This window comes from Colias eurytheme, chromosome 21, assembly GCF_061535395.1.
Source record: "Colias eurytheme isolate Ceu_HAF_F1 chromosome 21, ilColEury1 Martin Lab GWU primary, whole genome shotgun sequence".
In the NCBI taxonomy this organism is placed as follows: domain Eukaryota; kingdom Metazoa; phylum Arthropoda; class Insecta; order Lepidoptera; family Pieridae; genus Colias; species Colias eurytheme.
The window spans coordinates 9,341,646-9,463,541 of NC_143000.1; the positions used below are offsets into that span (position 1 = coordinate 9,341,646).

At 35.3% G+C, this 121,896-nt stretch overlaps 6 protein-coding genes across 6 annotated transcripts; 3 read left to right on the top strand and 3 right to left on the bottom strand.

The window, feature by feature from the left end:
* Nucleotides 1-7,737: 7,737 nt before the first annotated feature.
* LOC149899348 (uncharacterized) lies at nucleotides 7,738-14,170 on the bottom strand. The gene is made up of 3 exons (XM_090114647.1): nucleotides 10,328-14,170; nucleotides 8,362-8,473; nucleotides 7,738-7,817 (listed from the first exon to the last, which is right to left on the bottom strand). Exons 1-3 carry the CDS (start codon nucleotides 14,168-14,170, stop codon nucleotides 7,738-7,740), a joined length of 4,035 nt encoding a protein of 1,344 aa, XP_089970773.1.
* Nucleotides 14,171-16,648: 2,478 nt separating this feature from the next.
* mbo (Nuclear pore complex protein Nup88) lies at nucleotides 16,649-70,192 on the top strand. Its single transcript, XM_090114649.1, has 15 exons — nucleotides 16,649-16,798; nucleotides 27,371-27,540; nucleotides 49,753-49,866; nucleotides 50,418-50,630; nucleotides 51,150-51,315; nucleotides 51,579-51,698; nucleotides 52,658-52,757; nucleotides 54,343-54,499; nucleotides 54,773-54,872; nucleotides 55,568-55,681; nucleotides 56,273-56,410; nucleotides 57,510-57,598; nucleotides 63,305-63,461; nucleotides 69,095-69,183; nucleotides 69,745-70,192. Exons 1-15 carry the CDS (start codon nucleotides 16,649-16,651, stop codon nucleotides 69,809-69,811), a joined length of 1,944 nt encoding a protein of 647 aa, XP_089970775.1. The 3' UTR covers nucleotides 69,812-70,192.
* Nucleotides 70,193-71,764: 1,572 nt separating this feature from the next.
* Nucleotides 71,765-82,844, bottom strand: CBP (sarcoplasmic calcium-binding protein). Its single transcript, XM_090114325.1, has 6 exons — nucleotides 82,579-82,844; nucleotides 76,330-76,509; nucleotides 75,758-75,919; nucleotides 72,972-73,112; nucleotides 72,434-72,553; nucleotides 71,765-72,002 (listed from the first exon to the last, which is right to left on the bottom strand). Exons 1-6 carry the CDS (start codon nucleotides 82,675-82,677, stop codon nucleotides 71,892-71,894), a joined length of 813 nt encoding a protein of 270 aa, XP_089970451.1. The 5' UTR covers nucleotides 82,678-82,844; the 3' UTR covers nucleotides 71,765-71,891.
* A 2,572-nt stretch (nucleotides 82,845-85,416) lies between these two features.
* On the bottom strand, nucleotides 85,417-92,853 carry Vps29 (vacuolar protein sorting 29). The gene is made up of 5 exons (XM_090114698.1): nucleotides 92,701-92,853; nucleotides 92,330-92,521; nucleotides 89,019-89,254; nucleotides 86,968-87,116; nucleotides 85,417-85,561 (listed from the first exon to the last, which is right to left on the bottom strand). The coding sequence occupies exons 1-4, from the start codon at nucleotides 92,701-92,703 to the stop codon at nucleotides 86,999-87,001; spliced, it is 549 nt and encodes a 182-aa protein (XP_089970824.1). The 5' UTR covers nucleotides 92,704-92,853; the 3' UTR covers nucleotides 85,417-85,561; nucleotides 86,968-86,998.
* A 438-nt stretch (nucleotides 92,854-93,291) lies between these two features.
* egl (Egl_like_exo domain-containing protein) lies at nucleotides 93,292-97,321 on the top strand. Its single transcript, XM_090114216.1, has one exon. The coding sequence runs from the start codon at nucleotides 93,388-93,390 to the stop codon at nucleotides 95,944-95,946; it is 2,559 nt and encodes an 852-aa protein (XP_089970342.1). The 5' UTR covers nucleotides 93,292-93,387; the 3' UTR covers nucleotides 95,947-97,321.
* Nucleotides 97,322-101,977: 4,656 nt separating this feature from the next.
* On the top strand, nucleotides 101,978-121,309 carry Sse (extra spindle pole bodies like 1, separase). Its single transcript, XM_090114677.1, has 13 exons — nucleotides 101,978-102,152; nucleotides 102,460-102,594; nucleotides 104,409-104,475; nucleotides 104,862-105,034; nucleotides 105,501-105,665; nucleotides 106,405-106,547; nucleotides 107,017-107,144; nucleotides 109,267-109,627; nucleotides 110,263-110,431; nucleotides 113,087-113,222; nucleotides 119,165-119,320; nucleotides 120,185-120,330; nucleotides 121,130-121,309. The coding sequence occupies exons 1-13, from the start codon at nucleotides 102,035-102,037 to the stop codon at nucleotides 121,270-121,272; spliced, it is 2,040 nt and encodes a 679-aa protein (XP_089970803.1). The 5' UTR covers nucleotides 101,978-102,034; the 3' UTR covers nucleotides 121,273-121,309.
* Nucleotides 121,310-121,896: the final 587 nt, after the last annotated feature.

The window sequence follows — 121,896 nt, forward strand, 5'->3', positions numbered from 1 at the left end:
AATAGTTAGGGCGCAAATCGTTAATTAGTTAATGTTTATTTTCAAAAAGAAAGAAGGTACAGAAATAAAACTTCGTATAACGGACTGATAAGCTAAGCTATTTACTACTGTCAAACTAGTTTTATGAAGATAACTTTCTAACTATCTTTCAATGGCCACAAAAATATTCACCCAATTCAAACTTAGATCAAACGGCCATCTCGACGCATGTGTACAACGTTAACTAGACCCACGTCAGCTGCTACTCGCAGGCAGATCCGCGGTAATTGACTAGTGCACGCCTCACCGCGTCCTTTGGTATGGCCAGTCAAGTGGAAACTATAATTTGATGTTTAGTTTAATCATACTAATATTATAAATGCGAAAGTTTAATAGGATGATGTTCCTTTGACGTAAAAACGACTGAACCGATTACAATGAAATTTGTTATGTAGGTAGCTGAAGACCCAGAATAGGACACAGGCTTTTTTATCCCGAAAATTCCACAGGAACGGGAAATATGCCGGGTTTTCTGATATATTACACAGTCCATTTCCCAATAAAGAACAACCTTATCAACCTATCTTATTAAATTACATCAAATTATTATCCTACAAAGTATAAAACTAATAAACAGACGATACATTACAAGAACATGACCCGCCTAGCTCAATCGCGCAAATAGTTGACGACGAAGCAAAACGACACTCATCAGAAACAAACGCTCCACAAATCGCCTTTTAATATCCCAAAACAATTAACTAGAAACTCGTCAATAATCAATTACCATAAAGCAATTAAGGCTCCCAATATCTTAATTCATTTTGCACTATAATTTTTTCACCCCACCCTTATTGGGGCGAAGCTCGTTTTTACTTAGGCCTCGACGGAAGTCGCCCGGGGCTTTATGGTTTCCATTAATGAAGGCTTTAGGGCTGATCAGAGGCTCTATCGCCCAATCATGGGGTGTGGGTGTTTTAAAATTTTCATAATAATGTTTTTTGCTGCGAAATTTTCGGGTGTCGGAACGGTGGAGTTTAGTGTGATTTAAATATTGATTGGATGTTTTTGTATGGTGTAAATAAATAATGGGATGTTTTAGAGCGTAGGTAGCAACGAATAGGATGGTCCGTAAATATATTTTTCGTACATTTATTTCTCCAACTGCTCTTGTATTACGTTGTAGTACAGAATACTTACATAGTTTGTAGCTTAAGATGACTATTTCACGGTATAAGCCTTAAATAAAATGTAAATTATAATTCTATACAAATATTTGTAATAACTTCTCCAGTCAGCAAATTGAAACGTATCGATTAACAATAACCATAAAAAACGAACACCAGAAAAAAAATTAGCAAACGAAAGCAAAGAGGAAAAAGAAGTCGAGCAGTTAATTCGCAAATGTTTCAATTCCTTATTCAAATCGGATATCGCGCCATTTTTACACGTTTGAATTACAAATCGGAAGGCAGTTTATTTAAATATCTCCCCTCCAAATTGCTGGTTCGATGGCTAATGCGTACCTTCTAGAAAATTCTTTATTAATCTGTTCGTACACGTGATCGTTTTTGAATCAAAAGTATGTTTTGTTTTAAATGAAGCCACATTATGGTGAAGACGGTTCCCAAAATGCTTCAGATGTTTTTGAAATAAGAATAATTCATTTTTTTCATATGTCTTCCATGTGCATAAACAACGATACATAACTTTCTATGTGAAGTATACGCATTACACATATTCTTATAAATCGGAAATATGAACAGTCACTGTGTCATAATTCTACCAAATTACCTTCGAAACATTACAAATTCTTTACCATAACATTTGTGGGATCTTCAATCGAACAGTAGAATTTTGGCAGATATATGCTTAGTTATATTGTTTTGTCTGTTTCGTAAATATTAATAAACAAACAAATAAACCTTTTATCAAAAACGAAAGACGGCTCGGACGCGATTACCACAGCCGTTTGATCTTGATTAATTAGCGATTGTAAACGGAATAGATTATTAGATTGGTGATGGGTGTTAGCCGGCTGATTACACGTCAAACCGCCGGCGTAATTAGTATGTATCGATTTTGGGTACTGTTTTGAGGACGTTTGATTTGGGCGGATTATAAGTGTTATATATGATTGTTTGTGTGTTTGTGAAGAGTGTTAGGTGATGTGTGTGTTATAAGTTATCTAGCTTACCGTCTGCGGCTTCGCCCGCTTTGTCTAAAACCTAATAAATTATATACTAAAACCTTCCTCTTGAATCACTCTATCTATTAAAAAAACCGCATCAAAATCCGTTGCGTAGTTTTAAAGATTTAAGCATACAAAGGGACATAGGGACAGAGAAAGCGACTTTGTTTTATACTATGTAGTAAAGTACCTAAATGGCCGAGCTTGGAGCGATATTTTAATATGCTTTTATCATCTGTATGTTGGTACGTTCGTGTGTTTGTATGTAACCGACTCTTTTAGATCGATTTTGTTCCACTTTAAACGGACAAATTCAATTCAGACTTTGTACACTTATCAAAGATAAGGTGACAATACAATGATTTCATTAGTATATCTTATAAAAAAGTGTATTTTAGGATCGAAGAAGAAATAATTGAAAAATATTTTTGGAAGTACTTACGTATAAAATAACTCTTGCGTGTTTAGTCTGTCTTGAATAATTTAATATTAACGATTTCCAGAAATCTGTGTATCCATATTATTATTAGGCCAACTAACTTAGGTATATTGATTATTTTTATTCAAGTACGAGACTACAAAAATATACACTACCGAAAATATCCACAAACTTACTTGTGAAGCAATGCTTACCAGTTGCTTCTGACAAATTAAATTGCATTTCAAATCAATCAAACTACCCATGAATCAACATTCAATCAATGGCAACCCCAACAAATATTGACAGAAGCTTACAGGTGCTAAATGCAGTGTTACCAGTTGCATATGTTAATAGGGAGGTATCAAGGGATCTGTTTGGCTTTATTGATCTCGATGTAACATGAGTTTGGGAATATCGGTGTTATCTTTGATCGCTGACCATTAACAAACTGTTTTATAGTTTGCTGTAAAACAGTTAGGATAACTTTAAGTTGTATTAGTTACGTAGTAACTATTTACTTATAAAATCAGTCGTATTACTGCAAAGTATTGTGTAAAAAAATCTATGTTACAAAATATTATTGACGTTATTGTAAGTGAAGAAGTGGTGTGTAGTAATTTAAGCGAAAGCCTACAAAATATTGTACGTTTAAAATATAGTTTATATTGCATTTCCAAAAATCGGTGGTAAATGTTAAAAATACTATGTAATGACGATTCGAAAGTGCTACTAAATAGTAGTCTAATTGAATAAATGAATGTTTGAGTTTGAGTTTGAGTTTGAATGATGTAGCATAGGTATAAAAATAGTAATAATAATATTAAAGTCAATTAGCACTTTTGCTTTATATTCGAATTTCAATAATCCGGTTTCAATGAATTACATACATATGTTTCGTAATGGCTACGTTATCTATGATATTACGGGCTCGAGTAATTTATTGCTCGACAATGCATGTTTTAAAAATTGTGTTTAACTAAACATGACTTCATATGACTCAAATCTGACTTACATTTTCGCTTACCACTTAATTAATTTAGTCCAAATACCAATGAAGTATGCACTACACCTCTCTCGCACATTCCTGCCAAGCGTTAAAACTCCCACGGGGTGTATTATCTAAGACGTCACGCCGAACCAGGGGAGGAGTGGGGGGGTCGGTTTTTTTCGTCAGATAGATTGGATGACACTCGATCCCCCCAAGAGGACGAAATTAAAACGTCGGCGATGAGCCGAGCCAAACGGCCCCGGAATTATTTTCCGTTGAGTGATTCTCGGCCATAAAATTTCTGATTGATCAATTCATTTGGTTCTTCCATTTCGTACTAATGAAGTGGCCCGCGGGACAGTTTTTTGTACGCTTGTTTTCGTCTTTAATCGCGTTGGGAGGTTACATAAATTTTTGACACTTTGTGAAGACTTGGGTGTCGTAAATATCTGTACTATAGTGGGAAAATACAATGTAAGGCGCAAAGTATTGCTGCAATAGAAAGGAAGAACCTTAGATTTAATATGAACTGCGTTAACTTGTTGTTTACAAGCGATACTTCCTGCACCATTATTTTTAATCGTGCATTAATGTTTATCATATAGAGTAAGTATGTGTTCGGCTTTTCAGCACACACCTTTAACCAACCTATAGGGCGCTTGTGCACTACAAGGAATTTTACTGTCCGGCATTCCGATTTTTTACGGTCCGGTGTGGCATGAAAAAACCGATGAATTGCTTGTGCACCTGTCCGTCTTTACTCGGATCAGTGCGGTACAGTTCAAGGAAGTATGGCGGTATAATGCTATCATAAATGATTGTTTTCGCATTTTACAAGAAACGAGTAAAAATATAGAAGGTGAAATACTACTTCGTACTTTACTTTTTTTACTTCGTTATAATAAAAAGTAAAGTTCCGTAAGAGATTTAAAATGCGTGTTTCACTTATTTATTTTAATCGGTGACGAGGAGCTAAATCTAGGTATTCCCACTTGAACTTTAACTTACCAACACTTAGATAATAATTATAGGTCAATGTATATAAAATAACAATACCGACTTCTCAAATCTCATTGCCAGCTAAAAGAAAGTAAAACAAGAGCTTGCTTTCAATTGGCATATGCAATAAAAAGAGTAAAATCCAAGCAAGTGGGCACTCGAAAACAATTATACCTACCTACAGCGACTCGTAAACTCAAAAAACCATCCGGAATAGGGAAAAGTAAAATGTCGGACAGTAAAATTACGTATAGTGCACAAGCTAGTATTTAGATTAATTGCGTGCCATACCGGACCGTAAAAAATCGGAATGCCGGACCGTAAAATTCCTTGTAGTGGACTAAGGGCGCTTGTGCACTACAAGGAATTTTACTGTCCGGCATTCCGATTTTTTACGGTCCGTTAAGGCACGCCATTAATCTAAATGCTAGCTTGTCCACTATACGTAATTTTACTGTCCGACATTTCACTTTTCCCTATTCCGGATGGTTTTTTGTGTCTACAAATATTATTTTTATATACATTGACCAAGCATTGACCTATAATTATTATCTAAGTAAGTGTTGGTAAGCTAAAGTTCAAGTGGGAATAGCTTTAGCTCCTCGTCACCGATTAAAATAAATAAGTGAAACACGCATTTTAAATCTCTGTCGGAACTTTACTTTTTTTATAACGAAGTAATATAATATTTCATCTTCTATATTTATTACTCGTTTCTTGTAAAATGCAAAAACAATCATTTATGATAGCATTATACCGCCAAACTTCCTTGAACTGTACCGCACTGATCCGAGTAAAGACGGACAGGTGCACAAGCAATTCATCGGTTTTTTCATGCCATTCCGGACCGTAAAAAATCGGAATGCCGGACAGTAAAATTCCTTGTAGTGCACAAGCGCCCAAACGCCCATAGTGTTTACTGGAGAAATCATCCCTCCAACTTCAAACTGCAGTCACACGGTCAGTAGTGTCAAATGGGGGTCAATGGGGGTTTTATTGCGAAGGGATAATGCGTCGATTTGGTCACTTTATACGCACTCTGTTAAAAACAAACTATGTTGTTTTGAGGTCGTGTTTTCTTATATGATCGTAGGTGTGTGGGTGTTTGTAATGTGTGTGTGTGTGTATGATAGTTTACAATTCAAGTACATTTGGTTAACGTCGTATGGTTTGATTGTATTTATTATGTTTTTTTGTAGGTGAATAATGTAAATTAAATTTTTAATTAAATATTTGATATACATATACCTTTTTTGACAGTACATAATTATCTAAAGATAATTTCTATCCAAAATCAAGGCATGTTATGTTCGTTCGCACATATGCGCTTTTAACTACAAAAAATAATTCATATATCTTATATATAAAAATGAATCGCAAAATGTGTTGGTAAGCGCATAACTCGAGAACGGCTGAACCGATTTCGATAATTCTTTTTTTATTATATTCCTTGAAGTACGAGGATGGTTGTTATGTAGAGAAAACGTAAACATGTACCACGGGCGAAGCCGGGGCGGACCGCTAGTCTTCTTATATATAAAAATGAATCGCAAAATGTGTTGGTAAGCGCATAACTCGAGAACGGCTGAACCGATTTCGATAATTCTTTTTTTATTATATTCCTTGAAGTACGAGGATGGTTCTTATGTAGAAAACGTAAATATGTACCACGGGCGAAGCCGGGGCGGACCGCTAGTTACTCATAATAATAACACACAACACAAATAAATACCTAACATACTACTAAATAAAAAACTAGAAACATTAAATGAATATTGCATTAGCATGAAGCTTTCAAAATGTATGAATCCGAATAATTATCATTTCAGTGTACTGAGCGCCGCGTTTTATAATATTTTCTATCCATACGAGGGAAGTCATTAGGGATAATTAATCCCTTTGCATCATTTTGTGAATTTTGATTAATATAAAGGATTTATGAGTGTTTGTGTGCTGTGTGTTATGTGTAATGTATTACGGGAGGCTTAATTGAGGAGGTACAACGTGAGTATTGGCAAAGGGTAATGTGATTAGACAACGAGAATGTTTAAAGAATCAAATCAAAAATCTTTATTTTGCTGGTAAATGGTTAGTGAAGTGTGAGGTACTTTTATCACATAAGAAGGAATGAACGTATGAAAAAATATCAATTTTTGCAATAAATTGTGCAATAAATGTATTTCTTTAAAGAATTAAGTGCTAAAATGCGATGTTAATATCTATTGGTTTGTTTGTTGTTACTGATTGGTTAATTGCATTTCATATACACGTCGTAGTTCAAGCAAAATCTTATTTCTTTCGAATTTTTCGTTTTAACAGCAACCAAACAATTTTATTACATGCTCATTAAAATCTTGATATATTTTATAACGTATTCAAAACAGCATCGAAAAATGCTCGCGAGATACCTATAAAAACATATCAATAATAATCAATTTGTCAAGTCGCTCGCCCCTCGCAAATGGGCCGAAAGAATCGTGTCCTTGTCGTGTTTTTATTATACGGGAGAAAAAAAACAAATGATGAATTAACGTCTCCGATAGACGTATTTTTAATTTGCCTCGCTGTCGTTGTAACGGAATGTAGGTGTTTTGTACTAAATTAAATTGTTTACGCGCCCCGTGTTTGGCTGTTTGGTTTTATGTTGCTTCAAGGTGAATGAACTATGGGTGTTTGAGATTATCAGTAAATATGTTGGAGGAAGATGTAGGTCACATATTGGTGAGTATCTGACATGGTGTAGGCGTATAAGAAATACGTTTTTGTGACAATCAATATGTTACAAAATAATAGTTATAGCTATACATAATTGAAAAACATAAAGCATATTGCAACAGGTGTATGTTTCAGAAAAAAACTTGCCATGACACAGAAAATTTTATGGATAGCATGGAAAATAGAAGCCAAAGTCACCGAATTGTTTTTTTAATAACATAAAATTATTGATATGATTGAAAAAAATAAACCGATACATTTTTAATTTGCACAAAATTACAGGTTGTATATTATAGAACAGGCGTTTAAAATAGATCTAAAAAAGATCATGACTTGAACTTTACTGCGACTGAGACGGCATCTAATCATACCCCTTTAGATGGGATTTTTAATGCAATAATTCCGATAATTTACCACCAGATGGTGCCTTTGTGCTCGCTAAGATTACTTCCTGTCGACAAACGATGTATTCTTTGGTATGGGTAATAAACGTTTAATCTGTTGTTTCATTGCTATATAAATATCTGTTAGGGGGAGTTTTGGGGTAAAAGATAAGATATGAGATTGGGATAAAGAGATATATTTAATTATTAACTTTAATGGGATGAGATGGTGAAGCTCCGCCCGGTACGGAGTCCGAATGCGAACTGAACTGTGTGTTAAAACTTAAAATAATAATTAATACAATATAATAAAATATGCACCATCGACGCATTGCATTCCGGGAACATGTACCTATTGTCTGTACGATTAGGTAATCGTACATGTTCCCGGGGGAGAAAAAGGTGAAGGTTAGTAACTTGATGAAAGATGAACTTAAAACTAACAAGGTGATATTACAATTTTGTGTCTATTTACTAAATGATTGTGTTAGTTATGATTACAAGATGAAGATACAATAATTATAAGATTAAGATACATTTGTTCTTTACGATAGGGTTACAATATTATGTTACAATTGTTTTTAATAATAGCGTTACAGAGATTCACTTAAGTTGGGAAGGGAAAACACTCGAAAGATTGGCGACGAGGCTTGGTCATGTTTATTTACGCGCACATCACACTCACTAACACTTATCACACAATCACTTGTCACCGGGGTTGGAGGTGGCCGGGCGGGGACCGCGAGACTGGTCGCCGCCTCCACCGCCGGCTCTGCTGAAGCTCGTCGACGACGCAGCTGTCTCCAATACGTTATTATTGCCACAACAACCAGAATTCCAATTAACACATATATTATGAAGTAATGATGAATGTCGTGATACGACAACTTCGTGCCCAATGGTTCACTCAGTTTTAGGAGGTCAATTTTTCTTTTCATTTCGTCAAATTGCTGAATGTCTTCCGAAATGTTTGTATTGAGATCCTGATCTGTTAATTTGGAGATCGATATATTTATAAGATGATTTATTGGAGCAATTTCTATTGCCACAAACTCGGAAGTGGTATTAATGTTGCTCGACAGCTTTTTATGAGAAAAGACTTGAAAATCTTTAGTTTTAATAGTACAACCCTCCATAACGCTTAACAAACCCGCTTTTGTTACCTTTGTAGAGGTTATTTTATCAGCACAGATAAATTTTATGTTGCATTCATTACAACAAAAATAATAATATACATTAGAGGTCGATAATTCTTGCCAACGATTCGTACAAGGTAATGATGTTGTTTGACAAATTCTCGTATTAGGAATTCTCTTACATAAATCATGATCATCTATTAAATGTCGAATAGGATTTCTGATGTGACAAAACATAGTAGTAGGATTCTGGCTCAAACATGCTTTAAAATCGCTTTCCGAGATCGTTATATAAGAGTCCTTTTGTATGTTGATAGCCGCTAAATTAGAGGTCGGTATCACGTTCACCATGCTGCCGTTTGAAATACGTGGGATAGAAATGAGATTAAATATTTCATACATATTTCTTTCCACCAAAGGTATTTTTATTTCAATAATTAAGTATTTTTTGGTGTTCTTGGCTCTGACTTTTAGTAAACTATAGACATCTTGAAAATGTAAATTATCAACAGGCAACGCCAAATCGTTGGGTAGTTGTGTAGATATCAAATTTAACTCTGATCTCAGCTGTTTTGGAGATAACAAATGAAAGTCTAATTTGCCACCGTAAATATCCGTCACAGTATCTAAAATGAAGTCTTGCATTCTTCTAAGTTTGTATAATAAGTTGTTAGTTATAAGCGCCGAGGATATAAAATCGGAGATAAGAGATGCATTTTGTAGTTTTTCTTTAAAGATTTGGTTTGACTTTTCAAGGTAATTAAGTCTCTGGTTAATTATTTTATGTTGTGTAATCATTGTTTGTTCCATTCTTTTCATTAGATTTAATTCAGCTTCCACGATTGAAGTTTGATTTTTCCATAATTTAAATAAGTGATTTTCATTTTCTCTTAAAAGGTCGATATCGTTTTCATATTTTTCTGCAAATCTCTGATCTAATAATCCAAATAAACTGTTAGCAACGTAGCCTACGCCGTCTATTAAACCACGACGCGGGCGCTTAGCTCCCATATCAAATGAATCACTCATAAATAAAATGTTATTATAATATTCCAATTCGCCGAACTCGTGCTCAAGCTGTAATAGTATAGCGTCGCATTGTGTTAGTTGTTCTCTTATCATGGGACATATTGTTTTGAGATATTGTATGTCTTTTACGAGTGCGGCCGTTCCTTCTTGATAAGGGTATTTATCATAATAGACTATTAGCTTCCAATCGTCTCTAACCAGTCGCATGTTCGTTAATTTGTCAAAATAAATACTGTTGTTATTTAATGGTGTATACGTAAACTGTCCGTGACACGAACTTATTATTGAGAGGAAAAATAATGTTAACGATAACACCATAGCGGAGAAGGAAATGCCACGGGGATTCTTTGTTTTCGAGGTTTTAATTTCTTCCTTATCATAGTCGGTAGATTCATTAATTGTATTTGTATTTGTAGGTAATAGTGATAGCTTAACAATCGGTCGTTTCATGTATCCGTTTTTGGTTTTAAGAGTGACAACCCTCACAAGGCCGTCACTTCCGGGATGTAGTTGTATGACTCGCCCTAAAGCCCATTTGCCGGGTGGTAAGTTTTCATCCTTTATGATGACTATATCGTTCAACTTCAGATCTGTTTGAGGTTGTCTCCATTTGGATCTTATAGATAGTTGCGTGAGATATTCATTCTTCCATTTAACCCAAACGTCCTGATAGATTTTTTGAGTTAAGTGCCATCGAGTTCTAAGATCATTTTCTGTATCAAAAATAGTTAGATTAGGGCCGCTTGCTAGGAAATGGGCCGGTGTTAAATAGTCTAGGTTATCGGGGTCTTCTGTCAACGGGCAAAGCGGTCTTGAATTCAAACAAGCTTCAAGTTGAGATAACAGGGTCGAATATTCTTCAAAGGTGAGTTTTTGTTCGCCAATGACTCGTTTAAGATGATGTTTGAGGCTTTTCACCGCAGCTTCCCATAATCCACCCGCTGAAGGCCACGATGGGGCGTTGAAATGCCAATCTATATTCATTTCTGATATAATAGAGGTACACTCGTTACTTGATAGGATTTCTAAGATCTGTGTATATTCTCGTTGTAATATATTGTTAGCACCTATGAAGTTTGTTCCTTGATCACTATAAATATGTCGTGGAACGCCTCTTCTAGCGGACATTCGCCGCAACGCAGCGATAAACGCTGACGCTGTGAGATCGGAGACTAATTCTAAATGTACAGCTTTCGTCACCATACATATAAAGACGGCTATATATCCTTTTGATGTTTTGATTCCACGCCCTTTATTCGCTTTCACTAAAACATGTCCCGTAAAATCTATTCCCGTGTTATAAAAGGGTCGGCTGGGTATGACACGGGAAGGGGGTAAATCACCCATAAGTTGATGTTGCAATGTAGGATCCACTTTTTTGCATTTTACACATAATCGTAATCTCTTTTTGACAGCCCTGTTTCCTCTAAGAATCCAGTATTTTTGTCGTATAAAACCTGCGGTTAATTTTGGTCCGCCGTGAAACACAAGTTCGTGTGATTCGTCAATAATAAGCTCAGCTAACTTCGATTGTGGCGGAATAATAATAGGATATTTCATTTCAGGATTAATATTAGAGTTTTTTAACCGCCCACCGACTCGTAGCAATCCAGTAGAGTCTAAAACGGGGTTCAAACTTAAAATTGTACTCTTTTTACTAAGAGGTAGGCCGTTTGAAAGCTGAGATTTTTCTTGAAAAAAATATTCATCTTGAACATGTCTTATTATCATTTCTCTGGCACGCTTTAAGTCTTTCATAGTAAGATAATTATATTCATACGTTTTTTTGTAAATAATCTTATCGATAAATTTTATAATATACGCTAAAATTCTTATAGTTTTCCTAAGAGAGCTATATTTAGATAACAATTGTTTTATTATGTAATCTGATCTTGCAGTTGCCGCATTAACGCATGTTATGTTCTTTTTAAGATCTTCATTAGTTGTATATGTAGGATTTTCAGTGTGTTCTTCGGGATTATATTGAGGTAACCATTTAGGCCCGTTCCACCAATATGATGAGTTAGCGAGATTAAGCGCAGTTGATCCGCGACTAGCACAGTCCGCCGGGTTTTCTGTAGTATTAACATATTGCCATTGATTTTTTGGGATTGTTTCACAAATCATTTTTACGCGGTTTGCAACAAAAGGTTTCCACTTATCTGGTTCTCCATTTATCCAACCAAGTACGGCCGTAGAATCAACCCATCCATAAACACGTACGGTAAAGTTAGGTACGCATTCGACTATACTTTTCATCAACTTTGATAACAACAAAGCTCCGCAAAGTTCTAATCGAGGTATGGATAAGGCCTTCTTTAAGGGTACGACTTTAGATTTTGCTGCGACTAGGGTAACATGTGTAGTATTATATCTCTTTATTTTACAATACACGACACATGCGTACGCTTTTGTACTAGCGTCACAAAATCCGTGAAGTTCGATAATATCATTATCTTGCGTTTGTATCCATCGAGGTATCTTAAATTTCTTTATATGAGGTATGTCGTTCTTTATTCTATTCCACTCTGAAGCTATCTCGGTGGTCACAGGTTGATCCCATCTTAGATCTGATTTCCATGTTTCTTGGAATAAAATTTTTAGCTTTATAGTAACGGGTGCTAGCCAGCCTAAGGGATCAAATATTTTCGATATTTCGGACAAAAATTGTCGCTTTGTAGGAATAGGATTTGAGATAAATTCAATGGGGTAAAAGATAAATTGATCTTCATTAGGATCCCAGCGTAAACCTAACGTTTTTGTAGACTCTATATGTTTAAAATCAAATTCCGCCTTTCCAATATCGTCCATATCATCCGATAAATCAAGCAAATTTGAACGCCATTTTCTAAGATTAAAACCGCCAGCTTTAAGAAGGTTTATAAGATCTAATTTTAATCGTTTCGCTTCTTCCACAGTGTGCGAACCGTGCAAAAGGTCATCCATGTAAAACGAATTTTCTAACACATGGGGTGCGATACTATTAGGATAATTTGACCGCTCATCATTAGCGAGTTTTTTCAGGGTCATCATCGCCAAAAAAGGTGCAGCTTTTGTTCCATATGTCACAGTTGCTAGTTGAAACTCTTGTAAAGGTTGGGATTTATGATCACGCCAAATAATTTTCTGTAGTTTTTGATGTTCATCGTGCAGCCATATATTACGAAACATTTTCTCAATATCCGCCGTAAACCCGTACTTAAATAGGCGCCATCTTAAGATTAAGATTTGAAGGTCTTGTTGCAGATTAGGCCCTCTATACATGAGATCATTAAGGCTAAAACCACTTAAGGTTTTCGAGGAAGCATTAAAAACAACTCGCAACTTTGTAGTTGATGACTCTGCGCGTAAGACACAATGGTGCGGTAGGTAGCAACTGGGCCTTAAGTCGGCGTCCGACATACAGGGTATCATATGTCCGAGTTCTTTGTATTCCGATATGAATAGCTTATACTCGCGTGCCAAATGACTTTGTTTTATTAATTTGTTTTCTAATTGCATATATTGAGCGATACATTTAGATTTTGACTCACCCAATTTTTCTTCGAAATTTTCTTTTAAAGGTATTTTCACCACGTAACTACCATCATCACGTCTTTCTGTTGTGTTTTGATAAAAATCTATACAATTTTGATCTTCCTGAGATACGTTTAAAGGTTCAGGGACATCCTCCATTTCCCAAAACTGCTGGATATCGCTGTTTAAAACAAGATTACATTGATATGCTGACTTACAGTTGCCGCTTAAGATCCATCCTAGTTGAGTTTGTTGAGCGACGGGAAACATAGCATTAGAGCGGCAAATACCATCCATAAGAATTTCCGAATAAACATCAGCACCTAATAATATATCAATAGGCCTACTTTTATAAAATTCTGAGTCAGCTAATTTTATTTGATCAAGCATGGGCCAATCCGGTTTTGGAATTGTATGATTTGGTAAATTCCTCACAAGCTTTTTCATTATAAACGCATCCGTTTCAAAGGTGAAATTGTTAATATTTGACATGCAGTTCATGGTTATTTTACCCTTACAATTATTAGCTTTGTTTCCAATACCAGAGATATATCCATCGCATTTTTGGCGAGGTACTTTTAACAGTTGCGCGGCGTTTTCGCTTACAATTGAGATCTGTGAGCCCTGATCAAGGAGCGCTCTCATATTTAGGTAAGATCCATCTGCTGCTTGAACCTTGATAATTGCAGTAGCTAGTAAAATTTCGCTGGGGTCACATGGAAGGGATACTAATGTGTTCATATTTTCTTGTTGCTGGCGTAGAGGTTTCGACCGAGGCACGTGTAACCTCGAACGTGAGGCTTCCGGTGTCATATTCTGTGACGTGAAACATTCATGTAAAATGGTGTTATGATTTTTATTACATTGCTTACACAATATCTGTGACAAACATTTCTTTCCTTCGTGTGAATGTAGGCAGTTGAGGCAAAGTTTCATGTTTTCAACCGTTTTTCTTCGCTCATAAGGATGCATTTGTAACAACGTCGTACATGAATAAAGGCGATGTTCGCTGGAATTGCACAATGGACACTGCTTGCGTTTTTCATTTGTTATATTACTGGAATACATTCGTTGCGAAATAGCTTGCTTTGTACAATTTGGATTATTGTAACTTTGTTTAAATTTATTATTATAATTTTTAGGAAAGGATGATTGATTATTATAGTTTCTTAAATGTGTATGCTGATTTGATGGCTGATTAAATGCTTTTGTAGTGTAGCTTTCATGCTTTTTTCGTGAGGTCTCTAGCGTCATAAACTTGGTTTCTAAATACTGTAAAAAGTCTTGCAATACAGGTATTTCTCTGGGCGACTTTAAAGATTGCATATAATCATTGTATGTCTCTGGGTCTAACTTCTGAGATAATATACAAACAAGAAAAGGGTCCCAAGATGATACGTTAATGCCAAGGTTTTCAATTGCATTAATGCTCTCATATGTAACATCATGAATACGTTTAATATGTTGATATGACTGATATTGAATATTAGGGATATTTAAGAGGTTATTAATAGGGTTGTAACGGAGGCCTACTTAGCGGAGGCGGAGGCGGATGCGGAGGTGAAGAGGTTCGCCTCCGCGGATGCGGAGGTTAACGGAGGCGGAGGCGGAGGTGTAATTTGTTCGGAAAATTTATAATTATCGTCTACTTCTACAAAGTACTACCAAATTTCACTCGTTTTCGGCTTCATCACGTTATTTAAATAACATCTATACTAATATTATACAGCTGAAGAGTTTGTTTGTTTGTTTGTTTGTTTGTTTGAACGCGCTAATCTCGGGAACTACTTGTCCGATTTGAAAAATTCTTTCGGTGTTAGATAGCCCATTTATCGAGGAAGGTTATAGGCTATATAACATCACGCTACGGCCAACAGGGGTGGAGCCACGGGGGTGAAACCGCGCGGAGCAGCTAGTAACTAATAATTACGCACAAAATTACTTAAAAGTTAAAACAATCACGGCTCAATCGCGGTACCGAACGCTTTGACAAGTTGATTCCTGTTATTCATTCACTCACACTCCCACCACCCGCTTGGCCGTGTTCCCGTGGCTTAAGCAAACTCAACCATTTCACTTGAAAACACGCAGCCGAGCGGCCGCGTCGCCTAGCGTCGCTCCTTGCGCGTTGTTTGTGATCGTAAATGAACTTCCGATATGGCTCCGCATAAATTTTGCGGAGGCGGATGCGGAGGCGGAGGTTAAATTCTTTGCGGAAGTTCCGCAGTAACGGAGGCGGAGGCGGAGCTCCGTTACAACCCTAGTTATTAAGATGAGATGTAAAGATTAATCGCTTATTATCGTAACGATGACTGAGGATATTCCAAGATATGAGATAATTATCGGAGCTGATTTGGAGATGTTGGATCATTTTTTCAGGCTCGCCCTTAACTTTACTCTTAAGAAACTGTAACTTTTGTGCATTAGATAGTGACGGATTATTGTGAATAGTTTCCGTAAATAGATCTTTAAAGGAAACCCATTGCATGTAATTTCCTTCGAATGTAGGCAGCTCTACTTTTGGGGTTGATTTTTCTATATGAGATAGAGAATACATCTTTTTATTAATATCTGTTTTTAACTTATAGTAATGTTTTTCATAATTAGTAAATTGTTCTTCATATTCTGTGTTCGTTCCGCTCAATTCGTTTTCTAATTCCCAATGCAAGGTATCAATTGCCGACCAGCGGATTTGCAAGGACTTTAGGATATCCTCAAATTCCCACTTTTCCGATATAAGATCAAGATTTATGTTTGAAACAGTTCGCAAAAAAGCCTTAAAATTAGTTGTTTGTTTTTTCATAAGCTCTTCCGTTTTATTCATATTAGAGATATTGTTGGGAGGTTTTTCTTGATATTCATGAGAGGTTGACGGGGTTTGAAAGGTTGGAGGTTGTAATTCAGGGTTTTCTAAAGATTTATAATTTTGCAAGGCTGTCTTTATGTTATTGTATTTTTTCTTAATTTGATCATATCTATTGAATGCAAAATACTCATGAGAGTGGTCGTTAAAAGATAGAAGTATCATATGGTTGTTGTGGAAGTCTACAAAATATTGTTCTAGCGTTTCTAGTCTTCGTCGTATATAATCGGAAGTCTTTCGCTCCGCTCCATCCTTTTTAAAGTTTATATGTAGCTTATCCAATGCATCTATTAATTGCTCTTGGGTAGCTAAAATATCCTCCATCGACATGTTTCAAAATAAGAGATAAAATAAGAAACCTTACTTGGTTAGCTTCAAGTTACGCTTACGCCGCGCCGAGATGTGAATTATTCCGTCGATGTGTAGAGATGCGATGCCTTTCCAGGGCACCAAGGTTGAGATATGAAGATGTGTGGTGCCTTCCTAAAGCACCGAGGTTGAGGTGTGGTGTCTCCCCAAGACACCAGGGTAGAGATGTGGAGATATGTGTGGTGCCTTCCAAAAGCACCGAGGTTGAGGTGTGGTGTCTCCCCAAGACACCAGGGTAGAGATGTGAAGATATGTGTGGTGCCTTCCAAAAGCACCGAGGTCGCGATGTGATCACGGAAACCAGAACCACGCACACAAACACAGCACAAACTTTATGCACACTTTTTGTCCCGGTCCCGCAATTCACCGTTTGCTCGAAGGACCAATGTAAGGGGGAGTTTTGGGGTAAAAGATAAGATATGAGATTGGGATAAAGAGATATATTTAATTATTAACTTTAATGGGATGAGATGGTGAAGCTCCGCCCGGTACGGAGTCCGAATGCGAACTGAACTGTGTGTTAAAACTTAAAATAATAATTAATACAATATAATAAAATATGCACCATCGACGCATTGCATTCCGGGAACATGTACCTATTGTCTGTACGATTAGGTAATCGTACAATATCTTTTAAAAATAGTAATGTGGGTTCAAACTCAAACAATTTTTTATTATATAATACTAGCGGCCCGCCCCGGCTTCGCCCGTGGTACATATGAAAAATAGATGTTGGCCGATTCTCAGACTTACCCGATATGCACAGAAAATTTCATGAGAATCGGTCCACCCGTTTCGGAGGAGTATGCAGACTAACATTGTGACACGAGAATTTTATATATAAGATTCTTTAACTAGACTTCGTTTAGAAGCGTCTAAATATAGAAAATATTATTTACTGGGTTTTTCTTAATAAAGAAAAAATATTGTTAGGTTTGGAAATTAGTTTCTACAACGAAGATTAAATATATTACATGTATAGCATCGCAAGTAAATATTTCGTATTCGTACAATACTTTGGGATTAAAACGCAGTTTATTTACTCCTATTATTATATAGTATCGTACATACTTTTATACATTACTAGCTTTCCGCCCGCGGCTTCGCCCGCGTTTTCAAAGAAAAACCCGTTCCCGTAGGATTTCCGGGATAAAACCTATCCTATGTCCTTTCTCGGGTATCAAAATATCTCTATACCAAATTTCATGCAAATTGGTTCAGTAGTTAAGGCGTGATTGAGTAACAGACAGACAGACAGAGTTACTTTCGCATTTATAATATTAGTATGGATTTGATCAATCCAATGTTTAAAGTGTTAGACTTTGTCAAACTTATCGTTTTTCTTAAAATCACTCATAAGATGCGGTCGTAGGCAAACCGATGCCGTAGCATCTTGCTACGGTATAACGTAGCACTCGTAGCTGTTTCCTGAACAAGATAAGTTCATTAGCATCTTACTAAATTTGTATTAGGTGTCTGTTTATGTACTTGTTAGATTTTTTTAAAGTAAAGTATAATAATTATAACTAACTTTTATTTCATAAGATTGTACTTATATTAACATAAATTTATACTCACCTATTTAGTTCGGAAGATAAATCCATAGCAATATATAAATGTTGTCCATTAAAAATATATTAAATTTTATATTGTAATTGAATACGTGATGTTATTAAGCAGTGACCTCTAATGGTGATTTATAGATTCTCGTGCTGTTGATGGTGAGGAAACTTTTACATAACTGAATGAATACCGATCTTAAAAGCAATGAGTCTTGGTAAAAAGACGTGTTAAATATAATTTTCTGATACATAATACATTGCTGCTTTCTTGGTCCAGTGGTTAAAGCGTGAACATAAAGCAACAGTTAGTAGAACCGAGGGGTCCTGGGTTTGATTCCCGGTAGATACGAAAAGAAATGTCTCGGTAGCAGGACACGGAAGGCTGATCTGCTGCTTTTCCCTAATGAAAATCTATCGGTGAAACAGATTTGTGAATAATGCATCTGCTCCTTACCCCACTAGGGGACATGAAACTTTACTTTTTTACTAATAAATATCATCTTTCTTGAAACTATGCATGGCACGTGTAAATCCATTGACCTACGTAAGCTAAGAAAGAATTGTTCAACCACTTGACTAAACAATCCTTACTTCATATTGTTTGTCTCTCTTTCACGGCGAAATGGAGCGATTTTATGATACGATATTTATGTCTGGAGATAGTTACGAGGCTAGAAATGTAGGCTACTTTTACGACATAGAGGCATCCAATGAGAATTTCCTTTTGCCTAGTTTAACGTAGACTATTCAAATTTCCTATATATTACATACAAAAGGCACCACAATCAGATCAACATAAACATCCATAAAACGGTAAATCCAGCACAAAGCGCGGCACAATTCAATAAATAATAAGATATTCAGCTATAGGAACAATACGGTGACTTGGCAAGCGGTGCGCTGCGGGCGCCGCGCCAGCGTATCGCCGCTGCCCAGCGCTGCAAGCGCTTTGCGGTTATCGCTGTATTAGTGCGGACTTTATACACCTGTGGGTGGAAAGTTTGGAAGTTTTATAAAGCGCTTTCTTTGGTGTAGGTGATGTAGGATTAAGCGCTTAAAGATTTCTTTAATAGGTGATGTGGATTGGGAATTTATTAACGTTTTAAATTGGTAACGAGCATAATCAATGCCCTATGTTAAAGGAAAAGTGCGTCGCCCATATACTTTTTTCAATCATAAATGGCAGTGTGTCATCTTTTTATTATTATTCAACCGAATGGTTTTCCAGTCGACATGATAACATCTATTTTATACAGTACTAGCTGTGCCCCGCGGTTTCACCCGCATTGCTCCTCTCCTGTTGGTCTTGGCCTTAGCCTTCCTCGATGAATGGGCTATAGAGAATTTTTCAAATCGGACCAATAGTTCCTGAGATTAGCACGACAAACCCTTCAGATTTAAATAATATAAAGGCTCGACAGCGTCATTCCATGCATATTCAGCGGATAATCTCTCAAACCCGCACCTACGCGAATACGTATTGATAAAGTCTTCTCGATTCAGTCATGTAAAACCATTAACCATAACAACACCAATTCTTCACACTGTAAAGCCTAGACACACCATTCAATGCATATATGATAGACCACCATATCCATACATTTTAGATGGACCTAGTTCTGTTCAATGGATAATCTCGAAAAGCCTACGCAAATATTCTGATGAGTATTGATAAACAAATTTTGACTCAGTTATTTTCTTAATTTCTAAAGCTCAAAGGTGATCTATAAACGCACAGCCCAAACTACTGTGCTGATCGGGCTGGAATTTCGCATGCAGATAGATTTCAAGATAGCTTGTATGATTCGCTAATACCAGATTTTGATAAATTATACCCACAAGGTGATTAAATAGCGGATCACAGTTTGTACCATGAAAATTTATTTTGACCACACGAGCGAAACTGCGGGCAACAGCTAGTCATTCGATATAACAACACCGATTCTTCACACTACGCAACAAAGCTTGAAACATATCCATTCATATTAGATAGACCCAGTTCTCTACAATGGATGATCTCCAAAGCCGCACCTACGTGGCACCTCCGCGGATAGTTGTCCAAAACTCGACACATAAATCAACGACGACGGCACACTGTACTCTCTTCAGGGCCATTAGCATTTTTTATGCATAGAAATCGATCCGACGACCGTCTAATGCCTCCCGCGATACATTAATATCTTACTTTTTATGACTCTTTTGAACAATTCGTCTCGCGATGCCCGACGTAAGCGGCAGGAACGCGCCAAGTCAATTTGAACTTTAGGGTTATGGTGTAGAGTTGGTTGTTCATTGTGGTTGGCAGTTATCGCTCTGTGCGAAAATTATGTGAGTTACAGGAGTTGATAATAGGTGGCGCTGGCGATTTCCTTAACGCCACCCATTTTTCTTTCACGGGCACTTTGAGATTAAAAGTTTGGAAAATGAAATGAGAAGTTGCCGCGTTCCGCTGGTATCGACGGGTGGGGTGGTATGCAGATTTTCAGTTTTCTCCTGTTAGCGGCTTTTTTACTTGCCGTAATGGGATTAAGTGGAGCGGAGGTCTTTTTTCGAAAGGTAACTGGGAAGTAGAACTTGATCGGTAAAAAATCATTGTAGAGATGGGTTTTAAAATAGAACAGACACGTAATGTAGATATGAGTTTCTCACGAAGATATCTGTTATGTTATATTCTTTTTCGAAAATACTGTATTTTAACATTATAACTAAATTTTTTATGATTAAAAACCCAATACACTTTGCCATGACTTTAAATAGCGATTTTACGCAAAGAAAAAACTTACCTAAGTATATCTGATTTAAACTAAAGGCAAGAACATTTAAATTAAATTGATTGAAAACTTCCATTACATTTTCTGCAAACTTATAACTTTAAGTAACTAATTTCAAATTAGTACTTACCAATCCTCACTCTATCGTTAAGGAACGTACAATAATTAATAATGTACGCTTTGATAATCATTATTAGGAGCCAGCGACTTGGCGATTTGCCAGCTAACTATCGGTGGCCGTTCGGCTAGCCTGCTATTGGATTAGCTATATGAGATTTTGGTATATAAAGATTATATCTATATTTGTAAAGGATTCAAAGTAAAATACATAATGTTATTTAGGGCCGATTTTTCAATCCTTGGATAAAACTTATTCGTCGAATAATGTATAAAACTACCATTTTAAAAACGTATTCTAATTGCCCGTATTTGACAGTTTACGTGACATTTTAAACTATCGTGTAATACTTTATTGGACGGATAAGCTTTCACCAAGCATTGAAAAATCGGCTCTTATTAGTGGATAGATTTTGCTGAAAGTAATCATTCGTTTATATTTAACAAGAAATAGAACTGCATTCAAAGATTTTCTAAAATTCACTTGCTTCGACTGTGAATTGAACTAACTAAAAATAAAAAAATACTTATTAATAAAATTATATACCAATGTATGGCATAAGTGTTATTAAATTGTTTCTTTTATTAAAAATAGGTACTTTCGCGCTATCAGAATGTAAAATATTATAGAGAGAGATAATTAAAACTGAATTTTTTGAGAAGTTGAAAACAATTGTTTCTTTTCACAAATACCAAATTAAAAACTGACCTAAGCCAAAGTATTTTAATATGTGATAATATTAATACAAACTGCCAATAAACTTGCAATAGCTAAAATCACTACGCGTAGCGCCATCTAGCATCGAATAGCTGAAACCAACTACCGCTACACAAACCACAACTTTAGATTACTTCATAAGAATATTTTCGCAAATAATATTTAATTATAATAGACAACATGTTATATAATTGTAATTGTTTTTGAACTTTGATCTTATTCCATGTTAGCGTGGTTATTATTTGAAGATAAATATCGTTAAAAATTTTCTTCGTATAAATTTCTATTATACGTGCTTTCAAAAGAATGTAGAATCTATTTTACATTCTAACGTATAATGAGATATTTATCTACTTAAATTATTCCTTAACTTTACCATCCCTGCTTTAATTTGATCGTATTTATCTAAGATTTTCATGTGTAAATTTCGTCACTTGCGCATTTTTTAATTTCTTTTTAATTTTTGTTTAAAATACTGTATAAACTCCTATTAATACAATAAGCTCCTTCGTAATAATAGCACTGAAAACAGCGCTATTTAATCATGCACTTAATACTGAAAGTCCATTTCCTAAGCATGAGAAAAAATATAATACTTTAGTTGTTCTTCATAACAGTAGATAATTATCATTATAATTAATTAATACATTTTTATTGAAAACACTATTTACTCTTTATTCATACGTTTCGAACACTTTACAGCAAGCGTATTGTGCCGTGCAGTCTGCCTGTCCAAGATGCTTTAATTCATTCACGTAAAATCAAACAACGCAAAACATTTAATTTAAATATCACAACACATTAGCCACACGAACAAATTTATATCAGATCCCGCCAGAATCTAAACGCACATTTGTATTCCGTGCAGAAATTAAAAATATCCAAATAATAATTATTATTTGAGCGCAACCCGAGCGGTAATCTTTGTGAACCGTGGGGACGGTCACGTAGCGAAATGGCGGAAAAAATATCTGTACAGGACACCGATCGCGATGTACTGATGCTACTGGAATATTTTAATTCTAATTCACGAAGAATGGGTAAAGCCATCCCTTTAAATTATACTTTTGTTGTGTGTGGCTTTGGGTACTTATACAGGGCCAATTATAGCCTGAATCCTGAAGGATATTTTGAGGTATTCGAACCTCATGTGAAATTATATCAAGAAAAACATTTGAGAAGTGGTAAAGAACTACTAACTTACGATGTAACCAAATTCTACAGGACATCGAGCAAGATACGGTACTAACATCTGAATTATGGGTTTCCAAAAAATAATAATTACAATTAAGGCTGAATTTTTAATAGAAAAGCTCCTGGATTGGTACGGAAAATAGATTTTTAACTGAAAATTTTATTAGTAAATTAAAAAACCGTAGTATTTTTTTTTTAATATTTTCAAGTTTGAATACCGATTATCTTCGAGACGCCTTCTAAATCTACTTCTTCTTCTTCTTCTCTTTCCTATATGGCAATTCTAAATCTACGAAAATAAATAAGAACTATTATGACAAGATGTTTGTTAAAAACCACGCTGAAATAGGTTCATTAGTTATTGTCACACATACACAGATGTTAAACTAAAAACACCCCTCGTTTGTGTTAGGGGCTGAAATTATCCTATTAGTAATAATAACAAACATGCCTGATTGATTAAAGTATATTAGAAGTATGACAGGACACACTTTATTTAAAGTCAGGTATGTTGTTCTTAGGGGCATGTAAATTTGTGCAGTATTTTAAAGTTGTTAAATTATCTGAGCCATGAATTTGTTGGAAACGATAGTAGAGGCGAGCAAGAGGCACGCTCTACTTGAAACACACAATTAAGAGTTACCTAATAATATTATTAAATTGACGAAATTCTTATATGTATCAAAAATATTTTTAACATATAGGAAATCGCTCTTTTCACAGCACACATCACAATGAAACTTAAAAACCCAACAAAAATTTACACTTATAATATCGATAAACTTTTATCAATAGTTCTTCTATTACTATTGTATTAATAATGACTACACGATTAAACATGAGATAGTATACAATATACATACATCTACATGGACCTTGACCTTCTGACTAATAACAAACTATCTTGAGACCTTTCGGTCAGTTTGATCCCACTACTGGTAACTGTAGTTTCCTGAACACTCATAGTATCTATGTGTGTGTCTCTCTTGTCACGGCTTTGTCCAGGATGAAATAGCCCATAGATAAGGTAAAGATATAGCTTTCTAGTTCCTAGTGGTGAAATAATTTTTATAATTGATCTTGTAACGCTTGAATGAAATCGTAACAAACAATGAAACCTTTCCTCTTTGTGTATTAGTCAAGGTTATGTATTGATATCTGATATATATTGATCTATATTCTATATTATCCTAAATCGGTACAATAATAAAAATAATATTGAAGCATTCCGCGGCCTTCTGAATTCTCCTTTAATCTCTTAAACCTACTTCCACACTCAGAGGTTTAATTGTATAGATTAACATCCTACATGCATCTCCGCATTTATCTATACATGCCCCTTTATTGTAGGCACTTGTGGTAAAAAATTTTGCATATATAATTTTGTTTTACAACTCAATACGTTCGAGGCTTCGAGGGCGGTTTAATTTTTTATACGTAACGACCCTTTTGTATTTTATAGGCGATAAAATTTATTATTGATTGCACGTTTTAATATTCTCGCTACGTGTCAGCGGTTATGGCATTCTGAATTTATGGTTGTTATATGTCGTCTAATTTATTTGAGGACTAGCTGTGCTCCGCGGTTTTACCCGCAGTGCTCTGCTCCTGTTGGTCTTAGCGAGATGATATATAGCGTATAGCCTTCCTTGATAAATGGGCTATCTAACACCGAAAGAATTTTACAAATCGGACCAGTAGTTCCCGAGATTAGCGCGTTCAAACAAACAAACTCTTCAGTTTAATAAGTATAGATTGTATGTGGTATGTGAGGAAGTGAAGTTAGAAAATAGATGCTGTCTGTCCGTCTGCATGTATTGTTTATACATTGGTGCGTAAGAACTATAAGTGTAGACAAAAAAATAGCGTGTGAGCCGTGCACACATGTCAGAAGTGAAACTTCTTTGGCAAGATTCAAAGATACCAAAACCGTCTCAATATTTTTTATCGTCAAATGATTGATGAATTTACGTATTTTTTCTGTCCATCTACAGTTTAACGAAAACCATTGTTATAATTTTGTAACCAGTAAGCAAGTATTCAGTAATCAGTTATAAAGTGTATAATAATTATGGAAACAAAATTTAATAAAATTATCGTTAGAACGAGAATTAATCCATAAAATTCGGAAGGCATTACGCGAAGTCAAAGGCTTTCATCGCGTGGATTTATGTCCGCGGCGCGGTCACCGCGCGGGGTCTGCGGTCACAGTGTTAGCGGTTATGGTTATTATAATGATTTTAAATTAATTGTGGTAAATTTGGTGGCAAATACGAAAAACAACCAAACTTTTGTGATTGCTTTTTAGTATTTGATAGAACGACCTTTGTCTGATAAAAATAAGTTGAAATACCTACTTAAAAATTAGCAATATTGATCTCAGTGTAATTGCCGTGTAGCTACATTAGTTGCACATAAAACAGGAATTTTTGACTTGTTTTCTTCTTTATTTATGGAAAAACTATTGCGAACTTGCAATGTAACTATTCCTGATATCAATTTTGTTACTATTGAAAGTACACATCAATATGCAATGGTAATTTTTATAGAATTAACTAGCTTACCCGCGGCTTCGCCCGCTTTGTCTAAAACCTAATAAATTAAATACTAAAACCTTCCTCTTGTATCACTCTATCTATTAAAAAAATCGCATCAAAATCGGTTGCGTAGTTTTAAAGATTCAAGCATACATAGGGACATAGGGATAGAGAAAGCGACTTTGTTTTATACTATGTAGTGATTTATTACAGCCAAATATAATTATATAGTTAATCTACCCGCTGATACTACGATCCAACACTTCCGCGCGGGGTAATAAAGACAACGAATTCGGCAGGGTTAACGGACTTTTGTTTCTTTCGTAATCACTCGGTATTCGGTAATGTACTACGGGATGAGACAATACACTGTGCTGTACCATCACCTTGATTGGTATTTAGTTTAATTGAGATGGTATCAGGTATTCCAAGTAAAAACGAGTTTATTCTATTGTTCATTACTATTGTTGTATTTTTTCACTGTCATAAATTATAAATGCGAAACTGTGTGAGAATGTATGTATGCTTTATTACTCTTTAACGGAATAACTTCTAAACTGATTTTGATGATACTTAGGAGTGATGTAGCTTAGAACACACGCTAAAGAAACTACTTGCATTTGTCCGCGGGTTCCTCCGCGGGAGAAACGGCGCAGCGTTGTAGTTAAACAATTGTATCTGTTATTTAGTATGTATTTCTTACATCATTAAAGATTTAGTTTCTTAACTTAGACATGGTTAAGACTACTAGTACATGTAGGTAACTAATGTAGGTAACTAAGAACTAAACAATTGCACAAGCAATTTAAATACGATTACATCATCAATGTTATTCCGAGTACGATTTCACTACATGAGATGTAAAAAAACACGATAGTACACAAAACACGATACTACAGCTACCGTATGATAAAGTAAAGTGAAGATTTATGGAAAATTCCGCACCTATTATTATGTTCGAAAATTCTCAAAGCATAACACAACAGCATCCGACGCGATATGATTATAAAAGTTTTTTAATCAATACAAAGAGCGAGCTATGATGATTTTTTTCGTATCCCTCATTACGGTGTACCGTTTCCTTGTAATCAGCTATCGTTTGATGGCCGCTACGGGAGGAAATTGAAAAAGTTCCGAGGATGCCTTGAGAACGTCTTGGCTAGATTGTGTAGCTATAGCTGGTTGCTAAGCTTGTGCCTGTGTATTGGAATGTAGTTATTGTTTTATTGAAGTAGCAGTCTAAACCTGCGTGATATTTATGAAACTATGGAAAAAATAAGGTTCGATTAACAGCTGGATAAAGAGCACGAGTATATTATTTTATGTATTGTAGTCAAATCCTTACTTCCGGGCGGATTTTTCAATCCTTGGTTAAAACTTATTCGTCGATTAATGTATAAAACTACCATTTTAAAAACGTATTCTTATTGCCCGTATTTGACAGTTTACGTGACATTTTAAAATTATCGTGTAATACTTTATTGGACTTACTACCATTTTAAAAACTTATTCTTATTGCCCGTATTTGACAATTTACGTGACATTTTAAAATTATCGTGTAATACTTTATTGGACGGATAAGTTTTAACCAAGCATTGAAAAATCGGCCCAAAACTAATACATATTATAAATGCCAAAAAAATCCTTTTGACATTTATAATATTAGTTTATTGATGACGTCGCAACGGCTCTTGCGTCTGGAGATAGTTAAGCTATAGGTTAATTTTTACCGCCTAATTCAAATCTCTGTGTGAATTTTCTTTGAAGAGACGTGCGAAGCCGCAAGTAACAGCTAGTAGAGTGAATACAACATACAACCATACACATGCGTACTTTTAGCGACGTTTATCAAAATGCTAATCTCAAATTAATGTTCTTCCAGAAATTGCATCTACTGTCGCCACCAGCGTTCTGCGTGGAGCGGCTGGTGAGCAGCAACTGCGGCAGCCGGCTATGCCTGTGGGGCTCCCGGGGGGTGACGGTCATGGAGCTGCCGTCGAGGTGGGGGAGGGGGGGACTGTTTGAGTCCGGACACCAGACTGTGTTATGCAAGTAAGTGGCTATTATATGTTTTTGTTGGATGAGGGTAGAAATAAAATTTTATTAGCATTTACCTAAAAAAATATTTTAGTAGGGTAGAAATAAAATTATTTAGTATTTACCTAATACTTAAATAACGAAGTGCACCTAATATTATTGTTCCATGGTGTTCGATTAACTATTTGATACTTTGCCCTAACATAAAGTAAATAGTAAATACGACAAAAATAAAACATACCTACTTAAGGAATTCCCTATAACAATACACACTCCATCATAATCCTATCAAAAATACTCTAATCATGTATCAGCTTGACAGCTATTCTTTAAAATATTTGTAAAAGCAAAATTAGACCTTCAATAATAAAAACACGAACTTAAAAATTAAAAGGCAAGCCAAACTGTCCACACCCTTTCAGCCTTAAAGGGATTAACCTCGTTACTAAAACTAAACACCTTGAATCTAACTGATAAGCTAACAAGAAAGCACGTAAGCAACATGTATTTTCTACCATCACTGTAAATTTTGTTACCTATTAAGCTCCTCGAAGCGGCCATAATGTTAGCCCGAGGTAACGATTAAGTCAAAGATTATGGTCTAGATGATGTTATGTAGATGTGACACTTGATGTGTGGAAATAGTGGCTGTGACAAGAAGAAAAAATATTATTTTCGGTCGTTTGGAAGAAAATATAGTAGTAGTGTAATTGAGTCACTTTTTAACTGACTTCAAAAAAGGAGGAGGTTCTCAATTCGACAGTATTTTTTTTTTTTGTATATTTGTTACGCGATTACTCCGGCAATTATAAACAGATTTGAATAATTCTTTTTTTATTTGGTAGATCATACGTCAGAGGTGGTCCCATTGGCACCAGGTCAGGATCTGATGATGGGATCCCGGGAAAATCGAGGGAAACCCTCAAATTTTGTAGGCATATACACTGTTTATCAGAAATTATTTAAATTTGTACAATGTACATATAGGTATAGTCTTGAAGTCGGTTTTTGTTTTTTTTCTAAAAATTTACTTTATTTTATAGCAAATTCTGAGATACATGATTATTGGATTGTATAACTTATTTCATATAGTTTTATTTATTGCACTATAAACTGTGTTTATGAAGTACCTACTCTCACCCACATTACGAATTTAAAACTACTCCGTGTAACCTTCTGCTTGTAAAATGCTCATTTCTTGTCTATTTATTATAGTTTTAACTATTTCAATACTTTAACTGACCACTCGATAGCTTAATTCCCTCACAGACTAAGACATAACATCAAATCCTCAGTGAGGCACTCCCCATGCGGCATAAAACTACCTTCCCCCAAACTATTATTCTATACTTGCGCTCGCTAAAGTCACCACTCTTTTGTACATGTTATTAGGCGGCTATATCTCGGCATTTGCATATTTCGGCAGTAAAATTAATTCGAAGATTTGCCCGCATCCAGACGGGGGTGTTTTCTTGGGGCGGCGTGTTTTCGGATCTGTGAAGGCACTGGTTTAACCGATACAGATTAAATGTATTTGTTTTGGTGCAGGTTCGATTGTTTTTTTTTATTGGGCTTAAGGCTTGGTTAAGGACGGATTAGGGGATTCGTTTTTAAGAGCGTTTTTTGTAGTAATTGTTACTGGCAGGTTAGAAAAGGAAAAATGCTAGTATTTTAATGGAGCCCTCTCACATTGAATCAATTTGTTTTTAAGTAATTTATAAGAAAATTGTTTGTAAACATGGAAGATAATTGATTGCTCTTAAATATCAGTTGATACCTTTACGCAAGTATGTAATTAAAATAGGCCAGTTAAAATGGATTCCAAACTCTCCCAGGATATACAAACTACCAATACGACTGCACATTACTAGATATAGCATAAACCGCCATGTTAATAGCCTGTAAAGCCAAGCTAATAATCCCCACAACTAATATAAGCTATAAACACACCCTTTAAGCTAATTATGCTAAGATTCAACGGGTGAAGTTAGCGGCTGAGACGCACTTGTTATTTTTATGGCGCGGGTAAGTTTGATTTTGTGTGCCAAGAACAACTTGTATGGGTCTTAGTTGTGGGTGAATTCGGTGTTGGGATTAAGATATGAAAAAATATTAAATTATGGATATCTGATCATGAATATTTAACCCATTGAGCCCCGAACGGCCCGATCGGTCCACGACACAATAGATTTTCTATTGTGTCTGATATTTATATGTATATAGATTCCGGGGCCTGAGTTATTAATGATAAAAATGATAATTTGAAAGTAACAAGTGTACCTACAATGTAAACTACAACTTCACATAAGTTGAATTTGAATTTAACTTTTGTTATGAATTATTATTATTTTTTGTGGCATAAGGAACTAATAACTATAAAATTTCTTTCCTTGGTTAGACTGTGATACGTTGAATAATTTAAAATTTTCCTGCTATTAACAAATAGCATTATCTAATCTAATCCTTACGCTTCCAAAAAAAATGTTGTGTGGTTTTATGAAACCACGGTAAAAGTGAAACTGTTCGAACGGTTCCGAACACTGCTTTGTGTAGCGCATGTCGCGTGACGGTCGGCTGCCGAGTAGGTATACCTACTCGGCAGCCGCGATACACGCGACATGCGCTACACAGACCAAAAAGTTTGAGACGATGTAATAAAAGTTTCACTTTAAAAATACAACGAACGTTTTCACAAGCAGAACTAAATCAATTTATCATTAAACATACTCCATAATTTATATAATTTTAATTTATATAAACATCATTTTAATTTATATACACAACATTCAATCTCATCCAGCCAAGAATCAATTAACTAACAATGTAACCATACATCTTCAGCCGTTCAAGGGTAATTATTGTCACAGACGGACCTCAAACATGGTCCTATGCAAACTGTGTGCGGGACACTGTAGCTTGTTTGTTGTGTTCTCGATTGTTACAGAAAAATCTGTCTAGATCTTATAGTAGATTGATTATAATGTATGTATCTAAATATACTGGTCTCTATGGAGTTACTAAATCTAAGCTTCATAATTTCATTTACTATTTTTTTTTACAAAAATAACATATTTCATCAGATCATCATGTTATCAGCAAATATCCCAATACTAATGTTATCGTAATAACTTCTTTAGATGAAAATCGTGTTAGCAAAGCTATCTATAAGCGGCCATAATGTTAGCCCGAGAACTTACGTCTGTTTTTTGTGAAGAAACAAATATATTAAAATATATAAAATAAAAAACTATTAGAAATACCTTTAATAATACCTTTAAATGGCGTAACTGTAAAGATTAAAAGTCTGACAATGTATTTTCTCGGACACAATGCAAAACTCTGGTAACCATACAAACACCGAAAGTATTTATTTGCTTATAATAACATATATACATCGTATACCTATTTATTTGCACCATTTACCCCACAAAACACGAACCTCAATCAATAACAACTTTCCAATTTTAAATTACCTTACCCTCACATGACTCGGCTAACCCATCGCATTAGCTTCAAAACTAACATCAAAAGGCAAACAAGACACGACCGATACGTCAAACCCGCAAAGGGCCACCGAATGTCGGTCATAAAACTAACATTAACCGCCCAAATGCAAACGTTCAGAGATCAATAGATATCGTCATAATCCTTTGACCACAACCGAATGATCCTGTAAGACTCAATTACGGTAGCCCTGATTTACCCGACCGATCCAATTTGTAAGCCTTACCCGATCGAAGGAGAACGTAACTGACAACGGAAAACCTGCTTTATATAATTGGAATACGATTCAAAGAAAGCGATAGTCAAGTTCACGTATTGCCTAGTCATGCGAGTGATGACCGTATCGGTGGTATACCAAAACAATCCTTAAGCAGTTTCGCTTTGGGTGCAAAATCGCCTGGCATTATTGAATATAGGAATGTTGGTCCTCCAATTATAGGCCGCAAACTATTTTATCTAACGCCCGTGACAACGTTAATCTTATTAGAATCTATTGGAATTGAAAACGTGGTTGGAGAAATCGGAGGGTGGCTGAGATGTGGGACGTCAATAGTGATTGTAAGATATATTCATGAAATTACGGGTGACTTGAAAACGTTAAGATTATTGGTTCGCTTGATAGCTTTGGGAAATTATTTCATAATTTAAGGAAGTAATTATAATGCTTAAATAAGGATTATAATTATTTTTTTGGACGTTTTTGGTCGATACTTCTGATTAACAGTTTACACGTGTTATCCGTCTCAAAACTAAAAGTATAACATCGACGATTTTACACCTGTTTTGAGTCTTACTTTATGTCTTAAAATAAATTAAAAAAAAATATACTCATTTAAAACTGGCCAAGCTTCAGGATTTTTATGCTACTTTAATAATTTAGGCAAGTTACAAGCTAGATGTCCGTAAGGTTTTTCTATGATACTTGAATAATTTAGGCAAGTCTATCCTACTAATATTATAAATGCGAAAGTTTGTATGGATGTTTGTTACTCTTTCACGTAAAAACTACTGAACCGATTACAATGAAATTTAGCACACATATAGAGGGTAACTTGGATTAACACATAGGATAGGTTTTATCCCGGAAATCCCACGGGAACGGGAACTATGCGAGTTTTTCTTTGAAAACGCGGGCGAAGCCGCGGACGGAAATCTAGTACCATAAAATAATTTGCTGATAACTAGCGACCTACACAGCTTTGCAGTTAGTTTTAACGCTAGTTCCTTTAACTATTTATTCCAATCACATCTTATTAACCTACAATCTCTATAGAGATTGATTCAAGGGTTGTTTCTGTAAGCTTAAACCAATTTGCCGTTTAATCCACGGCTCAGATCGGGATGCGATCCGACGCCTTTGGATATAGTAATTGATTTGTGGTTCCAGGGAGTGATGTTACAAGTTAGTCTTTGTTGTTTTGTTCGGCTTTTAGCGGGAAGTGTACTGTTTTTACGGTTAGTACTAGCTGTGCCCTGCGGTTTTACCCGCGTTGCTCCGCTCCTGTTGGTCTTAGCGTGATTATATATAGCCTATAGCCTTCCTCGATAAATGGGCTAACACAGAAATAATTTTTCAAATCAGACAAATAGTTCCTGAGATTAGCGAGTTCAAACAAATAAACAAACTCTTCAGATTTATAATATTAGTATAGATATGAGTAAAGGATTATTGTACCTGGATATTAGATATATTTCTCATATCTCTAACATCGAATCTATACTATTTCACTCAACAACCATTACCTATAACCATCACACCAACATTAGCAAAACAAATTTCAATTGAAATCCGTTCATACAAATTTAACCAAATTATTACAATAAACTTTGAACAAGGGTCGCGTTAAGTCCAGCAGTTTTCATTATATTGCCATGTCTTAACCGAAGTCACAAGTAGTGTTGTTAACAGCGAGTTTATTTAGGACCGATATGTCTATATTTAGAGTGGTCATTTGTACTAATCTAACTAGTAAATATTTCCTCAATAAATAGAAGAGATTTGTTTGTTTGATACCATTTACTTGAAAACTATTCGGTCAATTTTTCAACTCTTTTTCAATTAGAAAGTTGCGTCTTTATAGAGTATCACAGGCTATATTTGCGTGATTTCTTTCTCTCATTCCTTGGTAAGAAGTCGATAAATTTATAAAAAATTCAGATATGAAAAGGTAAAAGATGAATAAAGCAGCTTTCGTTTCTAATAAGAATACATTAACAGAATTTTTCGTATTTATCCGATTATATAAAATAATATTCCCGGTATCTACAATCCAATCCATACCAAAGTTCAAACTCTTCACCCAGAAAGGTGTTAAATATATATGCTAATTCCGATTTTTCCTCAAGGGGACGGAGTTCCCACGGAAAAGTATTCTAATCGTCGAGTATCTCGGAATAGTCCCCTTTCTTGCGGGGACTAAAGCCGGGAGTGTCGAATACAGAATAGTCCCTTTATCCCCTTTCTTTTGGGAACTGCTGAAGCCGGTCAGTGGATGTATCAATGTCAAATTGGGAACTTCTTAAGGGATTGGAAGGGCTTTTTATTTGATACCGATTTGGTTTAAGGGGTGAGCGTTGTAATGTTTGAGTTATTGATTCGTTTCTTTTGTGATATATGCTAATGTAAGTTGTGTAAAACGTGATTTTGATTAGATTAAATAATTGGAATTAGTTGATAAAATTACAGTTTTGTTTTAAAATCAACTTGTCTCCAAAGGAGAGGTTAAAATGATAGTGGAATTTATTCGATTATAAATTAACACGCTTCGTGTTATTTTATCGTAAGTTTTATGGAGACGACTAATTGACATGTTCGCTTTAAAGTATCATCAAATGAAACCATATTTACAAATTCAACCCAAAATAATTAAAGCCACCACCTCATTACATGCCAAACGTAATTATCAACGGACGAACACGAAATAAATCCATATCATGCACAAATAGAGCCGCAGCACAATGACGGAGCGGCGAACGGCCGACCATTTAATTGCGAAACACATAAAATTAACGTAAGTTTCAAAGTAAAACTTCACCGATGAAATTTCACAGGTGGTTTCATATAGCAATTAACGATACCGCAATCCGGCGCGTTTTAATACGGCCCGGTGTCCGGCGGCGCAACGAAAAAGCGAGCCGAAACGGAATGCGGGAAAAAGGCCCGAATGTCCACACACTTGAGGAATAGCAATGAAATTAAACGCGGCGGTCGCGTAATATCATTCCGCGCGAGTCTTGAAAACGAAATTAAATTTTGCATGTAATTGGTACAAAGAAATTGGCACAAAGGTTGAGCGGGTGGTCAGTTAGCCCGGCTTATCGCACATGAAAATTTCCTAATCATATTAGCTTTTGTTTCGCTCGCAGTCCAGTGGCGATGCAAGATGAATTTTATTACTGCCCGACTCGTATTTGTCATGGCAATAAGCAATGTAAATTTTGTTTGCGCTAGTGTTTTGCAAAAATTATACGAGCGCGGGTTGGAGGTGTGGAGTGTGGACGTTTTTATTGTATTAGCGCGAATTGTTAAGATGGCAAGTTTTAATGTGTTAGCTGGCATTATAATTATGGCATGTTTTTCTGTTACTTTGACTATAAGATGGTTTTATAAGTTTGAAACTAATACTGTTTTTGTTGTATGCATGTCCTAAGGGACGAATGAAAGAATTCGACTTAATTAGTTTGAGTTAATTATAAACACGCGTACCTTTCTTTCAATTTCTTACGCAAACTCTGTTAGTCCTACTCATTGATTGATTCAAAATCAAAATAACATATTTGAACGCGTTTTCAATGGAGATTATTCGATTTAATTTATATATTTCTGAAATTTAAGACTAGTAATAGGTGATCAGCCTTTTGTGTCCTGCCAGACTGAGATTTTTTTCTTTATCTCCACCGGAAATCGAACTCATGACTCGATTTTACGCTCACGCGTTAAACCACTGTACCAAGGACTGTGTCATTAATCCTGCCTACATAAATGATTTCAAATGCGAACTCCATCTTTCCTCACACACCAATAATAGCATAAGAGCCAACCCATTTTTATTCACTCCGTAATAATTCAGCAAGTAATCGTAATAAGCTGATTTGCATACGTACCCGGGGCAGAATTAATATTATCACATATCCGGGCGTCGGGCGCCCGAGGAATTTTTAATGGCCTCCCGTTAATTATTTGGCGGCAGTGCTAAGTTCCATTCGCATTAGATTTCGTTTTTGCTCAGTGAGGCGCCTGGCTCCTGAATTATTTAGTGCCGTGCCGAAACTGCAGGATCGAGATCGTTTGGATATGTGGACCTGGTGTATGGTTTTTGTGAAAGGTATGGTATATGATGGTTATTGTCGTAGATTAATAGTACTAGATTAGTATATGTATACTTGTTGGAAATTAGGTCTAGTTTGGTTGGGAAGTTAGATGTATACCTACACTATTTCATAGTTGACAAGTTACAGACAGATGGTCTTAAAGACAAATGCTTGGGATTTCTACAATTATTAAGGCTATTTATCATAAACTCTAGTAGGTATGTACCTACTAGATGTGTATGTACACGCTAACATAGTTGTTCTTGTAAAAGTATTAATAAGAAGCACATTTGTTTACATGACATCTCCTGCGCAGTTGTCTAATCTTACAATTTGGCCAAGAAGTATTTTCTATCCTCAAACCCCACTTAAGCACTATCCAAAATTAAGGAATGAACGAACTGCCCTTATAAACACTAGCACCTAACAATTTCAAGAAAAAAATAACCAAAATATAAAAGACTAGCGGTCCGCCCCGGCTTCGCCCGTGGTACATATTTCGCAATAAAAGATAGCCTATGTCTCAGGGTCTAATGATTGTCTGTGCCAAATTTCATCATATCGGTCCAGTAGTTTATGCGTGAAAACCATACATACATACATACATACAAACCTTTCCTCTTTATAATATTAGTATAGAAAAAACCAAAGATGACATTTCATACATCGACGTGTAGCACATATTTATAACCCGTTCGTTCAGCGAGGGACGGTCGGTGTACATTATGTAAGCGGCTAATTAAGCGACCGGCGAGCGAATTAATATTATAGCCCCGGTACGGACCACTGCTTTGCGATGCTGAGGTGAAGTAACATTGGTTAGAGATGAAAAGGATTCGAAGAATTAAATGGTGAATTGGTAAATAAAAAAGATAGAGTGGATGTTGAAGATTTAAGTTATAGGCTGGATTGTTAGGACAGGGTAGGATAGGATGCGTGGGTTTTGTTAGTTCGGTACGGACCACTACTTTGCGATGATGAGGTGAAGTAGGATTGGTTAGAGATAAAAAAGATGCATGCGTAGTTACATGATAAGAAATAGTATAGGATATATGCGTTTTTTTAGTCGCTGGAGACTGTTTTAACTAACATTGGATAAATAGCTAATAATAGGTGCTGACCACGGTCAGAATAGAACTGCCTTTCATTGCATACTCAGCGACTGCATTTCGAAGATATGATAATGTGCATCTATAAATATTACTTACTTACTACAGTAGATAACGTGTAGTAAACTATACTACACTCGCTGTAGTTACCATACAATTTTTGCACCATGAGTTCTATTTTTGACATACGTCATTCACGGTAAATAATCTCGTGAAAGTTAAGGAACTATTCACGTTTACTATTGTAGTTACGTCAGACGATTTAACTATGTCAACTCATGGTAGAGGTACTGGAAATAAATAGGAACTATTAACCAAACTTTATTAATTGAAAATTTGCTGAAAGAATCAGTAGGTACCTACCTAGATAACTAAAATTAATGTTAGATAATTAAGAATTCGACGTACATATTTTATGCACTAGAAGCATATGATATAAAGTGAGACGTCATCGCCAGGTGGTAGCAGTGTCCCAAACTCGAGCGAATTATTTTCACTCATTTTGATGTTTGGTCTGTGTAGACCAAGATACTGTGATAAAATTTATGTTATAAATAATATGAAACTGATTCAAAATTCATAATGCAAAATTAAATATTTAGAATCATAAAATCGCAAAATATTCAAAAAGAGGTTAGACTAGAATGTTTTTATCTTTATTCGATTAGCTTTCAAGCATTCCTATAGCAACTCAAATACCTGTACTGCGTCATAAATTACAAATAAAAATACACATGAACAGAATATGCTTTGCAATATGAACTAATTATTACAATAACAACATTAAATTACTACTCTTTAGCTTACAATTACTTTTGATAGAAGATATTTTCAAGATATTTCATACTTTTCTAAGTACCTTTTTTAATATTTTTCTCCTTAAAAATACAGTATTTTCCTACAACAGCTCTTACGCTAAAAATAGAAATGTTTCGATGAATATGTATGATCGCATCTCACTGTAATGTGCACTTCGTATAATATAAAATTTAATTTCAAATATTCCTATGAGATGTGAATCAAATATGTAGTAGTTTTTCAGAGTTAAATATAAATTCTGTATGAATATGGATTTTAAATGTAAGAAAAAGTAATTTTAAATGTATTGGGAAACCCTGTGAGTTAAGAAGACGAAAATTGACGCCTGTTAAGAAAGACGAAAATTTTAACAAATTAATGAATAATGATTGAAAAAATAGCTAAAATAAAAATCTAATTAAATATAAAACATAATATGGTCAATTTGTGAGGGCTCCAGGATTCGAAATCAATTGGTCCTTGGGATAATATTTTTGTCGCCATAAGAAAATAAAGTGTTGATGTTAAAAAGATAGTTGTCGTGGGCTGAGGTATAGTTTACCTAATAGGGTAAAACCTCATATTATGAATGCCTACAATTAATAGGTAAATAAAAATTAACCACTCAAAACATCAAAAATTTATAATGTAACAAGTAATTTTATCGCGAATTTAACACTTTCTTACGTCCTATCACTAAACTTAAAACTATACACCACTTCTTGCAGTCGGTTAAAGATCACCAAATTGGAACTCCATGCAGCTTCCATACCGAGTTGTTATTACTCTATTACGAGGGTCGGGGGTTGGTGTTAATTATACGATTTGCTTTGAAATAAGCTAATAAATATTGGATAAGGCTCCCCCTAGCTGGCCCTTTAACGAACACCTTGGTGGTGCTTTTTAGTGGCAGTAGTATTAAATTTTTGTTACAAAATGGTTGATGTTTTTTTAGGACTAGATAAATCGTAGTTGGTATGATTTCCTTCTTGATTGCCTTTAAAGTGGAATATTTAAATGTTTTGTTTATGGATTTTCTGACTTTTGCTGCGAAAGGATTTGTTTTCATTAAGGGCCGATTTTTCAATGCTTGGATAAAACTTATTCGTCGAATAATGTATAAAACTGCCATTTTAAAAACGTATTCTAATTGCCCGTATTTGACAGTTTACGTGACATTTTAATATTATCGTGTAATACTTTATTGGACGGATAAGTTTTATCCAAGCATTGAAAAATCGGCCCTAAAATAAATATTATTGTTTTTTCCTTAATAAGATGACCTATTTTATTTGACGCTATGTATAATAAAAAGATTGTAGTTTTATCCAAACCAATGAAATATCAAATAACATAAATATAATTAAAATAACAAAACTACACACAAACATCACCATACATCAATTGTTATTAATTAGACATTTCCAAAATAATTAAAAATAAAGAAAATATTAAATAGCAGAAGAGGCGACGGTCACAAGCCCACCTCCCGGCAGGTGATTGGCGCGGTGTCTATTGAAACGAAAAATTATACTTGTTCTCATCGATCTATCTTAAATTATGCACAAATTTATTAAGTTTGCATATATTACGTGTTTATTATGTGTCTCGTGATGAGTTATTGATTAACCGACTTCAAAAAATGATGCTCTATGTTCTACTGCTTTGGTTAGTACTAGTAGCAAGCAATATGTGCTAATATGTGGTGTAATTTAATTATTTACATTGTTTTCTTACGATTTGATTTCGAAACATCTGTAAAACGAAATTTAAACAATTTTCGCCCGCGGCTTCGCCCGCGTTTTCAAAGAAAAACCCGTTCCCGTAGGATTTCCGGGATAAAACCTATCCTATGTCCTTTCTCGGGTATCAAAATATCTCTATACCAAATTTCATGCAAATTGGTTCAGTAGTTAAGGCGTGATTGAGTAACAGACAGACAGATAGAGTTACTTTAGCATTTATAATATTAGTAAGGATGTAGGCATTATTTACACATTAAACTTTGGAAGACAATGCTTATGACTATTTATTAAATAAATGCATAACAAATTAAGAAAATAATAAAGGTAATAATTTTTACAATACTTCCTCAACCTACGAACTGTTATTTTCTTAAGACACATACTTATATCTCCTAACATACTTATTTACGAAGCATCCCAAACCTTCTTTCGCAGTAGCTATACATTTTTCTCCGATAATAATTAAATTGTAAGTATTAGGTGTTAATGAAAGGGGAGGGGGGTAAGAAACACCCCCTGGGGCAAGGTGAGGGCTGCTAACGATTGATTGGAATTATTTATTCACTACCCGCTTCTTGTTTATAAGGTTAAATGTTGTTTGTGCACAACATTTTTGACGGTTTAAAAACAGTTTCTTTTTTGAGTTGGATGTGGATGGTAGATATAAAATGTTCTATTGATGGGCGCTTTTATTAATTTTTGGATATAAATAAACAGAAACTGTTATTTATTAATAAAAATTTAGTTATTCCTATATTATAGGTAGGTAGTTAATAATCTTGTTTACCTAGTTACATTTAAAATTGAATCACAATATTTGATAAATTTGTATTTTTATGCAACTGATCTACAAACACCCCATATTCACTTCACATAAAAGGAGCTTTTCTTTTTTTCCGTAATATTATTTCTCACCATAACGTGTCATTAATTCAATATAATGATACCACACAAATCTTATATTCAATGGACAGGTTATTAAGCTGTTTTACTGTTGGTCCGGGAGCCAGCAGCAGATTTTATGACCAAGTTCCTCTCAAGCGGTAATTAGTAAAATGCATCAAAGTATAGTATTATGAAGCCTCGTGAACGTCAGCTGGAGCTCGGTTGGGGGGAAGAGCGGTTGTAGCCTCCCGTATCAGCTGACGGTTTTTCCACCAAGATACAGCCAGCTGACATATATATTTATCCACAGTTACATATAAGCTATCATCAGGTAAATTTTTGTTTGAGAGGAAATAACGGAAAATAAATTTTTCTTTAAATTTAACTTTCATGTTCGAGACACCAGCTGACGTATAATACACCATGTTGTAACCAGCTGACTATTTTTTTTCGTTGAGATATTGGGTTAGCTACAATTTGACAAATTTTTAGCTGAGAGGAAATGAATGAATGAATGTATTTTTTTTCCTATGTGCGTGTGAGGCTACAACCGCTCACCCCCCCAACAGAGCGCCAGCTGACGTTCACGAGGCTTTATAATACTATACTCTCATGCGTCTGACGAATTATCTCTTGAGAGGAAATAATGAACCCAATTTGCACCTGGCTCCCTAACCATGTATCTTGTCATACATTCCAATATCCCATACAAATCTATCATTAAAAACCATCCTATACACGTCTAATAGAACACCCTATGTTCTATCATAGAAAGAAACACGCCAAGTTGTAACAATAATCCGCACGGACGGGTTATTAGGCCCTATCACCGTATCTTGTCAACTGCGGTTACTATACGTACACGAATCCGAATCGACAAGCCATAGCTCGGAAAAACTCGACCACTAGAGACCAATTACATTTTGCCAGCGGATTTTGAACTCTATCCCGTTGTAATAGAGGCGCTATTAAGTGCTATAAAGGGTAGGTTTAGAGGTGTTCTGAATTATTTAGATAAGTCGTGTTGCGTTTGTCTCATTGACTTTTCGGATGTTCGGTTTGAATTGCAAACGGAATGGATTGTAATCTGCATATTGTGGGTTTGCAAAAATACGGTGTTGATGTTTTGGTAAACATTGAACTGTTCAATCAAATCTGTCTTTTTGTAGTTTGGAGTTTTCGTAGTTTTTTTGTTATTGTCTGGCAGTTGAAGCTAACATGAACTATTTCCTAACAAGTTACAAATGATCATAGTTATTCTTAACATATACTTATTTATGTAAGAAAGCGAATTATACTAATGTCTACAAAATTATATATGTGTTGCAATTGATTAATTTCAATTTGAATCTGTATTACTATATTCGTATAAAAAAGTTATCAGAAAGTCACAGTTGTTATATTAGAACTGCGAATATAATATCATCTCTCAACCAGACAATAAGTCTTCCTTTCTTCTCAATATATCATTAAAGTACCTTCACTTGCACTACCAACTCAAAAGTCCATTCACCCAAACGAAACCAGGAAGAGCAAAAAATTAAAACGAATTAGCAAACTCGCCAACATAGGTGAACGTCGAAGACATTTTTCCCGCTTCCCACCGGCCTGCTCCGTAAATTAAAATGTGAATAATTAACGCGGGAACACCCTGACCCCGCTGGCCCCCCGCCCACGGCAAATGTATTAGTTTTAAGCTCGCTATGTTACTTGGTAAGATTTAGTGGGAGGCGGGAATATGAAATCGTATAGGATTCTTTTTGGGGGTTTAATTTGATTCGATTGTTGAGGTAGTTGGCGATTTTAAACTTACCGTCATCTAAGATGTATTTGATGATTTTAGTTTATTTTCGTAGACAGCATAGCTACTACTGTAATTAATCTCAAAACGTTTTTAACGTGAATATTTGTTTACGTAGACTGCTGAACCTATTTTGGTTAGAACTTTGGTTTGGGAATAGATTGTAGAAAAGAATGACATCTGGGTGTCATGAATAGCTGAAACCTTTTAGGTTGTATTGCTTGCTTTATTTTGTACTAGCTATTGCCCTTAGCCTCGCCAGCGTGGTCAAAAGAAATTCCCGTGGGAATAAGATGCTTCACCATGGTTAAAAGTAGTCTACATAACAAGCTAGTCTACCTATAAAACGCTGCATCAAAGAAAGACATACAAACATTCTCATTTATAATATTAGTAAGGATATATTATACCATATCCAAATATGTATATCAATCACTTAGCCTAAGTTGAAATATCCATCATTTGTTTTCCAAACAACAAAGATAATATATTTGAAGATTTACCAAAAAATCTCTACAATTGAATGCACCCTATTCCAACACATTGTCCAAGAAAAATACAACATAAATAGTCGTGTCCGAATAACAAATTCAAAATTTAAGCCACGAATGAAATGGTCCTATTGAATATATAAAAGCTACCCCCAAAAAAGATCTAACACTAATATCGGGGGTCAATCCCCCGGGCGAGACGCATGCATACTAAATGTCACGGACAAAATAGAATAAATGAATAATCATATTTTTCTATTCATCCAACCCCTTGATTAATCGCTGAAGGTATGTGACCCATAATATTTTGTTTAAATATAAATGTATTGCGAAGTTAAGACTGGAGATATTGTTGTGTTTCGATAAAGAAGAATGTGAGTAGTTGGAGCTAGGATTATGGCAAATTTGCGGATATGATATGTTATTGAAAGGAAGTTAATCTTAAAACAGCAACTATAGAGTTTCTTGCCGGTTCTTCTCCATAGTAACTGCTTTCCGAATCGGTGGTAAATTTTAAAACTGTTATGACGATTCAAAAGTGCTTCTAGAAGAAGTCTTATCTATACATATAATAAATCTGTAGAAGGGTCAATTCTGTACATTGAAAATATTGAAAAAATAAATAGCAGGGGGTGTTACTGGATCGATACCAAACCCAAATATGTGATTAAAAAAAATTTTGTCTGTCTGTCTGTCTGTCTGTCTGTCTGTCTGTATGTGAAGACATCACGTGAAAACTAACGGTTCGATTTCGATGAAACTTGGTATAATTATACCTTATTATCCTGGGCGTAAAATAGGATACTTTTTATCCTGAAAAAATACGAAGAAAAAAAATAATCTTAATTTTTCAGTTTTATCCATAGACGTTGTTCTGTAGAACAGCGAACACACGTTGGGTATTATTATAGGCCTAGCCGTATTTGAGTCCAATAGATATTTATAAGATGTTATTGTCAGAGTTACTCAAAATGGAGAAATGAACCATCCACGCGAAGACCGACATCCGCGCGGACGGAGTCGCGGGCGGAAGCTAGTTGAATAAATAAATGTTTGAGTTTGAGTTGCAACTGATTTTTTTTATTAGTAAGCTAAAGTAAATTTTTACGTATTAATACGTATAGCACATTGCTACGATAATACAATTATAGGTATATAGATTATCAACTGCTATTCTAATAATAACCAAATATGAAACGAAAGAAAATTATCACAGGGCAGGAACAATAACATACAGGAAGCCACAAAATATTTCATATTATAATAAATTGTCCGCCAAATATTATCACCCAATTTATGTACGATCGTGTCCCATACATTATCCCGCGGTTATATTGGCGTTAGAAAAAATAACATCGCCAATCGCCACCGACCATTGTCCAGTTCAAATAATCGTAAATTCCGAACCGGCTGAATATAATAAATTGCCGATGAGATCTGAGTGCCAACATTTCGGCAAACGTGTTCTAACGACGCTGCAAAATGGGTGGATCTAATTCCTGGATTGTAAGTTCCAAAATCGCGTGCCAAACTCTTCCGGAACGTTCAAATCGCGGGTATCCGTGTCTATTTGCACTCTGTACCCTTTGTTGTGGACTTTTTTTCGGTTGTTTCCCGGTAAAGGCTGATAGAACACGTTTTTCAAATCATTAAACAGTTTGAAGCGCGACCGCGGTCTGCAAAAAGGAGGACTCGGGTCGGTTTTAAAAATCGCACACGAAATGCACGGAAGTGTTGTTTTAACCGGATAATGCGTGTGGAATACGATGATCGTTTTTTTAACCACTTGCTGGATAGACTCCCGGGGCATTTTTATGGATTCTCGACAAGTGCTGATTCTTTTGCCGTGTTTGATCTTTTGTGCCGTGTAGGTGTACTAATTTTGTATATTGAAAGGTACAAAATTAAAGAAAAATGTGATATTGTGGTATACTTTACTAGATAGAGTTTCGAGTCTATCACCGTTAAAGGCACAATAAATATTACTATGAAAGAAGACAAGTAAAATTTTCAATAAGTTCAAAAAACTTTTTTGTTAAAGAAAATTTTTGTACCATCCTAACATTAACCTATAACCTCACTTCTACGTTACACATCATAAAGCCTCCAAATGATAGTAACAATTAACTAAATCTTTAAAACAATGCAATCGAGAGCACAACAAAGTCTATTGTTTATCAGTGTGTCCAGAACATCTAATAAAACGTAGGAACAGCGCAGTCGTGCTAAATGTGCCGTGACTAGTGGCGCGACCCGATTTATGGTGTGCGCCTTATCCGTACGTACGGGCCAGTGTGGGGTTCGAATCTACATAGATTTAGAGGCATATACATACACAAGATGCTGAAGAATGTGGTGTGATAGAAACAGTATCTAAAACAAAAATAGGGCCACGCTGACCAAGTACATTGAAAAATCTATTTATTTCCTGCACGGTCGTCTGATCTCGAACTTATTTTACTTTGGCTTATGGAATTGAAGTCCGAGTTCCTCACCACTGAGCCACTGCACTAGCCTTAGATTAGTTGCTTCTTTTATCAACTTTACTAGTTATAAAATAAACAGTGTTGCTCATATATTTGTATATTTCGTATCAGTAAACACTTTTACATGACTCAATCTTCTTACAAGGCATCATCATACAATTATTTATGTTTTAAGTTCAAAGACACCACATAGGTACTCAGATCAAGGGATACACAAAATTGATGGCTTTCGCTTGCCGCATGTCGCGGGCGATTTCCAAAAAATCATTTAACTCAAGAATATTTCTCTATATATGTAAAGTAAAGCGGGGTCGTCCGTCCGTTCCACCGTAATAAAGGGATCTGCATGAATTCGAATTTTATAAAATATTGAGGGTATTTTTATCGGAGCGGGACTTGGGTACCATTAAACTTTTTTCGAATTTTATCTAACGGAAGATATTGTTCTTGTTTTTGGCGTTTAATGGAGCTAGCGAAATGGATATTTCAGAGTTAAATTTCGTAATGGTTACGTTTTTATTTGGCCAAATTGATGGGCTATGTAGTAGTCGAAGTTTAAACTAATGATTTAATAGCCTGTCTTAAAAGTTTGTGGTGTGAAGATGTTTATCGACAGCATCGATTTTGCTGAAATAAGAAAATGGGACCGGATTATTCTATTTTTATTAATAACTAGCTTACCGCCCGCGGCTTCGCCCGCTTTGCCTAAAACCTAATAAATTATATACTAAAACCTCCCTCTTGAATCACTCTATCTATTAAAAAAACCAATCAAAATCCGTTGGTTAGTTTTAAAGATTTAAGCATACAAAGGGACATAGGGCCAGAGAAAGCTACTTTGTTTTATACTATGTAGTGATATGGACAGGATTACGAAGAAAAGTAAAGACACAAAAAATTGATATTAATGTTGCTTCGAAAATTTCCTTACTGCAGGTATTTAAGTCGTTACTACGTATAAATTAATCTCTATCTAATCTTCAATCTATCCATATCTTATTTTTATTTTCTACGACAAATATTCTAATTCGATCGAACTTTTAAATCTTAATATATATATAAATCTCGTGTCACAATGTTTGTCCTCAATGGACTCCTAAACCACTTAACCGATTATAATAAAATTCGCACACCATGTGCAGTTCGATCCAACTTGAGAGACAGGATAGTTTAAACATGTAGGTACCACGGGCGAAGCCGGGGCGGACCGCTAGTTATGCTATAATTTCAAATAGGTCCTCATAATCCTTCGTAACTTGTGACGTCACCATGTTATAATAAACGATTCATCAAACGGAATACAGTTTGACAAAATGATATATCCACTTCGTGTTCCCAGATAAGGGATAACTAATTACTAACGCAAAATCACAAGTACGACTAACATTTTGAAGATTGCTTCGAATGACGTTTGACCTTTAACGGGTGTTATATTGTATGTATGTATATATGTATGTAGTGGTTAAGTGTCTTATATTTCATTGTTTGGTGTGAAACTAGGTTAAATTAAATTCTTAAATTAACGGGGTAGTTAGACTATTCTGAGGATTTTTTTCGTTTTACATGATTCGTATTGGAGATTTTTTTAATAATTTTAATTCGTATATTGTAGTAAATCAAAGTGTGATAAATCAACGATCGTTGCTGGTATATTATGAAATAAATTAAATAAATACCAAAGTTTTGTTAAAAGAAATTTGGGAAAATTCATCCAAGTCAAACGCAAATTAGCATCAATCACCGGCGCGAAAAAGCGGCCGCAAAAAATAATATTCAATAAAAGAAAGTGATCAATTCCACACCCCCTATCGGAAGCGAGGATCATTTTTAATCGTCTAAGAAATCGAAAGAATACAGTCACCGGCAGACAAATAGATGTAATTAATGATGTCGAAATAAAAGGAAGGGACAAAACAAAACACCGCGAGTGTCGAACGCAAGAATTTATCATAGCCAGCAGCGACAGACGACCGCCAATGTCCATTCGGATAATGCCCAACGCGATTAAAAATATAAAAATACCCCACCTCCCCCCACGAGGAGGGGGGCCCGACGGAGGACGCTCCGAGGACACAAAAGGATTATAAATGAGAAGGAATTTGAGATAATATTTGTACGTCGGATGTGGATTGTAGCGTCGGTATCGGGGGGACCGGGCGCGGCCGGCCCGCTCCTAATGAGTATTTGTATCAATTCGTTAGTATTGTATTCGAATGTTTTGCGTTACGATTTTAATCCCTCGCGGTTGTTGCGGAGCTGAGGATCGATGCCTTTTTGTTTTAAATATTTCTCGGTTGGTTGTGGATTTTTTTAATCCGCAAGCGTTTGTGTTGATTAAATGCTTGCGTGGACGGGTTGTCTTTTATTTATTACTTGCTTGGTTTAAATTGTTTTATAATGTCTCTTTCTTCATAATATTATCTACGAGTTCATGCGGCCGGTTTCTTAATTGAGTATTTAAGAAACTGACTTTTAATATTAAGTTCATCATTATTACTTAAATTTTATTTTTAGATATAGAAACGTTCTATTTATTTCATATATTAATATTTGTATGCATTTTCAAACATTTCAAACATTTCACATTTCACATTTTCAAACATTTTGATATAAATATGACGTTCGCTACCTTGAAAACAGATTAATTCCATATCACTTGTATACAACTCTGCAGCCCAAGACAAAGTTTACTACAGTTTTTGAGAGATCTTTCAAAATATTACATACATATACATATATTACTATGAATAACAATAACATAACATACAAGAAAATTTGTTTAAATTAACCCATTACGACTGTGTTTGGAAAAAGAGAGCCGTGCGGCGCTGCGATAGCGCCACGGGCCCAGATAAGCCTGGAAAAATATAATTCATCGTCGTAATTAATAAATTAAAATATATTTTTTTCACTCGGGCATTTTTTTACACGTACCCTGAATCCGAATGAGCGCAAAAGAATAACAGCGAGGCGACACCGCGGCCGCGACGTGTTTTCAATTCATTATCTCGAAAACAAAAATTTCATTAGCCCGAGATTTCCTTTTTAAATTTAATTATTCATATTTAAATTAAACATAATATAATAGAGGTCCGCGGCAAAAAAGCGGTTCTATCGTATCATATTTTATTAACCGAATTTATAATTCGTCGGATCGCCCGCCGCCGGGGGGGCGGAGGAGCGGCCGGTCGAAATATTTATGAATACGGTGGAGAAAAATCCACAATAATATTTCAGGGATGTCCGCCGGTCTTTACTTACCCTCGCTGATCTATTTAAAAAAGAGGCCCGGAAGGACAAAAGGGCAGAGGGTCGTAAAAAAACTGGACATGTATAGGTCGCGCGCGACGCGTCGGCCTTTGTCTGATTCTTATTTTTTACCGAATCGGAACCTTGCCCGGGTTTTTATCGGTTTTTGTTCCGGGGCAGGTCGGGCGAGTATTTGTACGCCGTTTGTTCTAATGCACGATCATTTGTTACCCTTTTTCTTTCGTGCGGTAAAAAGTGACCCTTTGGTATGCGAACGGTGTGATTTACGAGAGCGTGGTGGGGGGTTGCGGTTTCTTAAATGTTTGTGGGATTGTTAATCTATCTAGCTTGTGATGTGTTTGGTGTGACGAGTTGAAAGTTATTGTTCGTGAAAAATATTAATTGTTGATTGTAAAAATAGGTAATAAAACATTCATACATAGGCACCTACTTCTTAAATTACCCTAGATATATAAATAACTAGCGGTCCGCCCCGGCTTCGCCCGTGGTACATATTTACGTTTTCTCTCCATAAGAACCATCCTCGTACTTCAAGGAATATAATAAAAAAAGAATTATCGAAATCGGTTCAGCCGTTCTCGAGTTATGCGCTTACCAACACATTTTGCGATTCATTTTTATATATAAGAGAAGAAGACAAGAGAGGCATATTTTATATGAATATTATATTTGCATGTATTAAAATACATATTTTAAAGACATCTATTACAAACTTACTAACCTATAGTATCTTATAAATCTTCCCTTACAATTTATATATGTATCCAATTAGAAAATTCTGAAAATATATATTTTATGCATAAATATGTGGCATGCGTGTCGATGATTTTAAATAAAATACACATATATTTCAAAATATGATTTTATTGGATTATAATTTCTACTTTTATACACTTGATTCACTTGAAGATAAGCGATTAAAAAAATCTTTATTTACGATGCACATAACTCTAAATCACTTACATGCAATGTACCTACCTATCCATATGCATATTATATAGATTTTTTTCAACATTTCACTTATATTTAAAACAAACATACTCTTTGTTCTACAAAAGACCGCCAGCCACTTTCCAATCGTTAATTTAATTGTGGGGAAAAATCGGGCGAAACCGCGAATCTTTTGAGGGTATTTATCATGGGATTAATGAAGGGTAACCCTTTTTTACTGATAATGGAAAGGTTCGGAATATTCACTGTGTACGTCATTCTTTATTTAGCTGTATGGGGAAAGACGGGTGTAAAAGAAATATTGGTTAGTCGCGTGGAAAGTTAAGAGATGGTGTTAATTGTATGTCCATTATTTGATAAATTTTGATGCCTTTTCTTTGAATGTCTACAATAGAATAAAGAGGAATGATTTGCATTTTTATATGTAAAGAATAAATTCAACAACTACTATATTATCTTTACTTATTTTTTTATCTGGTTAATCCAAATTAATTCGCGAAAAGTAGTACAGAATAGACAAAATCAATAGTATTTATCCAATATAAAGAAAATAATCAATTCATACCTAAATATTCTACAAGGTCCATGATAAATGAGAAGTAAGGGGGAAGTGAAGTACGGCTATAGTTCAAACAGAAAGCTAATACAATGTTATACGAGATATGAGAATGTTTTATACAACAATCATTTTTATTGTTAGTAGCAAATAACTAATTTATTGCGTGAAAATTATAAATCGATCTTTTATGAAATATATTTTAACTAGATAAAGATTTAAATTTTTAAGTAACCACCCCATTAAAAATATAGTTAAATTCGCAAAATTTTCCAAAACATCAATATATTTGTATTTAACCTTCCATATTACATTTCCAGGAGTTTCTCCCTGGACGAGAGGTTCCTGTACTCCCAGGGTGAGGTGCTGAGGGTGCACTGGCATCCAAAATCCCTGTCACATCTCCTCGTCCTGATGTCTGATAATACTATGAGGTGAGTATCCTACCACATATTATCGACCATTTGAAAAGTTCAAATACTGGGTTTAGGGTATACAAATTTGGGTCAAGCATTAGAATATTCTTACTTTGTACTGATGGGGGCAAGTATCTCGCCTCGCGGCGGTGTTGTGAACAACTCCGGCTGAGTGGCCAGACGGCCGGAGTCTAGGGCGACTGAGTGAGGAACCTACGGACTTTACTTTGTACTTATTATTAAGGAATGATGTATGCGCGATCTGTCGATGTACCTAAATAAATAAATACTGAAGCGCAAGGAAATATTGGCAAAGTATTCGTATCGTTATTTGGAAATTTAAAATGCTTTCGCTTCTGATCTTAATTTGTCGGTATGGTTAGTTGCAATCATTATCAATTTATTTGGACAAGAATTTTATTTTATTTTACAGTAAAATTTCATGGTAAGTTTAATCACTCATAATCTTTAGCGACCCCAACTTGAAAATTGCAAATTTATGAATTCTCAAAAAAAATCCGTTAATATTTATTTCTTATCTATCATCAATAATAACATAACCATTCCAGGCTCTACAACATAGCGCTAAAGGCTGGTCCGAAAATGGTGAAATCGTTCTCAATAGGACCGAAACCAGTGGGATCTCTCGGGATGACGTTACTGGACAGCTTCGGGGACAGCGCTGTGGACTTCACGCCGACACCGGACAGCGAGCACTTGCTGATTCTCAGCGGGAACGGGGATGTGTATATGATGAATAGTAATTTCTTGGATAGCAGCAGGTAAAATTTAATATTGAACTTCTTATTTGAATAAGATTCGATAAAATAATATTTGTATGAATTTTGCCTTGATATCTGATTGGCATTTGTTAAGTGTAAGAATTATTACATAAGAACTACTACTACATAAGACTGCTATATCTGGCCAACAGATGATGTGATAAAAATAACTCCTAAATATGAACTACTATAATGTAAACAATTAGTCTGAATCCATTGAGCGACTTGCAGTGCGTTGCAATTGCCAATCATGGATGATATAGTTATTTAATCATTTTACTTAAGTACTCTCCGTAAGGACGATACTGTGATCTTATTATGACTGTAGTCACTTCACCGTACCCTTTTCTAGCACACTTCACGCCTACGCATCCCTCTAACATTTCGCGTATTTCAGCCCGCTCCACAAGTCTCCGGTTGGCTAGCAATGTACCCGTGTCATTTTACTCTGCTTATAAGCCAATAGACGATATGATGTGATAATTGCAATCAGTTCATCATACATTACCCCTTTTCCAGTCCCCTCCACGCACAAATCCGCGGCCCGCTAGCAATGTACCCCGCAGCAGATGACAACTACGGTGCGGAATCATGTGCAATAGCGTGCTTGCCCGCGGCTCCTGCTGCGTTAGTTGTCGTGGCTAGTGCTTCTGCGACTTTGTATCACTGTTTGCTGCTGCCGTGCGTGAGTAATAAATAATATTTTAAATTAATACTTGTATAGATAATTAACACCCAGACACATAGCAAACATCTATGTTCATCACACAAATTTTTGCCCCGGGTAGGAATCGAACTTCTGGCTTGGAAGGCAGGGCCACTACCAACCAAGCCAACCGGTCAGTCAAAATATATCACTATTAATTTCATAATTATTATGATCATCATTATCATTGTTGCCATCAAAGTAATTTTATTTTATTCTAACAGAAATAACGATATTTTCAGCCGACAGAAGACAAAGATGGCGATGGTTACGCCCTCTACGTAGTAGAATCCGTGGAATTGAACATTGTACTGTCGAGTAAAGATGACGTGCCTTTCGCCTATCCAGTGCATCTGTATCCGGTATGTACATGGACAAACATTTAAAAACTTGATGATTATTATCTTCTTATATATAAAAATGAATCGCAAAATGTGTTGGTAAGCGCATAACTCGAGAACGGCTGAACCGATTTCGATAATTCTTTTATTATTATATTCCTTGAAGTACGAGGATGGTTTTTATGTAGAGAAAACGTAAATAAGTACCACCGGGGCGGACCGCTAGTTTATTATATAAATATTAGCCATCTCGGCAAACGTTGTTCTGACGTACTCTTATCACTTATGGGTATGAAAAATAGATGTTGGCTGATTCTAAGATCTACCCAACAGGCATATTATATAATTTCATGAGAATCACACGGCACCGTTTATTAAAGAGCCTAGGCACTAAATGAAGCGGCTGATTACGATATTTAGCTGTGACATTTATACAGAATGAATTGGAAGAAAACTAATGTTGCGATGGGTTTTTGAAATCAATATACATGTATATAGGAATCGAACCCGTAGATTTTGTAAGAAAAAAAACATGCTTTAATCAACTTTTATTTAATGCTGGCGGTAAAAAAATCCAATTCCCTGAATATTTCCTCATGATGTCTTCCTTCCTAAATCTCATCAGTAATTATGTAGATTGCAAACAAATTAAAAGAAATATTTATTTTCTCCATCCAGACTCGAACTCACGATTTTTTTTATTGAACTATCCAGACTCGAACCTCGTACTTTTTATTAAAGATAACCTTAACCACTGAGCAAGTATTTGTTAAGTTAGCGTGTATGTATGTGAAAAAGGGACAAGGAGACAAGTAAAACGCTCGGACGTTAGATATCAACTGGTTTTATTTAATGAAATATAAACTGCAATACAACGCACGCTCACATCTTGCGAAGTCATCATTCTCACACATTTATAATAAGTACGTGTCGCCACATATTAATATAAGTATTAAAAAGAAAATTGCCGATTATTTCAGTGCGTCGGCAACACATATGCGTGCATGCATGCGGGCGGAGTGCATGCGATCACACTGCCCGTGCTCGAATATTTGAACGACTTCGCTTTGGCTGATGAGAGTGAGTTTAACTTTATTTTATTTTATTTATTTGGTTTACCAACGTTTCTTTACATTACAGATAAAACATCAAAGTTAAAATACAATTTTATATGATCAAAATCAAAAAAAAATTGGTTGTTTGTAAAGTAGGTTTACGATCGAGATGTTTACGTGATAACGTGTTATTGGTGGCAGCGCTCGAGATGAGACGGGAGATCGGTCCGTCTCTCTCTCGTTATACCTGCGATCGCGCTCGTGAGGTTTTGGTGTGACACAAGTTTCTGAACATGTCACCCGACTAAAACGATTTTAAAAACGTTATCACGTTAAAAAACATTTATAGGTAAACACAGCATGCGTTAAGTAAGTTTAAAAGTATACGAATGAATTAACTACTAAGTATCTTAAACAATGATAACTTTATTATTTGTATTAATTTTTGTTAAATTATACTAAATTTTTATTATATGGCAACCCTTGCTTTTATAGGTAATAATAAAAATGAATCGCCAAATGTGTTGCGCAAATCTCGAGAACGGCTGAACCGATTTCGTTCATTCTTTTTTTATTATATTCCTTAATATACGAGTATGGTTCTTATGGGCAGAAATCTTAGACAACCCGTGGTACAGGGCGAAGCTGTGATGAAAGTAAAATTATTACGGATTTTTTTAAGCTATTGCATAGCTTCTATCGCGGGCCTTGAGCGCGGGGACCGAATCGAGAAATTCCGTAACGAAAAAATCTCACGCTCCCCACTCCGACGGGCGCGGAGGTGTGGCTTGAAGGCATAGCATGCAATAGCTTTACCGCGGCAGTCCCCGAGTGCAACACGTCTTTTTTTTGTTAAATTATACTAAATTTTGATTATATGGCAACCCTTGCTTTTATAGGTGATAATATAAATGAATCGCCAAATGTGTTGCGCAAATCTCGAGAACGGCTGAACCGATTTCGTTAATTTTTTTTTTATTATATTCCTTGAAGTATGAGGATGGTTCTTATGAGAAGACGTAGACATGTACCACGGGCGAAGCCGGGACAAAAGTAAAATTATTACGGGTTTTTTTTTTATTTTATGGTAAAGTTTCTCAGTGAAACTGCAAAATGAGTTTTGACTGTGAATTCTATTTATCACGGGCAATTCAACGTGTTTTTTTGGAACGAAGTTCCTTTTCGCGCGTTGTGAAAGGGGGCTAGACGGAAAAAATTCTTACGAAAAGTTGTCACGACACTTTTTGCTACAGTTGTGCGGCGTGCGGCGTGCGCGTGGTTCTCTGTCTGTCTCTCTCTAACTTAACACTTCGTTCCATCCGGATGTCCCTTGACATCGCTCAAGTTTTTTTTTTGAAGTGAAAACTTCTTTAGCGGCGTGGAGCACTTTTTCTGTAATGGGTATAAAATCTTAAACTCGCGTCAGGACACGTGACCTGATCGAAAAAGCGTAAGACGGATACCATTCCAAAATATCAAACATGCTCAACGTTAATAATCAAGTTTTCACTTCTGCCGGCACTCCCGGAGTGCAACCCGTCTTTTTTTTTTCATTTTGTCTTGCTATACATAAGATATCCAAACTCAATGGATCCCAAAAAATGTTTCAGGTGAAATCGACACAGTATTATCACTTATTTCGTCCAAATCGTCCACGGCCCGTCACTTGCTATGCACGGCGACGGGTGAAGCAAGCCCACCGCTGGGACTAACCGCCGCACACCACTCGCTGCTCGTGCTGTGCTCTAGCGGGGAAATGGTCGCCAGGTGATATACTGTCATCATCATCATCATCACCACTTAACTGCCATCACCAATTTAAAATCCGAGGTCCTCACCAACTAGCCACCAATGCAGTTATAGATACAGTGCACCGGAACAATTCCAACCAACACTTATCTATAGAGTAAATAATCAAGGGACAATTATTATGTATATTATTTCCAAAACAACTAATAACCATTGAACTGAATTCTTTTTTTAATTAAGAAAAAAAGTCTAATCTTCAGTATTTATTTATTTTTCTTTTTATTTTTCCAGGAGTTTAGAGCCATACGACCTGGAGGACCAGCTGTTCAAACAACTGCAACTGAAGAACCCGTCGTTGGACGATGACGATATTAATAAAATACTTAAAGAGGTAATATTTCTCTTTATCTCTACATATTTCGCAATAAAAGGTAGCCTATGTTCTTTCTCAAGGTCTAAAGATTATCTGTGCCAAATTTCATCAAAATCGGTCCAGTAGTTTATGCGTGATAACCATACATACATACATACAAACCTTACCTCTTTATAATATTAGTATAGACAAGCTGTGCTCCACGGTTTTACCCACAGTACTCCGCTCCTGTTGGTCTTAGCGTGATTATATTATATAGCCTATAGCCTTCCTCGATAAATGGGCTATCTAACACTGAAAGAATTTTTCAAATCGGACCAGTGGTTCCTGAGATTAGCGCACTCAAACAAACTCTTCAGCTTTATAATATTAGTATAGATTCTTATGCTTGTAAAAATGTATGCTGTTTTGTTTTTGATTCATCTATTAATGCTTTTATTGTCTAGAACCTAATAAATTATATATTAGAACCTTCCTGTTGAATCACTCTATTTAAAAAAACCGCATCATAATCAGTTGCTGTAGTTTTAAAGATTTAAGCATACATAGGGACATAGATAGGGTCAGAGAAAGCGACTTTGTTTTATACTATGTAGTGATATTTAAATGGTTAAACAAAATTAGAGCTATTTTGAGACAAAAGAATAAATTTGTATTAATAGACTTCGTGAAATATGAAATAACTCAAATTTTAAATTATTTTTGTTTGTCAGCGCCAAAAATTATCATTCACTACGATTATTCAAGAGATATTGAGTCGGGAAGTGTCGCAGCCGTTATTAAAGATGAACAAAAATGTGGAACCCAGCCCTAAAGAGTGTTTGGAGGTAAGTTCTATTTAAATGGGCCTTTTTTTAACCTACTTTAAATAAAGAGGAGGTCAATTCGTTTGAATTAATCTTTGTTTAGATTTATGGTGCCTTCCGATTGATCCTATTTAAATTTTGTCGTGTTCTGACAATTTGGAGACGGTTTTGGTTTATTTGTGAAAAAAGAATTACTATTGGAGTATTTGCTCCACTTCATTTATCATTCTATCCGTATATAATGAAAGAAAGAAAGCATTTATTGCATTGCAGACTAATTTAAAATTTAAGCCAATGATAGTCATCAACATAAAAAAATGTACTAGTGTACACACGTAAGAAGTGAAACTTCTTTATGACCTTATTTTTCAAAAAATAATTTACTATAATATGCAACTTTACAGAAATACGTCGAATCACGCGTGGTAGGGATAAGAAAAAGATGGCGCGTAACGGAAAAATGTCACGCGTAACGAAAAAATGTTACACTAAATTTTTTTCCAGCCCCGATAAGAAAGCATTTATTTCATTGCAGACTAATATAAAATTTAAGCCAAAGGATAGGAAATCTTGTCCTTTCTCCATTTTCAATATGAATAATAACTTTTCCAGCTATTAACCACCGCGACGGTGAAACTCCGGGAACAATACATGTCTCGTCAACAACGAGCCGGTGCAGCTGTTCTCACAAAGTTAGCAGCACTGCGAGCGTTACAGCAGCAGCAGCAGACCTGGCATCGGGAAGTGCAGGTGAAATTATGGGGAAAATAAATTAATAAATAATTATTTCAGGACAATTTTCACACACGGCACGATCTAATCCATACTAAGCTTTCGCTTGTGTTATGGAAACCAGATGGCTTATAAACATACATAGTATATAATTTTAAATAAATACTTATATAGATAAATAACACCCAGACACAGAGCAAACATCTATGTTCATCACACAAATATTTGCCCCGGGTGGGAATCGAACCCACGACCTCTGGCTTGGAAGGCAGGGTCACTACCAACCAAGCCAACCGGCCAGTCCGAAAAAAGTCAAAAAGTGGGCAATTTACCACTTTTTCTGAATCTGAATGCAGGATTTAGGGAGATATTTGGTGAATGTGTGCTTTTTATGGGGGTAGGTGTAGAAAAAACTGACATGATGAAATTTGCAGCAGTAGCAGACCTGGCATGACATATTTGTGCTTTCGAAGCGAATTGACGTGGGAAAATTAGGATGAATGCTGGGTATAGAGAATTATAATTGAACAAATTAAAGGGAGGCTCCCTAAATTTTATGTGAATTTGCATTAATATTCTGAAACAGGCACACATACAATCAAAATGGAACTTTAGTGTATGATTTATTGGGTCTTTTTCTTTCGATGTACAAGACAGTTACGTAATTGTAACATTTTCGCTCGATTCATTTTTTATTCAAAAATTATGCCTTTTTTAAGGATTATTACATTTTTTTAAAGATTTACTTGGACTTTATGTCTAAAATACCAGTGCCAGAAATTATGTTAGGGAGCCTCCTCTTAACAATGATCGAATGGTAGAAATACATTTTTGACCATTGAGGGACAATAAACAGCCTAGATTCACCATCGCGCCCAAAAAATGTCCAAAGGAAAATTCTATCTACGCGTACATCTGGCAGAGTTAGCTCGTCACGTATAATGTTTTAAATAATAATATGTATTTAGAAATTGAAGACTTTTTAACGGATTTTAAATATAATGAATAAATCGCGTTTAAAATCCGTTAAAAAGTCTTTAATTTCTAAATGTATAATACTCGCATAAAATCAAACACTAGAAAATACAATAATAATATTTATTATTTATGTTTGCAGAATGATATAGAAAACGTTCAGTTGCAATCGGCAGTTCTATTGGAAAAGAGAAATTTGGCCGAAAAACGTCAAGAGGAAATCAAAGAGAGGTAGAACTTTTTATTTATAAAATATTGTAATTTCGGTTTTCGGTTCTTTTATATTAAAGCATATTTTTTTAAAGATTTGCAGACCCAAAACCGTAAAATTCAATCAACTTCCCGCAACACTAATTACTACATTTATCTTTTTTTTTTTCAAATCTTTATTTAATGAGCTTAATCACAAAATGATTATGTCGCTCAGGTACACACATACACATACGTACACAGGTATATAAATTCAGTAATTTAATAATTATATATCTAGCTACAAATAATTTAATGAGACTGATCCGAGGCGCAACCCATATTATATAGTCTGATAATACGTTTTATTTCTTCCGAATGGGGGTTAGACAAAATAATGTTGATGTCCGCAAACGTTTTCAATATGTCGCTACAATTCGATAGACGGTAGGCTGCATTACGGGAACATTCCATCAATACATGCGTTATGTCCTCTGGAACACCGCATTGTTCACAATTCGGTGACAAAACCTTTTTCATCAGAAACGCAAACTTATTTGATGGGACATGCCCGGTACGCAGCCTCATAATCAAAACTATGTCCTTTCTACAAAGGCTGTGATGCTCAAACCATGGAATCCTCAGCGGCTGTGGCTGGACGGTTTTATACCATATGCCTTTTTCTTTTGAACGCGCATCAAAATATTCCTTCCATAGGTTATAGCAGTAGTTTTTAATTAAACAAATGCAATTCGAGTAATAAGGTAACATATTATAGTCCACTCCATCTGAAATAGCCTGTTTAGCCAACATATCTACTCGCTCGTTATGTTCCAGTCCACAATGTGATGGAATCCACTGTAGTTTAATTGTTTTGGAATTACCAGTTAAATTTAAAATATGACTTAAAATCGTGTAAGCTATAGGGGTACCTGGTAGGCCCGAAGTACAGCGGATTAAATGCTGCAACGCGCTTTTGGAGTCACTAAATATCACAATATTATTTTGGACTAACGAAGTTGCGTAGGACAGAGCCTCACAAATTGATATTAGTTCTGCTTCCATTATACAACAGTAATTGTTATTAATTTTTAGTTTTAAATTTATATCGCATTGGATGTCGTAGAATGCAGAGCCGACCCCCTCCCCATCCTTGGAGCCGTCAGTGAATATTTTATAATAATTAAAATATTGCTTATTAATTAAATCCATACATGCTAAGTTTAAATCTAATGAGCTATAATTTCGTTTGGGACTAATTATACTAGGAATACTAACATAAACTATATTATCTAAATTGATATTAGTGACCCAGGTATCCATTGAAAACATCTCCAATTGCCGAGTATTATAAATATTAATGTTAGATAATTTTTCATACAGAATCACAAGTAATGGCTTCTTTTTATTACGCCAATAATTGTTATCTTTTAGTGTATATAATTCTTCTAATATATGAATAGTTACATTATTTGATCGAGCTTTGGCTTTTAGTAAAAATTTACCACCTAAATACGCCCTCCGTACATGCAATGGAGAGAGGCTAAGTTCACTCTCCATGGCATGTATTGGAGTAGTTCTTATAAAACCACCTATTACCCTCATTGCTTGATTTTGTATTTTATCTAATTTACTTGTATACTTCTGGTAGCTATTATCATATAAAAAACATCCATAGTCTAGTCTACTCCTTATTATAGCAATGTACAATCTTCTAAGCTGTCTGGGATGAACACCCCATGATGCCCCAGCCAGAATTTTGATAATATTTAAGTATCTAGATATTTTATAGACCAAGTTTTGAATATGTATATTCCACTTTAAAGACTGATCTAACCACATTCCCAAGTATTTAACAGAATTAACTACTTCGATTGTAGTATTATTTATATTAAGAGACATTTGTTGTCTATTGACACCTCTTTTGAAAATACAAAGCTTGGTTTTAGTTGGAGAAATATCTAAACCTAACTCACCTAGTATATTGTTTATTTTGTTTAAAGCTATTTGCAATTCCCTAGATACATACTCAACATTTTTTCCCGAAATATACAAAACATAGTCATCAGCATACTGAGAAATCATAACATTAGAAATCTGTTTGCTAACCTGGAGAGTTGCAATATTAAATAATAGAGGGGACAATGGGTCTCCCTGAGCCAAACCTCGTCCTGTACTTCGGGATAATGTAGTATTGCCGATCTTTATATTAATATTTCTCTCCTTCAAAAAAGTCCATAAATATTTACAAAGTTTAGAGCCAGCACCGAGCTGATCCAAAATTAAAAGAAGTGCTTTAATGTCAACGTTGTTATAAGCATTTTGAATGTCAATAAAACATCCACCTGTAAATAAATTTTTGGAAAATCCTAGCTGAATTCTACTCACTAGATTAGTGAGATTGTCAAGACAAGATTTAGTTTTTCGAAAGCCCGTTGTCTCCTCATGAAATAGATTTTTACCTTCAACTAACCATTCTAACCTATTCCTCAACATAGAATGTAAAATCTTACTAAAGCAGGACATAAGAGAAATTGGTCTTAGCGCTGAAACTGAAGAGGGATCGCGACCGACTTTAGGAATGGGAATAACATAAATTTCTCGCCATTGATAAGGAACGAAACTGAGTGTGAAAAATAAATTATATAACTCTAGTAAGATTATTAATGCATTTTCTGGTAGGTGTTTAATCATTGAATATGATATCTGATCGTCTCCGGGTGCAGTATCTTTATTTTTAATGCATCTTTTAAGTTCATTAAGTGAAAAGGATGATTCTATCTTTATATTCTTCGAGGAAAAAATTGGATTCTTTGAACATACAAAATCTGGTGACAAGTTATGCAGAAGATCATTGGCTAACCCTTCGTCTACATGAGACTTGGACATTTTATGGCCTTTCAACCACCTCATCTTACGCCATAGCTCATTTACAGAAGTAGTTTCGTCAAGTGAGGAACAAAACTTGGAAAATGCTTCATTTCTGGCCTGTCTAATTAATCTTTGGGCAATACTAATACGTTCCTTTAATTTATTCAAATTAGCAGGAATTGGATTTTTTCTAAATAAAGTAAGAGCCAGACGTCTTTCTGCAACTACCTTTGAGAGATTAGGACTCCAATAAGGCTTAGGAATAAAACGTTTTGTGGGGTCATGACTAATTTTATAAAAAGGAATATGAGCATCAGCGGCTCCATCAATAATGCTAAGAAATAGGTCATAACTTTTTTGCGGTTCATCTTCAATTATATGGAAATTTGAAATGTTATGTTCAATATATTTACGGTATTCTATCCAGTCTGCTTTTTTATAATTTCTTTTTTTAATATAACTCGGCGATGTATTCGTGTATGAAATATTAATTTTGACTATCAAGTGATCGCTACCTAGTGATTCATTCGTCACATTCCAATCTAAATGCATTATTATATCTGACGATACAATTGAAATATCCGGTGAAGATTCCTGTAACCTTCCGTTAACATATTTTATTCGCGTAGGTCGTCCATCATTAAGCGACACAAAATTACTTTCTATCAAAGAGTCAAAAATATTGTTACCCCTCGGATCTGTCTTACATGACCAACTTACATGGTGACCATTAAAATCACCCAGTATAATAGTTTTTTGACTACAAATAGAAAACAATTCATCCCAATCATGTTGAGAAGTTCGTATTGACGGAGAGCAATAAACGGAGATTATGTACTCGATATATTTACAATTGAAAATTTTGATAGCTACTACTTCAATGTTTGAGTTAGACAGTTGTACTGGCAGTAATTGGGCTCTGATAGAATTGTGAGTTATAATGGCTACACCTCCATACGAATCTTCTCGATCATGACGGAATATATTAAAACCACTTATCTTAAACATAATATCGTTATTCAGCCACGTTTCACACACAGCTGCTATGTGAATTTTTTCCGTACTTAATAACAGGTCAAGTTCTGTACGCTTAGCTCTTATACTTTGTGCATTCCATTGAATAATATTTATTTTGTTTATACCCATAATGAGCTAAACATATTTTTAAAAGGCAAACTACGTATATACTGTCCTACTACAGATGTCAACCACTCAATACATATTGTCACTCCTTGGATAATTTTGTTTTTCAAATCTACTTCCGAGTTAGTTACTAACGCATATAATTTTGTCAGTAATTGTCTATAATTTAACGTAGATCTGATTCTCTCTCTTCTCTCTTTTTTTTCCTTTCTGGATTGCTCTTCGTTTTCCGATTCACCGTCTTCATCATTATTTATTGCTTCTGAGTCTGAAGACACATCCCAATTAAATACTTCATCCTGGCTTAGTTTCTTTCTCTTACTCTTCTCTTTTTTACGAGTCTGTTCCACGGGTTGAGGTACGTTCCGTTGATGTAGATTGACACTGGATCGTTTGGGAGTGCGTGCCACGCTTGCGTAAGTAGTTGAGTTAGTATCCTGAGATTGTGTGGCCTCAGATATGGACGCAGCTATCTGATTGGGTAATGCCGATATTGGGGGCATCAATTGTTCATCATTTAGTGGAGCAGGTTCAGGAGGAACATATACTTGCAACGCCTTTCTGTAAGAACAGTTGAACTCGGCCATTATAGCCCTCAGTCGTTTCTCCTTCAAGAACACCCCGCACGATCTGTCCATAGATATATGGTTCCTCGTACAGTTGACACACCTAAAAGCAGTAGTTTCACAGTTCCCATGGTTCTTACCGCACTTGGGACACACTATTTTCTTATTTGGACAGGCACGTAGAACGTGCCCAAATCTCCAGCACTTAGAACATTGAGTAACTGGAAATACGTATGGATCCACATTTATTTTCATCCCATAGATGTATACATATGCTGGTAATGATGAACCCTTAAATCCCAAGCGGACCGATTCACTCTCTTCCCATCCATTACCAGTATTATTTCTTCGTTTTAATCGTTTGACTGAAATAATATCACTGCTGCTCGAGATAATGTCTAATATATCCTTCTCGCTCAAATCGGCTTCAACGTTCTTAATTACACCATAAGATACTACAACCTCTAGCGGCTTTTGAAACCTCCAACCAAGCTCCTGCAGAGACTTACAATTGATTAGTTCTTCCGCACTTTCAGACTTTTCAAACTGAATAAATATTTTATAAGGGTTAATATACTTAATGCGGCTCACACTACTGATGTTGTTCTCTTCTAACAATTTAGCAAATGAAAACTGCTTAGGCAGCTTTTCGGTACTATTTATGTACAGATCAACTTTTTGGGCTAACCTCTTTCCATTTCTACCTACGGTAACCCACATCTCCTCTTCATCAACTTCCCGAGCTCTTTTATTTGGCCGTGAACTAGCCTCTTCCACTTCATTTGAATTGTCCATATCGTTTTGCTGAATCATATTTTCTAATAAACAATTCTCGGAATTCTCCACATTTTGTTGAATTAAAATGTTAGTATGGTCTATATTCTCGACAATTATGTCTTCCTCCATAGTAAATAAGGTGCATTATCGAATGCATCCATTTGATAACGCACGAACCGTTCGAGCGGAACGAAACGTCTTATTCACCAGTTAAACAGTAAATACACTCGATAAACACGTTTGTTGCGAACCGTGGCTCTCAGCGAACTACATTTATCTTGTGTTGTCTCATTGCTACACTTTTTGTGTTGTTTCGCTACTGCACTAATCGTGTCTTGTTAATCATTTGTTGTTTCATTTCTACTCGTATAATTTCTCTATATGATTCCAGGTGTTCATCAGTGATCCGCCATTTGCGTTCGCACAGCAGCAGCAGCCCGCAAGAGCGGGAAATGCTGCAACAGCTTGAAAGCTACCGCCAACGAGCTGCACAAATGCTGGCAACAAGCCGCACGCTCAGAGACCACGCTGATACCTACCAGCAGACGGTATGTGCAGCATCACCATGTATATGTGTAGCAGCACAAAAGATGAAAGACGAGAGATGCAGCAGAAGTATAGGTAATGCAGCAGAAGCACAGGTGATGCAGCAGAAGCACAGATAATTCAGCAGAAGCACAAGAAATGCACCAGAAGCACGAAAAATGCAGCAGAAGCACAGGAAATGCACCAGGAGCTCGAGAAATGCAACAGAAGCACAGGTAATGCACCAGGAGCTCGAGAAATGCAGCAGAAGCACAGGTAATGCACCAGGAGCTTGAGAAATGCAGCAGAAGCACAGGTAATGCACCAGGAGCTCGAGAAATGCAGCAGAAGCTCGAGAAATGCAACAGAAGCACAGGTAATGCACCAGGGGCACAAGAAATGCAGCAGAAACACGAGAAATGCAGCAGATGCACAGGTAATGCACCAGGAGCTCGAGAAATGCAGCAAAAGCTCGAGAAATGCAACAGAAGCACAGGTAATGCACCAGGAGCTCGAGAAATGCAGCAGAAGCTCGAGAAATGCAACAGAAGCACAGGTAATGCAACAGGGGCACATGAAATGCAGCAGAAGCACGAGAAATGCAGCAGATGCACAGGTAATGCACCAGGAGCTCGAGAAATGCAGCAGAAGCACAGGTAATGCACCAGGAGCTCGAGAAATGCAGCAGAAGCACAGGTAATGCACCAGGAGCTCGAGAAATGCAGCAGAAGCACAGGTAATGCACCAGGAGTTCGAGAAATGCAGCAGAAGCACAGGTAATGCACCAGGAGCTCGAGAAATGCAGCAGAAGCATAGGTAATGCACCAGGAGCTCGAGAAATGCAGCAGAAGCTCGAGAAATGCAACAGAAGCACAGGTAATGCACCAGGGGCACAAGAAATGCAGCAGAAGCACGAGAAATGCAGCAGATGCACAGGTAATGCACCAGGAGCTCGAGAAATGCAGCAAAAGCTCGAGAAATGCAACAGAAGCACAGGTAATGCACCAGGAGCTCGAGAAATGCAGCAGAAGCTCAAGAAATGCAACAGAAGCACGAGAAATGCAGCAGATGCACAGGTAATGCACCAGGAGCTCGAGAAATGCAGCAGTAGCACAGGTAATGCACCAGGAGCTCGAGAAATGCAGCAGAAGCACAGGTAATGCACCAGGGCCTCGAGAAATGCAGCAGAAGCATAGGTAATGCACCAGAAGCTTGAGAAATGAAGCAGAAGCACAGGTAATGCACCAGGAGCTCGAGAAATGCAGCAAAAGCACAGGTAATGCACCAGGACCTCGAGAAATGCAGCAGAAGCACAGGTAATGCACCAGGAGCTCGAGAAATGCAGCAGAAGCTCGAGAAATGCAGCAGAAGCTCGAGAAATGCAACAGAAGCACAGGTAATGCACCAGGGGCACAAGAAATGCAGCAGAAGCACGAGAAATGCAGCAGATGCACAGGTAATGCACTAGAAGCTCGAGAAATGCAGCAAAAGCTCGAGAAATGCAACAGAAGCACAGGTAATGCACCAGGAGCTCGAGAAATGCAGCAGAAGCTCGAGAAATGCAACAGAAGCACGAGAAATGCAGCAGATGCACAGGTAATGCACCAGGAGCTCGAGAAATGCAGCAGAAGCACAGGTAATGCACCAGGAGCTCGAGAAATGCAGCAGAAGCATAGGTAATGCACCAGGAGCTCGAGAAATGCAGCAGAAGCTCGAGAAATGCAACAGAAGCACAGGTAATGCACCAGGGGCACAAGAAATGCAGCAGAAGCACGAGAAATGCAGCAGATGCACAGGTAATGCACCAGGGGCACAAGAAATGCAGCAGAAGCACGAGAAATGCAGCAGATGCACAGGTAATGCATTAGGAGCTTGAGAAATGTAGCAGAAGCTCGAGAAATGCAACAGAAGCACAGGTTATGCACCAGGGGCACAAGAAATGCAGCAGAAGCACGAGAAATGCAGCAGATGCACAGGTAATGCACCAGGAGCTCGAGAAATGCAGCAAAAGCTCGAGAAATGCAACAGAAGCACAGGTAATGCACCAGGAGCTCGAGAAATGCAACAGAAGCACAGGTAATGCACCAGGGGCACAAGAAATGCAGCAGAAGCACGAGAAATGCAGCAGATGCACAGGTAATGCACCAGGAGCTCGAGAAATGCAGCAGAAGCACAGGTAATGCACCAGGAGCTCGAGAAATGCAGCAGAAGCACAGGTAATGCACCAGGAGCTCGAGAAATGCAGCAGAAGCACAGGTAATGCACCAGGAGCTCGATAAATGCAGCAGAAGCACAGGTAATGCACCAGGAGCTCGAGAAATGCAGCAGAAGCTCGAGAAATGCACCAGGAGCTCGAGAAATGCAGCAGAAGCATAGGTAATGCACCCAGGAGCTCGAGAAATGCAGCAGAAGCACAGGTAATGCACCAGGACCTCGAGAAATGCAGCAGAAGCACAGGTAATGCACCAGGAGCTCGAGAAATGCAGCAGAAGCACAGGTAATGCACCAGGAGCTCGATAAATGCAGCAGAAGCACAGGTAATGCACCAGGAGCTCGAGAAATGCAGCAGAAGCACATGTAATGCACCAGGAGCTCGAGAAATGCAGCAGAAGCACAGGTTATGCAGCAGAAGCACGAGAAATGGAGCAGAAGCACGAGAAATGCAGCAGAAACAGGTAATGCACCAGGAGCACAAGAAATGCAGCAGAAGCACAGGTAATGCACCAGGAGCTCGAGAAATGCAGCAGAAGCACAGGTAATGCACCAGGAGCTCGAGAAATGCAGCAGAAGCACAGGTAATGCACCAGGAGCTCGAGAAATTCAGCAGAAGCTCAGGTAATGCACCAGGAGCTCGAGAAATGCAGCAGAAGCTCGAGAAATGCAACAGAAGCACAGGTAATGCACCAGGGGCACAAGAAATGCAGCAGAAGCACGAGAAATGCAGCAGATGCACAGGTAATGCACCAGAAGCTCGAGAAATGCAGCAAAAGCTCGAGAAATGCAACAGAAGCACAGGTAATGCACCAGGAGCTCGAGAAATGCAGCAGAAGCTCGAGAAATGCAACAGAAGCACGAGAAATGCAGCAGATGCACAGGTAATGCCACCAGGAGCTCGAGAAATGCAGCAGAAGCACAGGTAATGCACCAGGAGCTCGAGAAATGCAGCAGAAGCACAGGTAATGCACCAGGAGCTCGAGAAATGCAGCAGAAGCACAGGTAATGCACCAGGACCTCGAGAAATGCAGCAGAAGCACAGGTAATGCACCAGGAGCTCGAGAAATGCAGCAGAAGCACAGGTAATGCACCAGGAGCTCGAGAAATGCAGCAGAAGCACAGGTAATGCACCAGGAGCTCGAGAAATGCAGCAGAAGCACATGTAATGCACCAGGAGCTCGAGAAATGCAGCAGAAGCACAGGTAATGCAGCAGAAGCACGAGAAATGGAGCAGAAGCACGAGAAATGCAGCAGAAACACAGGTAATGCACCAGGAGCACAAGAAATGCAGCAGAAGCACAGTTAATGCACCAGGAGCTCGAGAAATGCAGCAGAAGCACAGGTAATGCAGCAGAAGCACGAGAAATGGAGCAGAAGCACAGGTAATGCAGCAGAAGCACGAGAAATTGAGCAGAAGCACGAGAAATGCAGCAGAAACACAGGTAATGCACACCAGGAGCACAAGAAATGCAGCAGAAGCACAGGTAAAGCACAGGTAATGCACCAGGAGCTCGAGAAATGCAGCAGAAGCACAGGTAATGCAGCAGAAGCACGAGAAAAGGAGCAGAAGCTCGAGAAATGCAGCAGAAGCACAGGTAATGCACCAGGAGCTCGAGAAATGCAGCAGAAGCACATGTAATGCAGCAGGAGCTCGAGAAATGCAGCAGAAGCACGAGAAATGCAGCAGAAGCACAGGTAATGCACCAGGAGCACAAGAAATGCAGCAGGAGCACAGGTAATGCAGCAGCAGCACAAGATATGCAGCAGAAGCACGAGAAATACAGCAGAAGTACAAGAAATGCAGCAGAAGCACAAGAAATGCAGCAGAAGCACGAGAAATGCAGCAGAAGCACAGGTAACACCAAGAGCACAGGTAATGCCACCACTAGCACAAGAAATGCCACCAGCAGCACAAGAAATGCAGCAGAAGTACGAGCAATGCAGCAGAAGCACGAGAAATGGAGCAGAAGCACGAGAAATGCAGCAGAAACACAGGTAATGCACCAGGAGCACAAGAAATGCAGCAGAAGCACAGTTAATGCACCAGGAGCTCGAGAAATGCAGCAGAAGCACAGGTAATGCAGCAGAAGCACGAGAAATGGAGCAGAAGCACAGGTAATGCAGCAGAAGCACGAGAAATTGAGCAGAAGCACGAGAAATGCAGCAGAAACACAGGTAATGCACACCAGGAGCACAAGAAATGCAGCAGAAGCACAGGTAAAGCACAGGTAATGCACCAGGAGCTCGAGAAATGCAGCAGAAGCACAGGTAATGCAGCAGAAGCACGAGAAAAGGAGCAGAAGCTCGAGAAATGCAGCAGAAGCACAGGTAATGCACCAGGAGCTCGAGAAATGCAGCAGAAGCACATGTAATGCAGCAGGAGCTCGAGAAATGCAGCAGAAGCACGAGAAGTGCAGCAGAAGCACAGGTAATGCACCAGGAGCACAAGAAATGCAGCAGGAGCACAGGTAATGCAGCAGCAGCACAAGATATGCAGCAGAAGCACGAGAAATACAGCAGAAGTACAAGAAATGCAGCAGAAGCACAAGAAATGCAGCAGAAGCACGAGAAATGCAGCAGAAGCACAGGTAACACCAAGAGCACAGGTAATGCCACCACTAGCACAAGAAATGCCACCAGCAGCACAAGAAATGCAGCAGAAGTACGAGCAATGCAGCAGAAGCACGAGAAATGCTGCAGCTGGAAGCTGGAACTATGAAGATATATTGATATATTGATCAATAGATTTGTCAGGGGCTTACGATTAGATGCACTTTAAGTATCGGCAAATTTAATAGTCAAATGTTTCGAAATCTCATTATTATCCACATTGAAAGGCTTTAAGATAAAAGTGTGTACTTATACGTTTGGGGTGCCCCAAGCTTCGCACTTGGGACCTTTGCTCTTCCTTACTTACATTAACGGTATATGTGATTATTTCTAATAACTTAATAATCTAAAAAACTGTAAATGCTTTGTATAAAACAATAAATACAACCCGACGATTAATTTCCATCCTAAAAAGACACTCTAGATACTTTACGAAGTCTAAAATAGATAGGTTAATATGTTTTTAAAAAGGTTTTTAGAAAATTGCGTATTAATTCACTAAACCAACTGACTAATGAACCTTATTTTAACTTAATGTAACATCTAAAAATACCATGTTTAACATAAATAAAGAATTATGAATTACTAGCTTACCGCCCGCGGCCTCGCCCGCCTTGTCTAAAACCTAATAAATTATATAGTAAAACCTTCCTCTTGAACCACTCTATCTATTAAAAAAAATTGCATCAAAATCCGTTGCGTAGTTTTAAAGATTTAAGCATACAAAGGGACATAGGGACAGAGAAAGTGACTTTGTTTTATACTATGTAGTGATTATGAAATAAAAATGAACACTTTTATTAATTTGTATTTGTTAATTTGTATGTTTTAGCTAAAAGAATGGCGCGAAGACTATAAGAAGAAGGACATAGCTCTTGGCAAGTCGCACAGTGACACAATCTCATCCATTTTGCAACAGCAGTATGTATTATATTATTAATTAACATTCTTGGATTAAAAGTATCATTTATGTTTTATAATTTACTATCTGTGTTACTTATATCATCAAAATATGTGCTATTTTTTATGTGTATTCTAAACATTCAAATCTTTGTATTCGAAAATCACGGTATTTTTTTCTCTATTTACCAAAAAAAAGTTAGCAAAAATCTTATCTAAACTTTATGATACAGATTTTTTTTTTCTTCCTATTTGTTCAACATTTATGACTTTTAAAAACTTCTCCATGATATCCTATCCTACTAATATTATAAATGCGAAAGTTTGTGAGGATGTTTGTGTGTGTTTGTTACTTTTTCACGCATATACCACTGAACCGATTACAATGAAATTTAGCACACATATGGAGGTTATGGATTAACACAAAGGATAGGTTTATCCCGGAAATCCCACGGGAACGGGAACTATGCGGGTTTTTTCTTTGAAAACGCGGGCGAAGCCGCGGGCGTAAAGCTAGTATTGTATAATTTGTAAATTCAAGACCTATTGTAGTCAATTTATTAAACACTATTATATTTTCAGGACAAACCAGATTTCTACAATTATCGAAGAAACCAAACTATTGAAGGACCAGCTCGGAGTAGTGTAATATTAAGTTTATAAGTATTTACTAAAATTTGTATGTAAGTTTGTCAGAATGTCATAAATTATAGTATTGTTAAAACTTTAAAAATCAGTAGACTCAGGTCGTAGTTTTTTCTTTTTCTTATGTATAACTTGACATTGCTAAATATTTTTTTGCTGAGAATAATATCTGTTTTTTTTTGCGAAGATTAAACTTTCTTTTTTTTCCTAAATCTTTTTCTTTAACTAAGATTTATTATAGATGTGTATTGAAAACTTTACAAATTAATTACTTTTGACTAGAGACTTAGAGAGCCTTTTTTAGTTTTAAGCACGTAATGTAAGGACTTGTGTATTTGTTGAGTTTTGTAATTTGTATTGAGATTGGAATAAATGGTATTTTTGATATTTGTCTTTATTTTTCAAACCTCATCCTAATAAATGCTGCTTATATGAAAAACAATGATTAGGCTAGCTCCTCACAGCTGCAATCTGAATTCAGAGTCTTAATTTTTTGCCAAGTCAATTATAGTCCTTTCCACCTAAGATGATTTCTGTGACACATCGATTTTTGACACGTGTAGAGATGTCTTTACTGAAATCGTATCAATTGTTTCCGATAATCGATAATATTTTTTATGGAAATGAAATCGATTTGAATTAAGTACCAAAATTAGTTTTTTCGGCATTTCGCCAACAATTAACCAAGGAAACTTAGCAAACAACAGCAACAAAAAGTCAACAATAACAATTAGTAACAATAACAGAATACCACGTAAAGTATCAATATAAAAATGCAACTTGTATACAAGGCTGACGCACTCGTACAGACGATTGACTCGATTGACAAACGATCACAAGATGGGCACCGATTATATGATTTTCCAACTCTATGATTTTTCAACGATCCATTTCATGTACACGAATTGCGTAGGTATTATATTATTAAATATTATATGTACTAAAATTATTTTGGCGTTTTAAACATAAAATACGTAATTCGGAACACGATGAAGTGTCACAGGAATCATCATAGGTGAAAAGGACTATAGCGTACCTCATACATTTCTTAAAAACTCAGTATAATCAATAATATTAATAGATAGAAGGAAAAATTTATACTTATTTCATTACAACTACAAGCATTAGCTTGTTACGAACAATACATAAACTTGTTACAAACAATGACTCTTTGCATTCATATAATTAATTCAGAATGGCCCGAATATCATACAATATTACCATGCTCCATACACATTAAAATTTTACAGTTTCTGTATTTCTCAGATTAATCACTGAATCATACTGACTAGCATTCTGAATTCTGGAACTGAAAAATTCGATTGTGAATTTAGTACACACAGTACACACATTTTCTATACAATTCTATGAGCGAATACATATTAAAATTAAAAGAACGCTTCATTTATGCTGCAAAAATAAATTCATTTGCATAATCTGACATGTAGTAATGAGTTACACATTTCTATGTACTTAAAAACTTTAACGTTAACTTTAACTCATCTTTAATGCTTGACTGATTAGAATTCTCGTTTGTCATATCGCTTCTCGTGTTTGTAGTGACCTATTTATTCCTTTCTGTGTTTGTCACAACGCGTTGTGTTTTCATTAGAGCCATAACACGAATTTAACGGTGTGAATATTTTACTATGGCCAGTGCTATGTAAAACTATGTTATAACGATTCAAAAGCTCTTCTAGAAGAAGTATAAATGAATAAATAAATGTTACATTTTGGACCACAACGCTTTGTAAGATATTTATTCGCTCATGAGCGTTTTCGGCCTTTAAGCTTGACACATTATATTCTGGATAGTTACTATTTTACTCGGAAACGGCTTGAAATGTTAGCATAAATTAAGAAATTTTACTAATTAAAAATCTCATAAATTATTCATGATAATTCATGAATTATTGCCTGAATGGTGATCGTGAATGAAGGATGAATAAAAAACAAATAATTTTTTAAAATTTTATTGAGATTCGCCTTATCTTTTTAATACATTGCATAACTATTTACTTAATTCTAAAATCGTCACTGATTACTTATATTTTCTATATATAATATTTATTAATAAAAACATATTAAACATCAATCAATGGTCCCCAAAACATTTTGGAAACTCTAGTCTCGTCCTCTGTGTAAAAGAAATCTTTGCCAAGATTCACAAATTCCTTCAATGATAATTTTCCATCCTGAAATAAAAGAAAACATTATATTATTAATTATTATTTATAACAAAATTTCCATAGGAATGATATTTTTAATGGATATTTTTTTGTTATCCTTTTTACAGCAGTGAAACATTTTGTTCATGAGGAAAATAAATTATGATTTTCCTATTTATGTAAATTATTGCAAAAATTCCTATAGATGGCGCTATTATTTTAATTTCACTTGACTACGCGAGAGAAGTTGGTATAGTAGATGAGTTTTTCCTTTTAATACTGTTCCTGATCCTTATGAAAACATCAGAATAAAAAGTAGCGCAACTCCTTGTTATATGGCCTATCTGTCAGTGAAACTCACGTCAAAATCGGTGCAGCCATTCCAGAGATCGAATCTATTAATATTACAAACAGAAACTCGATATTAAATGTTGATAAATCGATTTTTGCTAACTTACTCCATTAATATCGATAACTGCGAACGCGATGGCCGCGTGTTCGTTGCTCAGGCCGAGACATTTGTAGAACAGTTTGAATTCGTTCACTGAAATGTAACCCGACTTGTCTTTGTCTACCGCCTGGAAAGAAAAGGTATTTTGTGAAATATTCTCTTAAAAAAACATTATATAGATGTTAAACATTAGGAAACGTAAGTAACTAGTAATTATATGTTTCAATTGTGAAAAAATATTTAATAAATTTGGTTAAAAACGTGTCAATATGATTATTGGATTTGTTTTTAAAATTATGATAGTAGGGACTGTTTTTTTTTAAATAAAGTTCCTAGAATATGTTAATAAGTTTTTGTCCATTTTAAAAATTTTATATAAAAAATTCAGTATATTTACATAACTATATATATGTACTTTAAGAATTTTTTATTCACAAAGAATATTTTTTTTTTTTGTCAAAAAGAAACGGTGTTGTGGTCTTATTAACAAAATACTTTTTTTTTTCTATTATATATTTTTCATGAATCCTTAAACAAATTATTACCTTAAACAAATACGGCAGCCACTTATGAGCCCTCTTTTTGAGCGATTTATCATTGAGCACGTGATGCATGTCATCCAAGTATTGTTCGACTGTGACGTAGTTGTACGGGTCTATCGCACCCCACTGTTCTTCCCATGTTAGCTAAAAGTAGTGAAAAAGTGTTAAAAATATACGATTTTGCATTGTACGGATCTATCGCACCCCATTGTTCCTCCCATGTTAGCTAAAAGTTGTGAAAAAATGTTAAAAATATACGATTTTGCTTTGTACGGGTCTATTGCACCCCATTGTTCCTCCCATGTTAGCTAAAAGTAGTGAAAAAGTGTTAAAAATATACGATTTTGCTTTGTACGGGTCTATCGCACCCTACTGTTGTTCCCATGTTAGCTGAAGTTTAAAAAGGTTAATATTTTTTTGCTCAAAAAAACAATAAGAGAAAATACGTAATAACTAATATAATGAGACAAAATGTAAAAAAATTTTTGTTAAAAATTGGTAACATTTCGAGAATATTTTTTAAACAAAAGCTTTTATGTTGATCAGCCAAAGCTTGAGTTCGATTCTTGCGATATTTTGCAATAAATATAATTTAATGCTATAAATATGAAAAAAAAATATTCTATTTCTGAGACTTCGGCTGAAATAGCTACTTTCAATTTTTAATTAAAATTACTCGACAGACTAAGTGCTATATCAGAGAACCTAGGCATACACAATACACATAATATTATATTTTACTATGTATAATAATAATAATAATAAGGGCGTAGGGATGTGACGACCCCATCGCCCACGGTTGGGATATCTATTGTCTACGTGATAATAGATATTCCACCCGTGCAATCAGTCAACCCGCAGGACACCTTGTGGCGGGGTGTCGGGGAGTAGTGACCCCGCGGGAACCGAGTGCTCCCGGGGGAGGCCCCTGTCTTCATCTCCGGCTCGCCTTCACCGGCCGGTCGGAGTGAAGCCTGACGAGGACAGGACCCCCGCCTCTGGCTTGCCTTAACCGGCCGGCCAGAGTGGAGTCGCGAGAGCTTTTAGCTCGAAGGGTGGATGCGAAGCGTAAGTGGCGAGTGGGCACGTGATGCTGGACCCTCAGGGAGCGCGTGATCGTCGTTTAAAGTCCAGGGACGCCTCTCCACCCTTAGCTGCTCACGACATGTTGCCCTCTTGTTGCTAAGTTACAGCGACTTTTTAGAGGGCCCATCTGTGAGAGGGCGAGTCACCGTCTGCCAATATATTTTTACAAACTTTGTTGTAGAAAGGCAGACGCCATAGTTCCTATAGACCCAGTAACCTGTCCACATAGCACCCCTTTCCATAGTCCAGTTATTTCTTTCCATTTCCTGTAATAGTCCTACATCGGCCGCGGACTGCCCAGGGCTGTATCTCTATATAGTGCAGTCATGGGCAGGCTGCGGCTGGTGTCCCATAACACATTAAAACTCTCAAAAGGGCCTCTGCGTGTTGGATCCGTGTCCCCACGTAAGCCTTCCAAAAGACCGGGTACCGTCCTTCTGGTGGTACCCGAGTATTATGGAGATGAGAAACATAATAATAATAAAGCCTTCTTTATTCCATAACTCAAATTTTTACATTTCAAATGGTGTTAGTATTATTAGTAAGTATTTATTATTATGCTAGTTAGTAAGTGTTAGTTTTATGGTATATTTAGTTGAGGTATGGATCTCGTTTGAGTAAAGGCCTCCTCCATTTTCTTCCAAAGATTTCTGTCTTTTCCCTTATAAATCCAATTTTTCCCCGCGACCCCTATAAAATCATCAGACCACCTTTTGAATGGACGTCCAACATTCCTTTTGCCCCATACTGGTCCCTTCCATCTGGTAGTAAGCAGTGTCCACCTTTTGTCAGTGTAGCGCGAAATGTGACCTGCCCATTGCCACTTAAACTTCAAGGCGTGGGTAAGTGCATCTAAAATTTTTGTTTTTTGGCGTATTGTTGTGTTACTTATTTTGTTCCCAATGTTTATATTTAAGATACTTCTCTCCATTGCCCTTTGTGTTGTATTTATTCTTTGCTTAACTTTATTGGTGTAGGTCCATGTTTGACAACCATACAGTAGACTAGGCAAGATACATGTATCCATTACCGTTTTCTTCATCTTCATACTGTAGTTTCCTTTTAGTATTTCTTTATGTGACCAAAACTTTTTCCATGCAATATTTATTCTTCTTTCTACCTCTTCTTCGTTATTGTTTCTATTGAATGATATTTGTTTTCCTAAATATATGTAATTATTGACGTATTCTATTGTGCCTCCATTTATGTTGATAGGTATTTTAATGCTATTGGTAATGATTTTTGTCTTACTTCTATTCAACTGTAAGCCTACTTTGCCACTTTCTTTATCAAGCTCCCGGAGCATTTCTTGTAATTGTTTAGCTGTTTCAGAGAATAATATGATGTCGTCTGCAAACCTGAGATGCGTCAAGCGTCGTCCATCAATATTAATACCATATTTTGCCCACTGTAAGTTAGAAAATATACTTTCCAGCACAGCTATGAAAAGTTTAGGCGACAAAGGATCGCCTTGTCTAACTCCCCTTTCTATTCTAATAGGATCACCTCTTCTTTCTAGTTTTACCTTACTGGTACTGTTGGAGTAGATGCATTTTATAATGTTAATGTATTTGTCTTCCACGTTTGATGTCCTTAGTGCGTTCCATATTGAATTGTGGATATATTTTACTATGTATACAAAGCTTTAAATAAAAAAAAAACTGTGCCTTATAAATTATAAAAAGTAATTTAAAAAATCTCACCTTAATAATAGCAGTGAATTCCTTCGCCTGCTCCTCATCCAAGTTCCCCAAAGACTTGAATCTCTCAGAAAACAGGATAAAATCGTTAAAAGAGATCAAACCATCTTTATCTAAATCGAGAATGTTATGCACTGTACGCATTTTGCGGCGCCAAAACTCCGACTAGAAAATACATGGAAAATTGAGTAATTTATTTTGAAGTTTTTGTAAGAAGTTAGGGGCGTTTGTTTTAAAGTTGTTAAAATGGTTAGGACAAAGTGGCATTTGTTTTAAATTCAGTAAAAATGGCATGGAGTTCGTGGTGTTTCTTTTAGAGTCAACAAGAATGAAGAAGACTTATAAATATTATATCGCGAGGAGCTATCGATAAAACGCTCGAATAAGAATGGAAATTATTTTTTTTTAATCTGTAAATAGTGTGAGAAATTAATGATTTTTCTTTTAAAGTCGCTTTCATTTGTGGCAAATAAATAGCATTTCTTTTATTTCAAAGTCACTTAAAATCATGAGAAATAATTCACATTTCTTTTAAAGTAAAGTTGTTGGGTTTTACAACACAATAAATATCTCACCCTATCAATCCCAGTGCATTCAGTATCAGAATCGGAATCACTATCACTGTCCACTTTCCTCCGATCCTCTCGGCCATGCTGCTTGCTGTACTTGCGGAGCCCGAGCCTCTCCGCGAACTGTACATCCGTTTCAGTTTGCAGGTAACATACCGTACCGGTGCAGGTTGGTGTGTGGATTTGCTGTGGAAAAGATTATTATTGAATTAAATAAAAAGGGAAAAGCTTTGATTAAAAAATATTTATATCTTCTAGCTGCGCTTCGCGGTTTCACCCGTGTAACTCCGCTCTTGTTGGTCTTAGCGTAATGATATATAGATAATAGCCTATAGCACAGACTAATAATAATATATGTACTACGATAGCCTTCCTCGATAAATGGGCAATTATAATTTATAACACCGAAAGAATTTTTCAAATCGGACCAGTAAGTTCCTGAGATTAGAGCGTTCAAGCAAACAAACAAACTCTTCAGCTTTATAATATTAGTATAGATTTTGACAAAAACTAATCCTTCAAATGAGGGTCCAACTAGACGGCAAATTTCCGGTTGGACTTTTAAAGTGAAACTTTTATTACATCGTCTCAAACTTTTTGGTCTGTGTAGCGCATGTCGCGTGTATCGCGGCTGCCGAGTAGGTATGTATACCTACTCGGCAGCCGACCGACACGCGACATGCGCTACACAAAGCAGTGTTCGGAACCGTTCGAACAGTTTCACTTTTACCGTGGTTTCATAAAACCACACAACATTTTTTAGTTTTTTTAAATTTTGTCAAAATCGATTCACGTAGTTAGTCGAAAGTTTTGAGGTCCAACCCAAAAAGGAAAAAAAACAGTCGAATTAAGTATATAAGATTTTTTTGTGCTACACATATATAAACTTCATAGTTGAATTGGTTGTTGGTTGAGTATGTTTCTTTATTTAACTTGCCGTCAATAATTCTAAATGCATCATTTTTTAATTATGACTTATGAGGAAAGTAGCTGCTATCAATTATCAAGTATTATGACTTGACTAGCTCTTAAGCTACAATTATGTTTTAACCTAACTTTAATAAAAGTAATTCAATTCTTTGTAAAATATACTTTGCTATTCAAATAATATTATCATTGTTACTATCTACATCAAATCTATCTCTCAAACCGCACAAACATAACGCAATACCGGCTTAGCCAACTATGATAAATGAGTGATCGTCCGACACAAATACATTTTGAATAATTATGAAATTAATGGCCTTGTATGTTATTTCACGAAACATAAAATGTCATAAAATAGGTACATGATGTATTTTAAACTAGATATGTCTCGTATGTATTCGCTCGCATGGGGCCTAGTATGTTATGTAGAAACCCTATGTATTTTATTATACATATTATTTGTGTGCTATGTAAATAATAAAAAATTTGTGTTCAGTCATTCTAGCATGATTCGGTTGCAAACAAGAATTAAATAGTATATTTATAAGATAAATAAACATGTAAATAAATTAAAAAACGGAAATGAATCAAGATTTACATTCTTAATTCTTAAATGGCCACCCAAATTTAAAAACAAGCAAAGGATTGCCCTAATATAGACTTTGTTTTATACTACATAGTATAAACCAAAGTCGCTTTGTCTGTCCCTATGTCCCTATGTATGCTTAAATCTTATCCCTATATATGAATTTAATACTCTTGACTACTTATTTTACATTGGCATGTCATTGATAAAAATTAGAAAAATTTACGAATAAAACGAATTCCATAACGAGTCGGGAATATTTAGTATTTTTTTTTCATTGGTGGCCTATTTATTTCTATCTATCTATATTTTTATCAATAGGGGTGTCACAATGTTGTTTATCAGCACGCTTACACCATACCACGTGGGTAATGTAGGACAAAATGTGTGGTGTCGGTAACCCTACGTTAGTGTGAAGGGACCTTGCGTAACGGTCGTTCAACCCAAGTTCAACCCATTAGCATAGACAAAACATAGGCCCATAGAACTAATAGGATGTGTTTGGCAATTTTGTCTGTGGTTACAAGTTTTAAATTACATGACATGATACGTTATAATTTTGAATATATTATCAAGATGATACTCAAGTATTAAGTTTGTATTATTTTTTTTATATTTTTGTTTTTCCTGTAAGTATATTCACTGTTCAAGGTCTTTCGAAACGAATCTAAATAGTTTTACAAGCTTTCACTGCATCAAATGTTTTTTAACATATAAGCAAATACCTAATACCTACCTAAATATCGTACCTACCTAACATTGTGACATACAAATAAGACCTTTATCCTATTTATGTAGGTACATAAGTAAATGAAGGTAAATGCAAGTCAAACACAAAAAGTTAAGTTTTCAATAAATATCAAAATAAGGAGTTTAAAGCCATACAGACACTTCAATTTTATTTATACGTATAGATTGACAATGCACACTGCATTACAAAGGATCGACGACCCATTTTTTGCAAATTGGCCTTGAAGTGAGGGGACACAATCAATGTTTATTGCTTTTAAACGAGACAGTCTGGAATCGAGTATTGGGATTTGGGGTCGAATATTGCAAAGATAATAAATTAGTAAAAACAAATAATTTGCATAACTACTTAAGTAGTTATTTATGTATGTATGTATTATGTATTATATTTCAACAACTTTCATGGCAATAGTTTCAATGCCAAATCATTTTGCTAAAATATTTGATTTAAAAAAAGCAAAAATGATAAGGAAAATCGTATCAATTATTTGTAGTTAAGAATACCTACATAATTGATAATAATATATGAACTGATTACCAAATATGACAATATTATTTTTTGTTGATCATGTTATATAATATAATTGACCTTTATATGAAATTAATAAATAATATCTGCATTTCAAATCTCCTTTGGCAAGGTTAATAAATAAAAATAAAATTGTATCCGCTATACCTAGTCGTTATTTAATAATATTTTTTTTTAATAATAATCGGGATTCGGGAAATATTAATTAGGATAGGATATTAGTATTTCTTAGTGTAGAATATCTATAGGTACCTACGTCCATAAAAAGTTTTAATATCTTATCTTATATATAAAAATGAATCGCAAAATGTGTTGGTAAGCGCATAACTCGGCAACGGCTGAACCGATTTCGATAATTCTTTTTTTATTATATTCCTTGAAGTACGAGGATGGTTCTTATGTAGAGAAAACGTAAATATTATGTACCACGGGCGAAGCCGGGGCGGACCGCTAGTCTTCTTGTCTTCTTATATATAAAAATGAATCGCAAAATGTGTTGGTAAGCGCATAACTCGAGAACGGCTGAACCGATTTCGATAATTCTTTTTTTATTATATTCCTTGAAGTACAAGGATGGTTTTTATGTAGAGAAAACGTAAATATGTACCACGGGCGAAGCCGGGGCGGACCGCTAGTTACTTATATAAGTATGTTACGAAATGTGGGTAATTATAGATCAGGATTCCTGAACCAATCTAGAATAGCTTGCATGTCCAAATAATTAATTCCATTTAGATCGTGACATTTTAAACTATTTTCTTGTTAGGTAACACTAATTATAAAAATTGAAGCTATTTTTTTTTAAGTTTTATTATGTACCTAAGTATTTATGTATTAAGTCTCCCGTTATTATTGCTAGATATATTTTATTCTAAATATGTATTTGATATTTTTAAAAGCTTATCAATTATTTAAGTTATGTGTTTTGGAACTTGGTAATGAGTAAGTGATTTGTAACTTGTAAGTACCAAAGCAAGTGTTTCACTATTCACGTACCTATCAAAAAACTTTGTGTCGGCACAGATAAAGACTGTACTAGTGTCAGTCTGTACTTCGTAGCTCTAGAACGGCTAAACTAATTTTAATGCGGTTGTTCTAAATAACAGTTAAAATTGCTACAGAAGCATGTCTTATATTTTTGTTATTTTTAATACATATTGTTATACATTTAAATAAGGAAGGGCTAACTTAACCTTGGTAAGGTATAGAGTACATGAACTATACAATATGTTTACGAAGTACGGCCTTGTTTTTTTACATTATAATATTGATATGATTATTTACGGCCTATTGTTTTTATGAAGGTTATATTTTGTAAATAAGTCATTTGTATTATAGTAGTAAATAACAATATTCAAATTGTTTGTTGACAAACATTTCCTTACAAAGTTTTGCTGTCAAATAAGTTTTAATTAAGAATTTAAATAAAAATTAAAATAGTTATTAGTGTTTCTTCATTCGAAAACTAACAAAAGTTGGTGAAGCCGTTTCCAAGGTGTTTGGAATTTGGATACAATTAATATACACGAACAAAAAATATTAATAAGTAAATCCAATAATATTTATCAATTAATATTTATCAATTAATTATTATTAATTATCAGTCAATGTGCAGGCGACCTAACCCAACATATTTCTTATGTAGGTAGGTATTTTTACTTTTTAGAACAAGAGCTACAAATAGCTTACAACCCTATGGGGTAATTTTTATAGATCACTAGCTGTATAAGTGTATACCCCGCGGCCGCGGTTTCACCCGCATTGCCCCGCATCTAACTTTGAAATAATTTTTCAAAATTGGACAAGTAGTTCCTGAGATTAGCGCGTTCAAACAAACAAACTCTTCAACTTTATAATATTAGTATACTTAGATAAAAATAGTTTAGTCAAAGAAGCAGATTCGCAAAAAATATTTTTTTGTAATCTAATTTTATAATGTAGGTTAAAAAAAATAGCTTTATGACCATAATTTGTTAATTCTTATCAATGTTTGTTTATTTTTCGCTTCTAGTCAATTTATTTTTTAAAACAATTATGATGTTTTTGCAAAATAACGCTTAATGTGAACGTAATAGATATTGGAATCGTACAAATAAATATCACCGTCTGATAAGGGGTTATCAACATAACTACTTACATTATACAGAAATCGTTATATATATTATATTATACGATGAATATTGACCTTATTGTTGTTTTTATTTTTATCTTAAACTTAACCTAACACATTCTTTTAAAGATTAATCGTGCTACAAATTCTTCAATTTACGTAACTACCAAAGCAAAATACCTACATTATCATTTGTCTTTGTCTTATAGTTTTGGAAACTATGATTCTGACAAATCTCTCGGTAAGTAAATAGATTGACTGAAAAAAATATCGGTTTAAATTATTATCTACGTAAAAAATAGTAATTGAACGATACCTTATTGGAGTTATAGACTGGCCTTTTGTTAGATAATATAATACTATGGACTCCATGGTTAGATAATCGTAAAATTGCGGCATATCGTCGTAGGTACCTATCTACAAAAATTTTTACGCGCCCTTTCTTCATAGGGCTGTAGATTAAAAATTAAAAAAAATATATTTAAGTACCATAAACTTAGTTACCATAGATAAAAAAATGTCAAATAATTATTTAAACCCTTTTCTATTTATTAGCTAGTTCAATAAAGAAACGAATCTTCAATGGCGGCCAAAGCTGACTTTGACAGATGGTAGGATCATCAAAAAAGAAAATAAAAATAACGTAAATTGATAATTATTTTATTAATTATTTCAAATTGTTTGTTGACAAACTTTTTTGTTATTGTATTTGTGTATTTATATGAATTATCATATTTACGTATAGGGAATGTAATAAAATCCCCATAATACTTGTAATAAGCCCATAAAACTGAACAACTTTTCCCAAAGAACATATTTTGTCAAATTCCAAGAAAACATTATTTACTTTCGCAAATGCATAATTGTCATTGTAAATTTATGATAAAAACTATTATAGGGAAAATCAAATACATTTTAGTGATTTTATTTTTCCATTTTTTTTTTGCATACCGTACGGCCGTGTGTGAGCGAGAGGGAATGATAAGCGCCGCCATTGAAGATTCGTTTCTTTAAGGAACTGACTAATATATTATATCACTGTTGGTGATTATTAAGAAAAAAAATATTTAAATTCGTTACTTTGAACTTCAATCGAACGTACTCATGTTTTTGTATTAGTCCTAGAAATACATAAACGGTAGAAATGTCTATATAAAATATAAATTATTTTATTTTATTCTTAACTTTAATTTAGCAGCCCTATTCCTGAATCCTGCTAGCTAGTGCGAGAAGTAGAAAAACGTGTTTCAAAGAGATACTACTCGTTTATCAACTTACCAACCACCATAATTAATTATTCAAGTACAGTTTTTATATTATTATGAATATTAATATAAATATATTTTAACTCACCTTAATATGACTAGATACACTCGTAGACAAAATAGCTGCAGTCCTTTCTAAATTAAATGCACCAACACGCATTGCAAGCCTCGATAACGAGAAAGCCATCTTGAAAGCACTATAGCATTTACCGCTTTTATTTTATAATATTTTTATTCTGTGCCTAAAACGAAATGCCACAAAATTAAAAAAAAATAATGAAAAAAAAAACACCAAACACAGTTCACGCATAAACGTATTTTGAATTTAGAACGCGCGCTCCACCAGTTTTATTAACATTAGCGCGGGAGGGGCATTGGCTGCTAAGCGTACTGCATGCGGCCAGGCAGCAACCATTTATTTCAATAAAAAAAATCATTTATGCTATTATGACCCTTATGTCACATAGAAATGCTTGAACTTAAAAAAAAACTAGCAAGAAATATACTTATTTAGAAGCTTTGTTGCACCGGCGCGGGCGCGGGCGTCTAGTTTTAATCATTGAATTTTGAACTTTATGTCTATGTATTGCAGTATCAGTGCGCTTAGGACATTATGGACATGAGACAAATTTTAGAGTGATTTCTGATAATGATGGAGAGTATAGTTTGTAGGCGTTGTAGGCGACGCGACGTGGTCAGTAACATCACGTAGCTGTAGTATTTGCAATTAGGTTAATGTATAGATTAATTAGTAACAGTTTGGATAGTGATAATGCATCCTTGATTTGTATTTTTTCCTTATTAACTTGAAGAAATCAAACATGTTTGTATTCACGTAGGCATTAGGCGTCAATAGGCGTCAATGCGTTAGTTTAAATGATGTTGATAAACAATTTTTTTGCTAGCAGCTCAAGTGATGTAAGATACTGTAGGGTGCGTGGTTAAATTTTACCTGTTAAGCAGGTATGGGACTTTGGTGTCCATAAAATGAACTACAATAGAATTAAGATGAAATACAGTACTCAGGTTTAGGGTCTAAAAAACATATTTTCTTAAGGATTGTTAGTCTATAATTAAATTATGTATTTGGTTGCCTGTTTTATAATAAATTTTGCCTCTAACCATCTCTAACGGAATATCTGTAAGGGACTTTTTGTCTTACAGTAATATAAATATTCATGTAGAAAATAACTGTCTAGTTACGATTATTTGCTACATACTTCATTATATTTTTAATTTTTATAAAAAGCTTGAGAAATTTTCGCCTGTCGGTTCAGCTAATAATATATTATATAGGTACAATATATTAGGTAAGTTGTTTACCATTTACAATTACAAAGTTACGAGGGCGTGAAATAACAAACAAAATAAGATAAACAATTTAATTCATTCATACAAAATGAGATTTAAAATAACCACTTCCTAAATATAATTTATGATAACATTTTATACATATAAATTATTCTAAATGCCCGAAGCATTCAAAGAACCTATAATTAAGGCGAGTAGTCGGAAAAACTGTTATCCGAAAAAACATTTACGTTGTTTTATTCATTAACAATTTTAAAGTATGTGTAAAAAAATATTATAGGGTGGTTTAGATTTTAAGCGATTTAATAAAATATTTTTTGATTCAACAAAATAAATGTAAAATACTTGACTACATACTATAAAACGATGTCGCTTTTCACTTTCTGCCTATGTATTCTTAGATCTTAGCTTTTAGAAGCTCCGACTACATATCCAAACAGTTAATATGGAAATATCCAAATAAGCGACGTTGCCAAACCGTCACCAAGCGTGCGCGTCGTCTGGGCCGGCGCAGATATGGTGGAGCCATAGAAATCTAAATAATAAGACACTAGAAGTCGTCTGCACGCGTGACCTTGTCGCCACTCAGGTGACTCTCATGCCACCAGTGCGTTTGTCGATGTTCAGTTGCTCTCGAGACGAGCGTGTGAAAACCTGGTGTGTTTCAACAATTCCAATTACGAAAATTCTTCCACAAGTTGTAATTATACTAATATAGGAATACCGAATAACATTACATCGGTAAATATTTTTTATAGAAATAATGCCGTTTGTATTTCTCATTTTTCATTTGTATTTTTCTGAGCAAAAAGAATCAAAACATCTCATTTACCTAGGGATGTTATTCTAAAATAAACCGTAAAAAGTTTTAAGATAGTTTTCACTAAAATGAAGCTATAAATTTATAAAAATGAAGCTGTCCACTAAAAGGTTTGTGTCGATAATAGTTTGACAATGAAAAATGCTCTGCTCTACGCTGAACCATATCTAACTATATATATACTTAAACCTTCCTCTTGAATCACTCTATCTATTAAAAAAACCGCATCAAAATCCGTTGCGTAGTTTTGAAGATTTAAGCATACAAAGGGACATAGATAGGGAAAGAGAAAGCAACTTTGTTTTATACTATGTAGTGATAATTAATTCATAACTCTTTATTTACGTTAAACAGGGTTTTTTTAGATGTTACATTAAGTTAAAATAAGGTTCATAAGTTAGTTGGTTTAGGGCTGATTTTTCAATCCTTGGTTAAAACTTATTCGTCGAATAATGTATAAAACTACCATTTTAAAAATGTATTCTAATTGCCCGTATTTGACAGTTTACGTGACATTTTAATATTATCGTGTAATACTTTATTGGACGGATAAGTTTTATCCAAGCATTGAAAAATCGGCCCTTAAAGAGACTATCACTGCCAGATAGCTAATAATATCATACATGTAATTCCATTTATTTTGGCTAAACAATCATGTTTACTCCCGTAAATACTTTCAAATTAGATTGCCTAAAAAAATCTCATAAAACACTAAACAATTTTCAGAAAATGACTTGTATCATTTTTGAAGTGAAACTTCTTTACGCGGGTTGAGAGTATCATGGCAATACCCTCACATCATGAAATCGACGATTTTGGTATTTTCGAATCTTGCCAAAGAAGTTTCACTTCTGACACGAGTGTTCGGCATACACGCACTTTTTTTAATAAAAAATAAAAAGTAACAGATTTTCCAACCACAAACTTACATGTTACCTATATATGGGGCATTTCACGCGAAGCGGACACAGATTTTTGGGTCAGGTTTCCGATTTCGGTTATATTTTAGCACACCCCGGACACTCCATACAAAATGATCGTTTTGACAGTCACACTGTAGAGACTGCAAATGTGTGTGTTAACGCTTTATGGTTGGCACATTTGTGAATAGCGTAAAAAAAAATTCGCGTTTTTCTGATGAAATACATCCGTAAACAGCACAATATCTAACCATTTTCTACGAAAAACGATAATCACAAATCCAAAATAATAAAATTACTTTAAGTCAATTTGATTAATGTTGTCAATCTTCGTTGCGTATCGTCCTTGCAGAAAAATATGGCCCATTTTATGTCTGATCGCGCGGGGGTGAGGTAAGTTTAATTTTGGCGGGAGGCGGAGAGTGTCCGTTCTGTAGCGTTTAGCTACTATTATGTATTCTGTGATTTTAGTATGTTACACCTGTATATATCCTCGGTATGTATACGAAATATTTTTGCATTTAGAAGCTTAGTTTTCAAAATACAGGTCTTTGAAGATGTCAGCAAGCGCGAGGCATGCATGACTTTGAATGTAATTATCAGTTAAAGAAAAGGATTTTTTAATAAATAGATGACTGAATAATAACCTCCATTAAAAACCTTTTTATTCTCATATTTTTGATATCGAATTTATTTTTAAATTCCTAAGAAAAATTAAAAAATATTTTTCTTTGTAATTTTTTACGAACTTAGCATATTTTTAAAATTTTTTAAGATCATTAAATAAATGGCTTATATTATGCTTAAACTACATGCCAAGTTCTAGAGTGGTCATCGCAGAAGTTTCGAAGCTACATGTATTATAATGGCGAAGCGCGGCAATATCCCCATATATCTGCATCCCCACTGCAGAATGTCGCGCTAACCAACTAGGGCTAGTATGGGGATATTGCCGCGTTTCGCAATTATAATACATGTAGCTTCGAAACTTCTGCGATGACCACTCTAGAACTTGGCATGTAGTTTAAGCATAATATAAGCCATTTATTTAATGATCTTAAAAATTTTTTAAAATATGCTAAGTTTGTAAAAAATTACAAAGAAAAATATTTTTTAATTTTTCTTAGGAATTTAATAATAAATTCGAAATCAAAAATATGAGAATAAAAAGGTTTTATAATGTGGGTTATTATTCAGTCATCAATTTATTAAAAAAATCCTTTTTTGAACTGATAATTACATACAAAGTCATGCATGCCTCGCGCTTGCTGACATCTTCAAAGACCTGTATTTTGAAAACTAAGCTTCTAAATGCAAAAATATTTCGTATACATACCGAGGATATAAACAGGTGTAACATACTAAAATATAAACGAAATCGGTAACCTGACCCAAAAATCTGTGTCCGCTTCGCGTGAAATGCCCCATATATCTTATTACACATATGCTTAACTTAACTACGCTTTCTTATATTCGATTCTTTCCACTTTAACTTCGTCACCAAGTAACTTATACACATAAGTGACCACTGTAGAACTTGTTATGTCCATTAGAACGAACGATGGTGTGGGATTCCTGAAACAAAGTAATTAATTAATAAATTTATTTCAATAAACTATTAAATAAATAAAATTCATTTATTTCAGGCCACATCCATACTAATATTATAAATGCGAAAGTAACTCTGTCTGTCTGTTACTCAATCACGCCTTAACTACTGAACCACTTTTCATGAAATTTGGTATAGAGATATTTTGATACCCGAGAAAGGACATAGGCTACTTTTTACCCCGGGAAATAGGATAGGTTTTATCCCGGAAATCCCACGGGAACGGGAACTATGCGGGTTTTTCTTTGACTGCGCGGGCGAAGCTGCGGGTGGAAAGCTAGTAGCCCATATAAACTATTGCCTGTCTAATGGTGCATATTGTATTCGATACAATACGAGCGTCTACGCGAATACACTTCACACATTCGTCATCCCTTCGATTCCGAAACCTACACCCACCAAAACATCCCACAGCCGAAAAACCAGTCTACAAACTTGTAACAAGAATACGCGAATCTCAAGGCAAATATACAATGCAGTGTTTAGTTGTGTTGATGCACCATTAATTGCAAATTTCAAATAAAATGATCTGCATTTAACAATAAGTGATTTTTTTATTTAATTTGAGCTCAATCTGTCCTCACATAATTTTTTCTCATTAAGTAACTGGCGGTAGATAATTCGGTTTGATGCAAAATGAACGCGAAGCGGTGGTAATTATTTCCGCGCGAATATTTTGTGTGGAATGAATCAATGAAGTAACGTCTATATCCCCACTGCGGAATAAAATTCGCACGTTTCTCTCAGTCGTACAACGGCGCCATCCATTTTAACACACTTTTTTTAGCTACACCTGCATTTTTGTATGTAACCGACTCCATTAAACTCGATTTTGACCTACTTTAAATGAACAGATTTGATTCAAATTTTCTACAAAAACTTCAAAAAAAATTTGAATTGGAACTTATCAAGGATGAAATTATTTTATTATTCAAATAAATTTACGCATGTTTTTTAGTTTTTAAACTATATTAATGTGTTAATAACACATGTTTCTCCGCGGTTGGAAACTGAATTCAACTGACTAAAATCGCAAGAAATTTTTTCGCAGTGCGCTCTAGGGACAATTTTGTTTGCGGAAATTAATATAAGAGAATAAAAATCACGAGGTAATAATCAAAACTAATCCACGGCCGCACGTGGCACGACGAACGCGTGAGAAGCGGCTGCAGCCTCGTTACCGCTCAGCACAACCAACGCATGCTGAGGACTGACACGACGTTGCCGCTCCGCACGACGAACGCAAAACAAGCGGCTGACGCGACGTTGCCGCTTTACGCGATCAACGCATGACAAACGGCTAACGCGACGTTGCCACAGCGCTCGGCCAACACATGGCGAGCGATTGGCGCAACGTTTGCAATTCCGCACAATGAACGCATGACAAGCGGCTTAGAGCGGGGGCACACGATGCGTTGCGGCGGCGGTGCGGTGCCGGAGCGGTGTCGCTGCGTTGTCTTACATAGATACGGAGTGCAACCCGTCTTTTTTTTTTGTATATATTTTAGTTTTTCCAAAATATAAAATTCATCCTTTTATAATACCAAACAATGTCAATAACATTGTAATCTACACAAATAGAATTGTATACCTGCCCATAACTTACAAACAACTACGCCAAAGGTGTTAAATACTTTTTTTGGTTCATCTTAAACAGGATAACATTCATTACAATAAAAACAAATAAAATCGAGATAAAATAAAATTCAAATATTCTGCAGAATTTAATAATAATGAATAAATAATTTATTCTGCAAATAAATATATTTATTCAAATATATTTATTTGCTCGTACATGGTCATTAAGGTTAATCTCAACTCAAGTGGGGCCAAGGTACATAGCTAGTGCTACTACAATAACATATTACCTGAACAGTGGATTATATGCTCCCGTCGCTGACCCAGGATTAATATAGAACTTGTTCTCATGTTCATAAGCTTCAAACCGATGCGTGTGCCCAGAGATCAGTATATCCACATCGAGCTGCCGCTGCACCAGAGCGAGGGACTCTTCATCACCCCAGGGTACTACTTGGTGACCGTGGATCAGGCCAATGCGGAATTGACCCACGGTTATCACCTTTTGTTCAGGGTATGTGGAGTTCTGAAAGTATTTTTAAAGTGAAACTTTTATTACATCGTCTCAAACTTTTTGCTCTGTGTAGCGCATGTCGCGTGACGGTCAAACCGTACGATAATTATCGTACAAATACGATAATTTTGTGCCTAAGTTTCACTTTTACCGTGGTTTCATAAAACCACACAACATTTTTAAATAATTGACTACATTATAAGACTAAAAAAATTTAACAGGCTATCTTGTCACTTACTTGATTGTTTTACCATAAAACATAATTCAAATTCGAAATTTATTTATTTTTCAAGTTTAACAATATAAGAGCAATACAAAATAAGAGCAATATGTTGTAATTAAGTGTATCTTTTAATAGAATTAGTTCTCCAAACAGGTATTTTGAATTTTTAATACAAGCAAATATTAAACATATCTAATCAATAACTTCAATCCATACTAATATTATAAATGCGAAAGTAACTCTGTCTGTGTGTCTGTTACTCAATCACGCCTTAACTACTGAACCAATTTGGATGAAATTTGGTATAGAGATATTTTGATACCCGAGAAAGGACACAGGCCACTTTTTATTGCGAAATATATGTACAATAATATCAAGTAAGTAGTAGTTAATAATAATATCAAATCTTTTTTATTTCTTACTTTTCCGTTTTTGAAGTCGGTTGTTTTTAACGCAGTTTTTATTTATTACTTTTTAGTGTATTTTTCAACACGAATCAAACGAGCCCAAACTCGATAAAGTTGAGTCAATATATTACTGAGTTCCTATGGCCACCTTCCGATTCCATCATCAAATCAGCTTCATGTCATGATAATGTTTCATCGCTATCAAATTTACATACGTATACAAAATTTCAGCTCAATCGGTTACCGGGAAGTGAATCAAAGTTACTTGCTACATATCAACTTAGTCATCGAGTACAGACAAAAATGCTCATAAAATAAAAACTACTGGGCCTATCCGAAAAAAAAAATTATGGGACCAATTCGACACCATCCCGCATCGAACAAAAAAAGAATCAAGTAAATCGGTTCAGAAACCTCGGAGTAATCGGTGTACATACATAAAAAAAAAAAATATACCGGCCGAATTGATAACCACATAAAATCGCATGGAGAGCTTAATTTTCATTAAAGGCTCTAATCGCACGGAAAGCTAAATTTTCACAAAAAAGCTCTAATCGCACGGAGAGCTTAATTTTCACAAAAAACTCTCATCGCACCGAGAGCTTAATTTTCAAAAAAGCTCTATTCGCACGGAAAGCTTAATTTTCACAAAAAAGCTCTAATCGCACGGAGAGCTTAATTTTCACAAAAAGCTCTTATCGCACAGAAAGCTTAATTTTCATAAAAAGCTCTAATCGCACGGAAAGCTTAATATTCACTAAAAACTAATCGCATGGAGAGCTTAATTTTCATTAAAGGCCCTAATCGCTCGGAGCTTAATTTTCACAAAAAGCTCTAATCGCACGGAGAGCTTAATTTTCACAAAAAGCTCTAATCGCACGGAGAGCTTAATTTTCACAAAAAGCTCATATCGCACGGAAAGCTTAATTTGCACAAAAAAGCTCTAATCGCACGGAGAGCTTAATTTTCACAAAAAAAACTATTCGCACGGAAAGCTTAATTTTCACAAAAAAGCTCTAATCGCACGGAGAGCTTAATTTCCCAAAAAGCTCTTATCGCACGGAAAGCTTAATTTTCACAAAAAGCTCTAATCGCACGGAGAGCTTAATTTTCACAAAAAGCTCTAATCGCATGGAGAGCTTAATTTTCACAAAAAACTCATGGCACGGAGAGCTTAATTTTCACAAAAAGCTCTCATCGCACGGAGAGCTTAATTTTCACAAAAATCTCTAATCGCACGGAGAGCTTAATTTTCACAAGAAGCTCTAATCACATGGAGAGCTTAATTTTCATAAAAAGCTCTAATCGCACGGAAAGCTTAATATTCACTATAGTAGAGCCATTTTAATAGGCAACATTTGACAGTTCAAAAAAATTCAACAACGTAACCTAGTAACGACGACGTAGAATAACATGATATTTCGTTTTGTTAGAACTGCACATTTGCTTAACTTTTTTCAATTACGATTACATATTTATAATAATAATGTTCGATACAAGTAATTTTAAGATTTGATTTTACTGATAAACCATGCTAAACATAATAAACAATTTCTGATTTAAAGAACTGACGTCGCTACAATTTTGTGTCAATAAACCTTTTTTCTTTTTAAATACCAGCGACGTTACTCTAAAAATCGAAATCTGACATCTAGAATCGAATGCATTGATTACTTGTGAATAAAAATCACCATAAATTAATAAATGTGTTGTGTTTTTTTAATTATGTATTATACTTGTCTTATTTTGCTCTTAAAATTTACGAAAGAAAGTATATTAATGGGACCTGATGAATTTTAAAATTGACATGTGTTTCAAGTTCGATTGACAAATGTTTCAAGTGCGTATCGATTAATTCACTTTAATCGATGTTTTTAAGCAAGTTACCTCTCTTCAAAGATAAAATTGATAGACGTCAAATGTTGCCTATTAAATTGGCTCGACTATAATAAAAATAACTACATACGTTAAAAACAACCGACTTCAAAAACGGAAAAGTAAGAAATAAAAAAGATTTGATATTATTATTTACTACATATTATTTATATGTGCTATTTATTAAAAAGGTTTGATGTCGGTGCACGGGCTTAATACTAAGTGCTTAATGTTCGGCACCAACTTCAAACCTATTTAATAAATAGCACATCCATACTAATATTATAAATGCGAAAGTAACACTGTCTGTCTGTTACTCAATCACGCCTTAACTACTGAACCAATTTGCATTAAATTTGGTATAGAGATATTTTGATACCCGAGAAAGGACATAGGCCACTTTTTATTGCGAAATATGTACCACGGGCGAAGCCGGGGCGGACCGCTAGTAATCTCTATAAAACTGTATTTTCTGATACTTTTCTCTAACCCAATTAGTTGTAAAAGTACTAGAATGTGTGTGTGAATGAGTGATCATTATTCAGCAAGCATAATTTCATAAAATACATATAAATTACATACCTCATCGAAATCACCTCTCACTACATGAACATCACTAGCCAATGTCTTCAAGTAATCATAAGATTCTTTAGTACACAAGTTCCCAGTGCATAGAATATGTTGGATTCTACCTGGTAACAGCAACTTTTTGAACTTTGGCGGCAAGCTACTGCAGCGATGAGGAATGTGAAGATCACCTAAGACTAGCACCAACTAAAATAAAAAAAAATCATTTAAATACGTTTATTTAACATGATAGAGCAGAAACACATGGTATCGATAAAATACGCGTTGTTATAAACGATGTTATTCATCAATTAGAAACATAAATCTCGTAAAATATACTAATTGATCCGGTTAACGTAATATTTTAATTACAATTTTTTTCTCACCATTATTTTTGAGGGTTGTTATACTTAATTATATTTAACCAAAATAAAAACACGTTTTGAAAAGTTCTTTGCTTGGATAATATTTCAAATTTTATATTTTTTTTATGAAAAATATTTTAGTTTACACCCACTTGTATGGAAATTGGAATGTCAAAGTTTAATTGACAATGACACTTGACAGTGACTTGTGTAATAATGCCATAAAAATAAAGTTGCTATAGCGAAATCATCACGGAATCATCGTGGAATCATCGAATTCAGAGAAATATATCATAATATTATAATCTTCTTCTTCTTCTTCTTAAATGTGTATTATAATATTGTGCAGAATATAATAAGGCTATCAAAGCTCAAAATACATATGCGAATAATTTATACTTATATTAATTTAAGATAATTAAAACTTCAACATTGGTTAGATATGTAATTATTTGAATCTTAATTATTTTTTTTATTAAAAAAAGATCCATTAGAGTGGATTTTAAATTTTATAATTAAAATTTGAAACCATAACCTATGAAAAATTTATTATTCAGAAACACCTTGTTGATAGCAATAATGTTAAACTCACGTCACTTTCTTCTATTCTCTTTGATTTAGAATTACAGAATTTCATGGTGTTGTGGGTGACACATATACGTAGAAAAATTTAGTGTAAGAAAACACATTGGCACCAACTGCTGGGAAATGGAATCAATGGAATATGAGCTCGCTAGAAATCTCACTCTGTTGTTCTTCGTGGAGCGCCTGCTCGATAAAGGCGAGCCGAGAACGTTGCACGATCTTTCCTGTCAGTTTGGTGCCAAAGGATTCACTAAGGAGATGCGTCAAATAGCTGGTGGGTCACAGTCGGGCCTGAAAAAGTTCTTGGCTCAGTACCCCGCGTTGTTCAGCATAGACGGGGACTATGTTGATATCAACACGTTTCAGAGGTGCCCGACCGGTGCTGGCGCGTCGTCCAACAATGACTACATCGAGGAAGCTAAAGAGTACTTCGCGGGCAAAATGGTGCAGTACGGAGAAGGAACCGAGGTACCGATTAAAAGCCTTCTAGGTCACCGCAGTCAGGCCTCGCCGCAGGTACGCCACATCTCCGGCCAACGCATCAAGGAGTTTAAGGAGTTTCTCATGAAGCACCCAGACACTTTTCAAATTATCGATGATAACGTTGTTCTAGTCAGTGATAATCATAGGCGCGATAATGCACATAGTAATTCAGAGCATTTCCATAATTTACCCGTCGCTAATATAAACACAGATACAGCGCAGCAACTCTTGGACTATGTTGCTCAATGTATTGAGGCTAAAGGCCCCGTGATGGTCGACCAGCTCTTCCATTTAATTGTGTCAAGATTTCCACAAGAGTACTGGTATCAAATGTTTAAAACGCCAGCTGATTTAAGTGCCTTTTTAAAACTGTTTTCCGACAGCTTCCATGTACAATCAAATCTTGTTACACTCATAAGCAAACCAAAAATACCTGTTATGTATCTTAACACAAAATCAAAAACAAAGACTGAAGCACCAAAGCCTTCTGAAGAAAAAGAGAAACCAGCTTCACCTGTGCCTCCAATAGTCGCCAGTCCTACACCCTCCGATGGAAAGAAGAGTCCCGCTAACAGAATACTCAGCCCTATTGAATCTCCTCGAGCCACACAAGCTAATATTGCAAACCAAACTTTAAAACAGAGAATAAATTCTATAGTAATAAAAAATCTGGCAGAAAATATGGTCAGAGACAGGGTTAACAATCACTTAAACCGTTGCTCTGAAGAGATGAATGGAACTACTGCTAGGAATAATATGATGGGCGAGGCTTGGAGGCAAAAGGTGCTACAAAGTACTACTGTAATTGCGAGTGCTAGAGAGAGTGCTACTTTGATAGACAGTATTATGAATCCCAAACGCACTACTAAAAGTATTGTTTCATTTGATTGCGAAGGAATAAACTTGGGGCTGAAAGGTGTCCTGACTTTATGCCAAATTGCTACAATGAATGGGGAAGTTTACATACTAGACATCATGGCATGTCCGTCTATGGTGGTTGAAGGAAAAATAAAAGACTTGCTTGAGAGCGAGAGTGTTATTAAAATTATACACGACTGCAGAAATGACTCAGTCAATTTGTACAATCAATTTGAAATCACCTTGAAGAATGTTTTTGATACGCAAGCGGCTCATGCAGTGCTCCAATTACAGTCACAAAATGTACCAGTTTATAAAGTGAAGAATTTAAGTCTCAATGCCCTCTGTGAATTATACAATGCACCGATGAATCCAATGAAGGAACAATTGAAAAATGTTTACCGCAGGGACCAAAGGTATTGGGCACGCAGACCTCTCACAAAGGACATGATTATTTATGCAGCGTCTGATGTTCTGTCTTTAGTGAACCCAGCTATCTATGCCTATATGTCGAGCAATATTAAACCTGACAACCAACAGTTGTTTGAAGAACTGAGCAATGAGCAAGTGTTCATGCATATACAGCCAACTGAAGTTAAACTACGTAAGAGACAGAGGAAAATTAACACAGAAGTTGGTGAACTTAAACAGAAATTAGCTGAAACAACTAAAAACATTGTATTGAGCAACAGGGAAATTCGTCTGCTCAGATACTTAGAACTTACAGAAGAGGAAAAAGAAAAACTGAAAGGTTGTCACAAAATTTCCAAGAAGCTGGAAAAATTGGAGGCTATTGGACAGGACAAGGACAGTGATTCTGATGATGATGATAAAGAAAACGAAATGGCAAGTTTGGAATCGAACCCGTCAGATTCAATTTCATCCCCCCATTCTACTCAGCCGCCAAGTCTGACAGAGTCCATGCAAATGATGGACGAAATATTGTCAGACACAAATATGGACAAAGTGGAGAAAATAAACCGTCTCGAAGCAATCCTTTCGGCAGTTGCACCATTGAGTGGCGAATTGGAAGACAAGTTCTCGCAAACGATGGAACAGACGCTGCCATTGCTCAAAAATAAGGATTGGTCGAATCTGAGTCAAATTCTAAACATCGGGGACAGCGATGGCAAGAATTGTAGCTGCAAATGTCATAATTCAGGTGAAACAAAATGCAATGATCTCATTGAAGCCAAGAAATCCGAGGTCGGGTCGCAGACGCTTAGCACGGGAGACATCGTCATCACCAGGATTCACTTCAGAGAAGAGGACAAACTGAACGAGCGGATGCTGGACGCTACGCCCTTCAGCAAGAGGGTGGGTATCAATAACATGTCTTGATCCTCAATCAACCCTTCCGTTGCTATCTAAGTGCCACTTCAGTCTCGATACTCCCTCTGTATGTGATCGATTCATTTATACGTAGTTTTTAAGTTATGGCCGTTATATCGGATATAATTGCGTACTAGTTTAACGGGGATACGGTGTATTTGTTCAAGATTGAATAAATTAAGCATTGATGAGAGAATGGCCGCCTACACTATGGCCGTGTTCATTTAAGCGAATACGTGCGTGTACACTCGAATAAATACAACGGTTACGCGCATAAAATCGCCACTTAATTCCTTCGTTTGGAACCGTCAGCGAACGCTGCTGTTTCTACATAGTTTAATATTTATGTTATTGCCTAGTTAGCAATCCGAACTTATATGTGATAGAATTTGGCCTTGAGTTTCTTCTCGATCTGTTTTGAATTGTAAATAAGATAACTAAGATATGATTTAGAGTTATGTGAAATCACATCGCCTAACATTTCATCGGCCGAAGATAGATTGTGTATATTATTTATTTTTATCACTATTAGACTCGTTCTCGCTACGATATCAAGATGGCAATAATAGATATACAATAAGATTTTTATTGTTCAAATATTTAACTAAATATTATTAAGTTATATTTTAGGTATAAGAGAAATAGTGTGATGTGGTGCTTGGAAAACTAAAAAATCATGTATTCAAGGTTTTTTTTTTATATACACTATTAATATAGGAATCGAAAGAGTCGTAACTGTTTTTAAAACTATTTGTGCCTTTACATCATATCCAATAATTTTATATTAGAAAGTTTTAGCTTAGAACTAGAGTTTTAGCACGTATAGTGATTTATGATGCAGTTTACCACGACCACTATATTGTATTTACTTGTTAAAATGAAAAAAATAAATACATCGAGAGTAGTTCTTAGCGTGTTGAATTCTTTCGAATAGTTTATTTTTGTGTTACACAAAGTAAAAATTAGTGATATTTTGTAATACGCTTTATTTACTCGTGTTTGCTTGTATTTATTCGCCTGCCTAGGTTAACGCATCAGTATTCTGATTGATTTCCTTCCATTTTTAGCATGCAGTATTTTTTATTGTTTTTACCGTTGTATACACATGTTTTGGCAATCGTTTCAATTTGTGCCTTAATACGCCTTATTAGTGAGCACGCTAGTAGACTTCGCGGAATATCAAAATTTTAAAAGTGCCACTAGAAAATAATTTTAACATAAGTAGCATTTTGTTAGTCAATGTAAGTTTACTTACCTTTTTAATAAAATAATAAAATCTTTACATAACTGTTAACGTAGAAAAGTTTATATACTTAAGAAGTTTTTAACTCTAAAATGTGACAAATTTGCACATTGTTTATGTTTATTACGAATAAAAGTTTTAAAAAATGTTCGACTTTTATTTCTCATGCGTTTTTATTTATAACCTCGAAATTGAAATAATCTTTGAGGTTGGTTTAATGCTAACCCGGGTACTTAGTAAGTTAATCTTTTCGCGATGCTTTCTAGGGTTTCGTTGTGATATAAAATGTTTAGATTTAAATATAGTTGTATAATATGTTTATCAAGGAGTTATTAACGTAAATGGATGTCGTGCTAAACGTGTTTGATAGTTTATTTATATATTTGCTTTTACACACACAAGTAATAGGTATTATGTTTCCATCTACCCAACAAACTTCAAATACACACATTTTCTAATGTTTTACTTTATTTGTTTATTTTATAAATACATTGAATGAAAACAATTATAAATTCGTTGTAAACAACATTTTTGCGTAACAATTGCTTTGATTTAAATTACTTATTACTTAATATTATCATAGACCATTTTAGAGACATTGATTTCTAGGATTTACTAGATATTATGTACTACTGTCTACTTCTAACTTTATGAACTGGGCATATTTTTTTGTAAAATACCCAACGATTTATTTTTTACAGTCTGGTTAATGTAACTGCAGTAAAGGTCGGCAAGTACCTACTCATAGGTAAATCGCAAAGTATCATCTCTGGGTTTTTTTAACTATGCATAAAAAATCTTTTGAATTTATTTTGCCAAATGTATGGAACCTGCTAGAAGAGTAAGCCTACAAATCAAATCTAGGAGGGGGTCTAATAGAAGCTGGAGACTGTTATGGTGAACAGATCGCGTGATATCAAAACCACGCAAGCGTAGCCGCGGGCCTAGCTAGTATGTGTACGATTATATTCCAGTTTAGTTTATAATAAACTAGAGCAGTCTCGAGTCTTGACTGATATAGGTATTAAAAATCCGTGAGCACGCATGTCCCATCTTCGCAAACGGATTAACCGAATTAGATGAATGCAATGCAATTCGTCAGGATGCGCTTAGCTATAAATTCTTTAACTATATCTTTCCAAATATTATTTAGAAACATTCCAATTTCCACCATTGAGACACTTAACTTTCACAAAAGTTGTAGGTATTTATAACTTAATTTTGTTATAAAGGGATCCTTTGTTTTTAAAGTGAAGGTAAAACAATTACGAAGTACCTACTTATTACGTAATTCTTATTTGTATGCAGTATACGAACCAGAGGCTATTTGAGTTACAGTTCTGTCGTTTATCTATTGATTTGGTTTACGGATCTTAAACCAACTTCTTAGAATTAAGCTTAGAATAGTATGAAAGCATAGAATGTTAGTGATCATTTGTTCCAATCTACCTACTCCTTTATATAAAAATCGTGATAGTGGTGCAATTTTTTGAATATTGCAGTATGCCTACTTAAGCCTACTATATTTTTATCCTTAATTTTTCTGTAAGTTATTTTTATCTATGGCGGGGATGGTAATATAAATTCCTTTTTCTTTTTAATAAAATTATAAAATCGTAGTACATATATTTCTCTTCTCCATAATACTCGGGTACCACCAGAAGGACGGTACCCGGACCTTTGGAAGGCTTACGTGGGGACACAGGTCCAACACGCAGAGGCCCTTTCGAGACTTTTAATGTGTTGTGGGACACCAGCCGCAGCCTGCCCATGACTGCACTATAGAGATACAGCCCTAGGCAGTCCGCGGCCGATGTAGGACTATTGCAGGGTATGGAAATTTAATAATTGGGCTATGGATTGGGATGCTAAATGGACTGGTACTGGGGACTATGGGAAACTATGGCACCTGCCTTTCTACTAAAAGAAAGTAAAAATATGTTGGCAGGTGGTGACTCGCCCTCTCACTGTATGGGCCCCCGAAATAAGTCGCTGCAATAGTGCGACAAGGGGGCAACATATTGTGAGCAGCTAAGGGTGGAGAGGCGTCCCTGGACTTTAAACTACGATCACGCGCTCCCTGAGGGTCCAGCATCACGTGCCCACTCGCCACTTACGCTTCGCATCCACCCTTCGAGCTAAAAGCTCTCGCGACTCCACTCTGGCCGGCCGGTTAAGGCAAGCCAGAGGTGGGGGTCCTGTCCTCGTCAGGCTTCACTCCGACCGGCCGGTGAAGGCGAGCCGGAGATGAAGACAGGGGCCTCCCCCGGGAGCACTCGGTTCCCGCGGGGTCGCTACTCCCCGACACCCCGCCACAAGGTGTCCTGCGGGTTGACTGACTGCACGGGTGGAATATCTATTGTCACGTAAACAATAGATATTCCAACCGTGGGCGATGGGGTCGTCACATCCCTACGCCCGTACATATATTATTATTAGTCTGTGATAAAATAATCATATGCTATATTCCATATTAGAGCTACGAGATAATGGCTTATTTGTACTGGTGCATGCTACACCTACAGATTCATTGAATTCCTTAGTAATAGCACAGACTAATAATAATATACTAGGTAATAGTACAGGTAATAGAGTGGCTAATGGACAATCCATTTGCATACACACACAAACTAGAACTGGGTACCTACTTATATAATGCAGTATCAGTTGTATAAAAAGTTGCTATTATGTACTAATAAAATAATGTTTCCTCTAAAGGTATAGTACACTTAGTAGTGATTGTATCGTTTTCAAAGTAATTAATTATTATGACATTTTTATCTAAAAATATTTAAATAGCTGAGATGACACACATACTTGCATATTTTAAACATATTTAAATTTGTTTGTAAACACTTAGATTACAAAATAAAAGACAGATGGAGCGTTGCCGAACTAAACCGAATTATTTATCGTCATTTCCAAAAAGCTATGTGTGCTGTCATTTCACCGTTGCACTGTACGAACACGGTGCTTCTGTGTGCGTGTTATGTTACCAGATATTGAAAAATTTCCCAAATTTTTGCCCGACTACGGAAGAAAGAGGGTTATGTTTTTCGAATGTATGTATGTATAATATTTCTTTGACACGCCCTGCAGTATAAACTGTTGGATCGATTTTGAGTTGTGAGGTGTCATTGCAATCATCTGAATTATGAAGGTAGTGGTGGTAGTGACGTCGTAGGCTACATAAATTAGCAGTCATGTTTTAATTTTTATTTTAATATAAATTCGGGTTTATGATATTATTTTATAATATTGTAAAAATTATTTTGTTACATAAAGCACCTATCTACTAAAGTTAAATATGGACAAAATATAATTTATTTTAATTAAATAAATTATATTAAAAAAGTTTTTATTTTTCAAAACATATGAAATATGAATGCGAATAGCGGTAGTTTTTAGTCGAGAATGCGGGACATTTTATTTTCATCATACATATTATCCATCACGGAGTTCACATGAATTAAATCGCGAGCGAAAACGACTATGACGCTTTTTATAAAAGTAACAAAAAAATGTATAATGCTTATTCAAATAATCTAATTTAAATGATCATGAACCTTTATTGCACTATAGAAATAATCACATTCACGATCGAAAAATCCAACAGCACTACCCCGAAGATCTTTTAAACATTTTACCGTTTTACCCCTAAAATTGGCAAATTCATTTTCAAAATACTGGCAGCATACGTTGAAGTTTTGAATTCCTTCGTATATGTAAAATTATTATTTGTATATAAAATTAAATAAGCCAAATAATCTACAGAAAACCTGTAAAACGCTGTTTTATCTTTTTGTTTGTTTTCGGGAACAAATTTTACAGCGTTTTAATATCACAAGACAGCATTTTTTTACTAAAATATCAAACCTATTTTGACGTATTGCATGACACTAGAATCGCTATAGCAATGTCGGAGTTTCGTATTCGTTTTTGATTTCGTATTTTCTTTGACAAGGGCGACGGACGATTGACATGCTCCATCTGCCTTTTATTTTGTAATCTAAGTGTAAACATTTGTAGAAACCCTGCTTTCTTCTATAATATGTAAAACCATAATCTAGTGCCTAGTTAAGTATTAGAATAATTCACATATTGTTCTTTCTATTGAAAGCTATGTGAAAGTTAATTTCTATAGTAATTAATGTGCCCTCTAATGCACGCGTCTTGCATAATAATACAAGTCACCTATTTAAATATAATTAACATATTTCTTTGTCATTAGCGGACGTTTTGATTGTAATATAATGAGCGAATATGATTTTAATAATGAACATGGAAGAAAATTGTTTTAAAATAAATGTAAACTAAGGAATAGCTTACAAGAAGCTATGCATACAATTTTTATATTTATGTAGCATTTATCTAATTTGTAACTTTGCAGATTTTGCCCATTTTAATTTAAAACTATTACATCGTTATGGGACTAATGGGTTCATTGTCGATAAAAGATTATATTTCTTGATAATATTTGATTTAAAAATTATTGATCTAGATTTTTTTTTAAATATTGTAAGCATTTTACATCATCTACGTGTTCACAATGTTATTCACAAAAAATAAATGATATTCATGATTCTAAGGGTTGCTTTGAATTATGGTATAATAAAATAGTGTAAAATACCTAAATAATGAATAAACGATATTTTTGTTTCTACACGAAATCAAATACTTCCACATGCGGTTTCTGATCATTAAGTAAATAATATGTCAATTTCGTTGTGACACATGACACTTGCTCTAAATTTAAAATAAACGGAAAATAGTTAAAACTCGGAGCAACTAGAGTTAAAACTTTTCCTGTAAACCAATTACCAAACAATAAACTTGCATTAAAAGTTTATAAAAATGGAAGACTTTGATGTATTTACAAATGAAATAAACTTTACTAAACCAGTTTTCAAGAACGTCTTACACAAATATGCAAATGATATCCCATCTTCTCCGAGTAGTGCAAATTATCAAAGTAAGTGTTCATTTATTTATAAGGTATTGTTGTAATGAAATTCATGCATGTACTTTCAATAGTGTGTCTGAACTGATACATAAACAATCATACTAACATTTTGTTTATTCTTTGTATAATTTCTTATTGAATTAACACTTAAGTGCTCTAAAACGTGAAATAAACATTGCTTCTTTTAAAAATATTTTTCTTTGTTATATTTGCTATAAAGTATATTCATCTTTACAGTCTATTCTATTCATAATTAATATTCTGTTATCTTATAATCAATAAATAATTATCTTACTATTATTTTTAAACATTACAGGTGCTCAAAAACTTTTAGCAGAGGAATGTTTTGTTGAGAACAAAGAAAAAGAATGTGCGTTTCACTTTAGTGAAGCTGTATCAGCTTCAGTGCGAACTTTGGCCATTTATAGAGAGGAACAGAATTTATTATCAGGTAAAAACAAGTGCTTATAATTTTATTATTACTAAAGTCCTATAGATTGTGTCATGCATCAAACATTGCAAGTATCAAATGTATGCCGATGACGTACAACTGTATATATCTTATCATCCCAGGGAAACACAAAATGCAATTAATCTTTTGAATTCGGATTTAAGTCGAGTATTCGCATGGTCTACGAGCAATTCATTGGTCCTGAATCTGTCAAAGACAAAGTTTATGATCATAGGCAGTCCTAAGGTTCTAGAAATATCTGAGCGCTTTAACCCCCAAGTAGCTGTGAATAATAGTATAATAGAACGCGTACGCGAAACACGTAACTTGGGAGTAGTATTTGACGAGAATCTTAGATTCGAAAAACACATAAATAATGTTATTTCTAACTCTTTGTATAGATTAAAAGTATTGTACAGGATAAGAAAATATCTAGACCTAAAGTTGCGTATCCGTCTGTGCGATGCCCTTGTCTTATCAAAATTTAATTTTTCTGACACTGTATACGGACCCAGACTGCTAGCTCGAACTAAGATTGCTATACAGAGAGTGCAGAATGCCTGCGCGCGGTTTTGCTGGTATATTCCGCCCAGAAGCCATGTCAGTCCTTATCTGAGAGATGCCAATATCTTGAATATGGACGGACGTAGGAAACTACACTTTGCCACTTTGTTGTTTGGAATAATTCATAAAAAAATACCACAGTATCTGTACAACAAGCTGGCATGGTTGGGTCAACGTAGTGCTATCAACTATAGTACAAGATTTGCCAGCGTAAAACTTTCAGTTCCGAAGCATCGCACCGCAGCCTTTAGAGGTGGATTCACTTACCGGGCCACAAAGTGCTGGAACGATCTACCTCCGCCTCTGTCTAAATTAACATCAGTCAGTAGCTTTCGTTTCAAGTATCGAAAATACATCCTAAATTCTACGAATCAGCCTTAGTACCCGTTGTAGTGTCTGTCACCATATTTCATCTCTGATAATATTGTAAGTATAGTAAGTATTTTATAGTTGATATATATCTATTTTTAATTTCTTGTCGTATTGAATCCTATATAGTTCGTACTTATTTATATGTTTACGTTTATTTTATTTATATATCTACGCACCGACCCACCCACACACACCCACACATACACACACACACACACGCACACACATCACACAGGCTGTAACTCCGACTGTCAACAGGGGTTTCTGAAAATCAGTGCTGCCAGTTGACTCAAAAGTCACTGCAGCTTTATACTGAGAAGCCCCTTTTGATAACAGACGTTGCCGCACAGTACTTGTTTTTTATTTTTAGGTTGTAAGTTTTTAATTGTGTAATTATTTTGTTGTTGTTGTTTTTTATTTTTAGGTTGTAAGTTTTTAATTGTGTAATTAGTTTTAAGTTTTTTTACCATGTTTTCTTATTACTTTTTTTTCTGTTTCTGTGTGGCTTGTACATCTTTTTCTTTTTTCGTTTGTTATCAATAAATGTTTTATTTATTTATTTATTTTTATTTATTTATTTAGATTTCTGTTGTCTGGTAAAGGCAATTAATCTATACTAATATAATAAAGCTGAAGTGTTTGTTTGAATGCGCTAATATCGGGAACTACTGGTCCGATTTGAAAAATTCTTTCTGTGTAAGATAGCCCATTTATCGAGGAAGGTTATAGGCTATATATCATCACGCTACGACCAACAGGAGTGAAGCAACGGGGGTGAAACCGCGCGGAGCAGCTAGTTCTAAATATAATAAATATCAATTATAATTATACAAAACAATTATTCTCACCGATAATTCATAATATTTCTTTTATTTCAGGGGATAAACTGCAAAAACTGACCAGCTATATTAAGCCAATAAAAGATATTATAGATTCAAAACCACTGTGAGTATTATTTCTCGTCAGTTCTTTTTTCTTCTGGGAATTAACCACTCTAACCAAAAAATGAATGATACTACTTTTATAATACTCAAATAGCTATGCTATGCAACCGCACACGATGAATATATGATGATATATGGGTGAAACCTCACCCTTGGGCATAATCAAGTCTTCTATAGCTAATGTGTTATTCTGTTGTATTAAGAAAAGTTTTATCCAAATCAGTCCAGTGCAATTAGGAAAATTACAAATATTTTTTTTTACCGAGACATTTCTTTTTTCTTTATCTCCACCGGGAATCGAACCCAAGACCTCTAATTTCTATGTTCACCACTGAAACAAGAAAGTGGTTGAGGTTATTGAAATAAATTAAATTCTGTCATTTTCAGGTCTAAAGAAGAGGCAGAACTTGTCAGTTTTATAACAGATTTTGAAAATACAACTAAAGTGTTAGATGATTTACAGTTAGATGAAAATGAGCCTTTCTATAAGCAATATCTTAAATTTGGACCACACAATAATGTTGATAGCATGCTAAAGATATTATCTGAATTGCCTCAAGGTACTTATCTTAAAGCTGTATAGAATAATTGCAAGTGTTGTCTTGTCTTAATGTATGTTTGTATGATTTTGAATTAGTTACCTACGATGTAAAATACTTAATATTTTGTGTAGGTATTATGATTTTTTGTTAGTCCTAGTTTGCTTTTTACCATTTGTTTAGTATGTGAACAGTAAAATGGCAAAATTTCATATTTTTCACTGCACAATGCACATGAGCCTTATATTTGAAACCAATTTCTTTCAAAGTTGTTGTGTTGAAAAGATTTCAAAATTGTGGTCTCTAAGCTTTTAAGTATTAAAATTGCTTGCTTAGTGTTAAAAAGAACATTCTTTCTTGACTGTGGACTCCCATGATCCCACCAGAACAATCAAATTGATTTTATTCTTTGTAAAAATGTCTAATTTATAAAGCATTTGATTACTTTAAAACTGAATATCAAATAATATTTATTTTCACTTTTCAGAATGGACGATAGTACAGTTAACAGCGCCATACAACCCAAACGAGAATATAAAACCGCACACAGAATACAGATGTGACATCAATTCTGTTTACTTGACTGTGTATAGCAATGATTATTTGAAGGATGGACCGTTAACTGTGACCGTTCCAGCTAATATCACTAAAGGTATTAATCTATACTTTTTAAATTATTATGTACTTATCATTGAGATATGTATACATATGGAGACGACACCGCCTACATCACTTATGTTCCGCTCAACATACGCCATATGGCGTAACTGCACGCTCATTTTTTATTTGTTTTAAAGTGAAACGCATTAAATATACCTTCGTGTGTGTTACGATATTGCAGAAATAATACAAATAATACGGAAAAGTGCAAAGGAATAACTTTTATCGGTAAGTACCTAACTAAAAAATAATTTTTAAAACTTAGTTAGACCAAAAAAATGGCGCACAGATTTTGTTCGTGGTGTCTCCTCCATACGTAGTAATATTATCTCAATGGTACTTATTAATGTACTAGTTTTCTGACCATGGCATCGCCCGCGCAGTTGAAGAACAGCATAGCGCAGAGAAAACCTGCATAGTAAAACCTATCCTATACCGTTCAAACTAAATTTGTATTAAATTTCATACAAATCGGCCAAGTGGTTAAGGCGTTAAAAAGAGACAGACGTTAGTAAGACGAAAGTTACTTTCGCATTTATAATACTAAATAAGGATTATTTTAATTTTACTTATAGACCAGTTTTTGACATGCTTAAATAACAGACAAGTTTTGGAATGTAATTTGTAATTGTTACATTTGGTTTTGTTGGCTACACTATGACTACATGTCCTACCTACATACGTTTCTTTATGTAAGAATCAATATTAATTATAAAAAAATACATTTTCAGAAGGAGAAAAGCCCCTTTTCACAGAGTTATTCTCATTACTAGATGATAACTACAAAACAATTGACAATGCACAGTATTTGAACAACAAAAGATTAATACGTAACTACTGGAGCCGCAGAGAAGATGTTGATTTAAGGATGAAGGTAAGTAAGGTTTTCTCGATAATTTTATCCCACACTAGCTTCCGCCCACGACTTTGTACGTGCATCCCCGTTTTTCCCCGTTCCCGCAAGAATTTCGGGAAATCCTTTCTTAGCGGATGCCTACGTCCTAACATCTACCTGCATGCCAAATTTCAGCCCGATACGTCCAGTGGTTTGGGCTGTGCGTTGATAGATCACTATATCAGTCACCTTTGAGTTTTATATATATAGATTTACTAGTATGGTATTATTGATGTACAGTAAATATAATAAAAAAGTTCTCAAAAGTTGCCCGATGTGAAACTCTGCTTATTCGTGTATTGGGCAGAGTTTTCTTATGAGGCATATATATAACTTTGAACTTAACTGTCATGAAATAATGTTTTTTTTTTTTCAAATAATATTTTATAGCGACTAAAACATGAATGGAAAAAAACCTTTATATTTAAATATGTCAACTTATTTTCAGAGTGTAATAAACGTTATGGATAAAGATTGGCTCGGTGGTTGGTCCAGCTTGCTGACCGGGAAGATCGCGGATTCGAAGCTGCGTGATAAAATTGTTGATATCGTCGATTGTGCTATTGCTGATTGGGGGTAAGAGTTAACATTTATTGAAGTGAATTGAGTATTTGAATAAAAAAAAAAATTGTTTTTTTTTATGTATTTTGAAACTTTATTATTAATAATATTGATATTTAATGCAAATAACTTACAAAAAATTTTTTTTCCGTTAATTATAACCAATTAAAAATTGATGAAATTTAAGTTAGAATCACGTGACTAAAAACGTGCCATGACTGGTCACCACAGTTGTGACGTCATAATGTTATAGCTATTATTAACTGCAGTACATAGCGTTTACATACGATTTGTTAGTTGGTTCCGAATTAGTTAGTTACGAATAATATTCTTGATGTTGATATATTTATGATCACCGATTTTTGTCAGGAGTTGCCTTTGTAGTATTCGTACATAATGGTACAAAACGATAACTTTTGAGGTTCGCCATTTTTAATATAAATTTAAATAATATAATTAACAATTAATATAATTAATATGTAATTTAATAATGACAACAAAATTAAATAGATCAAAACACTTATTTATTATTAACACGCTTTTATTAGCTTCACCTGTATGTTTGTATGTAACCGACTCCTTTCGAAGTTTCGACTCGATTTTGACCCACTTAAAACCGACGGATTTTGTTCAAATTTTGAACACTTATCAAGGTCCGATAACAATACAATAATATCATAAATTTATCCTGATAAGGATCGCCAGGATCAGCTTAAAACATATGTTTGTATGTAACCAATTCTCCTTTCGATTCGATTTAGACCCACTATAAACCGACGGATTTAATTTAAATTTTGTATACTTATAAAAACCCGGTAACAATACAATAATTTCATGAATTTATCTTTTTATCCTGTTTAGTTTTTCAAACTATATTTAATTTTCTATCAACTGCAATGAGTGAAAACTAACATTATGACGTCACACGCGCTTGGGTGACGCTTCGGGAGTTGTCGGCGTGTTTTCGGTACTGGATTCAAAGACTAATTTTTATTTTGAAATAACTTTTGAATTATTGCAAAAAAAATAAAAATAAAAACAGTTTTGTTATAAAACTAATATATAATCTTTCCATTTATCACAAAAAAAAAAATAATTCAAATACTCAATTTTTTTTAGGGGTTGGAAAAAAAATTAGTGTAATATTTTTTCGTTACGCGTGACATTTTTCCGTTACGCGCCATCTTTGATTCGACGTATTTCTGTAAAGTTGCATATAGTAAACTAGATTTCCGCCCGCGGCTTCGCTCGCGTTTTCAAAGGAAAACCCGCATAGTTCCCGTTCCCGTGGGATTTCCGGGATAAAACCTACCCTATGTGTTAATCCAAGTTACCTTCTATATGTGTGCTAAATTTCATTGTAATCGGTTCAGCCCCCCTAGTCAAGTGGCTTTCTGTTAGCGTAGCGTTCAATAGAATAGACTACGAATGTATGAGATTGACGTAACCTGTAGATATTTTTATCTACAGCCTACGTCAATCTCATACATTCGTAGTCTATTCTATTGAACGCTACGCTAACAGAAAGCCACTTGACTAGGGGGGCAGTAGTTTTTACGTGAAAGAGTAACAAACATCCATACAAACTTTCGCCTTTATAATAATATAAATATAGTAATAGGATTATTTTTTGAAAAATAAGGTCATAAAGAAGTTTCACTTCTTACGTGTGTACACTAGTACACGCACACATTTTTTATTTTACTAGATATCTAACACATAACATTTAGTATACATAAACCTTCTTGAACTTGATATGAATTAAAAAAAACTGCATCAAAATCTATTGCGTAGATCTAAGTTAGTTAGCAGTCTTTAAAACTAAGATTTTATAGATCAAATACAGGACAGAGTGAAACGACGCATCCTTACAACAAAGTCGTTGTTGTAAAGATGCGCCGTTTAATAAAGAGCCTAGGCTAATGGCTGATTAAAACAGTTGGGTGCAAGTAACACAATAATATATACTACATGTTTCACCCTCTGACGAACCTATAGCTTATAGCTGTTTGTGTTATTCTGATTTGCACTTTAAAGTTTCAATCATATCCGTCCAGTAGTTTTTTCGTGAAAGAGTAACATACAAACATCCTCACAAATTTTCGCATTTATAATATTTGTAGGAATATTATTTCAGATTTTTAAAACTGAACACAAAGCAAAAGATACTCCTATACAACTTAATGGATTCCTGCCCATCGCTACAAATGCAGCAAATAAAATCGTGCATCAGGAAAATCCTAACGGAATATGGCAACATTGACGAAATAAAATCGATTCAAAATTCGAACGAATGCGAAAAATGTTCCAAGGAATTTCGATTTTCGAACGAATTGTGTTTGAAATGTTTGTCGAAATGTTTCGAAGAGATGCACAAGTTTAGTTTAGTTGATGGAATAAGGGCATTTTCACATGTTGCGACGCAAATTAAAGAAAACGATGAGTGGGCGGTTTTGAGGAAGGCGAAACGGCATCCTGTTATATTGATTGTGGACGAAGTACGTATTATATTTTGTATTGTTATTAATTAATTATGTAGGTATTTAAAATTGTTTTTTTTTTATGTATTCAAAAAAATAAATTTTTCATGAAATGGTTGAGAAACAGGTTGAGAAACCCCTTTTCGTATGATATTCGGAAATTATTTTAAATTCAAGTTTTTAATATTGTTTTCCAGATTTAATCCATCAGTCCTCGGAATCACAGACACAATAGAAAATCTATTGTGTCGCGCCCCGATCGGGGCTTACGGTGGTCAATGGGTTAAAGATGATGAAATGTTTTTTAACGTTTTTAACTGAACAAACCTCAAATTATATAGTAATCCTAAAATCCAATTCGAATAATACATTTTTTTTCCTAACATATACTAAATAAAAAATGTTTATACACTTTATCTTTAATACATTATTACTTACTAGATTTCCGCCCGCGGCTTTGCCCGCTTTATTTAAAACATAATAAATTATATACTAAAACCTTCCTCTTGAATCACTCTATCTATTAAAAAAAACCGCATCAAAATTCGTTGCGTAGTTTTAAAGATTTAAGCATACATAGGGACATAGGGATACTGAAAGCGACTTTGTTTTATACTATGTAGTGATATATAATAAAATGAAACATATTTCAGATGCTAGACACATTTCCCTGGGAGAGTCTACCAGTATTGAACCTGCAGCCTGTCACAAGAATGGAAAATATTCACTTTTTATACATGTTATACAAAATACATCAAAACAGAATCGTGGATGGGTATTTTGAGGCAAAATCGGAAGTTGGACGATATATTATAAATCCAGGTTGGTTTTGAATGAGAATATTAAGGTCACAGAACTCACAGATATACTGATAATCATTTTATTTTAATATGTACTGTTACTTACTTTTATTTTCCTTATATTTATTTAGTTTATCTTGTAGTTATTTTAAGCAAGTTAATAATAATTAATAATAGTAAAATTTTAAAGAGATTGGTACAAGTTTATAATTATTTTCAGGGACAATGATAGGTAAAAAAGGCAAAACTTTAGCTGTGTCTCATTTAGACTCAGTTTAACCCATTTTTAACAGACAGATTGAATTCAAACATTGTGTATTTATTAAAGATCGGGGGACGGGGACAAAACAATAATTTCATGAGTTGATAAGATCAACAGTAAAGTATGACTTTTAGGTTTTTAATTATGAAAATGAAATGAAATGAAATGAAAATAAGTTTATTAAGGACACAAAAAAAAGATACAATTTAGTTAAAAAAAAAGGAACTTAAAAGATATACGTATGCCATAATTAGGCCAACCACTCAGTGTGTTATCACTGATTTTCAGTGGCCGCCTTAGGATGTCTTATTGACAGTAGATGTATTTCCGTTCAGACTAAGGTATCCAACAATATGCAAGTATAAATATAATTGAATCGATACATATACTTTATAATTATAATAAGTAAATGATTAATATATAATATATTGTGTATTAAATTAAATTTGTGCACATTTAATATACATAGATAAAAGTCAGCAATAAAATATATTCAGATATTGATACATACATATTTATATTTATATGAAATTTGTATAAGTGAGTGTATTTTGACACAAAGAAAATTAATCAATAAAGGACAATTGGATGGGGTTAAAATTTCTGATTGCGCTTTTGAATGTCAAGAAGATGAGACTTCAGTTTGTTTTTAAAAGAGAATACGCTTTGTTGGGAACGAATAGGCGGCGGTAGGTCGTTCCAGCATTTTGAAGCTTGGTATCTAAAACTCCCCCTAAATGCGGATGTTCTGTGAAGAGGTATTTCTAATAAAGAAGTTGCGTGACGAGTCTGGTAGGCTGTATTATGATCCGCCAGCCATTTCAGTTTGTCGTACAAATACACAGGCACTCTGTACTTTAAAACATTAAATAGAAGCGTGGCCAGGTGCACGTGGGTACGGTACTCCATTTTTAGAGAATTGTTATTCGACAAAAATGGTGTTACATGATCACGGTAGGGTATTTCATAACAAAAACGGGCACAGGCGTTTTGCACCCGTTGCGCAATTTTTTTCGTGGATGTAAGCAATCTAGGCCCAACTACCGTATCAGCATAATTAAATTTGGATAATATAAGTGATTCACACAGCAATTTTCTAACATTAACACTTAATGAATGTCTAATACGATAGAGCAGTTTTAGCCGATAGAAACAATTTTTTGATATGTTTAAGATGTGCTTGTTGAATCTCAAACCCTCATCGAATATAACACCGAGATTACGCGCTTCCGTTACTCTTTCGATAGGTTCTCCATTTAGAAATATAGCAGGTTTTTGAGCTACTATTGAATCAATTTGATGAGGTGAACCTATGACCATGTACTTGGTTTTACTGGAATTAAGAGCAAGGCAATTCGACTCTGACCATACTGATATGCGATGCAAGTCTTCGTGGAGCCTTTTTAGAGCCATATCCATCTCACTGACCTTGAACGAAAGGTATAATTGAATATCGTCCGCATAGAGATGGTATTTGCAATATTTTATGCATTGTGTCACATCGGCCGTATACAGTATGAACAGAAGGGGACCAAGAATGGAGCCCTGCGGTACTCCTCTAGAAACTTCCGCCCATGCAGATGAACATGCCCTTTGTCCACTATCCCCTTTTATTTCGACCATTTGTGAGCGACAAGAAAGATAGCTTTTAAACCACTGCAAGGTATTGTCATCAAAGCCATAGTAAGACAGCTTACTGAGAAGCAATTGTATATTAATACAATCAAAGGCTCTAGAGTAGTCCAAGAGAATCAGAAAAGTTCCTTCTCCTCGATCTTGAGCCTCAAGCATATTGTCTACCACATCCAACAGTGCTGTTGTAGTGCTTTTTTGCTTCCTAAAGCCCGATTGCCTTGTTGGTAATATGTCATTTTCGTCCAAGTACCGCCTAACCTGCGCACACACTACTTTCTCTAGAATCTTTGATAGACACGGTAAAATGCTTATTGGTCTGAGATCTTTAAAACAATTTGGGTTGTTAATTTTGGGTAACGGTTTGATGAGCGCTTTACGCCAAATAGAAGGAAAGGTGCAAGTAGATAAAGATGTATTTATGATACTTGTAATTATTTCAGCAGTATAGGGTAACGTTAATTTAAGCATGTCTAGTGAATTATAACTAGCTTAAGATTTAATAATTTTTCTACGTATTTTTCCGGGATAAAAAGTATCCTATTTTATGCCCAGGTTAATAAGGTATAATTATACCAAGTTTCATCGAAATCGAACCGTTAGTTTTACGTGATGCCTTCACATACAGACAGACAGACAAACAGACGAAAATTTTTTTAATCACATATTTGGGTTTGGTATCGATCCAGTAACACCCCCTGCTATTTATTTTTTCAATATTTTCAATGTACAGAATTGACCCTTCTACAGATTTATTATATGTATAGATAAATTTGTCCCCAGACAAGGACCTGTCCCGCATGGAGCTCCGCATGAAGTCGTTCCTGTCGTACTGGTGCGCGGGCTGGCAAGGCCGCACGGGCGAGCCGGCAACGTCGCTCGAGCGGCACCAGTACTTGGCTGAGGCCGATGTGTTCCTGTATGTGTATTTGTCATTTATATAAATTACTAACTTACCGCCCGCGCAGTCAAAGAAAAACCCACATAGTTCCCGTTCCCGTGGGATTTCCGGGATAAAACTTATCCTATGTCCTTTCTCGGGTATCAAAATATCTCCATACCAAATTTCATGCAAATTGGGTTAGTAGTTTAGGCGTGATTGAGTAAGAGACAGACAGACAGAGTTACTTTCGCATTTATAATATTAGCACAGTATTACCATATTTCCTACAGTATGGCGACGAATGTACTTGCACAGAAAAACGGAGGGGAACTGGCGGGGGGTCGGGCGACGCGGGCCGCTTAATGCAATCACGCTGAGTTTGCATTAACTATCGCGAAGGGCAGACGCTTCGGAGTTTTTTTGTCTAATAATTTATACTTACGTATTCTATAATGGTGGGCACAAACTATTGTGTTTATGGATGCAAATCTACATTTAAATCCAAAGACATAAAGTTTCATAGATTTCCTCGCGACAAGAGGTAGGTTTTTCAAATTCTGTTTAGTACCAATTCAAAGATGTTGAAGATGTTTTTGACTGTACATATTTTATAGTTGCTTTATGATATATATACCTATATAAAATATATTATTGAGGATTTTCAAGAAAACCAATTTGTTTCTCTGTAAATTCAAAGTTTTTATTTTAAAGTTTTCACAATAGTTAACATACAAATAGTTTGTTACTACAACAACTTAAAATATGTATAAGTCTACCAGAATCTGATGGCATATTTATATTTATAAAATAAAAGATTTTCACTACAACTATCAAATTGTTTGTCAAATTATTTGTGTTGATGATTAATTTTTAGGATTTTGTCTTCAAAATCTTCGAAATGACGATAAAACCGCTGCGATCACAAGAAAGAGGTGTTGTTTACAATGTGTATAGAAAAATATTCGATGAAGAAGGGTCAAACACATCACAATTTTCAATTTTAAAGCGCGTGAAAGATTTTATTGCTAAATTGGACTTACCCGTTTTGATACTTTAAATTAAAAATGTTATAAATAGGTAACTATAATATTGTTTGTTGATTAAAATATAATTTTATGAAAACTTATTACAGGAGTTTCCAATTCGGCTATTTGTCATGTCCAAGGTATACAAGTCAATTTTTAACCGACTTCAAAAAAAGGAGGAGGTTATCAATTCTGCCGGTATGTTTTTTTTTATGTATGTACACCGATTACTCCGAGGTTTCTGAACCGATTTACGTGATTCTTTTTTTGTTCGATGCGGGATGGTGTCGAATTGGTCCCATAACAATTTTATTAGGATAGGCCCAGTAGTTTTTATTTTATGAGCATTTTTGTCTGTATTTGTAAATGTTGCAAGTGCAAGTTTGAAGTCGGTTGTTTTTAACGCAGTTATCACTTATATAATGTGTTATAGTCCATTGAATGAGTCCCTCCAAGGGGGGTCTAGAGTGCGTGAGTTAGTAACGTAAGATGTTTCTTCGGAAACATGTCAAGAGTCCCTAGGTAATAAACATACTAAAACCCCGGGCCACTAGGAGGAGCCCCGGAGTGGGAGGAGGGGGGAAATGGGTCCATTTTTTTCATTTTTCGCTTAAATCTCAAAAACGGTACATGTTAGAGAAAAACTTTCAAGGAAAAGTTGAAAGGCCATAAAATTATCTACAAGTTATACCTGAATCATTTTTTCCTATATCCTACCGTTTCTGAGTTATACGCAGTAAAACATGATTTTGGCTCAAACAATTTCCACATCAATCGATCAAAAAATATTTCTTTCTTCCAAAAAACTCAAATGTGCAACTTGTGACCGGTACTGATAGATTGCTCTTAATTAGGTCTATAATTGGTAAAATAAACACATTCCTCCATGGAAGCCTTTAGGAGGAATCGATTGTCAAAATATTATATTAGGGTAGTTTGAGTTACTGAACTTGATCTTTTTATTTTTTTCTTCCAAAAAACTCAAAAGTGCAACTTGTGACCGGTACAGATAGATTGCTCATAATTAGATCTATCATTGCTAAAAATACCAGATTCCACCACGGAGGCGTTTACGGGGAATTGAATTTTATCAGGGTAGTTACGATACATGAACTTTTTATTTTTTTTCTTCCAAAAAGCTCAAAAGTGCAACTTGTGACCGGTACAGATAGATTGCTCATAATTAGGTCTATCATTGATAAAAATACCAGATTCCACCATGGAGGCGTTTACGGGGAATTGAATTTTATTAGGGTAGTTAGTTAAAAAGTTCATGTATCGTAACTACCCTAATAAAATTCAATACCTCCTAAACGCCTCCATGGTGGAATCTGGTTTTTTTATCAATGATAGACCTAATTATGAGCAATCTATCGGTACCGGTCACAAGTTGCACTTTTGAGATTTTTGGAAGAAAAAAAATAAAAAGTTCATGTATCGTAACTACCCTGATAAAATTCAATTCCCCGTAAACGCCTCCGTGGTGGAATCTGGTATTTTTAGCAATGATAGATCTAATTATGAGCAATCTATCTGTACCGGTCACAAGTTGCACTTTTGAGTTTTTTGGAAGAAAAAAATAAAAAGATCAAGTTCAGTAACTCAAACTACCCTAATATAGTATTTTGACAATCGATTCCTCCTAAAGGCTTCCATGGAGGAATGTGTTTATTTTACCAATTATAGACCTAATTAAGAGCAATCTAACAGTACCAGTCACAAGTTGCACTTTTGAGTTTTTTGGAAGAAAAAAATAAAAAGATCAAGTTCAGTAACTCAAACTACCCTAATATAGTATTTTGACAATCGATTCCTCCTAAAGGCTTCCATGGAGGAATGTGTTTATTTTACCAATTATAGACCTAATTAAGAGCAATCTATCAGTATCGGTCACAAGTTGCACTTTTGAGTTTTTTTGGAGAAAAAAAATAAAAAGTTCAAGTATCGTAACTACCCTAATAAAATTCAATTCCCCGTAAACGCCTCCGTGGTGGAATCTGGTATTTTTATCAATGATAGACCCAATTATGAGCAATCTATCTGTACCGGTCACAAGTTGCACTTTTGAGTTTTTTGGAAGAAAAAAATAAAAAGATCAAGTTCAGTAACTCAAACTACCCTAATATAATATTTTGACAATCGATTACTCCTAAAGGCTTCCATGGAGGAATGTGTTTATTTTACCAATTATAGACCTAATTAAGAGCAATCTATCAGTACCGGTCACAAGTTGCACATTTGAGTTTTTTGGAAGAAAGAAATATTTTTTGATCGATTGATGTGGAAATTGTTTGAGCCAAAATCATGTTTTACCGCGTATAACTCAGAAACGGTAGGATATAGGAAAAAATGATTCAGGTACAACTTGTAGATAATTTTATGGCCTTTCAACTTTTCCTTGAAAGTTTTTCTCTAACATGTACCGTTTTTGAGATTTAAGCGAAAAATGAAAAAATGGACCCATTTCGCCCCTCCCCCCACTCCGGGGCTCCTCCTAGTGGCCCGGGGTTTTAGTATGTTTATTACCTAGGGACTCTTGACATGTTTCCGAAGAAACATCTTACGTTACTAACTCACGCACTCTAGAACTTTTTATTCAATGGACTATTAATACTTACGAAAATAAACATGATTTTATTTTATTATTGTTTTATTTTATAAACAATCGTTAAATATAGTAAGTAAATAAGTTTTGATCTGCATTATCATTACATCCATATTTTTTTTTATTACGTCGCGTGGATATCTAATCTTCTCTTATATATAAAAATGAATCGCAAAATGTGTTGGTAAGCGCATAACTCGAGAACGGCTGAACCGATTTCGATAATTCTTTTTTTATTATATTCCTTGAAGTACGAGGATGGTTCTTATGTAGAGAAAACGTAAATATTATTTACCACGGGCGAAGCCGGGGCGGACCGCTAGTTATTATTAATAATGAGATATCATTTATTAAATACAGTATTATCCACTTGTGTAATGTGACTAATGATATTGAGGACAAAATAAAAAATACGCAGTATCAAGATCGTTCAGTCCATTTTCCCTAGGGTTGCACACTCAAAATTTTGATTTCCCTAATTGCCATCAGATTCTGGTTTACCTATAATCTCACCTGTAAATTCAAAGAAACGACATTTAAAGTCCACTTATAATAAATCCTCAATTACAGTAAAAGTTCCTTATTCGCGGGGTATATGTTCCATAAATATGCCGCGAATACAGAAACCGTGAATACGGAATGGTAATTTATATGGGATTATAGGAGATACGTTCCTAGGTGACGATTGAGATTTTTTTCGTGTCGAAACTCGTTTCTCATTTTTTTTAGTTGACATTATTAGTTAATAATGAGGAAGAGAGCAGTGGACGTTACTCGATCACAATTTTTGTAACGAATGTGAAAGACGAAACAATAAAACACGCAAAGCTGCTTTTACTATAAACGGAACTACATTTAAAAATATACTTTATTTATTGAGATATAAGGTTTCTTCCATTCTGTTTATTTACATTCTCAAAAACATCAATCGCGGCAAAGGCGGCTTGTGTCAAAGGCCTCGGCGATATCATTTAACAACATATTATGTATTATGTACTTTAGGCGAACTTGTAATAAGAGCTATTTTACTTTCTTATTAGTCCAGTTGACAAGGATATTGGGTTAGATACATAATGGAATAATTTTATTATTATGTATGTACTTATTAAATCCGCAAATAAAAAAAATATTTATTCGTTTCTCGCCATTTTTTCTTTCTGCTACGTCAATCCGAGCCACAGATAACATGAACACGCGAAACGCGCTAAATTTGAATAATGATGAAATGTTATTTCATTACATGTATAATATGTTACCGGAAATGTATTAATAGATGGCATGGCGCATCAAATCTTTACAAAATAATAACAATTTCTTCATTTAAATAATTTAACGTACAAAGAAAGGACAACGTTGAAAAAAAAAAAAATAAAAATGAACATTTAAAATAAATAAATAATAAATTTGAGAATAAGTAAATTAATTGGTTGTTAATAAGGCAATGACAATGTCACTGCGGCGACATGTTTCTGTATAAATAATTACATTAGATTCAATAATCACAATTATTTTTAATGTACATGTGAATAAATAATTACATAATTAATAATAATTACATAATTATTAATAGTAATTATAAAAATTGTTTTATTTCCCATTTGGTGACAACCCTATCATATTTACACGTCATTTATTTTCCTTACTGTAGGAAATAATATTGTAATACTGTGGCATGACAGTTTTTTGAGTACAAAGATGTTCTAGGTTTATGGTCAAGTATCAATCTGTCGGGATGACGTAAATTCCCGTACATTTCTTGAGCCGTCGTAAATAATCTTTGATTATTTTTAACAAATTTGCAAATTTCAAATATGTAAAGGCACGTCAAAGTTAATAATTTAAGTTTTATAAAAAGGGGTTTGCATGATTTGAAAGGCTCTACACCACATATTATTATAGCTCGGATAATTTTTTTTTTGTGATACAAAAGCTTTCTTTATATTTACTCCATTTCCACATACTATAAGTCTATATCTTAAAATAATTGATACTACGTATGCGTGGTATGCCGATATTGCTGTCTTTATGTCAGTTATATATATGATTAAAGTTAAGGCCGGTTGCAGAGCTTCACCGACCATCAGTGCGTACGTCAGGCGCGCTTGTCATATGTATGGAAATACGCGTGCGTATGGTCGGTCTAGCTATGAACGGTTTTATGAATTTCCATACATATGACAAGCGCGACTGACGTACGCACTACGCACTGATGGTCGGTGAAGCTCTGCAACCGGCCATACACATTGTTGATGCGTATCGTCAGGACCGATGGTACGCATTGACGGTCGGTGAAGCTCTGCAACCGGCCTAATAACGTATTATTTTTCCAATAATTCATGTATCTCCAGGTACTGCGGGCACGGCGACGGGCTGTGCAGCAGCTCCACAGTGCACAGCTCGGGCGCGCTGTGCGTGCTGGCGGGCTGCGGGTCGGCGCGGCTGGCGGGCGGGGCGGGCCGCGCGCCGCCCGCCGCCGCGCACCACACGCTGCACGCGCACGGCTGGTAGGTGTGCGGGGCACAGCTCGGGGCACAGCTCGGGGCACAGCTCGCCGCGCTGTGCGTGCTGGCGGGCTGCGGGTCGGCGCGGCTGGCGGGCGGGGCGGGCCGCGCGCCGCCCGCCGCCGCGCACCACACGCTGCACGCGCACGGCTGGTAGGTGTGCGGGGCACAGCTCGGGGCACAGCTCGGGGCACAGCTCGCCGCGCTGTGCGTGCTGGTTAATTAAATAATTGGTAAATTGAGTGCCTGCCAGCTTTTGGTATCTTTGAATTTTGCTTTTTTTTATGTCAGAGCAAGCAAAGGGGCAGGTGGGCCACCTGATGGTAAGTGGTCACCACCGCCCATAAACACCTGCAACACTAGAAGTGTGCTTTGCCGGCCTTTTATGGACAAATTTATGGACATATTTGCTAAAGAAGTTTCACATCTGACTCGTGTGCTCAGCACGCACGCTCGTTTTTTATCTATTAAAATGTCATTAGGCTATTGCATAGCTTCTATCGCGGGCCTTGAACGCGGGGACCGAATCGAGAAATTTCGTAACGAAAAAACCTCACGCTCCCCACTCCGACGGGTGGAGGTGTGGCTTGAAGGCATAGTATGCAATAGCTTTACCGCGGCAGTCCCCGAGTGCCACACGAATTTTTGACGTGACACGTCTTATAATTCGATTGAGCCGGCTGCACGCAAGAAAAAACATGACTCATGCGGCGTTACCTCGCTCTGAGGCGTTCCATGTAAGGCTTGAAGTGCGAGCGAGAGCGCGGAACGAGCGACAAAGAGGTACAAGCGGACGTTGTCACGTTCAACTATCGTCAGTAAACCGACTTTACAGACAAACAATTTTTTTTATTTATTTATTTCCAGTCCGATGGTGGTGGGCATGCTGTGGGAAGTCACCGACCTGGAGGTGGACAAGCTGGTGACGAGCTTGCTGGCGTTAGCTCTGCCCAGTGACGCAAGAGTTGACTGGCGCACTGTGGGCAAGGCGGCCTGGAACCAGGGGCAGCTCGGTGAGTCGCCACTGACTGACTGACTGACTGACTGACCGACCGACTGACTGACTGACTGACCGACTGACTGACTGACCGACTCAAATTCAAATTATATTTATTGGCTAGAATGCAGTTACAAATCATACATGTTTCAATTACAATGTGGCTAATACATTCTACCCATTGGGGTGTGCAAATATTAAAAAGAAAGTTGATTAGTCTAATTATTTAAATATACACAAAATTAAATTTTCACAATTAAACGAACATTTATTTATTCAATTAAACTTCTAGGAGCACTTTTGAATCGCCATAACATATTTTTTACGTTTACTACCGATTCGGAAAGCGGCGACTAGCTAATATACCTCATTAAATTTAACCTTTTATGTTGTCATAACTAGAATTTCTAATTTATTCTTTAATTCCGAAGAAAAATAAAAAAAAGCGTTAGTGCCGAGCACTCGTGTCAGAAGTGAAACTTCTTTGGCTAGATTCAAAGATACCAAAATCGTCGCCTTACTCCATGATGTGATCATGTGACGGCATTGCCTTGACGCGACCTTGAAATTTTATTCCCAAAAATATTTTTCTTTGTAATTTTTTACAAGCAGCATACTTATTTGTTTTTTCAATCATTAAATAAATAACAATTATATATTATGCTGAAATTTCATGTAAATTTCTAGAGTAGGATTCGCAGTAGTTGTGAAGCTGCATCTTTGAATATTGCCAACACGTGTCAGGGGTGAAACTTCTTTGGCACACACACTCATTTTTATTTATACCCATATTAAAATAAAACAATTTTTTTCAGACACGAACGTGGAACAGAAGTCGACAATAGCTTCAGAGAGGGACCTACTCAGAGCTATCTCTAAATCTAGAAAAGCTACTAATTTCCTTATGATATCCACGAGTATTGTAGCCAGAGGTTTGCCAGTACGAATCATCAGTTGAGAGTTTTATCGAAATAAATACAGCTGTTATGAAGTTATATGGAATTTTTATTTGCTAAATTTTTCCCCAGAAAACTAGGAAATACAGAACAATTAATATTTGTTTTAGGATAAAGTTTCTGATAATGTTAGGTTTGTCTAATGTTACCTGTTTAACATTTTATGCTTGAGTCGGACTTACAAAGTTAAAAATTATATCATTTAACTAACTACTTAGCTGATTTCAAAAAAAATAGTAAATTTTCATTCATTTTATTTTTAAATGAGCCAAAAAAGTTCGATTACTAATTTTGAAAATATCTCGGATAACACTTATGGAACTGATAGATAAGAAATTAAATTCAAATTCAAATTCAAATTTCATTTATTTACAAGAATGTAGTTACAAAAAAGGTGTTATTACAATGTTAACGCGCTAATACATTCTACCCACTTTCTGGGTGTGCAAATATTTAAATGGAAATAAGTTAAATTACACTACACCAACACTACACAAATTCTTCGCGTCACTAATCACTATTGTTAAACGTCACTAATTCTTCCTTGTCACAGAGTCCGCAATGTAATAAGTTCTTGAATATCATAAAATTGTTTCTCCATTAACCATTTCGTCAGTTTCTTCTTA

What these genes read in the sequence shown, in the direction of transcription:
- LOC149899348 (XM_090114647.1), bottom strand. Translation starts at nt 14,170, where the DNA reads ATGACACCGGAAGCCTCACGTTCGAGGTTACACGTGCCTCGGTCGAAA. An exon ending in ATCCCGGAAGTGACGGCCTT is followed by an intron (nt 8,474 to 10,327) that starts GTGAGGGTTGTC and finishes TATTGGAGACAG; the next exon opens with CTGCGTCGTCGACGAGCTTC. An exon ending in TGATTGTGTGATAAGTGTTA is followed by an intron (nt 7,818 to 8,361) that starts GTGAGTGTGATG and finishes TCCCCCTAACAG; the next exon opens with ATATTTATATAGCAATGAAA.
- mbo (XM_090114649.1), top strand. Translation starts at nt 16,649, where the DNA reads ATGCGATGCCTTTCCAGGGCACCAAGGTTGAGATATGAAGATGTGTGG. An exon ending in ATCCAGTGCATCTGTATCCG is followed by an intron (nt 51,699 to 52,657) that starts GTATGTACATGG and finishes CGATTATTTCAG; the next exon opens with TGCGTCGGCAACACATATGC. An exon ending in CTGATACCTACCAGCAGACG is followed by an intron (nt 63,462 to 69,094) that starts GTATGTGCAGCA and finishes TGTATGTTTTAG; the next exon opens with CTAAAAGAATGGCGCGAAGA.
- CBP (XM_090114325.1), bottom strand. Translation starts at nt 82,677, where the DNA reads ATGGCTTTCTCGTTATCGAGGCTTGCAATGCGTGTTGGTGCATTTAAT. An exon ending in AATGCACTGGGATTGATAGG is followed by an intron (nt 75,920 to 76,329) that starts GTGAGATATTTA and finishes TGTATTTTCTAG; the next exon opens with TCGGAGTTTTGGCGCCGCAA. An exon ending in CAGTTATCGATATTAATGGA is followed by an intron (nt 72,003 to 72,433) that starts GTAAGTTAGCAA and finishes CTTTTATTTCAG; the next exon opens with GATGGAAAATTATCATTGAA.
- Vps29 (XM_090114698.1), bottom strand. An exon ending in TGAGAGGTGATTTCGATGAG is followed by an intron (nt 89,255 to 92,329) that starts GTATGTAATTTA and finishes AAATACTTTCAG; the next exon opens with AACTCCACATACCCTGAACA. An exon ending in GCATATAATCCACTGTTCAG is followed by an intron (nt 87,117 to 89,018) that starts GTAATATGTTAT and finishes ACTTTGTTTCAG; the next exon opens with GAATCCCACACCATCGTTCG.
- egl (XM_090114216.1), top strand. Translation starts at nt 93,388, where the DNA reads ATGGAATCAATGGAATATGAGCTCGCTAGAAATCTCACTCTGTTGTTC.
- Sse (XM_090114677.1), top strand. Translation starts at nt 102,035, where the DNA reads ATGGAAGACTTTGATGTATTTACAAATGAAATAAACTTTACTAAACCA. An exon ending in ATGTTGATTTAAGGATGAAG is followed by an intron (nt 106,548 to 107,016) that starts GTAAGTAAGGTT and finishes ACTTATTTTCAG; the next exon opens with AGTGTAATAAACGTTATGGA. An exon ending in ACGCTGCACGCGCACGGCTG is followed by an intron (nt 119,321 to 120,184) that starts GTAGGTGTGCGG and finishes ATTTATTTCCAG; the next exon opens with TCCGATGGTGGTGGGCATGC.